This window comes from Pleurodeles waltl, chromosome 8, assembly GCF_031143425.1.
Source record: "Pleurodeles waltl isolate 20211129_DDA chromosome 8, aPleWal1.hap1.20221129, whole genome shotgun sequence".
Taxonomy (NCBI): Eukaryota; Metazoa; Chordata; class Amphibia; order Caudata; family Salamandridae; genus Pleurodeles; species Pleurodeles waltl.
In genome coordinates this window covers 201309046-201453224 of record NC_090447.1, presented here as the reverse complement: position 1 = coordinate 201453224, position 144179 = coordinate 201309046, and positions in this window count along the sequence as shown.

The window sequence follows — 144179 nt, the reverse complement described above, 5'->3', positions numbered from 1 at the left end:
TCCTTTTTGTGGGGAAAGCAGATACTGAGGAGTGTTCAGCAGCTTTACAAGGTTTTCAATCTCTTGTGGAAGATTTAGGTATCCCCTTAGCCCCTAAGAAAATAGAAGGCCCCAGTACACAACTGGTTTTACTGGGCATACAACTAGACACAGTGACAATGGAAACAAGGCGGCCTGTTTCTAATGTTCAAGAACTGATCATCCTATTGCAACAAGCTTTGGCAGCCCCTAAGATGCATCTTAGACAATTGCAGCTCCTGTTGGGTCATCTCAATTTTGCTTGTTGAGTGGTAAGGGAAGGAAGAGTGTTTTGTTGCAGACTAGGTTTTGCATTGGCTCGTGCTTGTCTCCCCCATCACTGGATGCAGCTTACTGTGGACATTAGAGGAGGTCTTGAAGTGTGGATGATTTTCTTCAATGGTTTCAATGGGGTACAATGTGGTAATTGGCGACCTAATTCCAGTGGCAAGTGCAAAATACTCAAACACTGCAGGTTCAGAATGTTTTTGAACTTAAGATGGTATGCTGAACGATGGCCTACACATTGGAAGTCTGAAGGTTGAAGCATCGCCTTTTTTAAATTTCTTCCATTACCTGTGTCTCTAGCAGTTTGGGATGAGCATTTTGCTAATAAGTCAGTAGTTTTTCATGTGGACAAAAGGACTGTAGTTGATCTAGTTTATGGCCAGAAAGTCAGGGACAAAGGGTTGCTAAAACTACTACAGAGGTTCATGCTAGGTTGCCTAATATATAATATTGTCTTTCAAGCCCAGCATGTGCCAGGTAAAGAAAATAGCATTGCAGACATTTTATCTCATTCGCAGTGACAGAAATTCTGTGGTTTGGCGCCTGGAGCGGATCTGCAGAAGACATTGATACTGCACAATGACTTAGTTGCAAATCTATCTTACAGAACAGCATGGGGTGAGTTTTTGGGAAGTGGAGCTTGTTTTAGGCCTCTTAGCAAAGAAAGTGTGCAAAAGCGGCATCAGGATGCATCAGGTTCATTATGAACAACATTGACAACAATGTATCTGCCACTACGATAGCTGGCAAGTCATCAGATATTAGTTTTTATTTCAAAATGTTTTGGAGATATGAACCATCTGCAGGTGAGTTGAAAAAAATAATTCAAACTGGTTGGGCTAGGGAGTTTCAGAAATTCCAGGTAATTTTTAGATGCATACTTTCAGAATCAGCGCAGTGTTGGAAACTGCTGAATGAGGTAAGATGGTTGGGTAGGTGGTTGTCAAAATGTTGCTTGAGGTACATCAGGAGTTTAGAAGGGTTGTAAGGAGAAGGCTAATTGTTTTTTATCCAGGTTGTGTCACTGGACCAGTTGTGGTGTTTTCTTTGGTATGGATCGTAGGGCACTCCTTCGTGAAGTGGGAGTCAAAGCATGTGGCGAAGAGGCCCTGGGGGAAAAAAATTATTTTTGTTTTCAGGATGTGCAATTGGACTGGTGGGGTTGGAGGGGCATGAAGTTGATCAGTTACTATTGAGTTGAACCAATTTGATTGTTAACAGAACCTGCCCTGATGTTTTACTATCACACCTTAGGGAAAATGATCTGGTCAAGCAATTCGGTTTAGGGTTGATCAAAGCCATGAGGGCAGATTTGGACAACATCAGCAGGCCATGGTTGGGAACGCGGGTGATTTGGGCGGCTTTTGTTCCAAGGCGAGTATGGATGGGAGCTTTATATTATGCAGCTATTGAAACAGCAAGAAGGAAGGTAAATTGGGCCATGATCAGATTTTGTAAGGTCAGAGGGTTGGGGTGGATAGAGCATCTGGATATTAAAAAGGATGATTTTGAGTTCTTTCGGCAGGACGGGGTTCGTTAATCCTTTTTGGGAAATGCGTTATACATTTTGGAGGTCAAAGACACCTTAGCTCAATTGCTGAAAATAAGAGGATGGTACTATGGGCTTTATGGCAAGAGTCTTGTGGATTGTCACATGTTTTTTGTAAATATTGTCCCTTTGAGCAATTTTTGCTGTTGTGGCGACAGCCATTTGTACCTTCTTAAGACTAGATATTTTGTGATGAACTGTTTAGCCATAGTCCTCGTAATAATCTTCCATTTGCACTAGTCACATGATTGTTTAATTTTTGGGGAAAAAAAGGGGGACAAGTAAAATGCCTGGTCAGGTTTTTTTTCTTGCTGGCAGGATAGGGAAAAAGACAGGACGGAAGTGTTGGGGGCCTGGCTGGGTAAGTGGGACTCATGGAATGCAGGAGACTGATGGTTGGGGGGATGTAGGAAGGAAGGTGATTAGGAGTAATGAGTGTTTGAATGACTTTGGGGCACTGTTTGTTGTTGTGGGGGTGTTGGAAAATGGGTTATTGGTAGGGCAGGTAGGTACCTACACCTAGCAACAAGCCACAAACCTCCACAAAAGTACAGTTAGGTCTCAGTAAATTAATCCCAGCTCTACCCTTGGTAGCTTGGCATCGAGCGTCAAGGCTTAACTTAGGAGACAAAGTGTAAAGCATTCAGATATCACAAAACAGTAATTAAATAAAACACAGGAAACAGTTTAAAAATCCAAAACCAATTTATAAAAATAGCTTATATTTTTATCTTTAAAATGACACAAAAACGATTAAAATCGGTTCAGGGGAACCGGAGATATGAATTTTTAAAGTATTATTATTTTCTAGCGCTTAGAAACAAAAAGCGCCAATCGGGTCATCTGGTTGCACCAGGACCGGGACAAAGTCAAACTTTCAGGCCGACCGCGATGGAGCCCTGCTCGGCTACAGGTCGCGGGAAGCCTCGGTTAAAAAGTTACCTTCTGACGTAGTCTTTATTTTGAAGTTTTTCTTCACCGGGACGAACCTGCCAGTTGGATCCGACCTCCTGGAGCCCTTGTCCGGATACGCGAAGTCGGTTTCCTCGGTGGTGATTTTTACCTTCGGACTTAGTCGTTTTTTCGAGATGAAAATCCTTCGACCGGGGTAAACCTGGATCTTGATCCGACGTCCGTGGAGCCCTTCTCGGATACGATGGCTGGAAGGTCCCGGTCAACTTTTTACGTTCGGACTTAGTCTCTTTTTTGGATGTTTTTCTTTACCGGGACGAACCACGAAGTCAGGCCGGGTCGCGGTTGAGGCAAGCCGGCTAGAATTTCCGCGTCGAGTCGGTCACTTTATGGAGCTTTTTTCTAAAATTTCTCCAATCTTTTCCAAACTTCTGGGGCTTCACCCAGATGTTCTTTTAAGGTTCTTTTGGGGTCCACAGCTCACCCCAAGGGTCCAGAAGTTCTGTGATGGTCCTTGGGAAGTGCGGACTTCAACTCCCAGAGTGCACCTGGCGCAAACTCCTTTTTGGCCACTGGGCAGTGGTCAGCTGGTCACTTTTTCAGGAGTTGGTGCAGGGGACTCTGGTTAGCAATTTTTCACCTGTAGCAAACAGGGAGTCCCTCCTTGAACCAGTGGAAGCCAGGCAAAGTCCTTCTTGTGGTGAAGCCCAAGTGTGCAGCTGGTGCAGTCTTTCTGAGTGCAGGGTCCAGGTGCAGGCCAGGGGTCCAGCAGGGCAGTCCTTCTTCTCCTTGTAGTACTTTCTTCTTGAAATTTGGTGGGGATCTGAGGCGTGGGTGCAGGTCTGCCAGTTTTATCCTTGCTCCTGGGTGAAAAGCAGGGGGGCCCTGGTCCTCCAATCAGGGACAGGGTCGTCCCCCTGTGATGACCACTTCCTGGGAAGTGTGGCAAAAATCCATCCCAGAAGGCAATAGTCTCTAAAAATCCAAAATGGATGAATCTGATTTTTGGAGGAGAGATCTGGCTGAGCCCACCCACTGGTGTGGCTAAAAATCATAAACACACCCCTCTCCTGCCCTCTCCTAATCTAATCAAGGGGGCACCTAGCTGTCTGGGGTTGCAGGATGTGGGGGTGTTGCTGGGTGCTCCAGATGTCCTTCTTTGCCTTTGAAGACCAGTTTGGCAGCCCTCCCCCTTCCTGCCTCACCATCTGCTGAGGGGAGATTCTCTCCCCCAAGCACATTCCTTTGTGTGAAGTCAGGCCACTTCACACCTCATTAAAGTAGCCTGGCAGAAGCTGCTGCAGGCTGGCCAATCAGAGCACAGCAGCAAAAACAATGCAGAGCTGAAATTGGCAACTTTTTAGGTAAAGTCTAAACTTTTTACCTGCACTAGTTATATTAAATCCAACAACTGGAAGTTGTGGGATTTATTATAACAATCAATTTGATACCAAATTCTTGGTATGTAACATTTAAGGAGACTTTAAAATTTAAAATAAAGTCTGCCCATTCTAGCCTATGAAGGCCATTTACTTCAATGAGGGAAAAACGAATTTGGCTGTTTTTACCTCACCAGGGCTTATAAATCTATTTTTATAAAGTCCCTGCTTATAGTTACATGGCACCCAGCCCTAGGGGCACATAGGGCACACCTTAGGGGTGACTTATATGTAAAAATAAGGTAGTTTAAGACTTTGGAAGTACCTTTAATTCCAAAGTCGAATTTGCATATAACTTTAATTTAAAAGCAGCCAGCAAGGCAGGCTTGCTTTTAAAATGACACTGGGCACCTCAGCAATGCACCTAGGTGTGCACCACCTATGCTGTGGTCCCTAAACCTACATGCCCTACCATATACTAGGGACTTATAGGTAGGTTAACTTAGCCAATTATAATTAGCCTAATTTGCATATCCATTTTACACAGAGCACAGGCCCTGGGACTGGTTAGCAGTACCCAGGGCACCAGCAGAGTCAGGAAAACACCAGCATAAAGTGGAAAATGGGGGCAAAAAGTTAGGGGGCCTCTGCAATCAGCCCCAGTTTCTCACAGGGGGGAAATGTTTTAAGGGTGGGAGGTGTTAGGTTGTTATGTTGTATTAGTGAGGACGTGGTTGTTTAAATAATGTTTCTTATATTAATGAGTCTGCATACCTGTACTAATAAAGCAGCCTTTTGCTCTCAAACTTGCCTGGTTCTTGTGCCTTCCTGCCCACATGGTGAATCTGACCTGAGAAATCAGCTTTCCTAAATAAAAACAAACATTGAAAACTCAGTCTTCACGGTGCAGTGCCAACCTTCCCATTAAATTTTTTAGATTTTTTGCATATTTTTTAAATATAAAATAATTATACCTTCAGTAATTTGAGTATTTGTTTGGTGTATACTGGTTTGTGTATTTTTTGCGAATTGCTGTTTTAATGGTTGAAATTTAAATCATACAAATTGCTTGGGGGTCCCCAGCTTCCAGTAGTGATTCAGTGGGGATCCTCAGGAGTCGAAATAATGTGAACCAATGTTTTAGGCTCCAAGTGTGACCCCCTTATTGTATGGGTAGTGATGTGTTTAAATCCCAGAAAATCTTGGTTCACAGAAATCTGATCCTTGGCTCTTATTTACTCAATTTAAGGCAGATACAACATGAGGCAGGCTCCAGGGATCCCTGGGCTTCTGACCATTAGGAACTAGAAAGAGGAGGATGTGGTGGTGGGAGGGAGAGGGCAGTCTGAAATAAACAGCCATGAATGCTTTGGAAGTGTTCAAGTGCAGATTCACCGATGGAATGAAAGCAAACAAGTAGGGTAAATAGCCTTTCCTATTTAGGGTTTGACTACTTACACTTGAAGTGGCACTTCAGCTAACATCAATCAACATTATGTGTAGAGCCCTGACACAAACACGAAAACTGGTAAACAATACTGCACACATCAGGATGTTGTTCTTAGGGTGTGTGCAAACCACTGAAGGCCTTACTTGCACTATCATTTAGACATTGCAATGTAGGTAACTGAGCTCCAAAGGAATCTGCCTTAGATAAACTATAGGGAGCTCGTGTTTTTAACTATAGGGAGCTTGTGTATTTTTTTAAACAAATAGCTCCAGGGCTTATATAGTGTGCTGCTGCAGGCCGGTGCTGACACCTGCCAGCAACAATACTATTCTATTTTATGATCCTTTCTCAGACATAGCTTCCATCTCAAAGCCATTGCATGTACTGTGCTCCCCAATGAGCTATTGATGAAGCAATGTGTAGATATCACTATGTGCGTTATAATATGCCATATATTTTAGTGATGGATTGACCCTGGTTTGTATCATGTTTGGTTTCAGTAGCTTGTCAAATGCCAATGTTCCATTCACAACAGCATGCGTTCTCGTTAGTTTTGGAAAGGTTAATAAATGTGGCCACCTCAGTTCTAGACCAGCCAGGTGGTCACTCACCCACCACTGAATGACTGTGCAGTACGTGTGCAGGGGGGTGCTGGCATTGGCGTCCCTAGATCAAACCAGCCAATGCGAATCAAAATGTAAGGCAAGCCAGAGGCTCTCTTGGTGTGTAGGGGAGGTGGTGGCTTGGAGATGCCTCTTGTAATTTGCTGAGGTTTTTGTAGAGATCTGCTGTGTTTGCCGAAGTATTAATGCCATTGTTGGCATACATCGTGCATGCCACTCACATTTGGCAGTTTTGTGAACTGAGCTATCTCTACAGAGATATGACACGGCTGCTCAAAAGTGTGCACAATGTGAAAGCCTGATGGGTTTACTTTCATCTTAAGGTTCATGAAAATATAGAAATTGTTTAACAATTGTAAAAGTAGTGACAAGAGTTGCATGGTTTATAAACATTTTATAAAACATGTAGTTGAGGTGAACCCTGGAGAGAGCCAGCATGGGCAGAAAGCACTGGAGTGCCCTGCCTAGTTCAGAAGAGCACCAGATTGTCTTTGAGAAAAAGACAATGAGTTCTTCAAAAAGCTTTTATGAGTTAGCTGACTTACTGCTGCAGTAGACGTTTTACATCTGTAACAGGATGAAATGAGTTTGTACATTTAATATTAATGGCATGGGATGTTTGGTATGTTATGCATTACATAGTTCTTAGCCCACTTTGCAGTTTTGCTTTCTATGATCAAAAATGTGCAAGTTTTAAACCACTAATTTTCATGATGGTGACATAAATGAAATTACATTGCACAAACTTTGGTCTGATTGTGATATAACAGTAAAACGTTTTGAACACTCCCCATTCACTAGTTTTATCCCTTTCACTTTTCTAAGCCAAAATTAATTTAGCCCACAACCCCAAATATGCATCTGTGATGGTGGGAAATCTGATAGAAAAACATATTGGGGCTTATTTTGTGCAGCGCCACTTTTCTTGCGACCATTAGCGCCCTGTAACTCCACCATGTGTGTGCCATAATTAAAATACAGCGCACAATGGAGGTATTTAGGGGATTAAAGTCAAAATAATTTTACGCTAGTCTGGCGCTTTGCAGCATTAGCATCAAAAATTCTGACACTAATCCTGCAAAGCATACAGAGGCCTATTGTAACCAATGGAAGCCTCCTTTTAATGCCTGCTCTGAGCAGGTGTTAAAGGTGTATTGTGCTTAGATTTCTTTGTGCCCTTTTTTTTGGCTCTCCTTATGCCCCCTTTGGATACATTAAGCCTGGGGCAGGCATAATGAAGCACAAAGGGTTAAAAGTGGCGCAATGCATGCATTGTGCCACTTTGTAAATATGGTGCTGCCTTTTTGGCCTTCAAACACCACATTAGTATAAAACAATGACGCTAATGTGGCATTGGAGTGGTGCTAGGGGCTCTTAAGTATGTCCCATTGTTTTTGCCGTCCTCTTTGAAGCCTGAATCCAAATCCAAGATTTTGGGGGTGAGGGTCCCTTTCAATCATTTTAATGAGACTGATTTAACGGAAAAGTATTTTAGGAAGACATGTGCAGTCTGCTGCAGTACTTTAAAATAACATCCGAGAAACATTGTGATATAAATGCACCGTTAAGCACATTATAAACAAAATTCTCCTTAGCAGAACCCTCTGAGCCCCTTTGGGGCAGTCGTGCTTGCTCGCTACACTCGCACCTGAAAATTCATGATTTAGTCTCACGCCCCACCACTTTTAAAGTTCACCAACCGCCAGTGCCCCTGGTGAGTGCTTTTTACTGCTGCATTATATACTATACTATGCCAGAGTACTCTAAAAAATATATGTTATATTAAAATATATTACAATACAGAAAATCAATTGTAGGTATACAGGCCATGGCACATGAATTGTCCAAAGGAAACAGTAAACCAACAGATTCGAAAGACAGCCAAATAGCTGGATCATTAGGTATGAGTAACAAAATGCTCTGTATGAGGAAAACAAAATCATAAAATCATAAAATATGTGCACATGCTGAGCAAGCCTAATAATAACTAAAAATACGCCAACAGTGCAACTGTGCCAAGAAAGTTAAAGTAAGCCTGCTAAAACAGCTATCCAAAGCAACAATTTAAAATGCTTTGGGAATAAATGAGCAAATGGGCAAAATGTAATGAAAAGAGCCCAAATGAAACGCCTTAGCAAAAAGCGCTCCAAAACGAAAAGAGGTGCAAAAGGTGTCTGTGGGTGTGTGTGTGTGTTTATGTGCAAATCTGCAAAACTCAGCAAGATTCTGTTGAAGCAGATATGCTAATTAGAAATGATTAATTAATTTTTATGTGTTTTGATTAACAAGAAGTTGATGGAAAAATGTAATGTAGAGAAATTAATGTGTACGTTTGAAACTGTGCCCACGGATGAGTGATAGCCAGTTTATACGAATTTGTACTAAAATGATTAAAAATGCATAAAATATAGAAAATTCATAATAATAATGTAGTGGTATGTCATATTAATATGTATAACGTGTGTTTTGCATTATATTGTAGGGCTAACTTAGCCGAAGTTATGGCCTAGTTTTGCCAGGCCTCATGCAGAAGCTGAATTACTAGCACTAGAGAGAAGCTGATGTATTGAACGAATTGTGAACCATTCGCTGCTAAAGCCTGCTTAGCTAGAATTTTCTGCAATGTACCAACCGACAGGAGATGATGGAACTAGACATGTAACCAATTTGGTGTAAGACAGACTCAATGTACTTTCCCAGGACTCGAACAATAGAGGCATTGACTGGAGAAGAAGATGCAACATTTTCGATACCTGATGAGCAGGATGAAGAGGACATCATACAGTGAACCAATCACGGAACTGAGAACGGTGTAGTATTAGAATTCATAGATTTGCAAAAACTTCAGATTCGAGAATCTGTCATTGGGCTCATGCTCTTTAGAGCCTGATGCGTTGCTAATCGATTGATGACCTGAAGACGAAGACTGACTTTTTTGCTGATCCATACAGTGGATAGGTAGCTATGACAATGACTGTTAACTTTTTGGGCTTTTCTTTCTTGGTACCAATTGTGCTGTTTGAATAGTTTTTCGTTTAGCTAGATGTTTTCTAAATTTGTGTTCTAAATTGTTTTCGCATGAAGTCCCACATGCTAATGCTAATCTGGATTAGGTAAGGTTCCTATGGGTGACGTTGACAGTGACAAATAATTGACGAACTGATTGCTGAACTCTGCTATTAATGTCGATATATTCATCTTTGTTCGTTTTCGTCTGAAGTATTAGACCATATGTTTTCTCAAGTTCTGATTACATTATGTTATTGGTGGTCACTAATGGATTAACTATGAGATAATTGAATAAAAATTGAATTAATCCGATGGCTTAGAATTGTCACCAATAGGGAAACAAAAATTGTTAAAATGTTTATTGAGTTGTGGTTATTCATGAAATGTTGATATATTGTCTAATGTTTAATGATTCTCTTAGTGGTTATTGATTGATTAAATTAATTATTGATGACATTGGTCACCACATGGCTAGGATACTCCATGCGATCCAAAAGGTTCATCGGCCTATGCGCGTCCCCTTGTAAGTTTACTTACTAGGACCAGGCACGCTAGCAATTCTGTAGCTGACAATAACTCACGGCCATGCATACCTTTTTGCACAATATGTGTTATAAAGAACAAATTCTGACATTTTTAAATACATAACATACTATGAGCACAGATTTAGAAAAAAAGATGTTGAACAAAAATAAACATATTTCTTTTGCTTTTCATTCAGAATCTTGTCTCATAAAACACAATTACTTTAATATTCCACAAACATTCATTATTTAAGTAATCTGACACCACAAGGTAAATAAGCACTTTCAAATACACTTCATAAGTTTATACTTTTGCACTTTGGACTTCCTGCATATATCATGCTGAAGGAAGTTTCATATAATGGAAAATCAAAGCATTTACTGCTATCAACATGCTGCAACATTTGACCTTCAAATGGTGAATCTTATTAGTTCGGAAAGATACAGCTAAGAAAGGAACACTAAAACAAGCTATCAGGCTTCTTTTGGCACCTGATTGCCTTGCCACAAACCCATGGGCCACTTATTTAACAACCTCTGTCAAGGATCTAGAGGCACATTCAATTGGCTTTATTTTTAGAGGGAAAGCTATAAACAACTACTCAGTGTTGTTATATTTGAGTGTCAAAATTGGTTAGCAAAAAGGAGATCTATAGCCCTTTCTGAATAAACAGCAAGAGGGTATCGAAAGGATGTCTCCTGAAAATTACAAGTTACAATGAAATATATCAATGGTTTGCAACTGCAAATTTAATGTATTTGTAAATATATGTTTTTGTCTCAATTCAAAAGGGTACAAGCTATGTTGCATGTTTTAAATGCATGCATGGTCTTTTATTACATTTAGAAACTCATGCCTTTATTAGAAAACATGGAACTATATAATTGGTGTAGGAAACAGGGTCTCTAATTGGCAGTGGTTTACACCCTGTCCAAGTTGAGACCCTCACTCGAGTCAGGTTAAGGGAGTCACACAGCTAAGATAACCCCTGATCACCCCTGTGGTAGCTTGGCATCAGCATTCTGGCTTATCTCAGAGGCTAGGTTTAAAGTATTTGTACACACTGTAATGTTATTGGTATTTAACCACCAGCTTCATCTTGACCACTGACTCCACTTTGTGCTTAGCTTAGCTTCACACACCGTCAGGTATTTTTCCATGCACAACTTATGCAACATGTTTTTCTCTCCTCTCGCTCTTTCTCACCAAGGGCAGGGACATTACATGACATGGAGGAGTGAGGGAGAGATAAGGATGTATCAGAAAATGTTTACGGTACGGCAGGGAACAGTTTGGTTTTTGAAGCGCACCTTGGGATGTGGCCAACCTCTAAACGTGCTCTTTCAACACTGACCTGATATGGCCAGCGTCTGAACAACAATTTACCGAATGTAAGGGAGAGTTTCTAGAATTCTCCTCTCCAGTTGGTTTAAAGTATATAGGGTAGTGGGAGCTTGATGGCTGAATGGACAGAGCTCATCTGAGGAGGGACGCCTTGCTCAGAACTTAATCCCATTGGGGGTAGTTCTCTCTCTTTTTGGTCATTTGGCCTCCACGGTCTGATGCTGGCAAACAGAGGGATGATCTTGCTGTCAAGCCCCACAGTGATCAATTTTTTATTCTTATTTTTAGCTTTGCATTGTGCATGAATATATATATATATATATATATATATATATATATACATATATATATATATATATATATATATATGATTATGACCTTGTGGGTTGAAATGTGTTGGTTTTATCCAAGTATCCGGTGAGTGCTGCATATGACTTCGAATTGTTTTTCTGGAGAATTAATAAAGGGAACTGGTCGTTGCACCTGTGATTGAGCACACCTAGAGGGGACCAATTGGTGATTTATATATATATATATATATTTATATATAGAGAGAGAGAGATATCTATCTATCTATCTATAATAAATGTATATATACACATAAACACCCGCTTAGAAAAATATCCATTATTTATCTGAGTAAAACAAGACAAAAAATCCAACATACACAAGCAATGATATGAATTTTCATAGATTAAATCTTAGTAAAGCACTTACAAACACAGTATCTTCAACTGGGGCTATCACGACATCTTGACGGAGTCGTTTCCACCAGTCCATCACCATTTGCGAAGTAGTGCGGGTCGATCAAGGTCCCCGGGTATATTACCTTGGAAAATGAGGAAGCAAAATTGTTGCACAGAGTAGGGGAGGAATCACTGGAGCTGGTGCAGCATCGGTTCCTTACTGCCGCCGTGGAAGTGAGGCATTGGTTTCTTACTGCTAGGCAGGGGAGTTGAGACGTCAGTACCTTGCGGTTTCAGGGGATGTGATGCGGCATCAGTGATGAGGTGTCATATCCTTATGATCCAGCAGGGTTGATGAATCCAGCAGATCAAAACACGAGGTGTCAACTTTGTGGTGTCATGATCACACCACAGAGCCACAAGTGCTGCAGTGGAGTTGGGTGTCATGGATGTCGGTGACACAGCACTCGGGACTCGGAGGTGCTGCGGTGGTGTTGGGCCTGCAGTTTTGGTCACAGTCCTTGCACTCAGCGAGGACCACAGCTCCGGTGCAGGCAGCAGCATGGACTTGGACCGCGGCGTCGGCTCCGAAGTCGCTCTGGATCTAATGTGCTTGTTTCTTCTTGGTTACACCAGAACTCACTCCCAAGGGCCCAAGAACTGGATTTGATGCCATTTGGCAAGTCAGAACTCTACGCAAGGGAGCCCATGTGCTGGCAGATGAAGTCTCTGATTCCCTCAGACTTCTTAACAGCAGGCAACCTCAGTCCAAGCCCTTGGAGAACCTATGCAAGCAGCATGTAGACACTAAAGTCCAGTCCTTTCACTCCCAGGACAGAATCAGTAAGCAGGAGGCCAGCACAATAAAGCAACAGGCAGAGTGGCAGTTCCTCCTACAGTAGCCAACTCTTCTTCTTGGTGCAATGTCCTCAGTCCAGAAGGATTCTAACTTTGTGGGTCAGAGGTCCACTACTTATACCCATTTCTGCCTTTGAAGTAGGCAAACGTCAATGATAGGTCTTTGTAGCGCGCAAGACCCTGCCTTTCCTTGTCTTGGCCCCAGACACACTCCAGGAGTTGGAGACTGCTTTGTGTGAGGACAGATACAGCCCTATTTAAGTGCAAGTGTCAGCTCCTCTCAACACTCTAGCGTAGGCAGACCCATCAGCCTGGTGATAGGCCATCAGGATAAGCAGGACACACCTGAGCACCCTTAGTGTGCCTGTCTAGCGTGAATACACAAACAGCCCAACTGTCATCCTGACCCAGACACGTATTCAGCAGACAGACAGAGGCATATAATGGTTAAGCTAGAAAATGTTCACTTTCTAAAGGTGGTATCTTCAAACTTACAATTTAAAAAACAACTTCACCAAAAAATGTAATTGTGAGTTCAGAGACCCTAAACCCCATATCTCCATCTGCCCAAATTGAAATTACACTTAAAAGATATTTCAAGGCAATCCCTGTGTTACCTTGTGGGAGTGATAGTCCTTGCAATAGTGAGAAACAAATTTATCGGTGTTTCACTATCAGGACAAACCACACCAGTACATGTCCTACCATGTAAATACGCTGCACTCTGTCCCTGGGGCTGCCTTGAGCCTACCTTAGGGGTGACATTACATGTAGCAAAAGGGAAGGTTTGGGCCTGGCAAGTGGGTGCACTTGCCAGGGCTAAATGGCAGTTTAAACCTGCCCACACAGACACTTTAGTGGCGGGTCTGAGACATTTTTACAGGGCTACTCCCATGGGTGGTACAATCAGGGCTGGAGTCCCACTAGTAGCATTTGATTCACAGGCTCTGAGCACATATGATGCCCTAGACTAGGGACTTACTAGTAAATCAAATACGCCAATCATGGATAAACCAATCGCCATTACAATTTAGACAGAGAGCACTTGCACTTTAGCCCTGGTCAGAAGTGGTAAGGTGCCCAGAGTCTTAAAACCAGAAAAAACAAAATGCAGCACACAGTCAAAAATAGGAGGTCAGAGGAAAAACGTCTGGGGATAACCCTGCAAAAAATACTATTTCCAACAATTGGATATACTCATATTGCCACAATGAATTGAAAGGCAATTCACTCATAACAATACATCACAATTTTAGTAAACTCTCCACCCATGAGAGAGAAAATGAGAGAAGACATTCCGAAAGTTGAAATAAAGAAAAATACAAAAGGAAAGTGTTTGTAACATTTGACAAAACTCTCTGAACATTTGATTCACCCCATCACAATCTTCCCATCAATGGATGCAAGTTGTAAACATTCTCTGATCCCAGCCGTAGAGAATGTTAACACGTAATTACAGAACAGAGCTATGGTTATCAGCAGGGGCTAAAATGCTCGACCTGTTGATTGGTTACAAGCATTAGAAAAGGGAACATGGTAGAGAAAAAACATAATCATGAAAAAGTAGCTTGAAAGATTAAATGGAAAAAGACTGTCCTACCAAAGCACTTAAATTCAGCGTGAAACAGTTACAAGGTAGCAAACTTTGAAGCCTCAGGAAATGGAGAGAGGCTGGCAAAAAGATCTGCATACAGAAAAGGGCAGACTCAAATGGTCAGTAATGGAGGTCTGTATCATAGAAGATGCACACATACCAGAAGTAGCAAAGGAGTGACAGACCACAAGGGACATAATGACCTTTTGATGGAGAAATGGGTTGGAATGCTTGTGATTCTAGGTGAGGTGATAGGCAGTCTAGCAGGAAGGACTAATATTTTCTTTCTTTACTTTCAGGGTGATTTTCAGCTATATTCTGTGTAAATATACATAAATATGAAGAGAGCGTAAAGGTCTCCATTGCTACCAAATGTTATTCTTTCATCGTATCTTGTTATTCAATGATTTTTTACATTTGATTTCAGGAAAAGTGCATAAACATCTTGTAAATAAATATGTTACACATATTTTATGGTCCGATAGTTCCCAAAGTTAACAAAACCTTCAAAACTCTCCTTGGAAATCCATGAAGGAAAGAAATGGAATAGCTCCCTATACATCTGGCTACAGTACCTACTTATATGATGGATATGACAGTGATGATATCTTCAATTCATGCTTTACATTAATTAGTGTCATAATAACATAGACATTAAATTACGTGTTACTATGAGCAATTTTCATGAGGCAGCAATCCTTAGATTTCTGTATTTAAAGAGGGTGTTGAAAAGAGTAACACCGTTGTTTGTGTTATCCTCGGGCAAAACAGATTGAAAGAACACACCACGTTGTTGCAAAGTTACAGAGAAATCAGAGACATACATTATTTTCTGCTAGAGTTTCTGAAATATCCTGAGAAAATAAAATGCGTCTGAGGTGTGATAGACATTGGTTTATCACAGGGAGAATCTTGTACTAAAGATTTTGTTGACGATATGAGCAAAGACGCTGTAATGAAAAAAAAACAAGTTTGCCAAATAAACATTTCACTCATTACTTGATCTATCTTGCAATGTTTAAAGTATTTGCTAATGGCATTACTCATTCATTTGAACAGCATCTCAAGGCGGACGCTTTTTTGCCTGATTTTCACAAAGCCTGTGGAAAACTCATGCATCAGTCCTGTAATGCTTCTATTTTAAAAATTAAGCCTGGGGACAAGGCACAGTGAAAAAGATGTTAAAAGTTTCAATCTGCGGGTTATAATTTATGACACCAATTCTTTTTGGTGAACCAATAATATCAGCATTAAGGTTTCATGAATATTGTTCCTGATTTGGCTTTGGTACTAATCACGCTTCCATGGAACCCTATATTACAATGGTAATGTGTGAGAAAGTGGTTCATTAGTTTGGGTGGAGTGAGGTCCACTATGAGTAATAAAGGCACTATCTTGTTAGATCGAGTTAAAGGTTTCAATAATTTGAGCCTGAGCACAATCCTTGGTGGCTCTGGCACTGAGCAAACAGGCTTAACTTAGAGAAAATGTATAAAGCATTAAGAATTGCCAAAACAGTTAGAAAATCAAAAACACAACACATTAAAAATCCATTTCAATTTATAAAAATAGAGAATAATTTAATGAACTTAATGTTAACAAAATAACAATCCAGTAAGGGGAACGGTATATTTGACTTTGTGAGATTTAAGTAAACATATGTGTGCAAGTAAACATATCACCAAAATGTGCAAAGTGTCGATGCAGCCAACTGATGGTTTTTAGACTGGGACCTAGGCACAATTTAATGCCGACTGCGACAGAAAACGATTTAAATACAGCAATCAGGTTCTACCTGGCAGGAGATTCTGCCTTTACACTTGGTCTCAGAAATGGAAGTCACAAATCCTATATGAGGAAGGCTCCACAACATTGGATAAGCATTGGACAAAGTCCAGGTGAAGCATTTGGTTTTGACAGGTAAAGTTCAGAGGGGAAAAATGTGAATTTTGCACACAGGGAAGTCCTCTCTCCAACCTAGATACTTTTGGTGCCTTCCCCTAGTCAAGATTTTTACCTTTGTACTTAGTCTCTATTTCTCAGCTTGGAATCCTCTAATGTGGCAAGCTTGTAAGTTCTGTTCATCAAGGGTTCCACAAGCCCAGATACCTTCTTGCCAAGGTCCTGTTAAAACAGATTTAAGAATGTGGAGACTCTGAGTAGAGCAAACCTAGTTCTTCAGCCCAGCGAAGTCACACCTTGGGCAAATTGGCTTGGCAGGTTTGTCCTGGTCCTTCAGGAGCAGTAAAGTACAACATTTTTCAAATGCCCAGGTCTTCAGATGTGTAGGAGGAGTCCAGGTAGACAGAGCCATGGTTCCAGGATCTGAGGAATAGCAGTTTGGAGTTCAGATTCACTTCAGCACAGGGTCCAGGTCAAGTGCTGTTGGTACTGGTCAGCTAGGAATTGCAGGCCTCTTGTATCTTTTTGTATCCTTCTAGCCAAGCAGGAGATCAGCCAACTGACACTTGGAATCCAACTCTTTGTCCTGGTTATAATAGGAAGAATACCCAGCCCTTCAGGCCTCCTCTAAGTTCACACACTGCAGGTCCAATTTTGTTATTTTCCTAAGTTCCAGCAGTGGTCTGAAGAAGGTGTCTTGGGCTGTTACCTTTTTGCCTGGCAGAAGCTTGTGGGTGAGCGTGACTCCTAGCCCCTCCCTAATAAATGGGATAAAAGTTTCCAGGGGTAACCCTATCCACATTTGCAGCAGTTACTTTGTGTCCTAATGCAAACAATCCCACTCTGCCCCTTTCTCACTACATCTAAGATGCAGAAACCCTTCTTCCCTTGAGCAGGACCTGTGCCACCACCAAAAGGTGTGGCCAGGGTAATAAACAGCCCCTCCTCCATCGTCACTTAAAACCAGTTGTGGGGGGAGCTTACCCCACTTGGTTTGGTGCCTGCCTGACTAAGAAGACAAAGGAAGGGGGTAATTAGGTGTAATTTGACATCTGCTTGTAACATGGGAGTAAAACACATCTCACACCCAGGCTATCGTCTCTGCTGTTAGAACAGATTTCTCTCTTCATCAGGTCTAATCACCAGCCAAGTCACTGTTGCAGGGCTAATGTAAATTAGTCTCCAGGATCCTCAGGCACGGAAAGAGTAACTTTCAAAATGGTAATTTTCCTCAATATGTTTCAACTATCCAACTTCACCATTAAAGTGAGTTTTAATAAGTATAAAAAATGACTAATCATTTTGCTGGCCTCAATCCGGAGAAAGCAACTTTAATGTTTAATATTGCTTCCTAGTGTTTTCCTATGGGCCAGCCAGCTTTCCTTCAGTGAAAATAACTTTTAGGTGTTAGTCACTTAAAAAACATGTTAACATTAAATTTCTACATGTCCTACTTGGCAGGAAGGTCTATATTTGGGTGACCTAATAATATTTAAAATGAAGGTTTTTTCCTGTCAAACAATGTTTATTTTGAATACTTTTCACTCACCTAGTCTCTGATCTAAGTTAAAATCATTGTTATTTTGCTCACCATGCCATCCCAGTTTGGAACCAGCCATTTGCAAATCAGTCTTGACACTACTCCTCATGGGATCAGTCCAGGCTGAACTGCCAGGCAATGTCCTCCCTTGACCTGAAACAAACATCCTGGGACCAGTTTTGGGATGTCACCCTGCATTAGCCAGGCTTGCTTGAATCCAGTGGAACAGTGAGCAAGGGACCCATGTCTGGGCATATTCTGGCCACTAAGGGTGACTTTAGCAACATAAAAGGATGATGGACAGAGTGCTGAAAGTTTGTAAACACCCAACACCAGCCACAGATCTGGGTTAAATCCATTGTTCTTTTGCTCACCATGCCAACCCAGTTTGAACCCAGCCATGTGCAAACCAGTCTTGAACCTGTGCCCGATGAGAGCAGTCCAGTACGAACTGCCAAGCCAGGTCCTCCCAGGACAGGAAACAAGCATGCCAGGACCAGTTTCAGTGTATCACCCCCTCATCAGCCAGACCAGCTTGAATCCAGGGGACAGTGAGCAAGGGACACATATCAGGACATACCCTAGCCACTTAGGGCAACTTTAGAAACATAAAAGGCTGATGGACGGAGTGTTCAAACTTTTCAAACACACATCCTCAATCAGCCTTGACCATGCTCTGTGACTGGGGGTGTGTGTTTGAAAAGTTTCAGCACTCTGTCCATAATTTGTTTGTGTTGCTGGAGTCATGTTTGCCTGGTCACATTAGTGGATGACAAGGTATTGCTTTGTCCCATAGGTGACATTTAATTTTCCATTTAATTTTCCATGCCATAGGTATATTTTGGGCACCATGTACTATGGCCTAATGGAAAGGTTTAATATACTTATTAGGAGTCAGACAATTTCAACATATTTTAGGGGTTTGAGTACATGCACTGGAGCCTGGTTGTCACTGTTCCAATGCAGAGTCAAAAACAGCAGGATCAGTAGACATAAAATGGGAGTGAGTCTACAAGTAGAGGAACTTACCCTCATAAGGTGGACGTGTGTACCAGTGGTACTATTTTAGAGAATCTTATCTTGCCAAGAGGTACCAGGTTATGGTGCCTCTAATGTCTCTTTCTCTTCAATTTAGCCATTAAACATCTGACTATCTCCATTCCGCAGGACAATTTGCTTCAAGGATCCCAAATTCGGACAGAGGCCACCATTTTGAAATCCCCATTATCTAATTGGGGAAATACCGGACTAAATTTAACAATAACAGCAGCTATCTCACAGAGATTTGTTTGAGATGAATTTGAAACCTGTAGACACTGGAATACTTGTAGTTGCATGAGGTTGACATCACTGATTCCTCTTCCCGGGGGATCCTGTTCAGGGTAGGAAGTAATAAGAGCCACAGACCTTAAAATATTTTTCCATGCCAGACTATAGGTAGCTCATTTTCTGCAATCCAGAAAAAAGTTGGCAAATATATTTTAAAGCTGATGGTTAATTATGGAAAGCTATTGGGTCAAAAATAAACTGGAGCACCTCTAAATATCTCCCTTTGACACATTGCTAAATCATTTTTCAAATGAGAGAACGCTAGTTTAGGATTATGCCGGTGCTACATGAACACCAGCATGATCTGTTTTATAGAATTTGGCAAACAAGCATCTACTGCACTTTCATCAATACCAAAGTGCCCCGTGGATGCAGAAGGAAGGCATGCATGCTCAGTGCACCCCTGGGGCACTTTGTGCAAATCAAATCAAATCATAAACATTTATAAAGCGCGCTACTCACCCGTGCGGGTCTCAAGGCGCTAGGGGGAAGGGGTTACTGCTGCTCGAAAAGCCAGGTCTTGAGTAGTCTCCGGAATGCGGAGTGGTCCTGGGTGGTCCTGAGGATGGTGGGGAGGGTGTTCCAAGTCTTGGCCGCCAGGTAGGAGAAGGACCTCCCACCCACCGTGGAGCGGCGGATTCGAGGGATGGCGGCGAGAGCGAGGCTGGTGGAGCGGAGAAGACGGGTGGGAGCGTAGAAGCTAAGGCGGCGGTTGAGGTATTCGTGTCCCTTGTTGTGGAGGGCTTTGTGTGCATGGGTGAGGAGTCGGAAGGTGATCCTTTTGCTGACGGGAAGCCAGTGCAGGTGTCTCAGGTGTGCGGAGATGTGGCTGTTGCGGGGTATGTTGAGGATGAGGCGGGCGGAGGCGTTTTGAATTCGTTGCAGACGTTTCTGGAGTTTAGCAGTGGTTCCTGCGTATAGGGTGTTGCCATAGTCCAGGCGGCTCGTGACGAGGGTGTGGGTCACGGTCTTTCTGGTGTCGGTGGGGATCCGACGGAAGATCTTCCGGAGCATGCGGAGGGTGAGGAAGCCGTAGGATGATATGGCGTTGACTTACTTGGACATGGTGAGAAGTGGGTCCAGGATGAAACCGAGGTTGCGTGCGTGGTCGGAGGGGGTTGGTGCGGTGCCAAGGGCCGTGGGCCACCAGGAGTCGTCCCAGGAGGTCGGGGTGTTTCCGAGGATGAGGACTTCCGTTTTGTCTGAGTTCAGTTTCAGACGGCTTAGTTTCATCCAGTCTGCGACGTCTTTCATTCCGTCTTGCAGGTTGGTCTTGGCGCTGGTGGGGTCCTTGGTGAGGGAAAGTATCAGCTGGGTGTCGTCGGCGTAGGAGGTGATGATGATGCTGTGTTTGCGTACGATGTCGGCGAGGGGGCTCATGTAGACATTGAAGAGAGTCGGGCTGAGCGAGGAGCCTTGTGGGACGCCGCAGATGATCTCGGTGGGGTTTGAGCGGAAAGGTGGGAGGTAGACTCTTTGGGAGCGGTTGGAAAGGAAGGAGGTGATCCAGTCTAGGGCCTGTCCTTGGATCCTGGTGGAGCGGAGGCGGGATATTAGGGTGCGGTGGTAGACAGTGTCGAAGGCAGCCGAGAGGTCGAGGAGGATGAGGGCGACTGTTTCTCCGTTGTCCATCAGGGTTCTGATGTCGTCTGTGACTGAGATGAGGGCGGTTTCTGTGCTGTGGTTGGCTCGGAATCCGGACTGAGAGGGGTCGAGAAGGTTGTTGTCTTCAAGGAAGTTGGTAAGCTGCTTGTTGACGGTCTTCTCTATGACTTTGGCAGGGAAGGGGAGGAGCAAGATGGGGCGGAAGTTCTTCAGGTCGCTTGGGTCAGCCGTAGGTTTCTTTAGTAGGGCGTTGACTTCAGCGTGTTTCCAGCTCTCGGGGAAGGTAGCAGATGAAAAGGAGCTGTTGATGATGGTCTGGAGGTGCGGGGCGATGATGTCGTCGGCTTTGTTGAAGATAAAGTGTGGGCAGGGGTCCGAGGGGGCACCGGGGTGGATGGAGTTCATGGTGGCTTTGGTCTCTTCTGTGTTGATGTGGGTCCAGGCGTTGAGGGTGATGGCTGGGGTTGTGGGTTCTGTGGTGGTCGGCTGCGTCTGGTGTCCGAAGCTGTCGTGTAGGTCGGTGATCTTACGATGGAAGAAGGTGGCGAGGGAGTTGCAAAGGTCTTGTGAGGGTGTGATGGCGTTGGCGTTGGGGTTGGAGAGCTCTTTTACGATGTTGAAGAGTTCTCTGCTGTTGTGGCTGTTTTTTTCCAGTCTGTCTGTGAAGAAATTCCTTTTGGCGGTGCGGATCAGGTGGTGGTGTTCGCGGGTAGCGTTCTTGAGGGCAGTCATGTTATCTGCGGTGTGGTCCTTACGCCAGGCTTTCTCGAGAGTGCAGCAGGTTTTCTTTGATTCCTTAAGGGTGTCAGTGAACCAGAGAGGTTTTATGGTGTTGGTCTGTCTTGGGAGGCGTCTGAGGGGAGCGAGGTTGTCTGCGCAGTTGGTGATCCAGTTCGTGAGGCTGAGGGCTGCGTCGTTGGGGTCGGAGGAGAAGGTGGGTTGGTTGTCGATGAGAGCGGAGAGAAGCTGTTCTTCGGGGATTTTGTTCCACTGTCGACGTGGGATGGGTTGTGTGCGGAGGTGGCGAGTCTCGCGTCGGAAGGTGAAGTGGACACATCTGTGGTCGGTCCAATGTAGAGCGGAGGAGTGGCTGAAGGATACGTGGTTGCTGGCGGAGAAGATGGGGTCGAGCGTGTGTCCGGCGATGTGGGTGGGGGTGTTCACCAGTTGCTTGAGACCGAGGTTGGCGAGGTTGTCGAGCAGGGCGGTGGTGTTGGGGTCGTTGTTCTGTTCCAGATGGAAGTTGAGGTCGCCGAGGAGGATGTAGTTCGGCGAGGCAAGGGCGTGCGGGGAGATGAAGTCGGTGATGGAGTCGCTGAAGGGGGCGCGTGGTCCGGGGGGACGGTAGATGAGAGATCCTCTGAGGGTGGTCCTGGGGTCTGTGCAGATCTGGAAGTGCAGGTGTTCGGCGGCGAGGGGGGTGTCTTCGGTGGAGGTGGTGACGTTGATGGAGTCCTTGAAGACGATGGCGATTCCTCCTCCTACTTGGTTGGTGCGGTCTTTCCTGGAAATCTTGTAGCCTTCGGGGATGGCTATGGCGATGTCGGGGGCCGAGGAGGCGTTCATCCAGGTCTCAGTGATGAAGGCGACGTCTGGTGCGGTGGAGTCCAGGAGGTCCCAGAGTTCAACAGCGTGCTTGTGCACGGAGCGTGCATTGATCAGGATGCATTTGAGGTGGTTGATGGCGCGTGGGCTGGCAGACGTGGTGGTTTCGTGGTGGAAGGTAAGTTTGCAGGTGTGACATACGAAGGGTCCGTGGGTACGTTTCGGGTTGGCTTGAAAGCAGGTGCTGGAGCGCCCCGGGTTGAGGGCGTGGATGGTGATGGGGTCGTAGCGGTGCAGCGGGGTTTGGGAGTGCTGGGGGCCAGGAGTCGTGGCGCTGGGCGCAGGCCAGGCGTGGACGGGCTTGCCTTTGGCGCGCCAGCGGCGCACCCGCTGCGCGCAGCAGCCGCCATAATAGGGAGGAGGGGGGGAGGGGTCAGCTGGGGGCGGGGGACGGGAGTGGGGTGACGAATGGGAGCTGGGGGGCGGGGGCGTGCAGGAGGTGGCGGCGGGAAAGCGGGGGAGGGGGGTCAGGTAGAGGGGAGAAAAGATAGGGGACGGGGGGTTAAGGGTGGCGGGGAGTTAGGAAGAAAAATAGGAAGATAGGGGAGGGGGTTACAGAGGTGGAGGCGAGTGAGGGAGAGAGATAGAAGGATAGAAAGATAGGAAGATGGGGGGTTACAGAGGAGGTGGCGAGTGAGGGAGAAAGATAGAAAGATAGGAAGATAGGGGGGTTACAGAGGAGGTGGCGAGTGAGGGAGAAAGATAGAAAGATAGGAAGATAGGGGGGTTACAGAGGGGGTGGCGAGTGAGGGAGGTCAGAGAGAAGAGTCAGGAGCGGGAGGGCAGACAAGAGAAGATCCAAGAAGAAGGTAAAGAAGAAGAGGAGCAGAAGAGAGAAGATCCAAGAAGAAGGTAAAGAAGAAGAGGAGCAGAAGAGCAGACGAGAGAAGAGCCAAGAAGACGGTGAAGAAGAAGAGGAGCAGAGGAGAGAAGAGCCTAGAAGAAGGACACAGAAGAAGAAAGCACACGCAGGTCACGGTGCAGAAGAGAGAGAAAGAAGCACAGATGAAGTACACAGAAGAAGAACACAGATGAAGACAGACGAAAGAACACGCAGGACGGGGTGCAGGGAAGAAAGAAGAACACAGATGAAGAGTACAGATGAAGAGCACAGAGGAAGATCAAAGATAAGGAAAGAAGCAGGAGAGGAGGTGAGTAGCGCGGGGCAGGGCGAGGGGCTGGGCGGTGGGGGGGGGGTACCTACTGTGATTTCGCTGGGCTTGCTAGGAGGTCTCAGGAGCCTGGGCTGGTGGAGCTGCAGCGGCAGGGGGAGCGACCTACTCTTGGGTCAAGGGTCGCTAACTCTGTCATGCAACATGCCTCTGAACAAGAATATACAAATTGGTGTGGGTTAGTTCAGTGATATGTTATTTGATGTTCACAGTTTTGAGCAGGTCAGAGATTTCATCTTTAAATTTCCAAGGAGGCTGAGCTTTTGACAAATATATTGCTATAGTGATTGATGGCTGGTGTTGCTATAAAGTTTGCTATTTCTTCAATGGATATTGGCTCTTTCTGAGAATTACAGGTGGCCTCAGGTCAAACCTACAGTACTCTCACAAAAATAATTCCCCTTCAGTGACTGTCAATGGGATCTCCCTACTGAACATCTGAGTTCAGCTTCCTTAGACCATCAACAACTTGAGGAAAATCAACCTTTTATTTCTAATGGTATGCCTGATGTGTCGTTTGGTCAACTATTTTATCGATATTGCAAGTTATAATTCAGGTTATCAATGCTGCTGGCCTGCTTTTATATTTTCTGTGTTTAAGAACTTGCTGAACCGCGTGTCTGTTTACTACTGTGATTCATCTAATGTCAAAGTTTGGCAAGTGTTTGTTGAAACTGGTAAAGCACCCCTTCCCCCCCTCCATACTTTTAGACGTTTGGGTCTGAGAGGGCATCATCTTTCTGACATGCGATTATAAAAAGAAATGGCAAAATCTGAAATCTCCAGGGAATTAGCAACACATTGCAATAGTCTACACGGCAAAGTATCGCTAATCTCCAAAGTGCAGTATGTTAGTCACTAAGAAATCTATAAGAATAGACAGCATCATGAAAGTATCAAGGACCTGCATAAAAGAAAAACAAAGACAATCAAATAAAACGCATACTACAAATAAACACAACAAATCATGAACGTTGCGTGGCAGCCCCTATCAACAATAAATGATTGCTGTTTGCGCAAAACAGGCAGACACGCTATATTATTTCGCAATGCCCAATTAGCCAGAGCCAAGTGATATACAAATACTGGCAAGACAGGAAGTTGCTGGAAAGCAAATCATAAATTGTGTAGCAGGATTAATTGCTTCGCTTGTTTGCCTGGCACAACCATTTAGAGACAACATAAGCCTGAAGGAATGTGGGAAAGTACATATTGAAAGAGATTACATTGAGGTGAACTAAAACTTCTAGTAGACGATGAAAACCGCTCTGAAGATCTTGTAGTACTGGCATAAATTTAGGGATTTATCTATAGAGACTTGTGTCCATTTCTGTTGAATGTGTCTAAACCTATGACAAAAAGGCCATACATGTGAGTGCTGGAGAGAAACCCAGATTTATAAGCATTTTAAAACTATACAAATGGACTTAAAACGGGATTGTCAAATAGTACAAGCTAACATGTTCTATTAATTTTCTGATGGCAGTGCGTGCCTTTTCCTTGTGATAGTTACAAACTGAGAAAATGAATACATTCCAAAGGTAAAAGCTCATTTAATTGCATTTTTCATCACAATTCCTGGCTCTCCAAAATCATTTTCCGTACATTCCATAGCCTTTTCTTTAAGAAAAAACACTGTCAGTTTAAAAGAATATACCATGCACCAGCTTGCAATATAATGCCTTGCGTAGCATGATTGCTCATGTAGCACATAAGGCCAGATTTATGAAAAGTGGGGCACCCCTCGCCCCACCATGTGTGAGCGGCGTACTTGAAATACGGCACACCGTGGCGCAGGATAGGGAGCAATAGCATCAGAATTTCTAATCCTATTGATGTACTGTTCAGGGTTAGTGCCTAAATTTTGACCCTGCACTCTGCAAAGAGACCATTGGCATTTACTTTAACAATAATTATCCCATTCCTTCATCAGTCATCTCTTTTAGTTGGGGAAACACAAGCTACAAATGTAGAGGTTACATCAACAGGCACTAGGCCTAACCTTCCCTATGGCAACTCCACTCAGGACAGGTGCATAGCATGACAACTTCCTGCCAGCATTTCACTGCCATTAATCCCACCAAACAGTTTAGAGGATGTTTATAAAGCAGCCAGTTTTCAACATGCCTCAATATACAACACATATAACGTGTCATCGTTTTATGCTTTAGAGAATGCCACATGCCCAACTTTTCATGTCACTATTTGCCTCTTAGTTCTCTGCTCCTGTTCACTACAATGTTCTTACTTTCAATAAGTGCAGCCATTGGTCTTTCTCTAAATTCCAGTCATGCCCCCATCAAACTCGGTTTTGCTATTCTTCCACAGAGTCTGCTCTTTACATATGAAAGACCACCCAGCTTGCAACCTGATGTGGACCCAATAACCATAACAAGTCTTACCTATTAGTCTTGTTACATAAGGGTTATTAACTAGCCCTCACAGTTGCTTCATAACTTTGAAAGTCTTACCATATTATGTGGAAAATGTTAGCACCTGAAGAAATCGGAAAAGTGACAAGCATATACTAGAACAGAAGGAAGTCCCTTGCATGCCGATTTTTTAATATTTCCTCCTTAATTTATGTAATTACATACTGCCCACTGCTGAATATTTCCAATGTTGTATTGTATAGTGTGTGCTTTGTTACACCTAGTGCGATTGTACTGGAAATTACTAGGAACCAGGTCTAAACAGAGAAGTAAAGGAATAACACTTGGGAGCATATTTACAAGCCTCCACCGGAACATCACTTTATGTGATGCTCTGTTGGCGCTTTGCCCTTCTCCATATTTGCAAGGTGCTGTTAAGCCACTTTGCATGGCTTAACGCCTCCTTGTAAATATGGCCTCTCCGACGCAGTTTTTTGCGGCAGAGGGCCGTGCAATGGGTGTCGCTGTGGATGTATCCATGCGACACCCATTGCTTTTTGACACTGTCACAGATTTACAAAGTAACGTAAATCTGAGGCAGCGCCAGAAATTCCAGGAGTGGCATTTGCATGTGCATAGAGGAGAAATACTTTTCTTTCTCCTCGTGTTTGCTTTTCCTATGTGTGCTCCATTCTGCAGCACACACAGAAAGAGCTAAATGCCAATAATGATTGTTAATGTGCAGGAAAGGACACCTTTCTGCACATAAGCAATCATTCCCTGCAACGCAGGCTGCTAAATTTAGCACCTGCGCTAGGGAAAACACAAGGCTGTGTCATATTTTTCTAAATACTGCGCGTCCCTGCATTTCTTCTGACGTGACACAGCGTGGCACTACCAATTTTGACACAGCACTGCGCTGCACCACTTTCCTGTAAATTTGCCCCTTGATGTTTCCACTGCTTAGAGGCTTCCTTTATGCCTAATAAGGTTTTATGTTCTGGTAATTGTATATGTAATGCACACTCTCACCTGTGAGTTTATCACGAGACTGTGGAGCACATTTGTGTATCAGAAGCCCATGTAGCTCCCTAAGGTGTGGTGTGAGATGTTCTGTTTGAGAGTTTGAGTATGAGTCTGACAGCTGGCTTCTGGTTGGTTTGTAGTCTTTTGGGGAGCTGCTTGGTGACTCCAGCACAGAGAGTGTTTCTGTAGTCCAGCTTTCTGGGAAGGAGGGCGTGAGTGATGATTTTCTGATGTTGCTTTGGAGCCATTTGAGACCCTTCCTCAGCATCTTTGGGATGTGGAAGCAGGAGGCTGTGTTGGATTGACTTGCAAGGCCATGCCCAGTTGATATCAATGATGATACTGTGGTTCCTGGCACAGGTGCTAGGGTGGGTGTAGGTCACAGATCGGCAGGCCACCAGGTGGAGTCCCATGGTGGTCCTTGCCAAAGACTCCTACTTCTGTCTTGTCCATGTTGAGCTTGAGAATGTTGGACTTCTTCCAGTTGGCGACTTGGGTCATGCAGGAGGTGAACTTGTTTCTTGTGACAGGGGTGTTGTCCAAAAGGGAGCTTGTGAGTTTCATGTTATTGGCATTGGAAATGATGCTGATGTCATGTGTGTAGATGACATTGATCAGAAGGATAATGTGTGCATTGAAGAGGATATGGCTGAGGGATGAATATTAAAGAACTTTATAGATGAGATTTTGGGCTCCTGAGGAGTATGGTGCCAGGCTGATGGCTTGTGTTCTATTTGTCAAGAAGGAGCATGCATAGCAATCTAGTACAGAGAGGGTTCTTGAATACCATGTCAAATGCTGTAGAGAGATGCAGAAGGATGAGGGCTGCTGTATCTCCTCTGACTAGGTTCATGTATATGTCATCTGCCGTGGTGATAAGTGTTGTTTCATTACTGTGGTTGGGCCTGAAGCCAGACTGCATGGCCTTGTGGTAGATAAGATAGTCAGTGAAGTGGTTGTGGGGAGCCACTCTAAGACCTTGGTCGGGTGCACTAAGAGGGAGGTTGATCTGTAGTTGGCAAGCTTGACTGGGTCTACAGAAGGTTTCTTGAGCATGGGAGTGACCATGGTATGTTTCAAGGCATCCTGGAAGGCACTGATGGAGGCACTGAGGATGGGTGTTACTGTTTCACTGATTGGTAGGAGTCCTTTGGTGAAAGCATTGTGTGGGCCAAGGTGTGACAGGACCCTAGAGTGGATGAACTTCATGGTAGTGAGGATCTCATTTGTGGTCACAGCGAATCACGAGGTCATGCTCAGTTCTCCAGGTGAAAAGGGAATTTGTGTTGCGAGTGAGACAGGATCTGGTTGAAGGTCACAGTTGTAGAAAATGGAGAAGAACTTGCTGCTGAAGAATTTTGAGCCCTTGTTGCAGAGGTCTTGTGGGGAGTTATGCTTCTGTAAGAGGTTGTAAGTGTTTACATATCTTTGATGGTGGTGAAGCTTTGCTTGCTGCTATTAGTGCTGGTGTCCATATGATCTGTGAGTGCTTTGCACTTGGTGTTCTGGATCTGTTCATGGTAGCATCTCAGGGCGGATACAAAGGTATCTCCATCCATTGTGTTTTGGTCATTCTCCACTTATGTTCTATTTGCTCAGAGTGGCATTTCCTCAGCTGAGCTCCTCTGTATACCAGATGGCCTGTAGTAGGGTGCTAGCCCTTGGGTTGCGCTTGAGAGGAGCCGGTATACTCACACATGCAATGATTCATGTGTTCAAATTCTTGATGGCTTCCATCAAGCTGCTGGTGTGATCAGACCAGTGCTCAGGGACAGTGGAAGTCCAGCCCTCCTCTGCGGTGTTTTCCATCTATGATGGGCTGGTGTGATGATGCTAGTTCTGTATAGTCCTGGGCAAAAATGGAATTATGCCAGAGTAATTTCAGTAATTACACTTTACTCTTGTGATGCAAAATTACTATAACTATCTAATTATGCCAGTTTGAGTAATTAAGAGTAATTTGTGGCAAACATCTGACTGCAAGTGCGTGGGAACAATGAACTAGGACAGAGTGAGCAGCTGTTGGCTTCTGCTGTTTGCACCCTGTGGCAGTTAGTGCTATTTTCTTAGAACACAATGCATCCTCTGACCCATTTTGGATGCAAAAATAGCAGTAATTGATGGATTATGCTTCTCACATAGTTATGCATGATTCCGAGAAAGTTTGTGATTCTCTGCTGGAGAGAATGACGTCAGTTACGCCCACCCCTTGTTCTGTGGTGGTGAAGGAAGGGGTGGGGTGATAAAACAGATGAGAGAATGGGCTCTCCAGCAGCTGGTGTTTGCTAATCCGACAGGACTGTGAGTAGCAAATTTTTTTCTACCTTTTATCCATGGGTGTGGCCTGTGCTACTTGAGGTACTCTAATGGAAACTGTTAATGTTACCAGTACTCAAAGAGTGCACTATTGAGTGCACCACACAGAAAGAATCAAGAGGAACGCTTAAATGTTGATTGTTGATCAAATATCACTCTCATCAGAGGCTTAGGATTGCCTTCTTGCTTCAGACAAGATTCCAGATTGAAGAAGGGGGGGGGGGCTGACTTCTATCTGAAAGATATCAATTGTTATATTCTGAACATAAACATAGTTTCAGACCTAATCACTGCATGAGGTCAGCTCTAGTGACATCCACGGAGAAAATCATATTCACTGTCAATAAGGGAGGGACAGTTGCTCTGATTCTGCTAGACCTTCCGGCCAGGTTTGATAATGTTAACCACTCATTACTAATCAATAGACATGAAAGTATTGGCATTAAAGGCTTAGCACTTTCCTTGCTAAGTTCCTTTCTGTCCGATAGAAAGCAAGTAGTCGCACTCGGAGACTTCACTTCAGAACCTTTCTCAGGATCATATTTGAGTCCTACATTTTTTAATATCTATGTTACCCCCTTGGTCAAATTGATTCACGCCTGTGGTTTCTCAGTTAATTCTTACACTGATGATACACAGATAATAGTATCTGTTTCATTGAATGTCGAACTGGTAGCCAAACAGTTTAACAACTGGATGATGAATATTGTCAGTTCGATGAACAATTATCGTAAATTAAATTCTGATAAAACCTATGTACTCCTATTTAGTAACAACACCTCCTTTTGGAAAACCTTCTGGTGGCCTCCAAACCTTTGCACACTCCCTCTTCTAGTGGAAAAGCCAAAAATGTAGGAGTCTTCTTTGATGGAAACTATGTTTCACTGATCAAATCAACCAGGTTACTTCCTTCTGTTTTTTTACCATTTTTAAAAAACAAATTCCCACTATCCCTTCCAGAGCTCCAGAAAACGGTCATTGTGGCACTAGTCATCTCAAGGATAGACTATTGCAACACTCTGTATGCAGGTGTTCATCAACGCCTACTGAAAAAACTCCAAATTCTTTGAAATGCAGCTGTTCGTTTACTTATGAAGCTCCAAAAATTCAATTCTGTTTCACAAACCATTGTCGGTCTTCATTGGCTGCCTAGTTTGAGGCCTTGAGCCAACAACTTGGAGGGATGGGTTCTAATATGATTTATAGGCAAGGTATGGACGCCTAGAGATGGAAAATATGTGGTAGCAAGAAATAACACTGTTCCTTTTTTAAGTTACCACTCCAATCTCAAGTTACCTTGAGGTAAATGGACATTTTGTCATAATATCTATAATTGTGAATGTTATTATGAAATATTACAATTACAGTAAATGTGATTATACAAATTGATAATAATTATAATAGTAATTATGATTATATTAAGTACATCAATTAAAATGTATACATTTTTTCATTAATTTCTTTTTCCAGAGCTGGTGGTGAATGACCATGCAGCATCATGAAGAAGACTGAAACAAGCGCATCCTGTCCCTCTGATCTCCAGTGTGTAGTTCATGAATGGTTAAATACCCAATATGGAGCTACGTTGACAAGCCTGCAGGACTACTCATCATGGAAAACTTTGTTAGAGGCATTTCATGTAAGGAATCACATTCCACTGTTAGATGTTGCAAGAAATGTGCAAACAACACGGTTCCTCAAGTATTTTAGCACCGTAGGTGCAGGAGCCTGTTTTCTATGAACAGAGATTTACAGACTATGAAGTGAAAAGCTAGAGCAAGTGTCAGTGATGATGCTGAAACTGGTGAGTGCACAAGAAAATGCTTAAACAGGAGAACATCATTAAAGTCAAACGTGTATGCCTAGGAATGTATATTTTGTGGAAAGATAAAATGCTATGAGGGAACATCAACGTGTGATAAATTAATCAAGATCGTAAAGCTCTGAGTTGACAAAAAGGCTTTGATAGTGTGCAATCATTAATTGTGATCCAAAGATCTTAGCAGTTTGTAGTAGGAACATAGTGGCTGCAGGAACCCATTATCATGGATCTTGTTATAAAAACTATACAAGCGTTAAAGCAAAGGAGGAAGATCATACATCTAGCATTCAAACCAATGATCACTACAAAAATATGAGAGATTAAGCATTTGATGAACTATTCCAATACATTAGAACTGTGATTATTCCTAACAAAGAGGTCATACGAGTGACGACTCTCACTGAAAGGCTTAAAACACTTATGCCACGCACAGAAATACAGGGAATAGACAAATAAACCAAGTAGCATATTAGAAGAAAATTGTACTCATAGTTTGGTGACAGCCTACACATATTCCCAGACAACCAGGAAAAAGTATTGGCCCAAACTGGTAGTGTCATGCTGCAGGATGTTGTAAGAGAAAACCAGAGTTTGAAAAGAGAATTATCGGTTTTAAATGTTAAGGCAACAGGCATGAATAGGATCATTGATCAATCATCATCTCGCATAAGGACAATCATTAAAACAAACTTGTAATCAACATCATGGCCATGTCATCCATCAGACGTTGATAACAATTGATTTACAGTGCCTGATTACCTTATACCGTTCTTATTACAACTTCTAATGGAAGATCTAGAAAACACAAAGCCATCCAAAAGGGTTGCCTTACTTATGTAATCATTCAGTCAGGACATTGTATATTCAGTCACAACTGGCCAGTAGAAGCCCCCCAAGCAACTGTTGCTCTCATATGCTGTAAAAATGCTTATAGGCAATGTTGAAATCCTTTGCACTCTAAACAGACTTGGTCGTGGGATTCCATATTCACAACTGGAATCAAATGTTACAGCCTTGTATCTTCAGAAACCTGATGTTACCTTAAATGACCAAATTGTTCTACCAGCCAACATTGAGCCTTATGTCTTCACTAAATTAGCAAGGTATAACTTTTATAGGCTGGAAGATACTTTTACTGGTAAGGGGACAACTCATCTAGTCAATAGTATAGCTGTGCAGCCCAAGTTGTTTGGACCACAACCTTTTAAAGCTCCTCTCCCAAGTATTGAGTAACAAAAACAAAGAACATTGACCACCACAAACACTGAAGAATTGATCATGTATATTTCTGGTGAAAGAGTTGGGCCTCAGCCACAGATGATAAGTACCAAAGTCATGCCAGAATATGTTTCCCAGCTGAAGCTTGCACAAAATAAGAACATAATCCGGCTTGCTACAAGACAAGAAGCGAGCCTCAGACAGATAATACCGAGTTGGGCAGGATTTGACATCAGTACTAGAGACCTAGTTAGTGTATCACAGAATTCCATTGCCTACTTACCCACCATTAATGTGCCAGCAACTGAGTTGACTTTTTATTTTTTTATTTTGAAAGAGTCAGAGCTGATGAGGGAATCACTGCATTTGGCAAACATTTGAGTGGTCATGGATTAATCTCTCTACACAAAAGAAACTGAGATCATGTGGAAGCATAACGCAATCTACAACAGAATCATTCTTTGAATGGGCACCTTTCACACCATTTACAAAGTCATGTCCATTCTTTGAAAATGCTTTCAAGACGCTGGCCTTCGCAACCTTAGCATTGAAGCAGACATGATAGCAGAAGGATCAATATTATCAATACTAGAAGGTTGTATGTGGAATTGTGCAGTTCGAGTACACAAGTGCATGTATGAAGCTATGTTGAGACTGGCTTGGTTGGAACGTATCCTCTGGGTGAAGAAGAATTATGAAGAGAACATTCACATAGTATACTCTTTCATTGAGGGTGTTAATTACTTTGCAAAACACCTATGCCAACAGAGATTAGACAACCTCTTGCAGAATGCTGCCTTTGACAAAGTAAAACAGCTTTGGGGTGTATTCTTGGAACATCTTCATCATGACAATGGAGATCTCGCTGCATTTTGGATGTTATATGTGGATATGTCGAAAATGTCTTGCTGGCTCTGCTGCATGCTGCTCGAGAAGGAAATTGTCTTTTACATCTTACTGCCATATGCTCTATGATCCCACAGTGTTTGGCATTTGACAGTATGAACTACGCTAGATGTATTCCTGTATACTATGCTGAAATTACATTACTTGCTGTGAAACATCTAGAGATACACCACAACTTGATCAATGGATGCTTTTCAGTTCAACGAATTCCGGTCGATCAAGCAATAGAGGTACAGTCGACAAAGACACACAGATTCCAGGTGGTATGACAATATTCAACCTCAAGGCAGCTGCTGTGAAAAGATAATATATGACGGTTGAACACAGAAGTGACTTTTTGGGTCACATAAGAGAAATTATTTGTAACAACAGATCAGATTTTACTCACACAGGCCTACATAAGCCAAGAATTGAAAAAGATGAGAGCTGTTAGTCTGGTTCGAAGCTGGATAAACCCATTGTTGGGGCACATGATCTCATTAGTCTCTCCATGACAAGAAAGGCATCTCAAGACATAGTTTCCAACAACATGAAGGTGCATGAAGTAGGTGAACAGTGCTATATAGGCTTCAAACTTGAGTGACTTGATGATAATCCACCTATTAAGAAGTTTCATGACCCAGTGAAAATTAACAAACTAAAAACCTTCACCAACATGTCCAAGATGAAGGCAGTGAACAGCAATGACGGGACAATCATCATGAAAGCAGACAAAGCACTATGTTGTTGAATCATTGTCACAGTACATAATTGGAACCTTCAAATGGCGGATGTACTCTCTCATCCCTTAGACATTTGCCATGGGTTTCAGCAACTCCAGAAGGTCTTTTGCAAAAGACAAACAAAGCTGTTTTAGTAACATATTTGCAGAAAAATGTTACCCCTGCTGAGGAAACACCTGGAAATTCAGCCACTGTGATTGATGGTATGGTTCTTGTTCAGAGAGAATTGGGAGAGAGTGGAAGTTGGAAAACACGAGAGAGCAGAGCATCTGGCAGTGGAATGGATGGAGAGGTAGCCAGCACCTCAGGCTGTGTTAGATCTACTAGCTTAGCAACTGCATTAAGAACTGCAAACTGCCTATATGTGTCTCCTCTCTAACTGACCTCAAGTGCACTGACATGAGCAGACTTCCCGCCAGTGAAAATCAAACAGAGGCAGAGAATGATTATGACAATGAATGCAAATGATAAAATTGTGTTTATGTTCACTCATGACATACATTGCCTATGTAAGATGTGAAAACTAATATTGTTTGAAATTGTAAGTACAAATTATACTTATAATCTTTATCAATATATGAGGAATACAGTGAAATGTTATTGTTAATATTTTAAAGGCTTTTCATTGTTATTATCACAATTAATAACCATAATTATTTGAAAATTAAATTGAATTTAGCCAATCTGGTGGAATTAGATCTATTTTCCATATATTATGATGAATTTTTAGGCTATTTATCAAAAATATGAAAAAAGATTTTTTGGCTATGGTTGTTAATCCAATAAAGTCAGATAAAAGGCCAAGAGTGATGACTTGCTATCACATATTTTCCATATCTAGACATCAATACCTTGCAAACAAAATATGTTAGACCCTTTCCCCCCAAGTAGCATCTATTGCCTAAATTTGGGGACCTGGCTCATGGCCTAAGCGGATCAAGTTTAAAACCCTTTACCGAGCCCATAAAGCACTTCAGAATTGTGGCCATCACTACTTCCAAAAGCTTTTTCATTAGCACCTGCCCACTCGCAATGTTCGTCCTAGCTCACCGAAAATGGTAGTCATCCCAAGAATCAATAAGGATCAATGGGGAGGGAACTCACTGCCTTTCCATCTTATCACCCAGTCGGATCTGTCATAATTCAGGAAACAGCTGAAAACCTTGCTTTTTTCTTCTTCGGTCAAATAGGTCTTCCCTTTTTGAGGGCTCTTCTGGACACAGTGCCAAGTCTCTGGCAGGCATTTGTATGACTACAAGGTTCTTACCTGCTTAGTTACTTACTTCTGTTAGTTGTAAATGTAAAGCGTGGATGCCTAGCCTGTCCCATGGAGGGGGATTATTCAAAATGCTAGTTCTGCAGCTGCTTTTGGGAATTCAAGAAGAGAGAACGCTTTGATTTGTAGTTGGAAAGTGGTAAAAGGAAGTCACAGAAAGGAAGATTTTTGTGGATCACAGATATTATGCCTCACCCTAGATATCCTGTGTAAAGAATAAGGAGTCTAAAGCCTGGCCTTCTTCCTTACCCCAGATTTTCCACCTCCCCAATTATGACCCTCTCTACTAAATACCCGGGAGAGAAAAAAAGTTATGCTGTTACAGACACAGCACATCCTGCTACACAATCTGGACATAGTGGGAAGGAAAATATATGAAGACATATCCCAAACAGAAGAACAAGAAGAAGAAGAAAATAAAGATGACCAAGTGGATGTATATAAGGGTACCTTCATTGAGCTACAAGATCATTTGGCAAAAGGATAAATGTTATCCTAGAAAGAAATACGTTTTTCACTAGGATTCAGGGAAAATCTGTAAAGGTTTCTGCATATATAGATGCTCTAAGAGGGTTGTCCACCACTTGTGACTTTGAGTCCATAACAGATTCCTTAATTTGTGACCAGCTGATCAGATATATCAACAACCCCAAGGTACAGGAGAAACCACTGACACAAAACCGGGATTTGAAACAATCTATTGATGTAGAAGTCGGTATAGAGCACGCAGCAGAGGGCATGAAGGCAATGAGAATGAACACTGAAAAACAAACAACTTTTTTCTGCTAATGTGAATGTTATCAAGAAATTAGGAGGTCCAACTTCATATAAGAATGATGACTCTCACATATAAATAGCAGCAGACGATAAAAACCAATTGTATCATTGTCGTAACATGGGTCATCTTGCAAACTATGTAGATTGCCAAGCTTGACAGTCCATCAGTAGAAAGTGTGGGGAAAAAGGGCACTTTGCCAGAATGTGTAGGAATCTACAGAATAAACAAGTGCACATGGTAGAGCCTAGCACTCAAGAGGAAAGTAAATTTAAACATGAGCTTGTGAAATTTTACTGGATAATGAACTGATAACTGTGTTTATAGATTCCTGTTCTCTATACACTTTAATTGGCCAATAAACTTTGATGAAATGTTTCCTAATAGTTGGAAGTTATTAGAACCACCAGGTGTTAAACCTGAGAGGTATAATGGGGGTTTAATACCAGTGGAGGGTGTGGTAAATATGCAGATTTGTTTCAAAGATGGAAGCCCTGTTAGAAATGTGTATATTGTGAAAAGAGGGTCAAATCTTCTTGGGTGGAAGCATCAAAAGGATTTGGAAATCAAGTTAGACCCTAACAGTGCGGATCCTGTTCTTCTCGTGAATACTTTTATGAGATTACTAACAACACATTAAACTCAAGCAAAGGTTAAACCCATTGTACCTAAGGTCCAACCCATTCCTCACCTCCTACATGCACCACTCTAGAAAGAGTTAGACAAGGTACTTAAACTGAATGTAATTAAACCAATAGAATGCTCAGAGTGGTTATCCCCAATTTTAATTCTCGGAGAATTAAATGACAATATATGGGTGGATCGCCATCCCTAATCTGGAATCCAGGAAATTCTAACACTACTTGACATGGCCTCCTGTTTTAGTGTCTTGGACCTATTATTGGCCTACCTTCAAGTGGAATTAAACCCTCCTTCAAGACATTTGACTTCATTCTTATCCCTATTAGGAGCCTTCCAATATGAGAGAAACGGATTTTGGCTGGCTTCGGCTGTGACCGCATTTCAAAGGATTAGGCAACACCTGTTACAGAACACTTCCAAAACCATCTGCTTCCAAGATGACATCTTGATTTTTGGCACCAATGGGAAACAGCATGACAACACTCTCAGTTTTAGGAAGAATTAAAAGGAGCGAGTTAACAATAAAAAACAAAAACTGTTGTACATGGATAACATCTGTAGAATATTTGGGCCACACAAAATCACAAGCGGGAAATAAACCCAAGAATGATTTGGTAGAGTCAGTGAGGAAATCACTAATACCGAGCTTAAAAAGAATTCTCAATTTGTTTGGGATGAGAGTTGCCAAAGTGCTTTCCAAAGAATAAAGACAGCTGTACCTAATGCTCCACATTTTGGAAGGTTTGATCCCAAACAACCTACCCAATCAACAACAAATGCCAGCAACAAAGGATTAGGGGCTATGCTTACATGAAAAGAAATCAACGCAGAACACACAGTTCAAGGGGGCTGAATGCAAATATTCAGTAGTGGAAAAGGAAGCATTGGCCTGCTATTTGACAGTCAAGCACTTCTAATTGATTTGTGGGATTTTCGATTCACAATCAGAACAGACCACACGCCCTTAGTTTATGCTTTCACTGTGAAAGAGTCAGAGAGAACCACACTGAGAATTTCTAGGTGGGTGCTTAGACTGGAGGGATATAACTCAGGGTACAATATCTACCAGGGACACAAAATGATGTAGGTGATTACCTTTCCCGTAAGGTCCTTGAAAGGCAGGCAGAAGGAATAGAAGAAATTTCTAAGGACACTTTTTTAGCAGTAAGCTTCTCCAGACTTGGCTGTGAAGAGTGAGAACAAAGCATGGAAACGGATAAAGAAATCAAGGCTCTTGTTACTTACATCCATGAATATTTTCCAGCAATTAAAAGTAAATTGAGCAATCATATAACCAAATACTTGTAAGTAAGAATTGAGTTAAGTGACATAGGAAAATGGTTTTGCAAAATTGTGCCTCTTTGAGCAATGGGAGGAAACATAGCAAACCCAGCCCACAAGAGACATCTGGGGTGTAGCCTTACAAAAAAAACAATAAGGAATGATTACTGGTGGCCTCACATGGATGCTATGGTTGAAGAATTAGTAAAAAAGTGTATTGAATGCACTAAAAGTGACAAGATCTTAAGCAGACAAACCCCCTCTCTTGCCTGTCAAGATTCTGGACAAACCATGGACCCAGTTAGCTCTGGAAATTATTGTGCCACTCAACTACAAGTCAATAAAGGTGCACTTCATACTGGTGTTAGTAGACAACCACACACAATGGATAACAACCAAGTGTGTTCACTACATTACTATTAACATTCTTATAAAATTGATGAGAGATACTGTCAGGAATCCCCAAGGTGCCTCCTGCATTATCTGTCTGTATCCCCAGGAATAAGGGTTAAACATAATATGCTGTGTTACACAATTGGTTTTATCAATGCTTGTTTTATCAATGCTTGTTTGCTAATGTGAGCGAGTGTAGACATTTGCTTCTAATTGGGTGTGGTGTAGACATGTGCTTCTAATTGGGTGTGGTGACTCATCCACACTTGGAAACTCAACTGCTTTCCTGATTGACTATAAATAGCAGAGTGAAGCATGCCTCCCTGCTTGGCTTTGTTTTCCTTCCGGATCTCAGCATCTGATTTGGCAGTCCAGCCCCTACTGTCATCCTCTTATTCAGGACTTTTGAGGCAATTCTCTTCTTCATTCCTGTACCAGCTGACACCAGGCATTCCTCCAGCACTCCGGAAAAGACTGCAGCTAAGTGACTAGTATTCTCCAGGGAGTTTGTTCTTTGAGCGCCGTGCTTTCCTAGAACAGCTGGTGTATTTCAGATCTCGTATTTTGGCAGAGTGCTTATCTTGAAGAGACAAATGCATTTCTGAACATTCTACATTATTATTGTAGTTACTTGCCTTAATGTGCTTCAGGAAATCTGCTTGAGCTCAAGTACTACAAAAAGTGGCAGTGCAATTTTAAAAGAGCATTTACGTGACATTTCTTTCTCTAATAGCATAACTCTTAGATTTAAATTGTGTCATTCATGACTGTGTTTCAGGTTTGAGGAATATGCTTTTGAAGGGTTTTTCACACACAGAGTGAAACCAAACCAGACTGTGCCACTTTAACTGTTTAAACCCAGAGTGGACATTTGTATTTCTTGGATTGTTTTTGTTCCTTTTAGTTTAACCCTATGCGTGCAGGAAAGTTATATGTGACATAATTAATGCCCTTCTTTATCTTTCTTGTGCATGATAAGTGCAACCAAAATTCTAATTGTAGTGTGCAACAGTGAATCTCTGTGAAGCAACCCTAGTGTCACTGTACGTATTGTTATGGTACTCAGTCTGAGTTTTTGGTAATGCAGTGTTAGTAATTGTGGCAACAGTTATTATTATCCAAGAAAAGTGCTGGAGCATCCCAGTGTTCTTCTACCACTCCTGTGCCCATATCAAAAAGAGAGATTCAGTTTCAAGGAAGTTGAGTGCACTAACTCTACTATCACTCTGTCAACAATGACCTGCCCCCCACCCCCAAGGTACAGGATGCCTGGCTGGACTGGCAAGCCGTGGCAGTGTTTTGTCCCCCTTTCCTTTTGGCACGCCTGCCGGGGTTTCTGTATCCATCCGGAAGTGCCAAGAGGTGTTCCAGGAGGTCGGGGGCATAACATCGCCCCTGCAGACATCCTGCTTTTCAGGTGAGTGGCCCCGTCTCGACATAAAGCCAAGCCACAGCATACAGGGCTGCCTGGGCAATGGATTCCTCAATGGGTACTTTCAAAGGGTTAGCACAGGCTTTACCAGCTGATAGGGATTCTCCACCTTTAGTAGATTTAACTAGGGCCCAAGTGGGATTACAGAAGGAAGTTCTTTCCTTAAAGAGGGAGAACCTGGAGTTGCATACTGAACTACAGCGGCATAAACTACAAGACACCCCCTGGGGAGGAGTCAAACTAAAACAAAGATCTCCAGTACTACAGGCTCCTCGGTTTCACCCGTCTAATCATGTTCCTAGACCCGAAATAGGCCCAATGACTTCCACCACACAACCCATGCAGGTAATGGTCACAACACCAACCCCTGTGCCCAGTGCTTAATTTGTGCTTGTTGTTTCCGGTGCTCACCGGCACTTATTTTTGAAGGCCAGCGATTATCCTTCTGCCTCAAGCATTTACAGCGACCAAAAGACACATATGGGAAAGACAGAGGAAGAGAAAAAATGAAAAAGCGTCACAAAGGTAGAAAGCAGAGAGCTGAAAGAGTGAGCTGAAGGGGCAGTGAGTGGCTTCAAATGGATTGAAGAGGCCGAGGTGGCTTCAGGATTATGCAGCCTCAGTATTCTATGCTCGCACATTTAAATGCAGCAACCGCATGTTTAAAAGGAGGGCTTTGGGCACTGGCATGTATTAATTTACAAATTAGGCACTGTCTGTGCCCTTAGCTCCTCCAGAAAGGTTTTTTGGAGATAGTACCATGTTCAACATTTTTCTTCACCAGTGCCAGCTACAGTTTTTGTGTCGGGCAGCTGCATTCCCCAACGATGCTGTAAAGGTTGCTTTAATTATCTCTTATTTGGGAGGCAATGCCTCTAATTGGTCTATTCTGATGGTGGAGCGCAATGACCCTATACTGTATGATTTCAACCGGTTCAAGGAAGCCTTGCTGAAACTGTTCACCAAACATCTCTTTGTGCAAGCCAGTGACAATGAGTTGCTGAATTTGCGCCAGGGAAACAAGGATCTACTGTCCTACATCACCTCTTTTAATCGGTTGGTGGCAGAGACTGAGTGGCCCGAGGAGAAGATGGCCTCCCTCTTCTATCGTGGCCTTCGGGACGATCTCAAGGATGTTCTAGCCCAAATAGTGGAACCTCCTACAAAGTGTTCCGAGTTCATTGACCTGGTGGTACGATTGGATCACTGCTTGAGTGAATGTAAGCGAGAACAATTCTGGGGTGACACATGCGTAGTGGTATCCAAAACTGAGAAAAAGAAGTCCACCATTCCCACTCATGATACACCTGAGCACATGCAAATTGGCAGTGTTCAGGGCCCACTATCTAAGGAAGAGAAAGAACATAGGAAAACATTTGAACTGTGTTTATACTACGGTAAGGCAGGATATTTTGCTCAGGAATGTCCTAACAAGCCTACTGCTCCAAAGAAAGCCATTGGAGCGGTAACAGGGCCTGAATTCTCTCTTCCTGACCAGGCAGAAAACTAACTGGCTCGATAACTTCTGAGACCATTTTATCAAGCGCTTCTTTCAATATGGTCTCACATCTTCTGGCTAATACCACCAGTCCAGTGCCTCAACATCTAACCCTTATTGTGACGTTAGTGTTGTCCCTACAGGTTCAAAAGGTCAGTCCCATATTGGTTTACTCTGGGGCTACCGGAAACTTTTTAGACTTGGGTTTGGCTAAAACCCTAAATATTGCGACTGTCAGAAAAGACGTCCCTGAACCAGTCAGAGCCGTGGATGGCTCAGAATTGTCCTCCGGGCTTATCATTTATCAAACAACACCTTTGTCCATGCTTTGTTCAAACAACCATACAGAACAAATTCAGTTTGACCTCATAGATACCCCAGTATTTGGAGCCATTTTGGGGATACCCTGACTTCAGTTACAGAATCCCAAAATTGACTGGGCAGCAAGGACAGTGACATTAGACTCTAAACATTGCTGGCACTCCTGTAACCAAGACAAACCATTACTAGTGACACCCTTGCATTGTGGGTCCACACATAGTACGGCTATCAAGCCGGACGACACACTGGCCATTCCTGCACCATATAAAGACTTCCATGATGTCTTTAGTGAACCGAAGGCCACACAACTGCCGCCACATAGGTCATACGCTTGTCGTATAGACTTGATTCCAGGGGCAACGCTACCATGTAGTAGGGTGTATGCTGTTTCTGAGCCTGAGAATCGATACCTGCGAGACTACCTGGATGATCTATTGGCTAAGGATTTCATTTGTCATTCAACGTCACCAGTATTGTCGTCTTTGTTCTCCGTGCCCAAGAAGAAGCACGAGCTGCGCACCTGTATGGATTATCGCGCAGTGAAAAAAGTGACCATAAAAAAACGGTATCCACTTCTGTTGATCCCAGTACATTTAGATCAGGTTCGTCAGTCGACCATTTATACTAAACTCGACCTCCGGGGCACCTACCACTTGATCCGAGTGATGAAGGGGGATGAGTGGAAGATGGCGTTCCAAACTAAGGGCCATATTTATACTTTTTGACGCAAAACTGCGCTAACGCAGTTTTGCGCCAAAAATATTAGCGCCGGCTAACGTCATTCTGAAGCGCCATGCGGGCGCCGTATTTATTGAATGGCGTTAGCCGGCGTTAGCCGACCGGCGCTGCCTGGTGTGCGGGAAAAAAAACCACGTACACCAGGCAGCGCCGGCGTAGGGAAAAATGGCGTTTGGGCGTCCAAAAATGGGGCAAGTCAGGCTGAGGCAAAAAAAACGTCTTCACCCGATTTGCGCCATTTTTTTTTGGCGCCCAGACGCCATTAACATGACTCCTGTCTTAGCAAAGACAGGAGTCATGCCCCCTTGCCCCCTTGCCCAATGGCCATGCCCAGGGGACTTCTGTCCCCTGGGCATGGTCATTGGGCATAGTGGCATGTAGGGGGGCACAAATCAGGCCCCCCTATGCCAAAAAAAAAAATAACAAAAAATACTTACCACAACTTACCTTTTCTTCCCTCGGGTGGGTCTCTCCATCCTTGGGTGTCCTCCTGGGGTGGGCAAGGGTGGCAGGGGGTGTCCCTGGGGGCTTGGGAGGGCACCTCTGGGCTCATTCTGAGCCCACAGGTCCCTTAACGCCTGCCCTGACCCAGGCGCTAAAATCCGGCGCAAATGCGGGTTTTTTAGTCCCGCCCACTCCCGGGCGTCATTTTTGCCCGGGAGTATAAATCCGACGCAATAGCATCAGAGTCATTTTTTAAGACGGGAACGCCTACCTTGCATATCATTAACGCAAGGAAGGTGTTCACGCAAAAAAATGACGCTAACTCCATGAACTTTGGCGCTAGACGCGTCTAACGCCAAAGTATAAATATGGAGTTAGTTTTGCGTCGAAAAAATATGTGGCCCCATCTTGACATATACTTTTTTTGAAGAAGAAGTACCAGAAAAACTAATAACAGACCATGGAGTACAATTTACTTCTCACCAGATGCAGAAATATTTAAAAGAACTATCCATAAAACACATGGACACCACTCATGGTACAATGTATGAACTGAATGATTAAAGAATGCATGCAGAAGGCAGTAATAAATCAGGTTCCCATTGCTAAGGCTCCTCAAGAAACTATATGAGCTTATCACACCACTCTAATAGCATTACAGGAGTATGACCATTTTTTTCACTAAAAGGAAGACAGCCAAAGACTAAAGACCGTATTTATGAAAAATGGTGCTGCACTTTCTTGTGCCCCTTAACACCCCCCTAAGGCCATCATATGTGCGCCATATTTAATATACGGTGCACCATGGCGGTAGTTACGCTAGTTCAGCGCCTTGCAGGATTGGTGTACATTTTTTTGACGCTAAGCCTGTAAGTCACCCAGTGGGTGATTGTAACCAATGGGACCATATTTTTAACACCTCAGAGCAGACGTTACAAGTGCCCAAAAAAATGATGCAAATAAATCTTTTAGATTTCTTTGTGACATTTTCTCGGTCCCCCCTAAAGGGGGAACGCCCCCTTTGCATACATTATGCCTGACGCAGGCATAATGTATAGTCAAAGGGTGACAAAGTGGTGCAATGCATGCATTGCACCACTTTGTAAATATGGTGTGGCATTTTTGGCCATCTAACACCGCATTAGCATAAAAAATGACGTTAATGTGTTGTTAGAATGAATCTAGGCCCTCTTAAATCTTAGAATGAATCTAGGCCCTCTTAAATCTGGGCCTAAGTTATCTACGAATTGGCTAAAAATACAAAACACCGGTGGTCTGGTGGTAGTCTGTAGGACGCAGGTGATGAATAAGATCCAAACACACCAAAACAAATATAAAGAGAGATACAACAGGAACAACTGCACTGTAGTGCCTAATCTCAAGAAGAGAGATTGGGTAAAAATCTAATTACCAGAATGAAGAGGAGAAGGTTGCAGTAATTGTTCTAATCCAATGAGGATTACACAGGTGGATCAAAATGAAGTCAAATTGGAGAATGGTTAGACTTGGGGACAAAATCTCAAAATTTAACGATGGGGTACATCCTTTTGACCAAGCTCAGCACACACAACCTCACTCTTTAAAAATAATTCAAAACTAAGTAATGCTGTGTTTGACATATTAATCTTTTGTACCACTATCTTTCTGTTTCAACACTGGGTATCATATAGTTATGTGTTTACTTCTAATTGTTGATGAGGAGATGTGTTGTAATTATCTTGACCATACTTATAGACTAGTGTAACATGAAGCCTGTTATATTTCCCCTTATTTCTTGTTCCTTGTTCCCTTCAATGTATATGACATTGGAACATTCCCTTACAGTTGAAGGTGCCTTAGGATCTGTTAACATTCCAACTGGCACTTGAGCTTTGACTGAAGAGATGATGGTGTATAGAGTAAACCTACTCAGAAACCATGCTGACCTTGTGATATAATATAACAGTGATCTGCAAATGACTACAGCAACAGAGATCAGAAACTAGTGATCACAGATGCAATCCTATTACTGACTCTCCAAATGAACCAAGATCCTGGAAGCAGATTTTCACCAACCAAAGCCCATCTATTCCAAACTTCTTTTTTGCACAGAAGGGTGCAATTGCCCTTTTTTGTCATATGTGGAATATGTAAATAAAGTCTACCGCTGATCAACACTCTACTTTGAAGATCACAAAGACTGCAGAATAGAACTGGAAGATTATTACTGCACCTAAGTGTATGTGACAATCTCTGTCCTGTCTAACAAGCACTTCACTGGTTACTGATGGTCAAACACTCTTTCTTCAAGGCACTATTCATTGTCCAAAGAGACACTGGACTACCTTCCTTCTATGTGAAACTTCAGGGATACACAGAAAAAATAAATCTCTGCTCAAAACTGGAAACCACTGTGGCTCTGAGCCAATGTGTGCATCCACGAAGGTACACATTGATAGATCTTCACTATCTGACTAGGCAGCCAAATTCAGGAACGTATTCTCTGCTACAGTAGGAACTATCTTCTTTCATTTATACCTGACTGAGTTGTTCAATGATAGATTGCATCGCTACCAGAAAGAAGCACCAAATCCTATCCACTCCACAAAATAGAAAAAGACACTGACTCACAGACTGTAGTGGTGAGCATATGAAAAAATATCTCTTACTCTTCTTCAGATACAAGACATTATAGGGGCACATTCTGGCTTAATGCACTACAGAAACACAGGGTTACACCTGGTTAAAATTTAAAGTAGGATTTGTGAAGTGTATGCACTGCAAAACCTGCAAACAAGGACTAAATAGAACCACATATGACCCTGTCTGCAAGAGAAGTGCTGCTATTAAGGAAAGAATCACTTGTGGTGTACATGTTGGAATGGCCTGGCCCTAGGAGATATATAGGGAGTACCACCTAGCTGCTCTATAAATGGATATTGTAACATTTGAGACCAATAACGAATGTGGATACCCCATATGTAGTGGCAAAACACTTTGACAAAGAGCATGGGAAGGATGAAACTAAACTGCAGTTTAGTGGTTTAACACATGCACCCAAGCAATGGAGGGTAGACGGTAGAGAACAAGAGCTGAGGTTAAGGGATTCCAGTCTTATTACAGAAATGGACAGCAAAGAATCGACAGGGTTAAATGCTGATGAGGAATCATATAGTTTCTTGTAACCACTATTGTATTTTATGGTTAGGTCTAACGCTGTCTGCTTTTTTAACCCGACGCAAGACATTAGCTGCATTTTGGATTTTATTTACTATACCAATTCTCTTTTTTTTCTGGATGTGGGAGCTAAGAGAGGCACTGACAGATTCATTACCCACTGGGTAATATGGTGATTGATGAAGCTCAGGACACAAATCCTTCTTTTCGTAGGTGTAGACTTTATAAGTTTTCATTTTTGAATATAGTAGGAGTCACAGCTCACTTGGGAGATAACAGGAACATTGAGCCCAGCACTTAGTTGGTGCACTAAGGCAATTCTGCCTATTGAAAAATAGAGGATCTGTATGATGAACAAATGTCCTGCCTTATATTGCTTACTTCAGTGTTAACACGCGACATATGTAATAAGCATGTTACAAGATGCACAACACTTTACAGTTGCAGAATGATAATTGTAGTTAACTGGACATTTTTAAAGTTGATATTAAGTATCAATTTGTGACAGATATTTCTTTCTATTTTCTTCTTTTCTGTTGGATATTGGTAGGAAAATATGTAAAACTGAGGCAAACAGTCTGACTAGTTACTTTTCAGTTTTGTGCCCTGTGTCTGTGTTTAGTAATGCATTGTTTTTAAATGCAGAATATTTACAATGTTGTTTGTAATGAATAAGGCTTTGATGATCCCTAACGCGTTGATTGTTTGTTGTGCATGATAAATCTCCCTGAATAGATAAAGCATTTTTGATGCCTATATCTTTGGCACCATTTGACAAATCTTCACAAAATTCCCCCGGTGATTTTTGTTGCACACAAAAAGTTTCAGGGAGATCCATCAAGCGGGAGCTGAGAAAAATAGAGAGGGGGGCTAAAAAAAGTTAGGTTTCCTATGTTAATTCCTATAGGACCTTCAGAGATGATTACAGCCCAAACCTTGGGGCTGAAAAACAAAATGAAAATTAGCATTAGGGCTCAGGGTGGAGGTACCCTGACCCTAGGACTCTGAAATAGGGGTCCTTGAGGGTCAAATTAATGGTTTAAAACTAATTTTCCTTCACTATGCAATATATTCGCGATTAATTGAGATCAAGATTACTCATAAATAAGCAAAAAAAATGTTTTAATCACAGACTCATTCATTCACTAATTCATTCATACATGCACTCAGAAACTCATGCTCCCACTCACACACCCACTCAGACACTCATGCATCCACTCAGAGCCACACATAGACTCCCACACCCAATTTCAGACCCACTCAGACTCTCATGCAGCCACTCACAGACCCACTCACACACTGACCCACCCATTCACAGAACCACTCAAAACCTCATGCACCCACTCACAAACCCAGTCAGACACTGATGCATCCACTCACAAACTCTCTCAGACACTGATGCACCCATTCACAGACCCAATCAGACCCTTACACACCGATTTTCAGACCCACTCAGACATTCACACACCCAATCACAGACCCAGTAAGACCTTCATGCACTGACTCATACACCCATTCAGACACTCATACACCCACTCACAGATCCACGCAATCACTGATGCACCTACTCACAGAACCACTCAGGCACTCAGACACCAACTCACAGACCCACTCAGACCTTCATGCACATTCTCACAGAACCACTCAAACCCAACACACACCTACTTTCACATCTAGACAGACACTCTCAAGCTCAGATACATCCCCTCACACCTATTCTCACATGAAGAGAGACAGACTGTTTGGCTGTGCATGGTGCATGATTGGTTGGTTAACAGGGGTGGGCTGCAGGTTCAGTGGCCAACCTCGCTGCACCGGTTAAAAGAACCATAGAAATTCCCTGAAAAAAAAAAGGTTACAGGGTCGTTATAGTTAGGCTCACACTTTAAGCGTACAAAACCATAGAAATTCACCTGTTATAGTTAGAGTTATCTCAAGTAACTATAACTCATGCCCTAAAGTAACGATAACTCACACCCCCGCAATGCACAGTTTTTTCACAAACATTTTTACTGTAGATATTACATATCTCCCCCACGGCCCCCCCTGGTGGAGGCATGCATGGCCCTCCAAACTGCCACTTCTCTGGGCTGGCTCCTGATGCCTCCCAAGGTGCCCACCCTTGGGAAGTAGTTTGTTTGTACTTAGCGGGATCTGACTGCTCTTGCCAAGCAAAACCAAACATAACTGCTTTCAGCAAGTGGGAGCTTTCAACCCAGCTCCCGCTTGCTATAGGGGGAGTTTTAATTTCTTACCCTGCACACAAACATGCATGCAGGGAAAGAAATTAACACATTACTCCCTCATGCAGGGAGCTGCTACTTAAAGCAGCTCCCAAAGGAGACGGGAGAATGCCGGCACCATGGGCATCTTCAGGCTCCCCCCGCAGTTCCCATGTGATTTTGTATGCAGCTCAACTTTGTAATGTTACCTGATGAGGATGTTCCAGGAAGAATCACATTGGCAATGTTGCATACACACAAGGTCACTGAAGACATTTCCTCGCTGTCCCCTACACAGTGTTAATGTAGGAGATGCACTATACATTTACCCAAAGAGGTAGCACTTACGAATTAGCCAGTACAAAGTATTCTAATTGGGTAGTCATTTTGCACAAATCTGTGTCTCTTATTGGATAAATAGTCATAGTAGGATTCATTGTGGCACAATGTACATTTCAGATAAATTAAACCTCAATGGGAAACACTTATAGAAATAAACAAAGCAGATACTCAAGCTAAACATTCGCTTCTGTAAATTATTAATCATCCTAATAGTTCTGCATGGCAAAGCAAGAGATTTTTCTTTGCATTTTTCAACTTGAAAAGTTATCTGTGAACTTTCATGGAGATGTTTGCATTCTTGCTTTTTGGAGCACGATATTTCAAATAGTGACTGTGATGAGTGGGTTCTTTCTTGTCAGCTACTGCTGACAGCCAACCCCCACTGGGTTCTGTTTTTTTTCCATTCATATAAATACAATTTTTTACCTTAAAAAAACATAGAAATACACTGAACAAACAAAGGCTACAGGGATATTATAGTTAATAACTAGAATTTAAAAAAGCATAGTAATTAACTTAAAAAACCAAGGGTTACGAGGACGTTATAGTTAAAGTCTGAATTTACTCACACAAAGCCATAGAAATTCAGCAGTTATTGTTATGGTTATCTCAAGTAACTAAAGATGTATCTGAAACTATAACTCACGCCCTAATGTAACTATAATTCGCGCCTTTGCCATGCACTGCTAATTACCCCATATATCACATCAGTCATGACATATTTTATTATTATATATATATATATATATATCTACATGGGTACATCATACACACCTATATATATATATATATATATATATATATATATACATATATATATATATATAAGTATATATATATATATATATATATATATATATATATATATATATGCGTGTGTGTGTGTCCTATATCTAGTTACCTGTAGGTAATTATAGGTAGGAACCTAGTTTCCATAGGAAAAGTGTTTTTTTTCTTTTGGCAATACCTTGTTGCCGTTTCACGAATCCTCACAATTTTTTTTAAAACTAGTTTTCCACTCACTTCAGCTGCTGTGTTGAAAGCTTTGGGGTGATTCGTCAAGCGGGGGCTGAGAGAAAAGGGGGCCTCAAAACCCTTTTTCCCATGTAATTTACCATACGGATTTTAGACATGACTACAGTCCGAACCACTGAGTGGAATTACACCAAATTTGGTGAAAAGCTAACTCTTGGTTCAGAAAGAGACCTTGTTGTGATTTGTTGTAAATCCATTCAGTGCTTTTTCAGCTATTGCAGAAAAAAACAAATTGATATATCCAGGGATGCAGATACTAGGGGGCGCGAGTTATAACTTCTTGAGATTAGTATAATTGTAGCTGTTGAATTTCTATTGTTTTGTGCGTATACAATTTGAACCTAGCTATAACGTCCCTGTAACCTTTGTTTTTTTGGATGAAAAGATATATATATATATACATATATATATGTGTATATATATTGTACATTTTAAACACCATTTTTTAAACACATTTTAAACACCACCTCAATCAATATTTGGTGTCATGCCCTTGGTAAGATATAAAACATTCTTATATACTGTATTGCTGTTAAGAAAAATAGAGACGTATGTAATAATAAATATTCTACTCCCAAACTTTTTCGATCCGCTGGCTCCCTGATCAATTGGCCGTTGGCCACAGCTCCCCATTACATTACCTTTTTTTGGCAGGATGGGTGTATAAGTGTGTGGGGGAGGGGAAAATGTAAAGCCGGCCACAGTAATACTTCAATTTTAATCCCTGAAAAAAATTGGGATGAAGTGAAAAATGTACTCACAGTGTGTTTTACAAACCCCAATATGTTTTTGCCTACTGCACAGGTAGTTTTGCACACAGATTCTAGTCATAGGAAACCTTATCCTCTGGACATGTAGTTATGCTATTTCAAGAAGGGCCGTTTAACTTGTTTTGTTCATATGAACAATGAAACATGAAGAATGAAGCAATATTTTTGGTTGATAATGTTAGTTATGCTGATATAAGGACACCGCCTTTGATTATGTACAAGTTCATGTAATAAAAGTGTACGAGTGTGTGGTGCTGAAATGTGCAATTGTAAAATAAGGTCAAAATATCTCATTTGGGCTTATTAAAACGCTGTATTTGACTTTTCTTTTTATTCATGCATATTTTTGCAGTGTAAAGAGCTACACATCTAGTAGACTGCTTGGTACAAGTTCAAATATTAGAAAGTGCTAACAAATCACAAATGTTTCAGTTTTGTCTTGAGACGGCAGCTTCAGCTGTTACTAGTGCATATGTCTTGATACATTCAAATTATCATTAGCTTATTTACAAGAGCTGACCTTTTCATTGGCCAGTAATTGAATGAGATCACATAGGGTGCAAGTGTAGTATGCTAGATATCTACTTTATTACAGCAAGATCTCATTATGTTTCATGTATAATATGCAGAATGTTAATAGTGCTTAAGTCGTTGTGTTCCATGGAACACTCAGGAGGCTATCAGGTAAAACCAGTATCCTGCAGCCCCAGAGTTGATCCCCTGAGTTGATCTGCTTGTTCCTACTGTTGTGGTTAAGTAACTGTTGGAAATGAAGGCTTCTATTTTTCAGAGTATGCACTCTGTACAAGCAGGAACCACCCCTTTAGTCAGGGTAAGTCAGATACACACTTCAAAATAACCTGGCTCACGCTCAGGTAGCTTGGCACAGCGCAGGCAAGCTTAACTTAGGGGGCAATTTATAAAGTACTTGTGCAACACACACACAGCAACACAATGAATACACCACAAAAAGACCCACACCGGTTTTGGAAAAATACAGAATACTTACCTGAGCAGAATATGACCAAAGCGACATACATTCAATAAATACTTTGTGAGTTATGACTGCTAAGCATATGAGAAAACACAGTGCCTAGGTAGCACATAAAATGGTAAACGTATTGATAAATACGAAAGTCGAGGGAATGAATGACTTTAAATCTATTCAGGAATTACTAAGGGTTATTTCCTTGTCATGTCAGGGTAATAAATAAAGCCCCACAAGGTACCTGACGGAAGGTCTACATTGGTCTTCAGGGCCGGGACATGCATAAGGCTCAGCTGCCTGCGAGTGTGCAGGACAGCTAAACGTCCCTTGCAGATCCTATTCACAGTACCTCTGTTCCCTCTGGTGTGGCGTGCGCTGCGCAGGACTTTCCAGGCGTAGGGGGGATAGTCACAATGGTCTGAGTGGTACAACACAGAGGTGGTGATCTTCCTGAAGGCCGGGCCCCTCCCTCAGTATCGCGGTGAGCATCTGACCTTGTCAGGAAACTCAGCCTTGCTGCGAAAACAAGGCAGGGCCGCGGTAGAAGGGCTTCCCTCAGCATTGCCATATCTGCTCAAGGTCAGAGACGTGATTTCAACCAGCAGGTCCGACGCGGCCAGCTCAGTGGGGACACCATGAAGGTGGTGGCAAACATAGAGGCAAATATAACTGTTGGCACTGTGATCCCACTTGGAGGGCTGACACAGCAAGCCCAATCAGTGCCAATGAAGTGTTTTATGTCCCTGAGGCTTCCTCGAAAAGGGGGCAAGCCAACTAGCGTTTGGAGAACACTTTAGGCAAAGGCAGAGCCCTTTAGGAAGAGGCAGAGTCCAGCTCTCCTTCAGCACAGAGAGAGAAGCAAGCCCCTGGGCAACAGTAGACCAAGCCTGGCCTTCCAGGTCAGACGTCCAAAGATGAGTCCTTTAGGCTGCACAGCAGTCCTTCTGGCAGTGTGCAGATTTCAGTGTGCAGGTGTCTTATTTTATTGAGTCAGAAACCCAGTACTTATACCAAAAAGTGCATTTGATGTGGGTGTGACTCCAAAGGAGGGCGCTTGAAGTGCACATAGTTCCTTTCTTCCTAGCCCTGGCTCCAGATAATCAGTAGGGGGTAATCGACTCTTTGTGTGGGGACAGACACTTCCCTCCACCCTTCTTGCCCAGGAAGGCCCCTCAAAATACAGATGAATGCAGATGAGTGCTCAAACACACCTAACCTACCTGTGTTTTTGGTTGTCTCGAGGGAATGAACAAAGTGGGGCTGTCACCTACCCCAGATGTGCCTATGACACAGGCTACAAGCCTCTCATAGCAGTAAGAGCAGAAAAATTCTCACTTTCTAAAAAAGTGGCATTTCTGAATTAGTAATGTTTAATCTGATTTACCATTAAATCGGATTTATCATTACCATTCCAATGATATTAAACATGATGTAGCTACTCTTTTCTGATCAGGTGCTACAGCTTAAAACTATACTAAGGAATTCACACTGCTGGCCTATGAGGGGAGTAGGCCTCACTTCAGTGTAAAAACACAGCTGTGGAAGTTTTCCACTATCAGGCCATCAAAAACTTGGCCTTTTACTTACATGACACCCTACCGTATGGGCTACCTAGGAATTACCTGAGGGTGACATATGTAATAAAAGGGGAGTTTAAGGATGACAAAAGGTTTTAAACGCCAGTCGAAGTAGCAGTGAGCACACAGGCTCTACAGCGGCAGAACTGAGACAAATTTGAAAGGCTACTTATGTTGGTGGCACAATCAGTGCTGCAGGCCAACTAGGAGCATTTAATTTACAGGCCCTGGGTATATGGTATACTGCTTTACAAGTTGACTTATAAGTAAATTAAGTACGCCAATTATCGACACACCAATGTTACCATGTTTAGAGGAGAACACATACACATTAGCACTGGTCAGCAGTGGTAAAGTGCTCAGAGTCCTAAGGCCAGCAAAAAGAGAAAGTGAAAGGCAAAATGTATGGGGGAAGACCACCCTAAGCCCATCAGGTCTAACAGTAATGTTTGGAATAAAGCTGGACGACTATTACTTATCACCTTGTGAATTCTTTGTATTGCCCCTTCTCAAATCTTACATAGACACACATTTTTAGGTCTTGCTGAAAATAGTTTTAGAGGATATCCATGGCTCATATAAAGCTCATAAAGACATTTTCTGAGAAGTGCCTGGGCAGTCTAATCTGCCACAGCAGTAATATTAGCTATAATCCTGCAGTAGCCACCGCAGTAACAACAACAGAGACCCCAGCAGTATGCACCACCGCCACCATAGTGGAAACCAGAGCAATGTCCACAATGTCAAACACAGCTATAACCACATCAGTTCCCCACAGTCCAATCTCTTAAGCTAAGCACCCTCTGAGTAGGAATACAAGTAAGTCCAGAACAGTTTGGGGCTTTTTCAGTCCCATGATTAAGGTACATCTCAAGCTGAGTAGGGCAGTGAGCATGGGACCCAGATCAGGGCATTCTCTTTGCACTTAGGTCTTCTTATTGAGAAAAACAATAAAGTATTGGCAAAACCAATAGGTCATACTTTCACACGGGCATGCACAAATATGCAAAGACTACTTATGCTTCACCTCTTCACTACCGTCCTCTATCTTTAACTCCTATACCCATGTTCTGCTTTTTATTCCAGAAGCTTTTGGTGCCATGGAATAGGTTAAGCAGTGAGACATCGCAAACAGACTTCGTGCATTTTAGCATGTTCGTCTTTGTATTCATAAGGGAATTAAAAACAGAGCTATTTACTTTTTCTATGCTTGTTTCTTAGATGCTTTACTATATTTTGACTACATATTGCTAGGTGAAAAATAAAACCCATTATGCTTATAACAGGAATCTATGAAAGATTTGACTGGTTTTTAAGTCCTGGTCATCAGGCGTCCAAGGTTTCTCATCAATATCCAGTCTGACATGACACATCGAAGACTATTTTTTATGATCAAACTGGGAACTGTGTGCATTTCTCATCATATATGGTATAAATCCGACATGGCATCTGTCCAAATATACACTGTACTGACTGATATTAATGTAATATTACAAAGTCACTAAATCTTTACCTTGATAAGTCTAATGTATTCTCTCAGAGGTTGGAGTCTGCCCTTTACCGAAGCACTGCATTACATGCATATTATAAATGAATTCCCCAATTAAAAATGCAATAAAGGGTTAGGGTTGCTCTCCGGAAGGTGAGGTGGAGTAATGTATGAAATAATAAGGTGCCAACAGAACAGAGCTGATGCACCTGTTCTGTCTGAAAAATGAGCTCTGTGTCCTCATGAGTGAGGAGACTGCAAGGGGGATCTGTCTGTGTGTCCCAAGAGAGCAAGTGATTGGTCCAGGTCTGCCTCCTCAAAGGGAAACAATGCAAGTCCAGCATCAGGCTCTGTAGGGACAACTCAAGGAAACTAAGGGCCTGATTCACAAAAGCAGACTTACTCTTTTGTGTAAGGTTACTCTTTTACAGGATTCACAAATAAACTATTTAATAGTAACTTAGACTTTGCAGTTGTGGTGGAGAACGCCACACAAAAAAAAAGATAAACCTGTCCTATCTCTTTTTGTGCAGATTTCTCTGCACGACTGTGAAGTCTCTGCAATCCTAAAGTTACTGCTAAATCGAGTACCAAAAAAGAGTAAACTCTACACAAAAGTCTAAGTTTACCTTTGTAAATCATGTGTGTACGTGTCTTTCTTGTAAGGTCTTTCTATTTTAATCATCATTCTTTAGTCTCACTCCTTTATCTGACCTGTCCCAGTTTTGTTTTTGAATCTCTGGTCAATCTACCTCTCAGCAGCACACAATCACACAGTGTGCACTGGCCGTGGATCCCTGTCCTGAGGGCTCCTGACAAGGTTCGGTGGGACCCCCTCGATGTACTTTGCAAGAGGCCCCCTCAAGTTTCATTATGCCACTGTGACATACATTATTGCTTCTCCAAGGAGATCTGAAATGTCCTAATTACCTTGCTCGAAAAAGCGAAGGTGAGCAAGAGACTGTGTCAACCAAAGGGACTCATGGGTCGTGAGTGAATACATTGTCATTTGTACTTGGTTCTGGGAAATGAAGGATTAGTCGCCATGATTCTAATCGAAGTTGTTTTCGCCGAACATTGCTAACATGTTCTTTGTTGGTCTCTTCACAGATAAAGAAGTTAAGCAAAATGTACACTTAGGGGTACTTAAAAACATTTTCCTAATTGGCTCAGCAGGCAATCAATATTGATAATATTTATGAAATAATGATTGTAATATGCTAAAAAACAACCACATTGCAATTAAATAAATTAGTCATTATACTGCAGAGTTCCATAACACCAGCATTTCTTTCCTAAAACAAAGCAAGGCGTCATTGTAAATTTGTTAAACAAGGCTTGGCTAGCAATGCAGGGCACAGGACATTGGGAAAATCTCAGTTAGTCTAGTGGAAAGTTAGCTGCTCAAGTTGTTTTCTGGAATCCAATTTCATAGGTTTCTGACCATGTCTTGAGATGATGATATTGTTAGATATAGCTCTGTATCTTTCGTAGACTGGTGAATATTGATACTAATGCTTTTTAGATGTTGAATAATGCTGAGGAATGAATGGAGCCTTTGGAGACTTTGCCAGACAGTACAACCGAGTTTGAAGTATGAATTCCAATTTTTACTATTTACTTACAATGGACCAAAAGTGAAGAAAACCAGTTTAGCACTTAAGTATGTAAGTCATTTTTTCCAGTGTATCAATCAGTTTCCAGTGTTCGGTGCTATCGAAAACATCTGGCAAATCTAGTAAGGTCAGTAGGCATGCCTCACTTTTGTCCAAGATTCATTGGAGACCATCAATAACTTTTAGAGTTATGGTTTTCATGCTGTCACAAAAATAAGAAAAATGTTGATCTACACATTACAAAGACAGCTCAGCATTAGGTACAGTAATAGGTACAGTAATCACATATAGCATCTAATTGACATACCATTTTGCTCCATTAAAGTAACTTTATTTCTCTGCTGTTTTCTATTTTCATTTTATTCCTGCCTCTTAAAAACATTTTTGTCTCAATACTTTTCTTTCATTGTTTTCCCTTGTTTCATATTTTTACTTGTTCATTAGTTTGTGTGACTCAACTTTTATGTTCCACTTTCTTAACTCTTCATCTTTTATACCACATTCTCTGTCTACTTTCATATCTCACCATTTGCATTTTCTGAAATGTATTTTCTTTAACTTTGTATTCTCTCCCCCTTTCCTCCTTATTAAAGTGCTAGACTATTGAGGCCTAAATATCCCCTGACAAAAATATTGTGCTGTAACTATCACTTACAGTAATGTCACCTCGTTAGAGAGATTGACAGAAAAACAATTTCCAATAAACAGGTATGTTTGTACTTATATTTATAACACACTATTTATGTCAGGCGATATTTTATATTACAAATGATGTTTACATTATTAATATTCTGACTTACAACCTTCTCCTTTTATCACACAATTTTACCTTTCTTCTTTCATGTAGTTTCTTTTAATCTCTTATTCATTGTTTTGCTTGTTTCTGCCATAGCTTGAGCTGTCTTTTCTCTACCTCTTATTTACTTTCTTGCTCTGCCCCTTTATAACCTTCCCAACCCGTTCATCATTCCTCTACAATTTTGAGGTAGAAGCCTACCAGCTTGCTAAATACACCTCAGGGACATTCAGAAAGCTGACGTAGGATTTCATTATACCTGTTGCTTGCCATTGGCTTTGTGGTTTGTAATTCACATGTTCTTGCTTTCCATTTGCTGGCTTCATTTGTTTGCAGCTGTCCAGCTTGAGTTTGAACCTTTCCTTGCCCAAATCCTATTTACAGTATCCTTCCAAATGCTGCCTTTCTGAAAACAGGCTTGTAAATCTTACTTTTAGCTCCCTCCTATTTGCTGTGCATTCAAAGACCAAGTTCAAACATCAGGCACTGTCCTTCGAGGGGGCTTATTTATTTGTCTTTCTGTGACTTCAAAGTGAGAAGATTGATATGACAATCTTACTGGATACTGGGGGTAGGAAAGAGTTTTTTTCAAGCACACAACAACATTTCAATGAACCGTGTAACTATTTCAGAATGTATCAGAATTAGCACCACAAACAAGGCACTTTTTATGTTATTTCTGAATACTTTAATATGATCAAATCATTACACTTGGGGGCATATTTGCAAGCTTCTAGCACCACTAGAATGTCACTTTTTGTGATGTTCTGGTGGGGCTGTGCCCTTCTCCCTATTTACAAAGTGACTTTGAGTCACTTTGCGTGGCTTAATGCCAACTTGTAAATATGGGTTTTTGGAGCAGAGGGCCGTGCCATGGGTGTTCCTGTGGGCGTACCCAGGCAACACCCACTGCTTTTTGACAATGCCCCAGATTTAGAAGGAAGGGTAAATCTGAGGCAGTGCTAAAAACTATCACCACTCAACGGATGGCATTAGCATGGCACAATGAGGAGAAATGCTTTTAATTCTCCTTGTTTTTGCATTTTCTATGTGTGCTGCATTCTGCAGCACACATAGATAGGGCAAAAGGTAATTAATGATTGTTTATATGCAGAAAGATGTCTCTTCCTGCACATAAACAATTATTAAATAATGACGATTTGCTACTTCTATGTGTACTGCATTCTGCAAGGGTGCCTGTGTTAATGCTAGACAGCTAAATTTAATGCCAGCACTAGAAGAAACATGGGATGCACTGTATTTTTGTAAATATGATGCATCCCTGCATTTCTGAAGTGACACAGCACAGCACAGCACTGCCAATTGTGGTGCAGTGCAGCGCTGCACCACTTTCTTGTAAATCTGGCCCTAGGTGTAGCAATTCTCAAACATTTCTGTCTGCCACTGTATAGTCTTATTAGTAAAACTTACATCTGTGCAAATGTAATGCCCCTTTCAATTATTAATGTGTTTTCTGTAATGGCAGTGCGCTACCACACCATGAATAGTCCACTCTAGGCAACTCCACTCTATTCGGTACCACTCTACAGCACCACACTCTACTCTGCACCGCTCCATGCCACTGTACTTTGAATGACTCCACTCTATGCCACTGACGTCTATGCCACTTCATGGTACACCTCTCTACTTTCCCCTTATTAGTCTACTCTACCAATACAATATTCGCCACTCTGCTCTACACCACTGCACTTTTATCCACTGCACTCTACACCACTCTAGTCTAGGTCACAGCACTCTACTCTGCACAACTCCACTCTGCACCACTGTTGGCCCAACATCAGGCCCTCTGCCAAGAATGGAAACTTACCATGGGGTCTAAACCCACAACACCCCATCTGCAGCAGCTGCTTGCAGAAAATGACAGAGCCACATCAAGTAAAGAAACCCATGAGGAGAATGGGGAAAAGAATGCTGAGGAAGATGATGATTCTACCAGCATCTTACAGAGAGTAACACTAAGGCGAGCACTTCAGATAGTAACCCCAGAGTTAGAGACAGTGAAGATGCTGATCTCCAGAAACTAGCTAAAAGAATAGAATTATAGGCTAGACTTTTGGCTATAGAACAAGAAAGGGCGGAGATGGACCTAAGACCACCTCTGATGGCAGCAAAATTATAAATAGGGAGAAAGAAGAAGCTTTTGACCCTAAGCTCTCCAAAGGGATTGCCCCCAAATATTCAGAGGATGATGATATCACCAAATGGTTCACAGCCTTTGAGAGGGCTTGTACGATGAAGAAACCCAGCCAGAAATACTGGGGCTCTATACTCTGGGAGCTGTTCTCAGGGAAGTGTAGTGAAAGACTCCTGACTGGAGCAGATGTTGAGTCCTGTGACTGCATGAAGGGCACTCTAATTGTGGATCTTTGGACTCACAACTGAGGAGTACAGAATGAGGTTCAGGGACACTAGGAAAACCATTAGTCAATCCTGGGTAGATTTTGTTGACTTGGTGGAAAGGGAACCAGATGCAAGACTATGTTGGGCTTTATAATCTTATTCTGAAAGAGCATCTGTTGAGTAAGGGTGTTTCTGAAAAATTGCATCAGAACCGGGTAGACCTAGGTCCAATTTCTCCCCAAGAATTGGGAAAGAAGGCATACCCCTGGGTCAAGACTAGGGTATCCAAGACAACCTATAGTGGAGGTGACCAAAAGAAAGGGTTTGCTAAACTCCCCAAGGGAAAGGTGGTGACCAGTCTAAAGATAAAAACAAAGGCCTGCATTATAACTTTGGCGGTAACTGACGGCTACCGCCACAGCAATGGTCACCAACATGCCGCCGTCGAGGCTACCAGCTGTCTACGCGCATTATGACCGTTGACGGTATTCTGCCAGAAGCCTTGCCGAATACTGCCGATGGTCATGGCGGCGGACGGCAGTAAGGTGGCGCTGCTGTCAGCAGCTCCGCCACACTAGCAAAACACCGCCAACCGTATCATGATCAATGATACGGCCTGGTGGTGTTTTGCTGGCGGACGCTGCTGCTGACAGCAGCGCTGCCGCCCGTCTCCAGCCGGAGGACCCCATGCAAGCAGGTTAGTCGGGTTCTCCGACAGGAGAGGGGGGTGGGGGGTGTTGTGTGTATGTGGTGGGGTGTGTGTGTATGTTTTTTATGTTTTGGTATGCGTGCATGAGGGTGAGAGTCATGTTGAATGAGTGCGTGAATGACTGAATGTGAGTGTATGTTGTGTGTTGTGAATGCGCGTGTGCGACAAAGTATGTTGGTGTGTGTTGTGGTGTGTGTTGTGGTGTGTGGGTATGTATGTGGCCATGCGTGGGTGGATGTGGGTATGCGTGTGTGCATGTGTATATATGGGTGCGCATGTGGGTGTGTACATGTGCAGGGGGTGGCAGAGGGAGAGGGAGGGGGAAGGGGGGGGTTGGGGGAGGACTCGGCGGAGAGGGTCAGGGGAGACCCCTGTCAGTGCCAGGGAAGAGATTCCTTGGCACTGATAGTGCCTACCCCCATGGTTTTCGTGGAGGTAAGATTGGCACAAAAACCATGGCGGTAGGCCGGGTCGAAATCCTGAGAGTGGGATTGTCACAGCAGCCGGGCTGGAGACCGAAGTCTCCAGCTCAGCGGCCGTTACCACCCTGGCAGTTGATGTGTTAAAGTGGCTGTCTGTGATGGCAGTTACTGCCAGGGTCAAAATCCCATTTTTTTCCTGGTTGTAAAGGGTTGTAATGAGGGCCAAAGTCTTCTAAAGGCCCCCAAAAACATGTTCAGGAAGGTGGGCTCGAGACAAGACATAGACATGGGGTGGGTAGCAGGGTAAGAACTGGGATCCTCAGAAGGCTTGGTGCTTTAATTGCAAGGCCTATGGGCACTGAACTGGAAACCCTGTCTGTGCAAAAATAATGGTGGGCCATGACCATGAGAGAGAGCTCACAGAAGCAACTTTAGTCTCTCAGGGTGGGGTGGATGTAGCTGCCCTGGCTGTCTGACCCAGTAATCTGGAGAAATACAGACAGCAGCCACATATCAATGAGATCAAAGTTGAATCACTGAGGGATACAAGTGCAATTGTCACCATGCCAACTGAAAAATGATATCCCCAGAATAGTATCTGAATGGTGAAACTTTTACAGTCACCAGTGCCGACAGCCATCCAAAGGTGCATCCCATGGCAATGTTGTCCCTAGAATAGGAAGTGGTTACTGGCCAGAAGAAGGTGGTGGTATCCTCTGAAATTCCTGTAGCCTGTCTGCTAGGAAATGATCTGGGCTGGGGTCGAAAGAAAGACCTATGCAGCTATGTTGGTTATACCTGAATGTGTGTGTGAAAACCAGAGCACAATGCAAAGCCCAGGGTAAACAAGAGGTTCTGCAGTCTGAAATAATGGCCCAGCCCTCCAAGAGAAAAGGCAAAAAGTCTGATTAGCCAGCTTCTGATCAGCCACAAGCTCAGATCCCCTCCCCTCAGGGAGAAGACCTGTTAGACCTTGAGGGAACTGATCTCTAGGAACTTGGGCCTTATACAGCAGCACTCCTGGGCCCAGGAGGACCCTCTAGGGAAGAGATGAACGAGTTACTTACCTTCGGTAACGACTTTTCTGGTGGATACATTAGCTACCTGTGGATTCCTCACCTCATGAATACTCCCATGGCGCCAGCATTCGACGGAAATCTTCTTACTAGTCTCTGCACGTCGACGAGGACGTCACTGTCTCGCACGCGACGCCGTCTGACGTCATACAGGCAATAAGAGGTCCTCGACGACGTGCAGACGTCAGTACCAATCATTTTTTACGTGCATGAGAACAACCAGGCAATGCAATGAAAGAGCAAGGCAACATCCATTATATTGTAAAAATACACCACATTGTACGAATAACTGTAAATCTTTTTATGTACATATATATATATATATATAAAACTCTCTCTTTTCAAAATATATACACACACCAAGTATATACATAAAAATATATACACATATACATATATATATATATAAATATATTATATATACATCTATTGCACCCTCAAAGACCAAGAGGAGCGCACTCAAGGATTACTTGGCAAGACCATAAAGGCAACGGGGAGGCGGGTGGGACCGTGAGGAATCCACAGGTAGCTAACGTATCCACCAGAAAAGTCGTTACCGAAGGTAAGTAACTCGTTCTTCTGATGGATACAACTACCTGTGGATTCCTCACCTCATGAATAGAGTCCCAAAGCAGTACCACGCCCGGCGGTGGGTGCCTAAATGGTCAAACCAAGAAATCCTGCAGCACTGACCGTGCAAAATGACCGTCCCTTCTAACCTCAGAATCTAAACAGTAATGTTTTGCAAAAGTGTGAAGGGACGACCAAGTTGCGGCCTTGCAGATGTCAACCACAGGAACACCTCTGGCTAAGGCCGAAGTGGCCGACTTAGCTCTGGTGGAATGAGCTCTAATGCCCTCAGGAGGATCCTTCTTTGCCAAAGAGTAACATATTTTAATGCAAAGAACAACCCACCTGGATAGTGTTCTCTTGTGGACTGCCTTTCCTCTCCTCTTGCCCACGTATCCAATAAACAGCTGATCCTCCAGCCTGAAATCCCTTGTTCTATCGATAAAGAAGCTCAACGCTCTCTTTGGGTCCAGACGGTGCAGTCTTTCTTCCTCTTTGGAAGGATGAGGCGGAGGATAGAACGTGGACAAAGTAATTGCCTGAGCCAAATGGAAGGGTGAAACAACCTTCGGGAGGAAAGCAGCCTTGGTCCTCAACACCACCTTATCCCCATAAAAAGTTGTATAAGGGGGTTTTACTGATAAGGCCTGCAACTCACTCACTCTCCTTGCTGATGTTATAGCTATCAGGAAGACTGTTTTTAAAACCAAATACCTCAAGGGGCAAGAATGCATAGGTTCAAAAGGGGACCCCATAAGGAAAGTCAGGACTAAGGACAAATCCCATTGCGGCATAACGAATGGCTTTGGAGGATATTGATTTAGAAGACCTTTCAAGAATCTGATAACAATAGGGGATTTAAATAAAGATGGTTGGTCTGGAAGACATATGAAGGCTGACAAGGCCGATAAATAACCTTTAATGGTAGCCACTGCACAACCTTTCTGCGCCAGAGATAGAGCAAAAGACAAAACATCCGATAGATGAGCATGTAAAGGATCAATCTGCCTCTCTCCACACCACGCAACAAATTTAGACCACCTATTAGCGTAGATAGATTTAGTGGAGTGTCGCCTGGCCGCTAATATAACATCCACTACCTCAGGCGGGAGAGAGAAGGAACTCAGGTTGCCCCGTTCAATCTCCAGGCATGTAGGTGCAGACTCTGGAGGTTGGGGTGTAGAACCTGCCCCTGCGACTGTGAGAGGAGGTCTGCCCTGAAAGGGAGACGGAGCGGCGGGCACGTTGAGAGTTGGAGAAGGTCGGAGTACCACACCCTCCTTGGCCAATCCGGAGCTATTAAGATTACTAGAGCCCGGTCTTGGCGAATCTTCCTCAATACTCGAGGAATCAAGGGTATGGGAGGAAACGCGTAAAGCAACTGGCCGCACCAGGTCATTTGAAACGCGTCCCCCAACGCTACCTGCATCGGATACTGAAGGCTGCAGAACAACGGACAATGCGCGTTCTCTCGAGTGGCGAACAGATCTACCCGAGGAAACCCCCACTTCTGGAAGATTAAACGGACTTGATCTGGATGGAGACGCCACTCGTGGTCTGCCGAGAAGTGGCGACTGAGACTGTCCGCACGCACGTTCAAAACTCCGGCCAGATGGTTTGCTATCAAGCAAATCCGATGGTCCTTTGCCCAGGACCATAGTCGAAGAGCTTCTCTGCAGAGAAGGTACGACCCCACTCCTCCCTGCTTGTTTATGTACCACATCGTGGTAGTATTGTCCGTTAGGACCTGTACCGACTGACCACAAAGGGAAGGGAGGAAGGCCTTGAGAGCCAGACGTACAGCCCGTAACTCTAACAGATTGATGTGAAAAATCTGTTCCTCTGGAGACCAAAGACCTTTGATCTCCAGATCCCCCAGATGAGCTCCCCACCCTAGAGTGGAAGCATCCGTTATGACTGTGGCCACTGGTGGCGACTGCTGGAACGGCTTTCCTTGTGAAAGATTGTTGCTTGCAATCCACCACTTCAAATCCACAGCAGCATCTCTGGAGATCTTGACAGTACCCTCTAGATCCCCTCTGTGTTGAGACCACTGCCTTCGGAGGCACCACTGAAGAGCCCTCATGTGCCAGCGAGCATGCGTGACCAACAGAATGCAGGAGGCAAAAAGACCGAGCAGACGAAGGACCTTGAGGACTGGAACTACCGCTCCATTTCGAAACATTGGAACCAAATCCTGAATATCTTGAATCCGCTGAGGCGGAGGAAAGGCCCGACCCAATGTTGTATCCAGTACTGCCCCTATGAACAGGAGGCGCTGAGAGGGCTCTAGGTGAGATTTGGGCTCGTTCACCGAAAAGCCCAGGTCGAACAACAACTGGGTTGTTGACTGCAGATGACGCAACACAAGCTCCGGGGACTTGGCTTTGATCAACCAATCGTCCAAGTAAGGGAATACTGCTATCCCCTTCCTTCTGAGCTCTGCCGCAACCACCGACATCACCTTCGTGAAGACTCGAGGTGCTGAAGTAAGACCAAACGGAAGGACCGCAAACTGGTAGTGTTGCGATCCCACCACAAACCGGAGATACTTCCTGTGTGACTTGAGTATCGGGATATGAAAGTAAGCATCCTGCAAGTCGACAGACACCATCCAGTCTTCCATGTTCAACGCCAAAAGCACCTGTGCTAGGGTCAGCATCTTGAACTTTTCCTGCTTGAGGAACCAATTCAAGATCCTCAGGTCCAGAATTGGTCTCAAACGACCATCCTTCTTGGGAATCAGGAAATACCTTGAGTAAACTCCTTGACCCCTTTCCTGCTCCGGGACCAACTCCACCGCGCCCTTTAAAAGGAGGACTTCTACCTCCTGTTCTAGCAACAGGAGATGTTCTTGTGAACAATACGAAGGGCGGGGCGGGATGAGGGGCGGAAACTCCCGAAAGGGAAGGGTGTAGCCTTTTCCCACAACACTGAGAACCCAAGTGTCCGACGTAACAGTCTCCCATTTGGTGAGAAAATGCTGTAATCTTCCCCCTACAGGAGAGGAGTGAGTGGGAAATGGTGGAAGCCTAAGGCTGCTTCCCCTGCTGCACCCCGCCAGAGGATGAGGAAGAGGCAGAGTGCTGCTGAGAAGCTCCCCTGGTGCGGACCCTACCCCTCCCCTAAAAGATCTATAGGGATGGGAAGAGGCAGGTTGCTGATATCTTCCCCGAAAGGAAGAGGAGGAAGAGCCACGCCCAAATCCACGAAACCTCCTGAAGAATCTGGAAGAGGCCGTGGAAGAAGGAGCTTGGAGTCCCAACGACTTAGCCGTGGCCCTGCTCTCCTTAAACCGTTCCAAGGCCGAATCAGCCTTAGCCCCAAACAGTTTGTCCCCATCAAACGGGAGATCCAACAATGTGGACTGTACATCTGCCGAAAAGCCCGAGTTACGGAGCCAGGCCTGTCTCCTTTCCACCACAGTTGTGCCCATTGCTCTGGCTACCGAGTCGGTGGTATCCAGTCCCGTCTGGATAATTTGGGTCGCAGCAGCCTGGGCATCAGAGACAAGATCCAAAAGACCCTGGGGAAGCTATGTAAACGAAGAGGAGATGTCATCCATCAGAGCATGAATATACCTCCCCAGGATACAGGTTGCATTGGTGGCTTTTAATGCCAGACTGCAGGACGAAAAAATCTTCTTCGACTGCGCCTCCAGCTTTTTTGAATCTCTGTCCCCAGGCACCGTCGGAAAAGAACCAGGCGCTGACTTGGACGAACAGGAGGCCTGCACAACCAAGCTCTCTGGCGTAGGGTGCCTAGATAGGAAACCAGGATCAGTTGGAGCCGTCCGATACCTCCTGGCCACGGCTCTGTGAACTGCTGGGGAAGATGCCGGCTTCTTCCACACCTCTAAAACCGGATCCAGCAGAGCGTCATTAAAAGGTAATAGAGGCTCCGCCGCGGCTGAGGCCGGATGCAACACCTCTGTCAAAAGGTTTTGTTTCGCCTCCACCACCGGCAAAGGCAGGTCCAAAAAACTAGCTGCCTTCCGTACCACTGTATGAAAGGAAGCAGCTTCCTCGGTATATTCCCCCGGGGACGAAAGGTCCCACTCAGGGGAAGTGTCCAGCCCACTGGCCGACTCCAGTCCACGCAGCCCATCACCCGAGTCCTCTAGCTCTCCTTCCTCTAGGGCTCGTTGGTACTCCTGCTCTTCTAGTACCCGGAGAGCACGCCTCCTTGAATGCAGTCGTTGCTCAATCCGCGGAGTCGACAATACCTCCGCCGAAGTCGGAGATAGGCGCCGATCTTCCGAAGCCACCGACGCCGCATCCGGCGCCACAGGTAACTTCGGCGCCGACTGAAGAGCAGTTGAAACGGATGGACCCACCGGAGTCACAGGCCGAAATCTCGACGTCGACGGGATGGAAATCCCTGGGGCCAATCCTTCCGAAGCCACCGGAGCGGCCACCGGCGCCGACACTGGCGCCGAGCCCACGTTCCCAAACGGGAGAAAGGGCATAAAGGGTGCTGGCCGAAGAGGCGCAGGATCACCCAAAGAAAAGGCCAAAGGCCCAGCCGGAGCACCCCCTGGAGCCATCTGTTGGAAGATGGCATACATCGCATTCAAGAATGCGGAACTATCGGCTCCAGGGGTGGGAAAAGCCGGATACTCGGGTGCCTGACTCGGAGGCGACCCCGACGCCGGCCTCGGCGTCTGCGCCGGAGAAAACACTTGAGGCTCCAATACCTCAATCACCGACGCCTGTCCAGGCGAAGTTGGAGACGCCGGAGAGGGCAACGGCGTCGAAGGATGCGGCGTCACCGTGGGGCTGACCTCCCATGTCCTTCGGCGCCGATCCGGAGACCTGGAACGAGCCTACCTTGAATGACGCCGAGATTCTCTACGGCGCCGGGAGTCTCGATGACGCCGATGTCTTGGAGAAGACTTTTTCTTGTGATGCTTCTCCTTTGACTTGGCCATAAACAGCTTCGCCTCGCGTTCTTTAAGGGCCTTCGGATTCATGTGCTGACATGAATCACAAGTCGAGACGTCGTGGTCGGAGCTCAAACACCAAAGGTAATCGGAATGAGGATCCGTCACCGACATCTTGCCTCCACACTCATGACAAGGCTTAAATCCAGACTTTCTCTGCGACATTATTTCCACAGAGAAAGAGTACGCAGCAAGATATACACTGTAACCGCAAGAGTAACAGTTGCTCCCTCGAAGATAACCGTTTCGAATGCACGGAAAAAAGGGAACTGACGTCTGCACGTCGTCGAGGACCTCTTATTGCCTGTATGACGTCAGACGGCGTCGCGTGCGAGACAGTGACGTCCTCGTCGACGTGCAGAGACTAGTAAGAAGATTTCCGTTGAATGCTGGCGCCATGGGAGTATTCATGAGGTGAGGAATCCACAGGTAGTTGTATCCAACAGAAGTGCTGTGGAAAGATGACCTGCCCCACGCTTGAGAGTCTGAGACAGAAAGCTGCTGACCAGGGAAACGGAGATGTCAGTGGCTCCCATAGAAACTATTGAGAGGAGGGACTCCTGTATACTGAGTCCAAAGACCCCAAACCTGGTACCACTAGGAGAGTAGTAGTGCTTCAGATGTATAGAGAGCTCCTACTCACTTTGGCTATGGCATCTACTTAGCTGGGCATCTTGGCCAGATGAAAACTTGGTGTAGGTTGGTACCTCACTTCTACTGACCGGGTATGTCCCAGAAGGTGAAGGCATTTTGTAACTCCTATGTCACCTGTCAAGCCAGTGGCAAGGAAGTTGGCCACACAAAGGCCCTCTTAATGCCACTTTCAGTGGTTGGGGTTCTCTTCGAAAGGGTACGGATTGATGTTGTTGGCCCCTAGACCCTACAACAGCATCAGTGAACAGATTCATACTGGTGGTAGTGGATCATGTCACCTGGTACCCTGAAGCTCTACCCCTTAGGACTCCTACTGTTCCTGCAGTTTGCTAGGGCCCTACAAAGTACTTTTCTAGAGGGTGCTTCCCTAAGGAGGTGGTATCAGACAGAGGTAGTAACATCATGTCTGCATACCACAAGGAAATGTGGAATAAATGTGGAGTGACGTATGAGTTCACTTTCCCATATCGCCCACAAGGACATATTTTAGTTGAAAGATTCAACAAAACCATGAAAGGCATGATTGCAGGTCTCCCTGAAAAACTAAAAAAACAGATGGGACATCCTGTTACATTGCCTGCTTTGTCCCCTATAGAGAATTGCCACAGAAGGGAGTAGGTTTCCCCCCCTTTAAACTTCTGTTTGGTCATCCTGTAAGGGGACCACTGTATCCAGTGAGGGAAGACTGGGAGAGACCTCCCAAAAACCCCAAGCAAGACAATGTGGACTATGTACTTGGCCTGCATTAAAGGATGGCTGAGTACATGGAGAAAGCATACAAAAACCTTGAGACCAGCCAGGAGCTCCAGAAACTCTGGTATGACCAAAAGGCTGCCATGTTGGAAAGTTTAAGCAGCTTTGCCTTGGTTTATACCTAGATGTTGAGTGGGCCAATATGTCTTCAGGATATTGCAGTTTTCTTGCTATTCACCAGGGGTCCCATTGTGCCATACATCCTTATAGGGGAAGACTTGTGGCGGTGCAAAGTGGTGTGTATCAGTCAAAGAATCATGTTTGACGATACATTGTGTATAGGGACTTATTTAAATGCCAAAGGTCTGGTGTTTCCCAATTCTGAAGCAGCTGCCAAAACAGAAGATGTTGGGCGATTGGCTTTTTGCATCTTCTTCTCTATCAGTGCTAAGCACTTCACTAGCCTACAGTTCAGCTGTGGATCCTCTGAAAAGCAGGCCAGGACTTCCTGTCTCCATGTTCATATATGTCATGCATTGAACAGTGTTTGAAGCAGGCCAACTCTTTCACCCCTAAGTTCTGCACATGTGCAAAAGAGATACAGCATGTTTCCAAAATCATTTCAACACACACGGCAGCTGGTAGGAGTTTGCTCCCTGTGCCCAGCCAGAAGATGTATCACAGACCGTAGTATGCCCAGATGGTGTTTCAGAAATGTTTTCTTTGTATGTATGGAGTTTCCATGCCGAAGTAATTTTGAGGGCCAAGTGTACGATAACAGCTAATAGTCATCCAGGCATGGCTGGGTTTTGCAAATATGGCTTTATCTTCTACTAGTGATAATCTTTTGATTGTTCACGAGGCCAGTTTCTTAAAAACTGCTTAACTGGTAGGGATATTCCAAACCCCAGACAGCCCGGTGTTTGCGAGAGATACCTCAAGGAACCTTCTTGCTGGTGATGTGACACTGCTCTGCATGGGTTATCCACGTGAACCGCCTAGACCTCTTCCATGACAGGGCTGATGTGGCCATGCTGATGGTCACTAATGAGGATCAGAAATAAGAGAATGAGCCTCTCCCTGGCCTCCTTTCCCACAGCCCCAAAGATGGGTAATTTGATGGAGTGGTCTTTTCAGACACCCTCACTGCCCAGCAGCAACTGACCACAGATCCTACAGCAATATGCTAAGCTCTTTTCTCTTACCCCTGGTCAGACTAACTTGTATTTCCATTATGTGGTCACTGGAGATCAAATGCTGGTCAATAGCAAAATAAAGATACAGTCTGACCACGTGAAGCATAGCATCAGAACTGAAGTTAGCATGATGCTGGATTTAGGGGTAATTGAGCCCTCTGACAGTCGCTGGGCAAGTCTAGTGGTCTTAGTCCGCAAACTTCATTCCAAAGGAGGTAAACCAGAGCTGAGGTTCTGTGTGGACTATAAAGGTCTCAATGCTGTCACCAAGATAGCTGCACATCCTATTCCAAGGGCAGATGAACTGGTTGACAGGTAAGGGACATACACATTTCTCAGTACTTTTGGTTTAACATTAGGGTACTGGCAGATTGGTCTGACTGCTGGAGGAAAAGAAAGATCAGCATTGTCAACCCCAGATGGACATTACCAGTTCACTGTTCTACCATTTAGTTTAAAAGAATGCAACTGTGATCTTCCAAAGGTTGGTGAACAAAGTCATTGCTTGGTTGGAAGTCTTTAGTGCAGCATATCTTGATGATTGATATTGCTGCCTTTAGCTCCACTTGGCAGGATCATCTTATCAACCATGGCAAGGTCCTTGAAGATCTTCAAAGTGCAGACCTCCCTACCAAGGCAATCAAGTGCCAGGTAGGACAAGGTTGTATACTTGGGTCACCTTGTTGGTGGGGGCCAAGTGCAACCACAACAGACCGACATCCAGACAATTCTGGACTGGGAAGCACCAACCACCCAGATCCAAGTCAGGGCATTCTTTGGCTTGACTAGATGCTACAGGAGGTTTGGGAAGGGGTATGATACTATGTGGCACCTATTACAAAACTGACCTCCAAAAAGATGCCAAAGAAAGTAAACTGGACAGTAAGATGTCAAAAGGCTTTTGGCACTCTGAAGGAAGCAGTGTGTTCAGCACCCATTGTAAAAGCTGCAGATTATTGAAAGCACTTCATGGTGCAGACAGATGCCTCTAAACATGGGGTAGGAGCAGTCTTAATCCACACCAGTGATGATGGCAATCACCAACCTGTTCCTTTTTTAGCAGGAAGTTACTCCACAGAGACCAGCCCTGGAGTCCCATTGAGAGGAAAGCCTTTGCTGTGGTCTGGTCCCTGAAGAAGTTGAGGCTATACTTGTTTGTTTCTCACTTCCTTATTCAAACTGACCACAGGCCTCTCAGATAGCTGATGCAAATGAAAGGTGAAAACCCCAACCTGTTGAATTGGTCCATCTCCCTACAGGGAATGTGTTCTGCGCGAGCCATTCACCATAATTCCAGGCATTCCTATGGGGTGATGACAATCCAGGTGAGGTCTAACATGACCTAGATGAAGAGTACATTGTCCTCTTGCAAGTCCTCCAGGGGAAATGGGTTTTGGGGAGAGAAAAAGAAAAAATACCAACTTCTGCTTTGTGGATTTCAGAATCGGACTGCTAGGCCCTGGACTGCATGTCGTGTTAGAGTTGGAACAGGTGGAAAGGCAGTTGGTTGCTTGTTAAGGAAATGAGCAATTATCCTCCTGATTGTGGCACGTGTTCAATACAGATCACATTGTAAAGAGCACATGTTTTGGCAGTTACAGTTGCCACATGTTTAGCAAGTGGGAAACAATGTGCATAATCAACAACAACTGGTTATAGTAAATTAGACATTTAACAAGCATTGGTAATTACAAACTTGATATTCAACAATGTAAATTAATATACCTAAATAAGTCTGAATGTTGCAAGCAGCAGCATCTTACTGTAATCAAGCTCTTTGACGTGCTAGTGTACACACAATAGCATAGGCCTTACAGTGGAACGCAGACCTGGGATTGACCGTGCCAATACAGATGACCTTTCCAGGTTCTTCCACTTAGACAATGAAGACTCTCTTTGGGAAATGTCAACTCATTCTCTTTCGTTTGGGGGAGAAGTAGGATTGTGGCCCTTTTTGACATTGTCACCCCCACTTTTGCCTGGTAATTGATGCATGCTTGACTGAAAGAGCACTGTGTTTCTGCCAACCAGGTCCCCAGTGCCAGATCTATTTCCATAAACCTGTACGATTGTTCCCCAATTGGCAATACCTTTGGTCCCCCTGTACGTTCCTAGTAAATGGCACCCCTAGTACCTACTGCATTGGTAACAAAGAGGGTCTTCAAGGGCTGCAGCAGGTATTGTGCCACCCTCAGGGACCACTCACATAGAACACGCAGACTGCCATTGCAGGCTGTGTGTCTTGGTGCAGCCAAAAGTGAAAACACAGCATGGCACACAGCCTGTGTGCCCTGTACCCTAACACTGCGTGCAATATATGTGTCACCCCAGCAGGCCTTACAGCCCTAAGGTAGGATGCAGTATATTACATGTGAGGACATACCTGCACAAGCAGATATGCCCCTGCTATGTCTTTGTTGATTCTTAGACATAGTGAATGAACAGGGAAACCATTTTAAGTGTGTGTGCTGGACACTACCCACAATGAGTTCCCCAGCTATATGATGGCTTCACTGAAGGTAGAGATGTTTGGTATCAATAAACCCTTACTGAAGCAAGTGATGGATTTTTTAATACATTAACCCATAGGGCACCTTAGATGTGCTCCCTAAAAAACCTACCAACTATCAGTGTGCAGACTGACTAGTTTTAGCCAGCCTGCCACCACCAGACATGATGCTGACCCACAAGGGTGAGAGCCTTTTCTCTCTGGCTATCAAAAACAAAGCCTGCTCTGTGAGAGGTGTTTACACACCACACCCAACAGGATGACCTACAAATCTGTATTCCAAGGTAGGGGTCTTCAAAGAAGCCCACTGTCTTTGGTATGCAGGCCTGGCTTCCCTCAAAGGAGACATGCCAACCTCCCTGACCCAGATCCCATTTGGCACCAGGACAGGTGGGAAAGTTAGTATTCAAAGAGGTGTGTCCACCCCTCAGGTCAGTTCCACCCCTAAGTTGATCTGCCTGATGTGGACACCACACTTACAAATCTGCCATATTAGTGTTGAGAGATTTAGGAACTCTGGGACATGGTTATGCCCACCTCCTACAGGAAGTGGTCATATAGGGGGTTGTGACCCCAGGGGTAAATAGCCCATTGGCTACTACCCTAACACTCCACTAACACCCCTAAAATATAGTATTTAGGAGAGCTCTAGGCTCCAGAACAGCAGACTCCTGCTGGCCCATGAAGAAGGACTCCAAAGCCTGCAAAAGCAAAGCCTGAGGAAGAAGCACCGGAGTTGGCCCCAGTCTTGCCAGCCTGTCTGCTGTACCTGCTGATTTGCACCAAAGTCATCTTATCCTGCAACTGTTGTGCCTCCAAAAGCCTGGGAGGACTGCCTGATTTCAACAAAGACCCAGGAACTCCTGTGGAACAGCAGAGCTGCTTCCTTGCATCTTGCAGGTACTCCAAGAGAACTGCAAGGATGGTGGACCACTGAAAACCCGACACCTGACAGCCCCACTGCACCAGTGCTGCACAGCCCAAGTTGAAGTGGACCAGCAGTGCCAGCATGGTAGCGTGGTCCCCAAACCCTCCAGAGACAAATCACACTTTGGACTTGCACACTATGGATTCACCAAAGCTTCCCACAGGCTCTGACCGCAGGCTCCCTCAACCACGAGTGCTTCTGGTGGAGAAAACCTGATACCTCAAGACACCTCTGTGCCCATTGCCCCTGGCCCGTGGAGAAGAGGACCCAATGTGTCTTCATGTCACTGAGTATCTCAAGATTGGAACCCACCTGTTGGTGTCACATGACTGGACTACAAGTTAAAACCTTTACCCTCTTTATCAAGAGACTGATCCCTGTTTACTAATATGGGGCACGTAACACTGTACTACAACTCTGCACTCGCCCTCCCCAGTGCTGCCCTGTGTGACCTTTTGTTGTTGCCTTGATCCTTGCCTACTTCTTACATTAGTCCAGGAGATTGGTGTTGTAAGTCTCTGTACTATACCTGAATGCAGTACTTGTTTTTCCCTCCATTGGATAACATTGCCACTCTTGAAAAATGCACTGTTGAATTTTGAAACCTGTAAAGATTTTTTGTGCAAAATGTAATTACCCAATCTTAGTTTTTCTGGTGCCTAAACATATATAAAGATACTTGTTATTTTTGTAGATTGGTGTGGATCTCCTTGAGTTGTGTGTCCCGTTTAATGACTGTGTCTATTTGCAAATGTCTCACACTCCTCATTGATAAGCCTAAGGCTGCTCAACCACACTACTCCCTAAAGGAGTACCTTGGGATTGATAGAGCATGTCCCTGTCCACTAGCAAGGGAAGCCCTGGCCTCTTTGCATGATATACCTCATTTTGGTACAAAGAGACAGTTTCCTACAACTACAGTCTGTGCCACTCCACTATAAGCTACTGAACTCTACTCACTCTATTCTTCTCAACTGCACTCTACGCCAATGCACTCTACACAACTGCACTCTGTCACTGCATTCTACTCTGCATCACTGTACCCTATGCCACTGCTCTCTACACCATACTACTCCAAACTGCACCATGAACTCTGACTCTCTAATCTGCAGTACTGCACTCTCCATCACTGAACTCTATGCTACTCTACCCTGCACTACTCTACTCGATGCCACTGCACTATATGCCACTGAACTCAATGCCACTATAGTCTACTCTGCACCACTCTATGATCTCTACTCTGGAGCACTCTATGCCACTGCACTCTATGCCACTCAGCCCTACTCTTCACACTGCCCTCTGCTTCACTCAACTCCACACCACTCTACTCTGCACCACTGTATGCCACTCTACTCTGTGCCACTGCACTCTACATCACTCTACTCTGCACCACTCCAACTCTGCCACACTCCACTCTGCACCACTTCACCCCGTGCCACTGTACTCTGCGCCACTGCACTCTGCACCACTGACCTCACCTATGCACCATTCTAATTTACCCACTGCATTCTATAACACTGCATTGTATGCCACTGAATTCAATGCCACTGCACTCAATGCCTCTGCATTCTATGCCATTATACTCTGCAACACACTACATCAATATACTCTACAGCAGTCCACCCTATGCCAATGCAGTGTATGCCCATCTATGCGTCTACACACTGTGCCACTCCATTACACAACACTCTCTGTCATTCCACTCCATGGCACTCCACACCACTCTCCTCTAAGCCACTAACTTTTAGCCATGCTGAACAGCAGCCACCCTGTGGCTAAAACACTTTGGCAAAGCCTATAGCTCTTGAATAGGTAAGACCTATTGTAAGTGAAGCTGATGCCTCGAGGGACATGATCACTCTGTGTCCCAAGTACTATGAAGTTGCCCGAGGCACAGAGCAAAAGTGAGCCAGATCAAACTACACCATAGCTGCTGAACTATGAAGTCATCACCTCGAGCCAGAAAGTTTTTTCAGCTGAGTGACTAAATCATCAGTCAGCCAACATGGAGGACACCCTGTCGAGATCTGAGGTAGCAAGCCTACAGACCTGTGCCCAGAAGAGGGCAGCTGGCCTGAAGACAGCTGCATCACTGTTTTTACAGTTAAACTCTGCCACGTGGCCCTACTTGTGGTCTGAGGACCAGGGCATGGGAAATGTGCACCGGCAGCTGGTCTGCCTTTCTTCTTAGAAGGGGAAGGACAGACTGTCCAACATTTAGACCTAGCTAGGACCTACTGCAGGCTTGCAATTGGCATAATAACAGCCAGAGAGACTGAGGCAGAATAGTAGGGTAGGGTTGAGGCAGTGCCTCCAGCAGGTGTATTTCAGATAGAAATATCATCTGACATAAATATTGAGTCTTAAACAACATTTACAGAAATATTGTTCTATTGGATGTAGATGTTATATTATTCACTCCAAGGGGTGTTATTTTCTAAAAAGAAATAACAGTGTTCCTAGAATCCCAAAACCTGAAAAAGGAGGCACCCTGAAGTTGATTTTGAAGACGTATTCATCTTCTGTCCATTGGCCCTTCTTGAACTTCTTAAAACTTTTGAAAGGAAGATGGTGGTACCCAAAATGTAGCATGTGTGCCGTTTTTTACTTGGTGTAACAGACCAGAGAGTAGCTATCATTAGTGCAGCATTTGCATTCTTATTAGGTCCAAAATGTGATGGGTCCACTGAACCCAAGTTATTGTTCTTAGTTACCAATCAACCAGAAGGACGGGGGGAATGTTGAGCCCTTGCACTTGGGATCATGGCACCTTTTCTAAGCAACTAGTGGCCTATATGTAGCCCAAGTGCCGTCATTTATGATACAGTCATTGAAATCTTAAATCGCATCTTTTAGTGACTTCTGTACCAGTTGAATTACATTGCAAATCTTCCTCTCCTCTGCCATTTCATAAAGATCATAACACATCTCAGGGGCTGCCGAAAGAATAAGAATCAACTTGCAATTTCTCAAGTTGCAGTAAGCAATTGTCTGCCAAGTGTAGCATTGTTCTATTCGTGTCAAACATTCAAATGCAAAAGTAAGTAGTTCTCTATTCAACTCAACATCCCAATTCGGGAGTGAAATACACTAATAAAAGTACATAATAAAATATATAAAATCATAAAACTCCATAAAAACGTGTGCAGTCTGAGAAAAATGAAGGATTAGAACAATGTAGAATTGCAATGTACTGCAGATTTAAGAAAAGACCGCACCCTAAAACATGTCTCTTCATCATTCTTTCTTTCGCATCAAAATCATACTTAAGTAACTTCTGAATGACGGGGACTCAATTGCGTGAGAAAGGACCAAATAATGTGATCATGCTATACCTGGAATACATAATCCATCGCACTGACTGAAATATATATGGTGGTCTGACATTTAGTGTGAGTGGCACTTACAGTAAAATCATTCGATCATCAAAGAATTAAGCCCTTCCCTCGATTTATCACGAATCTTATTTTACGGGCAATTGTCATGACTAATGCTTCTTAATGAGCCATGTGTCTTTGGCAAGAACATTGCTTGAAAGTAGCCTGTATACCAAACGGATTTTCATCAATGAGTAACAGCAAAGCAAACACTGAATGGTGCTACTGTCGAAATTGATCACTAGTTACAAGTCCTGGTTTAAAATTAATTAAGAAAGGGGAGGTGTGCCTCTTACTTCATACCGTTCAAAAGTGCGCATTTGCATCACTGATATTACACGGACTGTAGAAAGGCCAGGAATGAATCGATAAGTTGGCAAAGTTTGGCTCACAATTTTTGCAGTTTTGGTTTATCTCTCTCAAACAAAGTCATCTCCCATAGTATAAACATGATTGTTTACTATCAATTAACATTCATCTCGCATTATATTGTAAGAGGTAATGACATTCTCTTGAAGGCCATTCTCCAGTGACTTGAGAACTGAAGTGGATGAGTGAGGGAGAAGGAATGTGGCCATGACTACACCACGTTCCCTTTCACGCAGAACATTACCCATCGCATTGGCTGAAATATGTTGATTTGACATTTACACAGAGTGGCACTTTCAGTAAAAGCGTTTGGTCATCAGAAGCTTAATCACTTCCCTTCTGCCGATAGTCATTCTTGTTTTACTGGCTATTTCCGTGACTGGTATTCTTAAATGAGCCATGGCATTGACACGAGTATTACGTTAACACAGGTTCCATGAATACTAAATAGAAATTATGTCAATGAATAATAGCAAAGCTCTCTCTACATTACTGATTAATAGCTCCAGTGTCCTCCCGAATACACCTTTTATAGACCGACACGTGACTCAGCTCTGGGAGGATACCGTGAAGAGAGTGCTCGAAAGAGCCCCATTACATCCAGATCTTAACATTTGGATATTAAAGACCTGAAGCCCCTTTGTAAAATTGCAGACCATGGCCCTCATTACAACCCTGGCGGTTGGTGTTAAAGCGGCGGTAATACCGCCAACAGGCCAGTGGTAAAAAAAATTGGATTTTGACCCTGGCGGTTACTGCCATCCAAGACCGCCAATTTAACACACTGACCGCCAGGGTGGTAACGGCCGCTGGGATGGAGACTTCGGTCTCCAGCCCGGCGGCCGTCACAATCCCACCCCCAGTATTACGACCTGGCGTACCGCCATGGTTTTCCTGCCAAACTTACTGCCACGAAAACCATGGCAGAAGGCACTATCAGTGTCAGGGAATCCATTCCCTGGCATTGATAGGGGTCTCATCTGGCCCCCTCCCCCTGCCCAGGGTTCTCCCCCACCCTCCCCCTCCCTCTCCTGCACCCTCGCACATATACACACCCATACGCGCACCCTTATACACACATGCACACACGCATACCCACCACAGCCCACGCATGCACACATACATACCCACACACCGCAACATACATCAACATACCTTGTCACACACATGCATTCACAACACACAACACTCACAATCACTCAATCACGCATGCATCCAACACGACTCACACCTGCATGCACGCATACCAAAACATACACACACACCGCCCCCACATACACATAATACCCCCCATCCACCTCTCCGGTCGAAGACAGGGCCAAGGACTTGTGTGAACATTTTAAACAGACTTTTGAGACCTGCATCAGCCCTTTAGCAAAGCATTTGGACTTAATGAAAACTAAACCCGCCCAATTAGGCCTTGGTTTGGCAAGGGATGGTGGTCATGGTTCCTCTTATGCCACGGAGCAGTCTGCCCCTGACACACGCCAGGGGTTTGGAGACTGCATTATATGAGGGCAGGCACAGCCCTTTCAGGTGTAAGTGACCACTCCTCCCTCCACTCTAGCCCAGATGGCCCATCAGGATATGCAGGCTACAGCCAGCTCCCTTTGTGTCACTGTCTAAAGGGAATTCACAACATCCCAACTGTCAGTCTAACGAGATGTGGAATACATGAGCAGGCATAGGCACAGAATGGTTTAAGCAAGAGAATACCCACTTTCTAAAAGTGGCATTTTCAAACTGACAATGTGAAAACCAACTTTACCAAAAGATGTATTTCTAAATTGTGAGTTCAGAGACCCCAAACACCAAACCTCTATCTGCTCTCAAAGGGAAACTACACTAAAATGTTATTTAAAGGCAGCCCCCATGTTAACCTATAGGAGAGATAGGCCTTGCAACAGTGAAAACCACATTTGGCAGTATTTCACTGTTAGGACCTGTAAAACACACCAGTACATGTCCTACCTTCTAAATACACTGTACCCTGCCCATGGGGCTACCTAGGGCCTACCTTAGGGATGACTTACATGTAGTGAAAGGGAAGGTTTCGGCCTGGCAAGTGGATACACTTGCCAGGTCAAATTGGCAGTTTAAAACTGCACACATAGACACTGCAGTGGTAGGTCTGAGACATGTTCACAGGGCTACTCATGTGGGTGGCACAACCAGTGCTGCAGGCCCAGTAGTAGCATTTGATTTACAGTCCCTGGGCACATCTGGTGCACTTTGCTAGGAACTTATCAGTAAATCAAATATGCCAATCATTGATAAACCAATCACCAACACAATTTACATAGGGAGTATGTAACAATGTTTTTTCTTACTCTTCTGTCACTGCTACCCCTGGTGCTTCTGGTTGTGCCAAAGCAGGCCTCCCTGCTTGGTTTAAGATGAGCCTTCTGTGCTGTATTTCTCCCAGCCCTTGTGAGTGCAGCCTGATCCAATACTTTCATCTATGCCGGCCACACAACTATGGTGTCTGCATCATTCATTTCTATATTAACAATTGTAATTCTATAAGCCATCCTAATTTTCCCACTCTGTTCTCATTCATTAATTAACTTGCCAGTAAACAAGTGGAAAATGGTTTAGGAATTTAATTAATTTTAGTTGGGAATTTTAAAGCTTCACTGGGGAACGCCCCCTTAGACAACTGGACAAATCTGCTCGAGGCCTCCTAATCTGAAGAGGTTCCTCTAGGCCAAGATCAAAGGATAGGAGAACTTTATTCATATTTGGCTGCCCTCAACCTTTGCAATGAAATGGATGTAGCTGGCCCATCACATACCACAACTGCCACCTGTACGGGAGGAGGGCATGCTATTGATTACATTTTTTGCTAACATGCTATTATGACTCGGGCCACAGATGGGTCTGTATTATCTTCTGTTTTCAGTGACCACAATGCATTGACTATCCCTCTAGAGGGGTTGTGCTGTATGGGGCAAATATGGAACAGTACCCGGAATGTGTGCAGAGTTGTATGGAACTCAGTTAACATGACCGAGATTACTAGGAAATTGTGTTCTGAACATTTGGTCCTAATTTTGTTTGCCTTCAGACCATGCAGGAGCGCCGCATAGGCATACAGAAATTTGTCAGGCTGAGTTCTGTAATTAAAGAAGCACTTTCTAGGCCACTTAATATCAGACCTGATATGCACCCCACCTGGTTTAATGGAATCTGTAGGCTAGCCAACAAAGGGCTTGGGGGGGGGCCTTCATTTCATCCCAACAACAGGGCCTTGATTGCGACTGCTGTAGAATTTATGAATGGACATTGCTTAAGGGGAAGCTGGAAGTGCAGACCAATAAATGGCTTAACTTGGTGTCCAGCTGCAAAAGTGATAAAAACCAGCCTGTTCTAGTGCACTGCAAATTATATTAAGTTGCAGAATGATAAAAAGCACATTTTGGGCACTAACATTAGCCAAGATCAATGGGCGGATCAATTTTATAAAATCTACATTTTTGCTGAATACTTTTGTCGACTTTATGTTAAAAATGTATCTTGAATTAATCTCCCTAAGACCTCCATTATGGCCTTCGGTCCTTCGCATCTCAAGTGCTGCAGTATGGGCCTACAGGGAAAAGCCATTTCTAGCACGCATGAATTCCCTTACCTAGGTGTCACGTTTGATTATAAAGGTAGTTGAGGACCATGCTTATCCAAGTGGATATTGAGGTTCTCCAAATCGTGGGTTTTTTATTTAACTTGACATCTTGCATCAACAGCAAACTGATTGGTCCCCTGTTAGAAATCTCCAATAGAAAGTGCCTCCCTGATTTATTGTATGGCTCTGTGGTGTGAGGATACAAGGGCATTCAAGCACTGCTATTAGAGGAGAACAGGGTGTGTAGACAACTCTTGGACCTCCCTGAAAGTTCTTCAACTTTTGCCACCCATAAAGAGTTGGCACTTCCTCAGGGTGAGGACTCCATCAGTTTTGCCCCATTATTACTATGGTGTTCAATCTGCATCAGAAGATTGTCTGTCCTGTGATCATGTGCTTTGAAATCCTTGACTTTCATATATTCAATCAGTTGCCATTAAATTTGGTAGACCCTCATTTTTCTCAAATCCCCAAAATGTAACTTCTGAGGATAAAGGTTGGCTAGAAGTGATTATTTTTTTCTCCTCAGGAGGGAGGAGAGGGAGACTGTGGAATTAGCCAAGGGTATAAACAGAGAGCATCTTAGTATTTGTTTGACCACAGGTACAGAACTGTATCAGGGCATGGTCACCAATAGCCAAGATAGGTCCCTTCTCACCAAATATAGATTTGGCATCATGCAATGCTAATTGTGCTTCCCCCTTGGGCAGTATGATAGGTCAGCAATTCTCATTTGTCCTTGTGATGAATCCCCCATCCAAAAATTATTGCACTTTCCTCTTTTTTGTAAATTATATGTCGCTGTCAGGATCCCATTCCATTTGCCCCAGACATATGCCAGGCGCCTCCAGATAAGAGTGCTCCATCATCTGATTCTGTGCATATATCCAGTTATGCACTTGAGATGAATGGTAGGATCCCAGCCCTTGAGTGATTGATACATGTTTTGCTAAGTTTTTCCTTTTATCTTATGCCTTAGCCACAATACCTTGATGTTATGTTATGCCTATAGCTGTGTCTCTATATTTGTGAGCCCAATGCCAATGCTATGTTCCCAAAACATCTGAGCCCCGAGTTTGTTGTTCTGAGCTATGTGCCTTGCACACAGAGCTTTGGCAAGATGTTGTGAGATCTTGGCAAATCTCAGCAGCCATCTTGGGCATGGCTATGGTATTTAAACCATGTATGGGCCCATGCCATTTTGCTGTGCCTCGTGCAAGACAGCAGTTCCTGGCTCTCAGCCTTCCCAGATTCCAGCAACACACTCTCTGGATAGCAGCATTGCGTAAACCAAGACCAAAGAACTTACCTTCTGGAAAAATCTGTTCCCTGCTTTTATAATCAGTACATTCGCCAGAGTAGGGGAGAATCGTAGCAACCAGTCACCCTTTTACCTGTCCGCATCGTGACGCAGTCACTGGAAACAAACATGTGCCTGCAGCTTAAAAAGAAACAATATATCAAATCCAAGGTACTCCTTTATTTTTTGCACATCTGTACTAAAAGCCTGTGTTACATATTCTGCTCAGAAGACTTGTGCTAACAACTTGTGTGTCATCATTCTGCAGTGAAGGACACAGTTATCAAAGACTTTCATAGATTATAATGAACAGATACATTGTAACTTTTTGAGTTGAATGTGAAGAATCATTGAAATTCCTTCAAAAAAGGAAACTCAAGGTAACAAAGTGACTTCTTATACTGTGTTGAACCTATTGTACAGTAATTGTTAATTGCTTGGGGAAGATAGTTTGTAACATTGTGTCTGTTCAAGAAAATGCTTCCTGAAAACATTGGCAGTACCACCAGAGACCCAGTTTGACAACCCTTGACAATTAGAAAGAACGGTGGTCCATTTTGTCTCTACTCAACTCTCTGGCTCAACTCAGCACCTTGAGACCGTCACGGTTTGGTAGGGGAGAAGGACCTAGATCCAAATCGTCTTTGCAAGGTCAACTTTCACGTAAGAACCTTGTAACAATACTTTTAACAGTCACATTTATCTAGCATTTTTTATTCCTCTTCTGAGAAGTTCTGGCTTTATTACTTGTAGACCTGCCTTGTTATACCTTCAACAATTTAGTTCACCTCTTGCCTGTTTTGGTGTCATTTCTTCTTTAAAATGTGCCCTGTGTCACAGGAAAAAACTGCTGTTTCAATAACATATAAGGATTGTTTTTTAATAACGTTTGTACAAAGACTCAAAGCTTGGTTCATGAAACTACACACTTTAGAGTTTACAAAGGCATAAATGTTATGGCTTAACTGTATGATGAATTTAGCAAATGACTAAAAGTGTATTTTTAATGAGTATTGTCCAAGTCTTGTCTTGTGATCAGATGACTTTTTAAGCTACATGTTTTTCACTGAGAAAATCAGATGTGACTTTGCATTTATTGTCATTTTTAATCTAATTGTATGCATTTATCACTTTTTGAATCCAAATAAAGCCTTTTGATCGATTCCGCATGAGCAGACATTGTTTTTTATGGCAAATTTATAGAAAACAGCATCTTTTCTGAAAGGTGCAATTTTCCTGTGGTTTGTGTCCTGTACTTCAGAGTGCCAAGTTGGAGGATAGTGCCAACAAATAGAATTGCTTGAATCATTCATGTTAGTGAGCATTTGTAAAATTTATTTTGTTTTTATTGTACAGATTTCTGATGGCCATTTATACTGCAAAGTGCTGGGGTGTATTTGACCTCAACAAATATGTTACTGTCACTAAGTTTATTTAAATTTTTTAATTTTGGAAAAGACAAAGGCGGTCATTCTGACCCTGGCGGTTGAAAACCGCCAGGGCAGAGTGCCGCGGAAGCACCGCCAACAGGCTGGCGGTGCTTCATGGGCAATTCTGACCGCGGCGGTAAAGCCGCGGTCAGAAAAGGGCAACCAGCGGTTTCCCGCCGGTTTACCCCTGCCCCAAAGAATCCTCCATGGCGGCGCTGCTCGCAGCACCGCCATGGTGATTCTGACCCCCTTCCCGCCATCCTGGTCCTGGCGGTAAAAACCGCCAGGAACAGGATGGCGGGAACGGTGTCGTGGGGCCCCTGGGGGCCCCTGCACTGCCCATGCCACAGGTATGGGCAGTGCAGGGGCCCTCTAACAGGGCCCCATAATGATTTTCAGTGTCTGCCTGGCAGACACTGAAAATCGCGATGGGTGCCACTGCACCCGTCGCACACCAGCAACTCCGCCGGCTCCATTCGGAGCCGGCTTCATCATTGCTGGGGCTTTCCCGATGGGCGGGCGGGCGGCCTTTTGGTGGTCGCCCGCCCGCCCAGCGGGAAAGTCAGAATGACCGCAGCGGTCATTTTACCGCGGTGCGGTCTTCTGGCGGTCTCCGCCCAGGGGGCGGCGCCCGCCGCCCGCCGGGGTCGGAATGACCCCCAAAGATAGCATCCTTAGACCTACAGGGCTGCTCTTCAGAAAGAAATGAGCCAAAGCGCAAAAACACAAACAGAACCCGAAGGAAAACATGTTTTTCTTGATTCATTACAGATGTATTTTAAACAAGAAGACTCACCATAGATCACCTGATTTATTTTTCTTAGTTTATTAGTTTTTTTTTTTTTAAGAGTTTTAAAACAGTAGTATACTGGCCTTTTGTTCCTTCACCTGCCCAGGGTTTAATTTGAGCCAGTGATTGCAGATGAAGCCCATCTGCACTACACTTTTGGGGACAGCATTATTTTTAAGACCATCAACCACCAACTCACATACTACCTTCAGAACAACGATCTTCTAGACACATCCTAATCTGGATTCTGCACAAACCGCAGCATCAAAAATGCCCTGATTATTGCCACTGATGACATGAGAACCCTCCTAGACTGGGGAGAAGTAGCTGCCCTTATCCTCCTCGACCTCTCAGCGGCTTTCAACACACTGTGTACCACCACACCCTGATCAAGAGGCTTCATCAAATCGGAATCCAAAAGGATGCTTTCCAATATTCATGAGAGCCCAAGAGCATCACCTGCGGCGTCCTTCAAAGTTCATTCCTCAGCCTCACTCTTTTTAATGCCTACATGACACGCCTGGGCAACATTGTCGTAAACCACAGACTGAACATTTTCTTGTATGCAGATGACACCCAGCTCATCCTCTCTCTATCGGAAGACCCTTCCACCACAAAGTTCAACTTCTACCTGTGCTTGACCAGTATCACCGTTGGATGCAAGGCAACTGCCTACAAGCTCAGCACAGATAAAACATAGGTTCTGATCTTCAGGAATTCCACCTCACAATGGAACAACACCTAGTGGCCAGACAACCTGGGACCCTCTTCTGCCCCCACGGACCATGCCCAGAACCTCTGCATCCTGTTAAACAGCAAACTCATTATGAAGAACCAGATCATGCAGTCTCTTTCGCCTGCTTCCTCACTCTGTGCATGCTCTGAGAGATGTTCAAATGGCACCCAGTGTTCACTCAAGCCCTCATCACCAGCCGCTTGGACTACAGCAATGCAATCTACACAAGAGCCACCTCACACCCCATGAAGAGACTGCAGACCATTCAGACCTCAGAGGCCAGACTCATCCTTGACCTCCCCAGATGTACCTACATCACCCCTCAACTGAAGAAACTTCATCAGCTCCCTGTCCACAAGAGATGCTGATTCAAGATTCTGACCCACATCTACAAAGCCCTACACAACCAAGGGCCAGAATACGTCAACCACCGCTTGAGCTTACACCAAGCCTCACAACTCCTGTGCCTCCTTCCCCTCTCTCACACCCCTGCATCTGCAGAAGTAACAGTTGGGGACACCCCTTCTCCTACCTTGCTACAAAATCCTGGAACAGCTTTCCCCTCCACCTCCAGACTTCACCTTCTTCAAGAGTTCAGAAGGGGGCTCAAGATTTGGCTTTTCATCTGATGCCAACGAGAAGCTTGAAGCTCAGTGCCTTGATACCCTCACAGGTGATTAGTGTGCTCTACTAACCCCGATTGATTAATTGCTTGATTGATTTTGCTCAAGATCCTTTGATTCCGAGCAAGAGAGAAAAAACATATAAGCAATGGCAAAGCCAAGAGGTCTCGCCTTTTGCAAGAGCTATTGGCCCTATCAATGTGTTTTAGCTATGTTGTACACTGTTGTGGCTGCTTTTCAGCTTGGCTGAAAGTTAGTGGTGTGGATTGGGGTGGGGTGCAGTGGGTGGAGTGGGGTGGGGTGCAGTGGAGAGGGTATGTGTGGAATGGAGTGGGATGAGATGAAATAGAGTGGGGTAGAGTGGAGTGGGATGGGGCAGGGTGGAGTAGGTGGGGTGGGATGGGGTAGATTGAGATAGACTGGAGTGAGATGCTTTGGGGTAGATTAAAGCGGGGTAGATTGAAGTGGAAGAGATTGGAGTAGTGTAAATCGGGGTAGAATAGAGTAGGGTAGATTAGGTCACATTGGAATGGAGTAGATGGGAGTGGGGTACAGTGGAGTGGGGTAGGTTTGGATAGAGTATAGTGGTGTAGGGTGGAGTACAGTGGGGTAGATTGGAGTAGTAGATTGGGATATATTTGAGTTGAGTGGGGTAGATTGGAGTGGGGTAGATTGGGATAGAGCGGAGTAGGATAGTTGGGGGTAGGGTGAAGTGGTCTACAGTGGGGTAGATTGGGGTGGGGTTAATTGAGGTAGATCGGAGTGGGGTAGAGCGGGTGGACTATGGTAGACTAGAGTGGAGTAAACTGAGGTTCAGTCAGGTAGATTTGGGTGGGGTAGGATGTGGTAAATTGGTGTAGAGAGAAGTGGGGTAGAGTTGGGTATATTAGAATGTGGTAGATTGGGATTAGATGGGGTAGATTGGAGGGGAGTAGATTAAGGTAGATTGGGGTGGAGTGGGGCAGATTGAAGTGAGGTAGATTGGGGTAGATTGGAGTGAAGTATCTTGTGGGAGAGTGGGGTAGATTGAAGTGCAGTAGATTGGTGTAGATTGAAGTGGGTACAGTAGGTAGGGTAAAGTGGAGTTGAGGGGGTAGATTGTGGTAGATTGTGGTAGGGTATCTTGAGGTAGAGAGGAATGTGGTACTGTGGTGTTGGATGGGGTAGATTGGAGTGGGAAAGATTGAGGTAAAGTTGAGTAGTTTGGGTGGGGTATAGTGGACTGCTGTAGAGTAGGGAGATTGAAGTGGGGTAGATTGGGATGCAGTAGGGTAGATTTGAGTGGAGTAGATTGGAGTTGAGTGGGGTAGATTGATGTAAATTAAAGTGGAGTGGATTAGTGTTGAATGGGTGTGGCAGAGTGCGGTAGAGCTGGTTAAATTGGAGTAGATTGGTGTAGGTTGGAGTGGGGTAGAGTATTTTGGGGTGGAGTGTAATGGAGTAGACTGGAGTAGGGTGAAATGGGTTGTACTGAGCCACAGTGTGGTAGATTGGGGTTGGTTAGATTGGAATAGAGTGGAGCAGGGAAGAGCGGGACAGATTGGGGCAGATTGGAGTGGGGTAAATTGAGGTAGAGTGGGGAAGATCAGGTTGGGGTAGAAGAGAGTGGATTATAGTAGAGTAGATTGTGATAGATTTGGGTAGACTGGAGTGGAGTTGATTTGTGTAGATTGTAGTAGAGTGGGGTAGATTGAGACAGATTTAAATCTGAGAGACTGGAGAAGATTGAGGGGGTAGATTATGGTAGAATAGGAAGATTTTAGTGGGAAATATTTGAGCGGGGTCGATTTGGGTAGGTTGGGGGTAGATTGGGTATACAATGGATTTGGGTAAAGTGAGGAAGAATGGACTAGGTTAGATTGGGAAGAATGGGGTAGATAGTGATGAGTGGATTGGGGTACAGTGGGGTTGATTGGAGTAGGGTAGATGAAGGTAGAGTGGGATAAATTGTGAATAGACTGGAGTGGAGTGGCATAGATTGTAGTTGGGCAGATTGGAGTGGGGTAGATTGGTGTGGATTTGAGTAAACTGCAGTGGGTGGATTGGGGTAGTTTGTAGTGGAGTGAAGTGGACCATATTAGAGTAAGGTAGATTAGAGTGGGGTAGATTGGGGTAGAGTGAGTGTGGTAGATTGGGGTAGAGTGGCAAGGGAGGAATGTGGAACAGTGGAGTAGCCTGGGAGAGAGTGGGATAGTTTGGGTGGGGGAGATTGGAGTAGATTGGGGCAGATTAGAGTGGGTTAGATTTTGATAGAGTGGAGTAAATTGGAGTGGGATAGATTGGAATAGGGTAGATTGGAGTCAGTGTAGACTCATGTAGAGTGGAGTGGATTAGATTGGGGTAGAGTGGAATTGGGTAGATGGGGGTAGAGTAGAGTGGGGTGTAGTGGGGAAGAGTGTGGGGTAGATTGGAGTGTAGTAGATTGGGGGTAGAGTAAAGTGTAATGGTCATCAGACAGAGCCCTCCACAACATAAGACATATTATAACAGAGATGTCACAGTACAGATGTCTGAGAGTTTGCAATCCAGGCCAACACCATAGTATGGTCAGTATTTCATTCTTCAAATAGAGCATGACAAAGAATATTATCAGAATTGAATGCATGGTGGCACACAATGACCAAATGCAGGTAACATAAGGCATGCCCATGGTACCCCACCTACAAAGCCAGGGCAGCCAGTATGGACCTACATATCACCAGGTACAGATTCATCACATGCACATAACATAGCTACATGATCACATATCACATGGAATAATCATATGACATCACTGAGGACCCATTACATTGACATACACAAACTTAGGGCATATACCTGGAGTAATCTTCTAACTGCTTTCTCACTTTACAGTAATATGCACCTCGTACAGCAATGTTAGAATACAAACACAGCTAGGACCCGTAGTCATCACAAACTACTCCATCCACATGTGTAGCCAGAGGCCATGATCTATTCTCAAACAAGTGCCACATACTTCAACTGACATGAGCAATACCATTTCACATCCTCCAACCCTACAGGAACTTTTAAAAGGACAAAGCGTCACATTTCCACACGTATGAAAGGAGTACAAACAAGTTCACATCCCCTGTAAATTATATCCAAATTACCTGCTATCTGTCATTAACAACTTTCATGTCTGTCATCTACTAACATTGGCTACTGTCAATGAATTTCTCAAGCCATGGGTTACAGAGGCAAACAGGAAAATGCAATTTCAGTGAGTGGAAGGAAAGGAGGGTAGGGGAATGTAAGAAACATAGATCACTCCTGTATAGTCTATTCCAGAAATGAATATTAGGATCAGATGTAACAATACATGTTAGAGCTGACCTCTATAACTATACACCTTACAATCTTACACACTGATGAATCTAGTCAGGAGGCGTTATTGCAGCCCTCCACATTAAAAAGTGCACATGGATTACATGTAAAGGTCGCCTTCACATATCTGGATGTCAGTGGAAGTACTGATTGATGAGCTCTGTCCTAGGGTCAGCTACTCCTTCTTCCTCCTGCTCTTGATCACTTGCCATATCACCATTTCCAGACACTGGTCCTGCTGCCTCCCCCTCATCTGCTATCAATGGTATCTAGTGTCTCAGGGCTAGACTGTGGAGCATGCAGCAGGCAACGATTATTTGGCATACCTTGTGAGGCGAGTCGAGGAGTGCTCCTCCAGATAGATCCAGGCACCTGAATCTTGCCTTTAGGAGCCCGAATGTTTGCTTGATTCCACACCTTGTCCTCCCGTGGGCTTCATTGAAATGGAGTTCCCCTGGCGAGGCTGGGTACCTCACTGGTGTCAACAGCCAAGGAAGGTTAGGATAGCTAGAGTCACCTGTAAACACAATGGTAGAACAAAACATAAACAGCTTCAGTGACTGCCTATGATGTGATGACAGGTGACATAACACAGAAACACACACTACAATACATACTTACCAAGCATCCAGGCCCTCTCTGTTTGTAGTCATGCCATCAGATGTGGGACATTGCTGTTCCGCAATATGTAGAAATCATGCACTGATCCAGGACACTTGGCTGTAATTTGTGAGATGTACTGGTCTGCAAGACACACCATCTCTACGTTGATTGAGTGGTAGTTCTTCCTGTTCCTATACAGCTGTTCATTGGCACTGGGAGGGACCAGGGCTACATAGGTGCCATCAATGGCTCCTACTACATGAGGAATGTGTCCCATCTCTTAAATGTCTGCCTTCACAAGCGCCAAATCCGCTGTCCAGGTTCTTCAACAATGCACACAGTACATCCTTCAACACCATATTGAACATGGGCTGGAACATCTCTGATGTTAAGGCCACAGAATTCTGAAAGGACCCTGTGGCAAGGAAGTGTATCACTGATAAGACTTTAACAATGCAGGTATGGAATAGAGATTGTCATTGGCTGGCATTGTATCTGGCTCCATCTGTGTACATAGATCCATGATGGTATGGTGATTCCGACGATATCACTGGATGACATGCCTGTCCTCCATGGTTGCTAGGTCAACTAGTGATGGTACATTGGTGGTTGTCTCACGCTCTTCATGGCAGAATAACTAAGCTGAGAAGAGAGAATGTACAATGAGTTATGCAATATGCACACATCACCACCACACTGTACATTACCTTACACCTAACATCTGTATAGGTGGCGTAGGACTGCTGACAAATATAATGCAGAACACAGATATGTACCACATTAACCATCATTGTTGCAAATTGCCCACATGTAAACTGTAATGTATTGTCAGGAATAAGGCCAGGCGCGGTCCAGGTCTCGCCCAAAACTCTGCTGCGCGACTCTGCTGCGCTTTCTGCGCACCACTTGTCATCCCCTCTTGTTCCAAAGGTGAGCATCAGTGTCGTCTGCTGTGGCAAAGCTCATAGAGCTGCAGGTTCAGGACATTGGTGGACAAGATGCACTTATCAGTGCTATTTTATGAAGGGACTACAATTTCCATGTTTTTAGAGGCAGCAGCCATTCAGGGTGTGGCAGGCCTATAAAGCCCAGCCACACCCAATCACGTTGCTCACTATTTTGAAAACTTCGATGCAGCCTGACCTCGTGGGGGTTGATCTTGAGAAGAACAGAGTTCCTGAATGGCAAAGTGTTGTCTAACCAAAGAATCCTTGTTTCCATGGTGCATTAAAAAACAAGTAGGTCGTACTCATAGTGGTAAGGCCTTGCTGAATCCAAGTTTGGAGGAAGTCATTACTTCCAAAAAGTAAAGCGCCCCTTAGCATAACGAGCAAAGCGTTTTCCAGTTTCTAGAGTACAGCGGCATTGGCTCAACGATCAAAGGCATTTCAGTATGCAGATGTAAAGCGCTCTTTTGCACAAGCAATTCAAAGCGTTTCAGTTCACAGATGTAAAGCGCTTTTGTGCACAGCAATTCAAAGCGTTTCCGTTCACAGATATAAAGCGCTCTTTTGCACAAGCAATTCAAAGCGTTTCAGTTCACAGATGTAAAGCGCTTTTGTGCACAGCAATTCAAAGCGTTTCCATTCATAGATATAAAGTGCTTTTTGCACAAGCAATTCAAAGAATTTTCAGTTCATAGATGTAAAGTGCTTTTGTGCACAGCAATTCAAAACATTTCCGTTCACAGATATAAAGCGCTCTTTTGCACAAGCAATTCAAAGCGTTTCAGTTCACAGATGTAAAGTGCTTTTGTGCACAACAATTCAAAGCGCTTCAGTTCACAGATGTAAAGCGCTCTTGGCATGACAATTCAGGTGCTTCAGTTCACAGATGTAAAACGCTCTTGTCACGACAATTCAGGCGCTTCAGTTCACAGATGTAAAGCGCTCTTGGCACAACAATTCAAAGCGTTTCTGTTCACAGATATAAAGTGCTCTTTGCACAAGCAATTCAAAGCGTTTTCAGTTCATAGATGTAAAGCGCTTTTGTGCACAGCAATTCAAAGCGTTTCCGTTCACAGATATAAATCGCTCTTTTGCACAAGCAATTCAAAGCGTTTCAGTTCACAGATGTAAAGCGCTTTTGTGCACAGCAATTCAAAGCGTTTCCATTCACGGATATAAAGCGCTCTTTGCACAAGCAATTCAAAGCATTTTCAGTTCACAGATGTAAAGTGCTTTTGTGCACAGCAATTCAAAGCGTTTCCGTTCACAGATATAAAGCGCTCTTTTGCACAAGCAATTCAAAGCGTTTCAGTTCACAGATGTAAAGGGCTTTGTGCACAGCAATTCAAAGCGTTTCCATTCACAGATGTAAAGGGCTCTTGGCATAGCAATTCAAGCGCTTCAGTCCTCTTTTGCACAACAATTCAAAGTGCTTCAGTTCACAGATGTAAAGCGCTCTTGGCATGACAATTCAGGCGCTTCAGTTCACAGATGTAAAGCGCTCTTGGCACGACAATTCAGGCGCTTCAGTTCACAGATGTAAAGCGCTCTTGGCACAACAATTCAAAGCGTTTCACTTCACAGATGTAAAGGGCTCTTGGCATAGCAATTCAAGTGCTTCAGTCCTCAGGTTTAAAGCGCTCTTGGCACGACAATCAAAGTGCTTCAATTCACAGGAGTAAAAGGTTCTTGGCACCACAATCTAAGTGATTCAGGCTACTTGAGTAAAAGCGCTTCCTGGTATTATTGAGTAAAGCGCTTCAAAGTCAATGAGTAAAACTTTTTGGCATTTATTGTTGTGAATGTGAAATTATTTCTGGAGATCAATCAATCAATCAATCAAGGATTTATAGAGCGCACTAATCACCCATTAGGGTCTCAAGGCGCTGGGGGGGGGAGCTACTGGTCGGAGAGCCGTCTTGAGGCGTTTCCTGAATGTCAAGAGGTCTTGGGTCTGGCGAAGGTGGAGCGGTAGGGAGTTCCAGGTCTTGGCGGCTAAGTGAGAGAAGGATCTTCCTCCAGCGGTGGTGCGGCGGATGCGGGGGATGGAGGTGAGGCTGGTGGAGCGAAGATTGCGGGTGGGGGTGTGGAAGGTGAGTCTGTCGTCGAGGTAGGCTGTGCCTGTGTTGTGGAGGGCCTTGTGTACGTGGATGAGGAGTTTGAAGGTGATCCTCTTTGATACTGGTAGCCAGTGAAGGTCTCTGAGGTGGGGGGAAATGTGGTCACGGCGTGGGATGTCCAGAATGAGGCGGGTGGATGCATTCTGGATTCTTTGCAGTTTCATTAGGAGTTTGGTTGTTATTCCTGCATATAGGGCGTTTCCGTAGTCCAATCGGCTGCTGACCAGGGCGTGGGTGACAGTCTCCCTGGTTTCGACGGGAATCCACTTGAAGATTTTGCGGGGCATGCGGAGAGTGTTGTAGCAGGAAGAGGAGATGGCATTGACCTGCTGAGTCATGCTGAGTGTGGAGTCCAAGATGAAGCCTAGGTGCGTGTGTGGGTGGTGGGTGAGGATGCGGTTCCTAGGGAGGTGGGCCACCAGGAGTCATTCCAAGTTGAGGGGTTGGTGCCAAAGATGAGGATTTCTGTCTTGTCTGTGTTTAACTTGAGGTGGCTTGATTCCATCCAGTTGGCAATGGCGTGAAGTCCGTTGTGGAGGTTGTTCTTTGCAGTTTTAGGGTCTTTTGTGAGGGAGAGGATGAGCTGAGTGTCGTCTGCGTAGGAAACTATGTTGATGTGGTGGGTTCGTGCGATGTTGGCGAGGGGGGCCATGTAAACGTTGAAGAGCGTGGGGCTGAGCGAAGATCCTTGGGGAACGCCACAGATTATTCTGGAGGCTTCTGACAGGAACGGTGGGAGGCGGACTCTCTGGGTTCTGCCTGAGAGAAATGACGAGATCCAGTCGAGTGCCTTGTCGCGGATTCCAACGTTGTGGAGGCGTGTGCGGAGAGTGTGGTGACATACCGTGTCAAAAGCTGCGGAGAGGTCCAGGAGGATGAGTGCTGCTGTTTCTCCTTTGTCGAGCATGGTCCTAATGTCGTCTGTGGCAGCAATTAGTGCAGTCTCAGTGCTGTGGTTTCTGCGGAATCCGGATTGGGAGGTGTTGAGTACCTTGCTGACTTCCAGGAACCGGGATAGTTGGCTATTTACAATTTTTCCGATGACCTTGGCTGGGAAGGGGAGGAGGGAGATCGGCCGGTAGTTCTTGGGGTCGTCTGGGTCTGCCTTTGGTTTCTTTAGCAGGGCGTTGATTTCTGCGTGCTTCCATCTTTCTGGGAAGGTGGCTGACTTGAAGGAGCTGTTGATGGTTTTGCAGAGGTGGGGGGCGATGATGATGTTTGCCTTATTGAAGATATGGTGTGGGCAGGGGTCCGATGGTTAACCCGAGTGGATGGAGGCCATGGTGGTAGCGGTGTCCTCTATGTTGACGGGGGTCCAGGTGTGGAGGAGGTGGGTGTTGCTTGGAGCGTTGGGTTCTTGGGTGTTTGTAGTCAGCTGGTGGGTCTGGAGTTTGAAGCTATTGTGGATTTCTTCTATCTTTCGGCGGAAGTCGAATAAGCGATAAGCAAATCATAGGTTTAATTGTTCTTTGAAAAACTCAAGATGTGAAAAGCATATTTAATTCTTTGAGATTTTCTAAGTCATGATCAAAGGTTTATGTTGTGAATACATAGATGTTGCAGGATTGATATTCTGTGTATAATCATAGTTCAAAGTTCTTGCCATCTCTTGATTCTGAGGTCGTAGTTTACTCTAGTCAAGAGTCTATTGATGAGTTACATTTCTATGAATGAGTAAATGCATATTTGTTCTAGCCTTTCCTTTTTAGATCTCTCTCCCTGCTGTTCCCTACCCTAATTCCCTTCCCCCGACTGGCTTCATCATAACTCCGTGCTATATATAGCTTTCTGAGTTGGTGACACCGGAAGATGGGCCTTTTGTTCAGCGACGTGCAGATCCCGAGGAAAGGACACTGTGACATGTACATATGAAAGATATGTCATTGTACATGTGTGCGTCGCTTTGCTGTCATGGACTCGCTACACATACATTTCAGTATCTACCCATACCTAGCAGTGGCCTATGTACCACAGAGTCACTTTACATTGTTCTCAACATATAGACAGACTGAACCCATCATTGTGTAAAGATAGTCATAGTATGTTGCAGAACCATGAAGGGCCAACACATGTTTACACTGCAAATAGGGGTAGTAAGTAAGTAATGCAGATTATTTTGCACATCTATCAATTACATGTGACCAAAATGGCGAGCGTCTGACCTACTGTAGTGGACAGTTAGAAGTGACCTAAGTCCGCCGGCGGAAGTCGTCATGGCGGTAGGCAGTCGCTACCACTGTGCTACTTGTCATTGCTTAACATTGCTGCCTTTCGCAGACTGGTGCCAATGGGCAGGACCGCCGCTGGTGACAGTCCTGGACTTGGCAGCCATGACCACCATTTTCTGCAATTATGCTCACTTGACTCCTGGCACTGTTGCTAGCAAGATCTCCACGATAAGAGCTGCTGTGTAGTGCCTCTGTTGAGCCATCATGCCACCTCCTGCAGGTGATAGGCTCCCTGCCTTCACCCCGAAGAGCTGGATAAGCAAGTGCATGGACAACTATATGGGGCACCATAGGAACAGGTGAGTACAATGACCCAGCCACGTGTGATAGGTTTTTGGTGTGACGTTTATTCAGGCATGTGAACTGGTGAGTGTGTAGAGGCATGCAAATGCCATGTTTTGAAGGCATCTTAGGAGACAGGATGGGTATGTGTGCCTACTTGCAGTGACAGATGTGTAGTGACCAATCATATTGACATGGTGCATATATACATGACTTTTCCTTTTGTCTTTGTCATCCATGCAGGTAAACGCACATTAGAAGAAGGGGATATGGCGTGCCATCACCAAGCAAGTGTGGACCCTGGAGGTCCACACCCGGCGGAGCACCCATTGTCACAAGTGGTGGGAGGACCTGAGACCAGAAAACTGCGGAGGCCCAGAAGGGGATGTCCTCCTAATGAGGGAGGGGTGCCCGTCAGACCCTGACCCCCCCAATAGCCTGCATTTTGGTGGTGACCTACCCTGATGTGAATGGGTGTTTGAGGGCAGCACAACAGCCGCAAGGGGGTATGTTCTGACTCTATTTTCGTACTAGGCTCTGGTTCTATGGTGTTTACAGTCACACTGTAGCAGCTGTGACAGTGTTGTAGGTGCTACATGTATGTAGATTAGTGGGAATAAGTAATACCCACAATGCCTGACAAAAAGATGTAGATCTGGCATTCAATGGATTGCTATGTGTATGTGTATTTCACCTGTGTCAAGACATATCTATGACTACATGTAGAGATGCTCAGATGACAATGCTGCATTTGTGAGTCCACCCAACCATTTAATGGTTGTAAGCTGCAGTTTCATCCTACCCATAGAGTATGTCCTGGTCCTTTCTTCAGCAGACATGGTGTAGTAGCTCTAAGGTGTCTGAGCACTCCCATCTGTCTTAGTCACCTGTATTAGCCACTTGGTGCCTGACATAATTTATACAGGGGCCATGAAAAATTTCTCATGGTACAGGTATTGACTCAATGTGAGGCAGGCCTCCCCATCACGACACAGATATGGCCAGGATAAAACAGTATATATGGGTCTGTAAATGTATCCCCATCATCCCATCTTCTTCACACTATGGGGTATGTGAAGGTAGTAAGGGAAAGTTATTCAACTGTGGGTATCTGATTTTGTCTATTTGTCCTTTACATGCATGTCCATGGCATTGACATGTTTAGTTTAGTTTAAAGGGTTTATAAAGCGCGTAGTTACCCTACGGCATCCCAGCGCTAACCAGACATGACCAGAGCTGGCAATCAGAAGGAATTCAGAGAGTTATCTACAAAAAAGAATAGTTTTGAGTTTCTTTCTGAAAAGCTGCTCTGAGGGTTCAAAACGAAGTTCAGAGGGGAGATCGTTCCAGAGACGAGCGGCCTTGGTGGAAAAAGAATTGGCCCCCCAGGCTCTCTTAGACCGCAAGATGGTCACATGTCGGGAGGAAGAGGACCTCAGACTTCGTGAGGGGGCATAAAGATATAGCCGCTTTCTAAAGAACATCGGACCCTTATCTTGAAGGGCTCTGTGAACGATGCATAAGGCTTTGAAATGGGTGCGCTGCTTAATGGGGAGCCAGTGTAGAGTTGCAAGGGCAGGCTTAGCGGATAAATGTCTGGGAAGATTGATGAGAAGCCTGGCAGCTGCATTCTGGATTATCTGCAGCTTTTTTATGACATAGGCCGGGGCGCTAAGAAACAGTGAGTTCTCATAGTCCAGACGGGAGAGAATCAGAGTTTGAACGAGGATTCTTCTAGCCGTAGGGGGGAGAAGATTAAAGATCTTCCTAAGGACTCTTAAAATACCAAAGCAAGTAGAAGAGACTTTTCTTGCTTGAAAGTCCATGGTCAGGCGAGAATCCAGCCAAAAACCAAGGCTTTTTACCTGGTCCTTGGGCGGAGGAAGATTATTGAAAGCCTCTGAGCGCAATGAGAGGGGAGCGGCTGGGGGGGTATTGCCCAGTACAATGACTTCTGACTTTCCATCATTGAACTTAAGCTTAGACTGGGCCATCCAGCTTCCAATGTCTTTCATACAGCACGAAAGGTTGGCCGCCGACAAATCCCCAGAGGTAGATAGTGATACCACCAGTTGAGTATCGTCGGCATAAGTGACCAAAGATAGATTGTAGGGAGCGATCACATTAGCCAGCGGGGATAAATAGACATTAAGGAGGTTTGGACTCATGGAGGAGCCCTGAGGAACTCCACAGGTCAATGGAAAGATATCGGAAAAGTAGGATCGATCCAGCACTTGAAAAGATCTACCTTTGACAAAAGCGGACAGCCAGGACAAAGCTAAGCCTCCTATCCCTAATTGAGAGAGCCAACAGCAGAGAAGGTTATGATCCACCATATCAAAAGCTGCGCTAAGATCAAGTAGAATCACGGCTATATGAGCCCCTTGGTCTAGAAGCTGCCTAGCTGACTCCGTCACTGTGAGGAGGGCTGACTCCGTGCTATGATGGGCTCTGAAGCCCATTTGAGTGGGGTGGAGAAGTTCGTGGCTACATGTTTCTCCAAGATTTTTGTTGAAAGGGGGAGGAGAGCAATAGGTCTGTAATTTTCCAGCAGAGATGGGTCCAATTTCGGCTTTTTTAAAAGAGGCTTAATAATGGCATGCTTAAAACGTGGAGGAAGAGAACCTGAGGATAGGGAATGATTCAGTATTTTTGTAAGGGGGGAGCAATAATATCTGAGACCCGCGAGAGAATGGAAGGAGGGGCGGGGTCTAGGGGGGAGCCTGATTTAATTTGGAGAAGAAGATTGGTAGTAGCAGTATCTGTGAGGGGTGCAAAGGCAATTAATATACTTCCGGAGGGGGAAGGATCCATTGTTTGATGCTCTAGTGTCTCAGGGAAAGGAAAAGAGGAGAACCCAGAGTATATCTTAATGACTTTGTCATTGAAATGGGATGCCAAGAGGTTACTGTGTTCAATGGAGGGCTCTGTGGGGGGGGGTGTGCATAGGGGTTATGGTTAATTCTTTAAAAATCTGAAAAATTTCCTTTTGTGAGCAAGAGGAGTTTTCTATTTTTGTCCCATAGTATGAGGACTGGGCGGCTTTAATATTTTGGTGGTAGAGTCTGATAGATTGCCTATATAATTCTCTATCAGTGGGATTGTAGTACTTTCTCCAAGATCGTTCTAACTTTTTGCACTTTTTTCTTAGTTCTAATAGAAGAGGAGAAAACCAAGGTTTAGCCTTATGGGAGGGCTTGTTAGATCTTGTTTTAATGGGCAGAATAGCATCCAAAGAGGAGGAGATCCACTCATTAAATAAGTCTGCTGATGCAGAGGGGCTGCTGACCCCAAAGGAGGTCTGGAGAGCAGCACGCCACTCCCTGAGAGCCAATTTTGACCAGGAACGGCCAGAGGTTAAAAAGGTGGACTGTATGTCTAGCGTGGCCTTAGACATATGAGCAAATCACATTTAGCCCAAAGGCTTTGTTCCCTAGGTGGTAAGTGGCTAGGCAGTGCTAATCTATTACTATATGTAATGTCCATGCGATGTGTGCCAATGTCCTACCAATTGCAGTGACACGTGCTATTATCTGCCTACATCATGTCTCAATCATTACTTGGGGTCACAGGTAATGGAGAGGGTCAGTCATTACTACCCTCTGCCTAGATGAGGTAGACAGTTTGGACAGGATTTGTCAGAGATTGACATCTAATTGCATTGTAAGATAGTTTAGCTGTACTACAATTTCGAAGACAAGTGTTGCTGAGGGAAATGTTGTCAGTACAATGGTAGTCATGTAATTCCATGTGAACATCATGTGTTCAGATCTCTTCAGTGGGATATGTCTGTTGTGTACACTTAGGTATAGCTAATCACATGTCAGGAAAGGTGTGAGTGGTGCTGCTTCAATCATGTAGTCATGGGTGGAACTGTAACACGTCAGGTGGTATGTTAGGTGCCCTATGATTTTTTCATGGCTGGCTAATGTTTAGTTGTCCTTACACTGCACTCAGTAATTGTCAGTGGATGTCTCATGTGTTCGATGTAGCCCTCTATATATGCACATGCATTAATGAAGTGATGTGGTTTATCTGTGTACAGTGTCTGCAGAGGTTCCTCTAGAATTTGGTGCATGTGGTCACATGACTGTTCTCCAGACATGTATTATACACATCAGATGTCACATGTGTGGTAGTGCCTTATGTTGCGGCTATATCAGTGATAGTTTCCATTATGGCATATATGTACAGAGGGTTCAGTCAGGCATGTGATTTAAATGGGAGGTTCCTTGTGGTCTGTGAATTTCTTTACTTTCATGGGGCATTACTTAATGGATATGGACTGGTCAGGTGTAGATTCAATAAATACATGTTATGTTGTGATTAGTAACCTGTTTTAACTACAGATCATAGTATTATGAAGAGGTATGATCCAGATTAGGACTACATTTCTGCTATAGCCAGGCCATGATGAGCATACTGACATACCTTTTCATGTGATTTCTTAGAATTCTCCAGTTGTGCTACCACATTTGGATTATGGCGTGGTTGAGAGGGTAGCCATGAAGGGGTGGATAGGAGTAACATGTTGGGACATGATGGAGGTTATGTGGGTTACTAGATGACATAGCTTAGACAGGAGATGTATAACTACAGTTGTCCTTGCTCTAATGTGAAGAATGTGATGACCCTCTCTCTCCCTCTCTATCTGTCCCTCACTTTATCTCTATTTTTGTGCATCAGCATTGGCAGGCAAAGGAGATGGGGCATAGGTGAGTGGGGATGCTGCTGGCCACAGGACCCAGAGTGCTGATACCACCGACAGTGAGGGACCCAGTGGACTGGAGGGCGAGGGGAGTGCCACGGGGGAGACCGGATCTTCTGCTTCATCATCCTCAGAATCCTCCTCCAGTGGACACTCCCTGGTGGTGGTGGACCCTTCTGGGCCAGCCCCAGCACCATCTTTGTCTGCCACCCCCTTTAATACCACTGCCCTACCTGTAGCTCCCCACCCAGTAGTCCATGCCTGCTCACCCTGGAGGGTGGGCATCTTCTTCGCCATAGGCACCTCTGCCCCTGTCAGCCCTGCAGCAAGGAGCCTATTGAGCTCCTATGGTCGATCCCAGTAGGTCAGTCGACCATTGTGAATGCCATCCAAGGACTGGCAACTCAAGTCCAGAAATGTAATCCATTCCTGAAGTGCATTTACGGTGCACTGGCTGGCCTACAGAGATCCTTTCAGGCTCTGGTCTCCACACTGATGGCACCCAGTCACCCTTTGTCTTCTGTTCCCCCTCCACCTTTCTTTTCCCAATTCCAAACCCCTCTTCCCCTTCCCAGCTAAAGCACACAGACAGACAAGCATGCACCCACCTCAACATCCAAGGGTACCGCAGACAAACACAAGCACCAGAAGACCCACCTCTGGCATGCACACAGACAACACCCACCTGCAGACACATCAACAGTCACTACCTGCACTGACTCCTCCACCACCCTCACCTTTACAGACACTACACTGGCACACCTGCAAACACCACACCCACATTCAATGAAACAGCCACAACTCATATCCTACCCACAGTCACCACAATAGCAGAGCCTCAGACATCCAACCTAGTCACCACATCCGCAACCACCACAACCACAGACATGACTACATGAAGCACATCCACCATACCTGCAGTCACCACCCCTCCAGACTGTCACCCATGCACCATGTCATCTCCCAGCACTTCCATACCCTCCTCCGAAAACAAATAAACACCAACTTTCACCCACCCACATGCACCCAAGACATCCCCCAAAACATCTCTCACAACCACCCCCTTTCCCACCACTCCCAAACCCTTTTGCCATGACCATCCCTGTGTGTCTAAGACATTTTTCCTCTCTAAGTTGAACCTTTTCCCTACTCCTCTCCTACCCAGTGTGACCCCCCTGAAGATCTCTGTCCCTCCCCATGTCTAGCCCTTCCACCTCCAATTCCTCCACTGGCCCCCTGCAGGTACCCATGCCCCTCCCCCAACAAGAAGTCAACCCCTCCCAAGAGTTTCCATCCCTCCCTTAAGCCTAGACCTTAGCCTGCCAAGTCCAAGTCTAATGATCTTTCTCCCAAACCCCTATCTTCACCCTATCCCCTGAGGTGCCTGCCTGTCACCTTGATGCCCCTACCTATGGAGGTTGTATGGCAGTCAGGAGTCAAGTAGGGGCACTGAAATGTGCCTTCTGTGCATGATGCACATATTTTATTGGACTGGCCGATGGCCTACTAATCTTGCACATAGTTATGTATATATTTATATATTTATTGCCATACATCAGGGCCAACCAATTGTTGGTTCCCAGGTTACATTTGTTCCTGCCTTTCATTCCTTATGGCCTTTTTAGTCTGTTCTGCTTTAGTTAGTGTGTGAGTACAATTTGTGTGTGTGTTGATAGTGCTACCATTTGTGTGTGGCCATCATGTGTGGGTGTATGCATTGCATCTGTCCCACTGTGATGACTGTGTACTGTGTGATGGTCATAAATGAGTTAGGGACATGGATTAATGTTGATATTGTGTATAGTGATTGTGTTAACGTGTTATTTTGAGTGTTGTGTACCCTTGTGTGGTTGTACTGTGTATGAGTGTGTGTGTGTTGATTCTTATGTCAGATCAGTTATGATGTGTGTTAGCAGGATATGACGTATGGCTTGTTGTATGGATGTTTGATTGTGTGTGTTGGTTCTCTGGTGTTCTTAGGTTGTACTTTATGTGTGATTTGTCAAGTGGAGGTGTGTATTGTGGCTGTATGACAGTGATTTTGATATGTTGTGGTTCTGGTGTTGGTTTGTCATTTGGTTGTGTTGTGTGTTGTAGTGTTAGAATGTGCCGGTGCTGTGTATCTGGATGTTGGTATGTGTTTTGAAAGTGTGTGTTGGCCTTTGTGTGTGTACTATACATGCGCATGTGTGTATGTGGCTGTTTAAAGGATGTGCGTGTCAGTGTGAGGGTACGTGTGTGTATGGCCATCGCCAACTGTCCAGGATGTGTATGTTGTGTGCTCCTCTATACATTGACATTTTGCAGTGGTGTCAGGTAAGTGTGTGTACTCACGGTTGCTGTTGTTGTCATCATCACGGGTTCCGGAGTTGTTGGGTGAGCAGGAGCAATGGGAAGACATGTAGCTCAGGTTCCATGGCGGCTCAAGATGGGTACGTGTTCCTAAAGGAGAGTGTTTCCTTTTGTCGAGTTGGTTTCTTCCAGGGTTTCTAAGGTGGTGAGACCGTGGCGGAAACCTTGGCAGTGTGGAGCTTCGTAATCTGTCCGGTAAAAACATGCACTCCACTGGCCTGAAGGTGGCTGCCATCGTCGGTGGTGGCCTGACCACACTGGTGGTGCTGGCGGTGGATTGGCTGTATCCTGCTGGGAAGATGGCCATGGTCATAATTTGGCATTCTTTTCCGCCAGTCTGTTGGCAGTAAGACCACCACCGCCAACATGGCAGTCATGAGACCGCAGAACTCGTAATGAACCCCTTAATTCTTCATATTCTGTACAAGAAATTTGACCCAGAGATCCCAATGTTCTTTTCAAGGCACATATTCCTATGAGTGATGATACTATGAGCAAAATTGAAACAAAGCTTGGAGCATTAACTGCTGAACCTGTGAGGTTTCTCAAAAGGTTTGCTTAGACAGAAGACGAATGTGACGTAGAAAAATATCTTGTGCATTTGTGGAAAACAAGTTCTGATTAATTCACATTTGACGATCTTCAGATCAATGAGTTCAAAAGATCTGTCCTGCTAAGTGACCTTCTGGTGGCATCATATTCTGTGCATGGACACATTAAAAGAGCGTTCTACTTGATCAGAAGATGTGTAAATGTTTTGGATCATGCATACGTAGAGAAAGATATGTGTGAATTTGGTTGGGAAGATATTGATGGGGTGCTAAAACCCACAAAATGTCTAAAACCTCTACCCACAGAACTTACACATAAGTGTACTTGCAAAACCTGTGCTACAAAATGATGCCCCTGTCGATATGCTCTTCGTAACCCCTTGCCGGCCAAAGACGTAATGGTTACATCCGTGGCTGTGCCTCTCAGGCGCCGTGGCTGTGCCTCTCAGGCGCCACGGATGTAACCATTACGTCCGATGACCGTCCTTCAGAGGAAGCGCTAGCGCTCTCCGATGGCTGCACCCCCATCCCCCCAGGTCAGGGCTGGAAGGGGAAGCCGGCACCCTGACCCCCCCAGTGACGTCTAATGAAGTCAGCACGCTATAGCGTGCTGAACTCATCAGAGGTCACCTCCCATCGCGCTGGAAAAGCATTTCTCTTATGCTCGGGAGGAGGGAACCAGCAGAGGCATGAAAGGAAAGGAGCATAAGAGAAATGCTTTTGCATTTCCTTTCCTTTCATATCTCTGCAATGCGATCGGGCAGCAGAAATGCCCACTAGTCACCGGGTAATTTTTTGGGAGCGTGAAATGGACATGAGGGGAGCATCCCCTTGGGCAAGGGCCCCTCTTCAGGGGGGCAAATAATTTTTAGGCCTTTTCTGTCCCCCTTGAGGGCCGAAAACCCCTAGATACCAGGGATAATTCTTTTTTTCATTTATGTGTGGGGAGAGACCCCTTAGGCAAGAGTCGCTCCTGGGGGGGGGGCAAATAGTTTTTAGGCCATTTCTGCCCCCCCGGGGGCAGATCGGCCTAATATAATTAGGGATAAAGGGGGTCATTCTGACCCTGGCGGTAATTAGGTCGGCGGTAGCACCGCCAACAGGCTGGCGGTGCACCGCTGGGCATTCTGACCGCGGCGGTTCAGCCGCGGCCAGAAACGGAAAGTCGGCGGTGTCCCGCCGACTTTCCGCTGCCCTTGAGAAGCCGGGAACAGGATGGCGGTAGGGGGTGCCACGGGTTATGCCCCCACCCCAACTGAAGGGGGTAACAGTCTTTCAGCTCTCCCCCCACACATCTTATCTCACGGTAAGTAAGAGGACATTTGATTATTTCGGGTTTTGGTTTTACATTTGGGCCATGAGAGCTTGGTAACTCTCAAAATCGTCCCACTTGGAATGGTGAGGGCTGCACTTTTTTGACTTTGGGACGCTGCAATGTAGAAAAATCCACAAGACCCAGACACATCTGAAAGCTAAACATCTGGTTGATGCCAGGGTGGTGTGCTCCACATGCTCCCCGCACCATTTTCTTACCCACAATGCCCTGCACTCCTCCAACTTTGCTGGAAATCACACATTTTTCCCACATTTTAGGGATGGAACCTTCCGCAATATGCAGGAATCCACAAAATTCCTACCACCCAACATTTTCTCATCTATACCGATGAAAATTCTGCTGTACTTGTCAGCCTAAAAATGTTTTTTTTCAAACTGCCCTTTTGGACATGCTTTGGTTTCCCCTCAATTTCGACATGTTTCTGGCTCTTCCCTGTCACCGGCACTTGGCCCACCTACACAAGTGAGGTATCATTTTTACTGGGAAACTGAGGGGAATGTTGGGTGGTAAGAAATGTGTTCTGGTGCGGTGATCCCACACAGAAAGGTGGGAAAAAAGTGATTTTTTAGCTAAATTTGAGGTTTGCTGAGGATTCTGGGTAAGAAAACATTGGAGGATCCACCCAAGTCACACCTCCCTGGACTCCCTAGATTGTCTAGCTTTCAGAAATGTCTGGGTTTGGTAGGTTTCCATAGATGGCTGCTGAGCCCAGGACCAAAAACGCAGCCCCCCCCAAAAAAAAACAAGTAGTTTTGTATTTGATAATTTTGAAGTGTCCAGATAGTGTTTTGGGGCATTTCCTTTCGTGAGCACTAGGACTAACCACACAAGTGAGGTACCATTTTTATCAGGAGACTTGGGGGAACGCTGGGTGGAAGGAAATTTGTGGAACCTCTCAGATTCCAGAACTTTCTGTCACCGCAATGAGAGGAAAAAGTGTTTGTGGGCCAAATTTTGAGGTTTGCAAAGGATTCTGGGTAACAGAACCTGGTCAGAGCCCCACAAGTCACCCAATTTTGGGTTCCCCTAGGTGTCTAGTTTTCAGAAATGTGCAGGTTTGCTGGTTTCCCTAGGTGCCGGCTGAGCTAGAAGCCAAAATCCACAGTTAGTCACTTTGCAAAAAACTGCTCTGTTTTCTTTGTGAAAATGTGATGTGTCCACGTTGTGTTTTGGGGCATTTCCTGTTGCTGGCGCTAGGCCTAACCACAGAAGTGAGGTACCATTCTTATCGGTAGACTTGGGGGAATGCTGGATGGAAGGACATTTGTGGCTCCTCTCAGATTCCAGAACTTTCTGTCACCGAAATGAGAGGAAAAAGTGTTTTTTTGGCTAACTTTTTATGTTTGCAATGGATTCTGGGTAACAGAAGCTGGTCAGAGCCCCACAAGTCACCCATCTTGGATTCCCCTAGGTGTCTAGATTTAAAAAATGTGCAGGTTTATTTGGTTTCCCTAGGTGCCTGCTGAGCTAGAAGCCAAAATCCACAGCTAGGCACTTTGCAAAAAACAGCTCTGTTTTCTTTGGGAAAATGTGATGTGTCCACGTTGTGTTTTGGGGCATTTCCTGTCTCGCCCGCTATGCCTACCCACACAAGTGAGGTACCATTTTTATCGGGAGACTTAGGGGAACGCTGGGTGGTAGGAAATGTGTGGCTCCTCTCGGATTCCAGAACTTTCTGTCACCGAAATGTGAGGAAAATTTGTTTTTTGGCCACATTTTGAGGTTTGCAAAGGATTCTGGGTAACAGAACTTGGTCAGAGCCCCACAAGTCACCCCATCTTGGATTCCCCTAGCTGTCTAGTTTCACAAATGTGCAGGTTTGGTAGGTTTCCCTAGTTGACGGCTGAGCTAGAAGCCAAAATCCATAGCTAGGCACTTTGCAAAAAACAGCTCTGTTTTCTTTGGGAAAATGTGATGTGTCCACGTTGTGTTTTGGGGCATTTCCTGTCTCGCCCGCTAGGCCTACCCACACAAGTGAGGTACCATTTTTATCAGGAGACTGGGGGGAATTCTGGGTGGTAGGAAATTCGTGGCTCCTCTCAGACTCCAGAACTTTCTGTCACAGAAATGTGAGGAAAATGTGTTTTTTGGCCACATTTTGAGGTTTGCAAAGGATTCTGGGTAAAAGAACTTGGTCAGAGCCCCACAACTCACCCCTTCTTGGATTCCCCTGGGTGTCTAGTTTTAAAAAGTGCACTGGTTTGCTAGGGTTCCCTAGGTATCAGCTGAGCTAGAGGCCAAAATCCACAGCTAGGCACTTTGCAGAAAACAGCTCTGTTTTCATTTGGAAAATGTGATCTGTCCACATTGTGTTTTGGGGCATTTCCTGTCACTGGCGCTAGGCCTACCCACACAAGTGAGGTACATTTTTTATCAGGAGACATGGGGGAATGCTGGGAGCAAGGACATTTGTGGCTCCTCTCAGATTCCAGAACTTTCTATCACGGAAATTAGAGGAAAAAGTGTTTTTGGCCAGATTTTGAGGTTTGCAAAGGATTCTGGGTAACAGAACTTGGTCAGAGCCCCACAAGTCACCCCATCTTGGATTCCCCTAGGTGTCTAGTTTTAAAAAATGCACAGGTTTGCTAGGTTTCCCTAGGTACCCGCTGAGCGAGAGGCCAAAATCCACAGCTAGGCACTTTGCAAAAAACAGCTCTGTTTTCTTTGGGAAATTGTGATGTGTCCACATTGTGTTTTGGGGGATTTCCTGTCACGGGCGCTAGGCCTTCCCACACAAGTGAGGTACCATTTTTATCAGGAGACTTGGGGGAACGCTGGGTGGTAGGAAATCTGTGGATCCTCTCAGATTCCAGAACTTTCTGTCACTGAAATGTGAGGAAAAAGTGTTTGTTGGCCACATTTTGAGGTTTGCAAAGGATTCTAGGTAACAGAACTTGTTAATAGCCCCACAAGTCACCCCATCTTAGATTCCCCTCGGTGTCTAGTTTTAATAAATGCACAGTTTTCTAGGTTTCCCTAGGTGCCGGCTGAGCTAGAGGCCAATATCCACAGCTAGGCACTGTTCAACAAACAGCTTTGTTTTCTTTGGGAAAATGTGATGTGTCCACATTGTGTTTTGGGGCATTTCCTGTTGCGGGCGCTATGCCTACCCACACAAGTGAGGTACCATTTTTATTGGCATACTTGGGGGAATGCTGGGTAGAAGGAAATTTGTGGAACCTCTCAGATTCCAGAACTTTCTGTCACCGAAATGAGAGGAAAAAGTGTTTGTGGGCCAAATTTTGAGGTTTGCAAAGGATTCTGGGTAACAGAACCTGGTCAGTGCGCCCCACAAGTCACCCCATTTTGGGTTCCCCAAGGTGTCTAGTTTTCAGAAATGTGCAGGTTTGCTGGTTTCCCTAGGTGCCGGCTGAGCTAGAAGCCAAAATCCATAGTTAGTCACTTTGCAAAAAACTGCTCGGTTTTCTTTGTGAAAATGTGATGTGTCCACGTTGTGTTTTGGGGCATTTCCTGTCGCTGGCGCTAGGCCTAACCACAGAAGTGAGGTACCATTCTTATCGGTAGACTTGGGGGAATGCTGGATGGAAGGACATTTGTGGCTCCTCTCAGATTCCAGAACTTTCTGTCACCGAAATGAGAGGAAAAAGTGTTTTTTTGGCTAACTTTTTATGTTTGCAATGGATTCTGGGTAACAGAAGCTGGTCAGAGCCCCACAAGTCACCCATCTTGGATTCCCCTAGGTGTCTAGATTTAAAAAATGTGCAGGTTTATTTGGTTTCCCTAGGTGCCTGCTGAGCTAGAAGCCAAAATCCACAGCTAGGCACTTTGCAAAAAACAGCTCTGTTTTCTTTGGGAAAATGTGATGTGTCCACGTTGTGTTTTGGGGCATTTCCTGTCTCGTCCGCTATGCCTACCCACACAAGTGAGGTACCATTTTTATCGGGAGACTTAGGGGAACGCTGGGTGGTAGGAAATGTGTGGCTCCTCTCGGATTCCAGAACTTTCTGTCACTGAAATGTGAGGAAAAAGTGTTTTTGGGCCACATTTTGAGGTTTGCAAAGGATTCTGGGTAACAGAACTTGGTCAGAGCCCCACAAGTCACCCCATCTTTGATTCCCCTAGCTGTCTAGTTTCACAAATGTGCAGGTTTGGTAGGTTTCCCTAGTTGACGGCTGAGCTAGAAGCCAAAATCCATAGCTAGGCACTTTGCAAAAAACAGCTCTGTTTTCTTTGGGAAAATGTGATGTGTCCACGTTGTGTTTTGGGGCATTTCCTGTCTCGCCCGCTAGGCCTACCCACACAAGTGAGGTACCATTTTTATCAGGAGACTGGGGAGAATTCTGGGTGGTAGGAAATTCGTGGCTCCTCTCAGATTCCAGAACTTTCTGTCACAGAAATGTGAGGAAAATGTGTTTTTTGGCCACATTTTGAGGTTTGCAAAGGATTCTGGGTAAAAGAACTTGGTCAGAGCCCCACAACTCACCCCTTCTTGGATTCCCCTGGGTGTCTAGTTTTAAAAAGTGCACTGGTTTGCTAGGGTTCCCTAGGTATCAGCTGAGCTAGAGGCCAAAATCCACAGCTAGGCACTTTGCAGAAAACAGCTCTGTTTTCATTTGGAAAATGTGATCTGTCCACATTGTGTTTTGGGGCATTTCCTGTCACAGGCGCTAGGCCTACCCACACAAGTGAGGAACATTTTTTATCAGGAGACATGGGGGAATGCTGGGAGCAAGGACATTTGTGGCTCCTCTCAGATTCCAGAACTTTCTATCACCGAAATTAGAGGAAAAAGTGTTTTTGGCCAGATTTTGAGGTTTGCAAAGGATTCTGGGTAACAGAACTTGGTCAGAGCCCCACAAGTCACCCCATCTTGGATTACCCTAGGTGTCTAGTTTTAAAAAATGCACAGGTTTGCTAGGTTTCCCTAGGTGCCCGCTGAGCGAGAGGCCAAAATCCACAGCTAGGCACTTTGCAAAAAACAGCTCTGTTTTCTTTGGGAAATTGTGATGTGTCCACATTGTGTTTTGGGGGATTTCCTGTCACGGGCGCTAGGCCTTCCCACACAAGTGAGGTACCATTTTTATCAGGAGACTTGGGGGAACGCTGGGTGGTAGGAAATCTGTGGATCCTCTCAGATTCCAGAACTTTCTGTCACTGAAATGTGAGGAAAAAGTGTTTTTTGGCCACATTTTGAGGTTTGCAAAGGATTCTAGGTAACAGAACTTGTTAATAGCCCCACAAGTCACCCCATCTTAGATTCCCCTCGGTGTCTAGTTTTAATAAATGCACAGTTTTCTAGGTTTCCCTAGGTGCCGGCTGAGCTAGAGGCCAAAATCCACAGCTAGGCACTGTTCAACAAACAGCTTTGTTTTCTTTGGGAAAATGTGATGTGTCCACATTGTGTTTTGGGGCATTTCCTGTTGCGGGCGCTATGCCTACCCACACAAGTGAGGTACCATTTTTATTGGCATACTTGGGGGAATGCTGGGTAGAAGGAAATTTGTGGAACCTCTCAGATTCCAGAACTTTCTGTCACCGAAATGAGAGGAAAAAGTGTTTGTGGGCCAAATTTTGAGGTTTGCAAAGGATTCTGGGTAACAGAACCTGGTCAGTGCGCCCCACAAGTCACCCCATTTTGGGTTCCCCAAGGTGTCTAGTTTTCAGAAATGTGCAGGTTTGCTGGTTTCCCTAGGTGCCGGCTGAGCTAGAAGCCAAAATCCATAGTTAGTCACTTTGCAAAAAACTGCTCGGTTTTCTTTGTGAAAATGTGATGTGTCCACGTTGTGTTTTGGGGCATTTCCTGTCGCTGGCGCTAGGCCTAACCACAGAAGTGAGGTACCATTCTTATCGGTAGACTTGGGGGAATGCTGGATGGAAGGACATTTGTGGCTCCTCTCAGATTCCAGAACTTTCTGTCACCGAAATGAGAGGAAAAAGTGTTTTTTTGGCTAACTTTTTATGTTTGCAATGGATTCTGGGTAACAGAAGCTGGTCAGAGCCCCACAAGTCACCCATCTTGGATTCCCCTAGGTGTCTAGATTTAAAAAATGTGCAGGTTTATTTGGTTTCCCTAGGTGCCTGCTGAGCTAGAAGCCAAAATCCACAGCTAGGCACTTTGCAAAAAACAGCTCTGTTTTCTTTGGGAAAATGTGATGTGTCCACGTTGTGTTTTGGGGCATTTCCTGTCTCGCCCGCTATGCCTACCCACACAAGTGAGGTACCATTTTTATCGGGAGACTTAGGGGAACGCTGGGTCGTAGGAAATGTGTGGCTCCTCTCGGATTCCAGAACTTTCTGTCACTGAAATGTGAGGAAAAAGTGTTTTTTGGCCACATTTTGAGGTTTGCAAAGGATTCTGGGTAACAGAACTTGGTCAGAGCCCCACAAGTCACCCCATCTTGGATTCCCCTAGCTGTCTAGTTTCACAAATGTGCAGGTTTGGTAGGTTTCCCTAGTTGACGGCTGAGCTAGAAGCCAAAATCCATAGCTAGGCACTTTGCAAAAAACAGCTCTGTTTTCTTTGGGAAAATGTGATGTGTCCACGTTGTGTTTTGGGGCATTTCCTGTCTCGCCCGCTAGGCCTACCCACACAAGTGAGGTACCATTTTTATCAGGAGACTGGGGGGAATTCTGGGTGGTAGGAAATTCGTGGCTCCTCTCAGATTCCAGAACTTTCTGTCACAGAAATGTGAGGAAAATGTGTTTTTTGGCCACATTTTGAGGTTTGCAAAGGATTCTGGGTAAAAGAACTTGGTCAGAGCCCCACAACTCACCCCTTCTTGGATTCCCCTGGGTGTCTAGTTTTAAAAAGTGCACTGGTTTGCTAGGGTTCCCTAGGTATCAGCTGAGCTAGAGGCCAAAATCCACAGCTAGGCACTTCGCAGAAAACAGCTCTGTTTTCATTTGGAAAATGTGATCTGTCCACATTGTGTTTTGGGGCATTTCCTGTCACAGGCGCTAGGCCTACCCACACAAGTGAGGTACATTTTTTATCAGGAGACATGGGGGAATGCTGGGAGCAAGGACATTTGTGGCTCCTCTCAGATTCCAGAACTTTCTATCACCGAAATTAGAGGAAAAAGTGTTTTTGGCCAGATTTTGAGGTTTGCAAAGGATTCTGGGTAACAGAACTTGGTCAGAGCCCCACAAGTCACCCCATCTTGGATTCCCCTAGGTGTCTAGTTTTAAAAAATGCACAGGTTTGCTAGGTTTCCCTAGGTGCCCGCTGAGCGAGAGGCCAAAATCCACAGCTAGGCACTTTGCAAAAAACAGCTCTGTTTTCTTTGGGAAATTGTGATGTGTCCACATTGTGTTTTGGGGGATTTCCTGTCACGGGCGCTAGGCCTTCCCACACAAGTGAGGTACCATTTTTATCAGGAGACTTGGGGGAACGCTGGGTGGTAGGAAATCTGTGGATCCTCTCAGATTCCAGAACTTTCTGTCACTGAAATGTGAGGAAAAAGTGTTTTTTGGCCACATTTTGAGGTTTGCAAAGGATTCTAGGTAACAGAACTTGTTAATAGCCCCACAAGTCACCCCATCTTAGATTCCCCTCGGTGTCTAGTTTTAATAAATGCACAGTTTTCTAGGTTTCCCTAGGTGCCGGCTGAGCTAGAGGCCAAAATCCACAGCTAGGCACTGTTCAACAAACAGCTTTGTTTTCTTTGGGAAAATGTGATGTGTCCACATTGTGTTTTGGGGCATTTCCTGTTGCGGGCGCTATGCCTACCCACACAAGTGAGGTACCATTTTTATTGGCATACTTGGGGGAATGCTGGGTAGAAGGAAATTTGTGGAACCTCTCAGATTCCAGAACTTTCTGTCACCGAAATGAGAGGAAAAAGTGTTTGTGGGCCAAATTTTGAGGTTTGCAAAGGATTCTGGGTAACAGAACCTGGTCAGTGCGCCCCACAAGTCACCCCATTTTGGGTTCCCCAAGGTGTCTAGTTTTCAGAAATGTGCAGGTTTGCTGGTTTCCCTAGGTGCCGGCTGAGCTAGAAGCCAAAATCCATAGTTAGTCACTTTGCAAAAAACTGCTCGGTTTTCTTTGTGAAAATGTGATGTGTCCACGTTGTGTTTTGGGGCATTTCCTGTCGCTGGCGCTAGGCCTAACCACAGAAGTGAGGTACCATTCTTATCGGGAGACTTGGGGGAATGCTGGATGGAAGGACATTTGTGGCTCCTCTCAGATTCCAGAACTTTCTGTCACCGAAATGAGAGGAAAAAGTGTTTTTTTGGCTAACTTTTTATGTTTGCAATGGATTCTGGGTAACAGAAGCTGGTCAGAGCCCCACAAGTCACCCATCTTGGATTCCCCTAGGTGTCTAGATTTAATAAATGTGCAGGTTTATTAGGTTTCCCTAGGTGCCTGCTGAGCTAGAAGCCAAAATCCACAGCTAGGCACTTTGCAAAAAACAGCTCTGTTTTCTTTGGAAAAATGTGATGTGTCCACGTTGTGTTTTGGGGCATTTCCTGCCTCGCCCGCTATGCCTACCCATACAAGTGAGGTACCATTTTTATCGGGAGACTTAGGGGAACGCTGGTGGTAGGAAATGTGTGGCTCCTTTCGGATTCCAGAACTTTCTGTCACCGAAATGTGAGGAAAATGTGTTTTTTGGCCACATTTTGAGGTTTGCAAAGGATTCTGGGTAACAGAACTTGGTCAGAGCCCCACAAGTCACCCCATCTTGGATTTCCTTAGCTGTCTAGTTTCACACATGTGCAGGTTTGGTAGGTTTCCCTAGTTGACGGCTGAGCTAGAAGCCAAAATCCATAGCTAGGCACTTTGCAAAAAACAGCTCTGTTTTCTTTGGGAAAATGTGATGTGTCCACGTTGTGTTTTGGGGCATTTCCTGTCTCGCCCGCTAGGCCTACCCACACAAGTGAGGTACCATTTTTATCAGGAGACTGGGTGGAATTCTGGGTGGTAGGAAATTCGTGGCTCCTCTCAGACTCCAGAACTTTCTGTCACAGAAATGTGAGGAAAATGTGTTTTTGGCCACATTTTGAGGTTTGCAAAGGATTCTGCGTAAAAGAACTTGGTCAGAGCCCCACAACTCACCCCTTCTTGGATTCCCCTGGGTGTCTAGTTTTCAAAAGTGCACTGGTTTGCTAGGTTTCCCTAGGTGTCAGCTGAGCTAGAGACCAAAATCCACAGCTAGGCACTTTGCAGAAAACAGCTCTGTTTTCTTTTGGAAAATGTGATCTGTCCACATTGTGTTTTGGGGCATTTCCTGTCACAGGCGCTAGGCCTACCCACACAAGTGAGGTACATTTTTTATCAGGAGACTTGGGGGAATGCTGGGAGCAAGGACATTTGTGGCTCCTCTCAGATTCCAGAACTTTCTATCACCGAAATTAGAGGAAAAAGTGTTTTTGGCCAGATTTTGAGGTTTGCAAAGGATTCTGGGTAACAGAACTTGGTCAGAGCCCCACAAGTCACCCCATCTTGGATTCCCCTAGGTGTCTAGTTTTAAAAAATGCACAGGTTTGCTAGGTTTCCCTAGGTGCCTGCTGAGCGAGAGGCCAAAATCCACAGCTAGGCACTTTGCAAAAAACAGCTCTGTTTTCTTTGGGAAATTGTGATGTGTCCACATTGTGTTTTGGGGGATTTCCTGTCACGGGCGCTAGGCCTTCCCACACAAGTGAGGTACCATTTTTATCAGGAGACTTGGGGGAACGCTGGGTGGTAGGAAATCTGTGGATCCTCTCAGATTCCAGAACTTTCTGTCACTGAAATGTGAGGAAAAAGTGTTTTTTGGCCACATTTTGAGGTTTGCAAAGGATTCTAGGTAACAGAACTTGTTAATAGCCCCACAAGTCACCCCATCTTAGATTCCCCTCGGTGTCTAGTTTTAATAAATGCACAGTTTTCTAGGTTTCCCTAGGTGCCGGCTGAGCTAGAGGCCAAAATCCACAGCTAGGCACTGTTCAACAAACAGCTTTGTTTTCTTTGGGAAAATGTGATGTGTCCACATTGTGTTTTGGGGCATTTCCTGTTGCGGGCGCTATGCCTACCCACACAAGTGAGGTACCATTTTTATTGGCATACTTGGGGGAATGCTGGGTAGAAGGAAATTTGTGGAACCTCTCAGATTCCAGAACTTTCTGTCACCGAAATGAGAGGAAAAAGTGTTTGTGGGCCAAATTTTGAGGTTTGCAAAGGATTCTGGGTAACAGAACCTGGTCAGTGCGCCCCACAAGTCACCCCATTTTGGGTTCCCCAAGGTGTCTAGTTTTCAGAAATGTGCAGGTTTGCTGGTTTCCCTAGGTGCCGGCTGAGCTAGAAGCCAAAATCCATAGTTAGTCACTTTGCAAAAAACTGCTCGGTTTTCTTTGTGAAAATGTGATGTGTCCACGTTGTGTTTTGGGGCATTTCCTGTCGCTGGCGCTAGGCCTAACCACAGAAGTGAGGTACCATTCTTATCGGGAGACTTGGGGGAATGCTGGATGGAAGGACATTTGTGGCTCCTCTCAGATTCCAGAACTTTCTGTCACCGAAATGAGAGGAAAAAGTGTTTTTTTGGCTAACTTTTTATGTTTGCAAAGGATTCTGGGTAACAGAAGCTGGTCAGAGCCCCACAAGTCACCCATCTTGGATTCCCCTAGGTGTCTAGATTTAATAAATGTGCAGGTTTATTAGGTTTCCCTAGGTGCCTGCTGAGCTAGAAGCCAAAATCCACAGCTAGGCACTTTGCAAAAAACAGCTCTGTTTTCTTTGGAAAAATGTGATGTGTCCACGTTGTGTTTTGGGGCATTTCCTGCCTCGCCCGCTATGCCTACCCACACAAGTGAGGTACCATTTTTATCGGGAGACTTAGGGGAACGCTGGTGGTAGGAAATGTGTGGCTCCTTTCGGATTCCAGAACTTTCTGTCACCGAAATGTGAGGAAAATGTGTTTTTTGGCCACATTTTGAGGTTTGCAAAGGATTCTGGGTAACAGAACTTGGTCAGAGCCCCACAAGTCACCCCATCTTGGATTCCCCTAGATGTCTAGTTTCACAAATGTGCAGGTTTGGTAGGTTTCCCTAGTTGACGGCTGAGCTAGAAGCCAAAATCCATAGCTAGGCACTTTGCAAAAAACAGCTCTGTTTTCTTTGGGAAAATGTGATGTGTCCACGTTGTGTTTTGGGGCATTTCCTGTCTCGCCCGCTAGGCCTACCCACACAAGTGAGGTACCATTTTTATCAGGAGACTGGGGGGAATTCTGGGTGGTAGGAAATTCGTGGCTCCTCTCAGACTCCAGAACTTTCTGTCACAGAAATGTGAGGAAAATGTGTTTTTTGGCCACATTTTGAGGTTTGCAAAGGATTCTGCGTAAAAGAACTTGGTCAGAGCCCCACAACTCACCCCTTCTTGGATTCCCCTGGGTGTCTAGTTTTCAAAAGTGCACTGGTTTGCTAGGTTTCCCTAGGTGTCAGCTGAGCTAGAGACCAAAATCCACAGCTAGGCACTTTGCAGAAAACAGCTCTGTTTTCTTTTGGAAAATGTGATCTGTCCACATTGTGTTTTGGGATATTTCCTGTCACAGGCGCTATGCCTACCCACACAAGTGAGGTACATTTTTTATCAGGAGACTTGGGGGAATGCTGGGAGCAAGGACATTTGTGGCTCCTCTCAGATTCCAGAACTTTCTATCACCGAAATTAGAGGAAAAAGTGTTTTTGGCCACATTTTGAGGTTTGCAAAGGATTCTGGGTAACAGAACTTGGTCAGAGCCCCACAAGTCACCCCAGCTTGGATTCCCCCAGGTGTCTAGTTTTAAAAAATGCACAGGTTTGCTAGGTTTCCCTAGGTGCCCGCTGAGCGAGAGGCCAAAATCCACAGCTAGGCACTTTGCAAAAAACAGCTCTGTTTTCTTTGGGAAATTGTGATGTGTCCACATTGTGTTTTGGGGGATTTCCTGTCACGGGCGCTAGGCCTTCCCACACAAGTGAGGTACCATTTTTATCAGGAGACTTGGAGGAACGCTGGGTGGTAGGAAATCTGTGGATCCTCTCGGATTCCATAACTTTCTGTCACCGAAATGTGAGGAAAATGTGTTTTTTGGCCACATTTTGAGGTTTGCAAAGGATTCTGGGTAACAGAACTTGGTCAGAGCCCCACAAGTCACCACATCTTGGATTCCCCTAGCTGTCTAGTTTCACAAATGTGCAGGTTTGGTAGGTTTCCCTAGTTGACGGCTGAGCTAGAAGCCAAAATCCATAGCTAGGCACTTTGCAAAAAACAGCTCTGTTTTCTTTGGGAAAATGTGATGTGTCCACGTTGTGTTTTGGGGCATTTCCTGTCTCGCCCGCTAGGCCTACCCACACAAGTGAGGTACCATTTTTATCAGGAGACTGGGGGGAATTCTGGGTGGTAGGAAATTTGTGGCTCCTCTCAGATTCCAGAACTTTCTGTCACAGAAATGTGAGGAAAATGTGTTTTTTGGCCACATTTTGAGGTTTGCAAAGGATTCTGGGTAAAAGAACTTGGTCAGAGCCCCACAACTCACCCCTTCTTAGATTCCCCTGGGTGTCTAGTTTTAAAAAGTGCACTGGTTTGCTAGGTTTCCATAGGTATCAGCTGAGCTAGAGGCCAAAATCCACAGCTAGGCACTTTGCAGAAAACATCTCTGTTTTCTTTTGGAAAATGTGATCTGTCCACATTGTGTTTTGGGGCATTTCCTGTCACAGGCGCTAGGCCTGCCCACACAAGTGAGGTACATTTTTTATCAGGAGACTTGGGGGAATGCTGGGAGCAAGGACATTTGTGGCTCCTCTCAGATTCCAGAACTTTCTATCACCGAAATTAGAGGAAAAAGTGTTTTTGGCCAGATTTTGAGGTTTGCAAAGTTATTCTGGGTAACAGAACTTGGTCAGAGCCCCACAAGTCACCCCATCTTGGATTCCCCTAGGTGTCTAGTTTTAAAAAATGCACAGGTTTGCTAGGTTTCCCTAGGTGCCCGCTGAGCGAGAGGCCAAAATCCACAGCTAGGCACTTTGCAAAAAACAGCTCTGTTTTCTTTGGGAAATTGTGATGTGTCCACATTGTGTTTTGGGGGATTTCCTGTCACGGGCGCTAGGCCTTCCCACACAAGTGAGGTACCATTTTTATCAGGAGACTTGGGGGAACGCTGGGTGGTAGGAAATCTGTGGATCCTCTCAGATTCCAGAACTTTCTGTCACTGAAATGTGAGGAAAAAGTGTTTTTTGGCCACATTTTGAGGTTTGCAAAGGATTCTAGGTAACAGAACTCGTTAATAGCCCCACAAGTCACCCCATCTTAGATTCCCCTCGGTGTCTAGTTTTAATAAATGCACAGTTTTCTAGGTTTCCCTAGGTGCCGGCTGAGCTAGAGGCCAAAATCCACAGCTAGGCACTGTTCAACAAACAGCTTTGTTTTCTTTGGGAAAATGTGATGTGTCCACATTGTGTTTTGGGGCATTTCCTGTTGCGGGCGCTATGCCTACCCACACAAGTGAGGTACCATTTTTATTGGCAGACTTGGGGGAATGCTGGGTAGAAGGAAATTTGTGGAACCTCTCAGATTCCAGAACTTTCTGTCACCGAAATGAGAGGAAAAAGTGTTTGTGGGCCAAATTTTGAGGTTTGCAAAGGATTCTGGGTAACAGATACCTGGTCAGTGCGCCCCACAAGTCATCCCATTTTGGGTTCCCCAAGGTGTCTAGTTTTCAGAAATGTGCAGGTTTGCTGGTTTCCCTAGGTGCCGGCTGAGCTAGAAGCCAAAATCCACAGTTAGTCACTTTGCAAAAAACTGCTCTGTTTTCTTTGTGAAAATGTGATGTGTCCACGTTGTGTTTTGGGGCATTTCCTGTCGCTGGCGCTAGGCCTAACCACAGAAGTGAGGTACCATTCTTATCGGGAGACTTGGGGGAATGCTGGATGGAAGGACATTTGTGGCTCCACTCAGATTCCAGAACTTTCTGTCACCGAAATGAGAGGAAAAAGTGTTTTTTTGGCTAACTTTTTATGTTTGCAAAGGATTCTGGGTAACAGAAGCTGGTCAGAGCCCCACAAGTCACCCATCTTGGATTCCCCTAGGTGTCTAGATTTAATAAATGTGCAGGTTTATTAGGTTTCCCTAGGTGCCTGCTGAGCTAGAAGCCAAAATCCACAGCTAGGCACTTTGCAAAAAACAGCTCTGTTTTCTTTGGGAAAATGTGATGTGTCCACGTTGTGTTTTGGGGCATTTCCTGCCTCGCCCGCTATGCCTACCCACACAAGTGAGGTACCATTTTTATCGGGAGACTTAGGGGAACGCTGGTGGTAGGAAATGTGTGGCTCCTTTCGGATTCCAGAACTTTCTGTCACCGAAATGTGAGGAAAATGTGTTTTTTGGCCACATTTTGAGGTTTGCAAAGGATTCTGGGTAACAGAACTTGGTCAGAGCCCCACAAGTCACCCCATCTTGGATTCCCCTAGCTGTCTAGTTTCACAAATGTGCAGGTTTGGTAGGTTTCCCTAGTTGACGGCTGAGCTAGAAGCCAAAATCCATAGCTAGGCACTTTGCAAAAAACAGCTCTGTTTTCTTTGGGAAAATGTGATGTGTCCACGTTGTGTTTTGGGGCATTTCCTGTCTCGCCCGCTAGGCCTACCCACACAAGTGAGGTACCATTTTTATCAGGAGACTGGGGGGAATTCTGGGTGGTAGGAAATTCGTGGCTCCTCTCAGATTCCAGAACTTTCTGTCACAGAAATGTGAGGAAAATGTGTTTTTTGGCCACATTTTGAGGTTTGCAAAGGATTCTGGGTAAAAGAACTTGGTCAGAGCCCCACAACTCACCCCTTCTTGGATTCCCCTGGGTGTCTAGTTTTAAAAAGTGCACTGGTTTGCTAGGGTTCCCTAGGTATCAGCTGAGCTAGAGGCCAAAATGTGTTTTTTGGCCACATTTTGAGGTTTGCAAAGGATTCTGGGTAACAGAACTTGGTCAGAGCCCCACAAGTCACCCCATCTTGGATTCCCCTAGCTGTCTAGTTTCACAAATGTGCAGGTTTGGTAGGTTTCCCTAGTTGACGGCTGAGCTAGAAGCCAAAATCCATAGCTAGGCACTTTGCAAAAAACAGCTCTGTTTTCTTTGGGAAAATGTGATGTGTCCACGTTGTGTTTTGGGGCATTTCCTGTCTCGCCCGCTAGGCCTACCCACACAAGTGAGGTACCATTTTTATCAGGAGACTTAGGGGAACGCTGGTGGTAGGAAATGTGTGGCTCCTTTCGGATTCCAGAACTTTCTGTCACCGAAATGTGAGGAAAATGTGTTTTTTGGCCACATTTTGAGGTTTGCAAAGGATTCTGGGTAACAGAACTTGGTCAGAGCCCCACAAGTCACCCCATCTTGGATTCCCCTAGCTGTCTAGTTTCACAAATGTGCAGGTTTGGTAGGTTTCCCTAGTTGACGGCTGAGCTAGAAGCCAAAATCCATAGCTAGGCACTTTGCAAAAAACAGCTCTGTTTTCTTTTGGAAAATGTGATCTGTCCACATTGTGTTTTGGGGCATTTCCTGTCACAGGCGCTAGGCCTACCCACACAAGTGAGGTACATTTTTTATCAGGAGACTTGGGGGAATGCTGGGAGCAAGGACATTTGTGGCTCCTCTCAGATTCCAGAACTTTCTATCACCGAAATTAGAGGAAAAAGTGTTTTTGGCCAGATTTTGAGGTTTGCAAAGGATTCTGGGTAACAGAACTTGGTCAGAGCCCCACAAGTCACCCCATCTTGGATTCCCCTAGGTGTCTAGTTTTAAAAAATGCACAGGTTTGCTAGGTTTCCCTAGGTGCCCGCTGAAGAGAGGCCAAAATCCACAGCTAGGCACTTTGCAAAAAACAGCTCTGTTTTCTTTGGGAAATTGTGATGTGTCCACATTGTGTTTTGGGGGATTTCCTGTCACGGGCGCTAGGCCTTCCCACACAAGTGAGGTACCATTTTTATCAGGAGACTTGGGGGAACGCTGGGTGGTAGGAAATCTGTGGGTCCTCTCAGATTCCAGAACTTTCTGTCACTGAAATGTGAGGAAAAAGTGTTTTTTGGCCACATTTTGAGGTTTGCAAAGGATTCTAGGTAACAGAACTTGTTAATAGCCCCACAAGTCACCCCATCTTAGATTCCCCTCGGTGTCTAGTTTCAATAAATGCACAGTTTTCTAGGTTTCCCTAGGTGCCGGCTGAGCTAGAGGCCAAAATCCACAGCTAGGCACTGTTCAACAAACAGCTTTGTTTTCTTTGGGAAAATGTGATGTGTCCACATTGTGTTTTGGGGCATTTCCTGTTGCGGGCGCTATGCCTACCCACACAAGTGAGGTACCATTTTTATTGGCATACTTGGGGGAATGCTGGGTAGAAGGAAATTTGTGGAACCTCTCAGATTCCAGAACTTTCTGTCACCGAAATGAGAGGAAAAAGTGTTTGTGGGCCAAATTTTGAGGTTTGCAAAGGATTCTGGGTAACAGAACCTGGTCAGTGCGCCCCACAAGTCACCCCATTTTGGGTTCCCCAAGGTGTCTAGTTTTCAGAAATGTGCAGGTTTGCTGGTTTTCCTAGGTGCCGGCTGAGCTAGAAGCCAAAATCCATAGTTAGTCACTTTGCAAAAAACTGCTTGGTTTTCTTTGTGAAAATGTGATGTGTCCACGTTGTGTTTTGGGGCATTTCCTGTCGCTGGCGCTGGGCCTAACCACAGAAGTGAGGTACCATTCTTATCGGGAGACTTGGGGGAATGCTGGATGGAAGGACATTTGTGGCTCCTCTCAGATTCCAGAACTTTCTGTCACCGAAATGAGAGGAAAAAGTGTTTTTTTGGCTAACTTTTTATGTTTGCAAAGGATTCTGGGTAACAGAAGCTGGTCAGAGCCCCACAAGTCACCCATCTTGGATTCCCCTAGGTGTCTAGATTTAATAAATGTGCAGGTTTATTAGGTTTCCCTAGGTGCCTGCTGAGCTAGAAGCCAAAATCCACAGCTAGGCACTTTGCAAAAAACAGCTCTGTTTTCTTTGGAAAAATGTGATGTGTCCACGTTGTGTTTTGGGGCATTTCCTGCCTCGCCCGCTATGCCTACCCACACAAGTGAGGTACCATTTTTATCGGGAGACTTAGGGGAACGCTGGTGGTAGGAAATGTGTGGCTCCTTTCGGATTCCAGAACTTTCTGTCACCGAAATGTGAGGAAAATGTGTTTTTGGCCACATTTTGAGGTTTGCAAAGGATTCTGGGTAACAGAACTTGGTCAGAGCCCCACAAGTCACCCCATCTTGGATTCCCCTAGCTGTCTAGTTTCACAAATGTGCAGGTTTGGTAGGTTTCCCTAGTTGACGGCTGAGCTAGAAGCCAAAATCCATAGCTAGGCACTTTGCAAAAAACAGCTCTGTTTTCTTTGGGAAAATGTGATGTGTCCACGTTGTGTTTTGGGGCATTTCCTGTCTCGCCCGCTAGGCCTACCCACACAAGTGAGGTACCATTTTTATCAGGAGACTGGGTGGAATTCTGGGTGGTAGGAAATTCGTGGCTCCTCTCAGACTCCAGAACTTTCTGTCACAGAAATGTGAGGAAAATGTGTTTTTTGGCCACATTTTGAGGTTTGCAAAGGATTCTGCGTAAAAGAACTTGGTCAGAGCCCCACAACTCACCCCTTCTTGGATTCCCCTGGGTGTCTAGTTTTCAAAAGTGAACTGGTTTGCTAGGTTTCCCTAGGTGTCAGCTGAGCTAGAGACCAAAATCCACAGCTAGGCACTTTGCAGAAAACAGCTCTGTTTTCTTTTGGAAAATGTGATATGTCCACATTGTGTTTTGGGGCATTTCCTGTCACAGGCGCTAGGCCTACACACACAAGTGAGGTACATTTTTTATCAGGAGACTTGGGGGAATGCTGGGAGCAAGGACATTTGTGGCTCCTCTCAGATTCCAGAACTTTCTATCACGGAAATTAGAGGAAAAAGTGTTTTTGGCCAGATTTTGAGGTTTGCAAAGGATTCTGGGTAACAGAACTTGGTCAGAGCCCCACAAGTCACCCCAGCTTGGATTCCCCTAGGTGTCTAGTTTTAAAAAATGCACAGGTTTGCTAGGTTTCCCTAGGTGCCCGCTGAGCGAGAGGCCAAAATCCACAGCTAGGCACTTTGCAAAAAACAGCTCTGCTTTCTTTGGGAAATTGTGATGTGTCCACATTGTGTTTTGGGGGATTTCCTGTCACGGGCGCTAGGCCTTCCCACACAAGTGAGGTACCATTTTTATCAGGAGACTTGGGGGAACACTGGGTGGTAGGAAATCTGTGGATCCTCTCGGATTCCAGAACTTTCTGTCACCGAAATGTGAGGAAAATGTGTTTTTTGGCCACATTTTGAGGTTTGCAAAGGATTCTGGGTAACAGAACTTGGTCAGAGGCCCACAAGTCACCACATCTTGGATTCCCCTAGCTGTCTAGTTTCACAAATGTGCAGGTTTGGTAGGTTTCCCTAGTTGACGGCTGAGCTAGAAGCCAAAATCCATAGCTAGGCACTTTGCAAAAAACAGCTCTGTTTTCTTTGGGAAAATGTGATGTGTCCACGTTGTGTTTTGGGGCATTTCCTGTCTCGCCCGCTAGGCCTACCCACACAAGTGAGGTACCATTTTTATCAGGAGACTGGGGGGAATTCTGGGTGGTAGGAAATTCGTGGCTCCTCTCAGACTCCAGAACTTTCTGTCACAGAAATGTGAGGAAAATGTGTTTTTTGGCCACATTTTGAGGTTTGCAAAGGATTCTGCGTAAAAGAACTTGGTCAGAGCCCCACAACTCACCCCTTCTTGGATTCCCCTGGGTGTCTAGTTTTCAAAAGTGCACTGGTTTGCTAGGTTTCCCTAGGTGTCAGCTGAGCTAGAGACCAAAATCCACAGCTAGGCACTTTGCAGAAAACAGCTCTGTTTTCTTTTGGAAAATGTGATCTGTCCACATTGTGTTTTGGGGCATTTCCTGTCACAGGCGCTAGGCCTGCCCACACAAGTGAGGTACATTTTTTATCAGGAGACTTGGGGGAATACTGGGAGCAAGGACATTTGTGGCTCCTCTCAGATTCCAGAACTTTCTATCACCGAAATTAGAGGAAAAAGTGTTTTTGGCCAGATTTTGAGGTTTGCAAAGGATTCTGGGTAACAGAACTTGGTTAGAGCCCCACAAGTCACCCCATCTTGGATTACCCTAGGTGTCTAGTTTTAAAAAATGCACAGGTTTGCTAGGTTTCCCTAGGTGCCCGCTGAGCGAGAGGCCAAAATCCACAGCTAGGCACTTTGCAAAAAACAGCTCTGTTTTCTTTGGGAAATTTTGATGTGTCCACATTGTGTTTTGGGGGATTTCCTGTCACGGGCGCTAGGCCTTCCCACACAAGTGAGGTACCATTTTTATCAGGAGACTTGGGGGAACGCTGGGTGGTAGGAAATCTGTGGATCCTCTCAGATTCCAGAACTTTCTGTCACTGAAATGTGAGGAAAAAGTGTTTTTTGGCCACATTTTGAGGTTTGCAAAGGATTCTAGGTAACAGAACTTGTTAATAGCCCCACAAGTCACCCCATCTTAGATTCCCCTCGGTGTCTAGTTTTAATAAATGCACAGTTTTCTAGGTTTCCCTAGGTGCCGGCTGAGCTAGAGGCCAAAATCCACAGCTAGGCACTGTTCAACAAACAGCTTTGTTTTCTTTGGGAAAATGTGATGTGTCCACATTGTGTTTTGGGGCATTTCCTGTTGCGGGCGCTATGCCTACCCACACAAGTGAGGTACCATTTTTATTGGCAGACTTGGGGGAATGCTGGGTAGAAGGAAATTTGTGGAACCTCTCAGATTCCAGAACTTTCTGTCACCGAAATGAGAGGAAAAAGTGTTTGTGGGCCAAATTTTGAGGTTTGCAAAGGATTCTGGGTAACAGAACCTGGTCAGTGCGCCCCACAAGTCACCCCATTTTGGGTTCCCCAAGGTGTCTAGTTTTCAGAAATGTGCAGGTTTGCTGGTTTCCCTAGGTGCCGGCTGAGCTAGAAGCCAAAATCCACAGTTAGTCACTTTGCAAAAAACTGCTCTGTTTTCTTTGTGAAAATGTGATGTGTCCACGTTGTGTTTTGGGGCATTTCCTGTCGCTGGCGCTAGGCCTAACCACAGAAGTGAGGTACCATTCTTATCGGGAGACTTGGGGGAATGCTGGATGGAAGGACATTTGTGGCTCCTCTCAGATTCCAGAACTTTCTGTCACCGAAATGAGAGGAAAAAGTGTTTTTTTGGCTAACTTTTTATGTTTGCAAAGGATTCTGGGTAACAGAAGCTGGTCAGAGCCCCACAAGTTACCCATCTTGGATTCCCCTAGGTGTCTAGATTTAATAAATGTGCAGGTTTATTAGGTTTCCCTAGGTGCCTGCTGAGCTAGAAGCCAAAATCCACAGCTAGGCACTTTGCAAAAAACAGCTCTGTTTTCTTTGGGAAAATGTGATGTGTCCACGTTGTGTTTTGGGGCATTTCCTGCCTCGCCCGCTATGCCTACCCACACAAGTGAGGTACCATTTTTATCGGGAGACTTAGGGGAACGCTGGTGGTAGGAAATGTGTGGCTCCTTTCGGATTCCAGAACTTTCTGTCACCGAAATGTGAGGAAAATGTGTTTTTTGGCCACATTTTGAGGTTTGCAAAGGATTCTGGGTAACAGAACTTGGTCAGAGCCCCACAAGTCACCCCATCTTGGATTCCCCTAGCTGGCTAGTTTCACAAATGTGCAGGTTTGGTAGGTTTCCCTAGTTGACGGCTGAGCTAGAAGCCAAAATCCATAGCTAGGCACTTTGCAAAAAACAGCTCTGTTTTCTTTGGGAAAATGTGATGTGTCCACGTTGTGTTTTGGGGCATTTCCTGTCTCGCCCGCTAGGCCTACCCACACAAGTGAGGTACCATTTTTATCAGGAGACTGGGTGGAATTCTGGGTGGTAGGAAATTCGTGGCTCCTCTCAGATTCCAGAACTTTCTGTCACAGAAATGTGAGGAAAATGTGTTTTTTGGCCACATTTTGAGGTTTGCAAAGGATTCTGCGTAAAAGAACTTGGTCAGAGCCCCACAACTCACCCCTTCTTGGATTCCCCTGGGTGTCTAGTTTTCAAAAGTGAACTGGTTTGCTAGGTTTCCCTAGGTGTCAGCTGAGCTAGAGACCAAAATCCACAGCTAGGCACTTTGCAGAAAACAGCTCTGTTTTCTTTTGGAAAATGTGATATGTCCACATTGTGTTTTGGGGCATTTCCTGTCACAGGCGCTAGGCCTACCCACACAAGTGAGGTACATTTTTTATCAGGAGACTTGGGGGAATGCTGGGAGCAAGGACATTTGTGGCTCCTCTCAGATTCCAGAACTTTCTATCACCGAAATTAGAGGAAAAAGTGTTTTTGGCCACATTTTGAGGTTTGCAAAGGATTCTGGATAACAGAACTTGGTCAGAGCCCCACAAGTCACCCCAGCTTGGATTCCCCTAGGTGTCTAGTTTTAAAAAATGCACAGGTTTGCTAGGTTTCCCGAGGTGCCCGCTGAGCGAGAGGCCAAAATCCACAGCTAGGCACTTTGCAAAAAACAGCTCTGCTTTCTTTGGGAAATTGTGATGTGTCCACATTGTGTTTTAGGGGATTTCCTGTCACGGGCGCTAGGCCTTCCCACACAAGTGAGGTACCATTTTTATCAGGAGACTTGGGGGAACGCTGGGTGGTAGGAAATCTGTGGATCCTCTCGGATTCCAGAACTTTCTGTCACCGAAATGTGAGGAAAATGTGTTTTTTGGCCACATTTTGAGGTTTGCAAAGGATTCTGGGTAACAGAACTTGGTCAGAGCCCCACAAGTCACCACATCTTGGATTCCCCTAGCTGTCTAGTTTCACAAATGTGCAGGTTTGGTAGGTTTCCCTAGTTGACGGCTGAGCTAGAAGCCAAAATCCATAGCTAGGCACTTTGCAAAAAACAGCTCTGTTTTCTTTGGGAAAATGTGATGTGTCCACGTTGTGTTTTGGGGCATTTCCTGTCTCGCCCGCTAGGCCTACCCACACAAGTGAGGTACCATTTTTATCAGGAGACTGGGGGGAATTCTGGGTGGTAGGAAATTTGTGGCTCCTCTCAGATTCCAGAACTTTCTGTCACAGAAATGTGAGGAAAATGTGTTTTTTGGCCACATTTTGAGGTTTGCAAAGGATTCTGGGTAAAAGAACTTGGTCAGAGCCCCACAACTCACCCCTTCTTGGATTCCCCTGGGTGTCTAGTTTTAAAAAGTGCACTGGTTTGCTAGGTTTCCCTAGGTATCAGCTGAGCTAGAGGCCAAAATCCACAGCTAGGCACTTTGCAGAAAACAGCTCTGTTTTCTTTTGGAAAATGTGATCTGTCCACATTGTGTTTTGGGGCATTTCCTGTCACAGGCGCTAGGCCTGCCCACACAAGTGAGGTACATTTTTTATCAGGAGACTTGGGGGAATGCTGGGAGCAAGGACATTTGTGGCTCCTCTCAGATTCCAGAACTTTCTATCACCGAAATTAGAGGAAAAAGTGTTTTTGGCCAGATTTTGAGGTTTGCAAAGGATTCTGGGTAACAGAACTTGGTTAGAGCCCCACAAGTCACCCCATCTTGGATTACCCTAGGTGTCTAGTTTTAAAAAATGCACAGGTTTGCTAGGTTTCCCTAGGTGCCCGCTGAGCGAGAGGCCAAAATCCACAGCTAGGCACTTTGCAAAAAACAGCTCTGTTTTCTTTGGGAAATTGTGATGTGTCCACATTGTGTTTTGGGGGATTTCCTGTCACGGGCGCTAGGCCTTCCCACACAAGTGAGGTACCATTTTTATCAGGAGACTTGGGGGAACGCTGGGTGGTAGGAAATCTGTGGATCCTCTCAGATTCCAGAACTTTCTGTCACTGAAATGTGAGGAAAAAGTGTTTTTTGGCCACATTTTGAGGTTTGCAAAGGATTCTAGGTAACAGAACTTGTTAATAGCCCCACAAGTCACCCCATCTTAGATTCCCCTCGGTGTCTAGTTTTAATAAATGCACAGTTTTCTAGGTTTCCCTAGGTGCCGGCTGAGCTAGAGGCCAAAATCCACAGCTAGGCACTGTTCAACAAACAGCTTTGTTTTCTTTGGGAAAATGTGATGTGTCCACATTGTGTTTTGGGGCATTTCCTGTTGCGGGCGCTATGCCTACCCACACAAGTGAGGTACCATTTTTATTGGCAGACTTGGGGGAATGCTGGGTAGAAGGAAATTTGTGGAACCTCTCAGATTCCAGAACTTTCTGTCACCGAAATGAGAGGAAAAAGTGTTTGTGGGCCAAATTTTGAGGTTTGCAAAGGATTCTGGGTAACAGAACCTGGTCAGTGCGCCCCACAAGTCACCCCATTTTGGGTTCCCCAAGGTGTCTAGTTTTCAGAAATGTGCAGGTTTGCTGGTTTCCCTAGGTGCCGGCTGAGCTAGAAGCCAAAATCCACAGTTAGTCACTTTGCAAAAAACTGCTCTGTTTTCTTTGTGAAAATGTGATGTGTCCACGTTGTGTTTTGGGGCATTTCCTGTCGCTGGCGCTAGGCCTAACCACAGAAGTGAGGTACCATTCTTATCGGGAGACTTGGGGGAATGCTGGATGGAAGGACATTTGTGGCTCCTCTCAGATTCCAGAACTTTCTGTCACCGAAATGAGAGGAAAAAGTGTTTTTTTGGCTAACTTTTATGTTTGCAAAGGATTCTGGGTAACAGAAGCTGGTCAGAGCCCCACAAGTCACCCATCTTGGATTCCCCTAGGTGTCTAGATTTAATAAATGTGCAGGTTTATTAGGTTTCCCTAGGTGCCTGCTGAGCTAGAAGCCAAAATCCACAGCTAGGCACTTTGCAAAAAACAGCTCTGTTTTCTTTGGGAAAATGTGATGTGTCCACGTTGTGTTTTGGGGCATTTCCTGCCTCGCCCGCTATGCCTACCCACACAAGTGAGGTACCATTTTTATCGGGAGACTTAGGGGAACGCTGGTGGTAGGAAATGTGTGGCTCCTTTCGGATTCCAGAACTTTCTGTCACCGAAATGTGAGGAAAATGTGTTTTTTGGCCACATTTTGAGGTTTGCAAAGGATTCTGGGTAACAGAACTTGGTCAGAGCCCCACAAGTCACCCCATCTTGGATTCCCCTAGCTGTCTAGTTTCACAAATGTGCAGGTTTGGTAGGTTTCCCTAGTTGACGGCTGAGCTAGAAGCCAAAATCCATAGCTAGGCACTTTGCAAAAAACAGCTCTGTTTTCTTTGGGAAAATGTGATGTGTCCACGTTGTGTTTTGGGGCATTTCCTGTCTCGCCCGCTAGGCCTACCCACACAAGTGAGGTACCATTTTTATCAGGAGACTGGGGGGAATTCTGGGTGGTAGGAAATTCGTGGCTCCTCTCAGATTCCAGAACTTTCTGTCACAGAAATGTGAGGAAAATGTGTTTTTTGGCCACATTTTGAGGTTTGCAAAGGATTCTGGGTAAAAGAACTTGGTCAGAGCCCCACAACTCACCCCTTCTTGGATTCCCCTGGGTGTCTAGTTTTAAAAAGTGCACTGGTTTGCTAGGGTTCCCCTGGTATCAGCTGAGCTAGAGGCCAAAATCCACAGCTAGGCACTTTGCAGAAAACAGCTCTGTTTTCTTTTGGAAAATGTGATCTGTCCACATTGTGTTTTGGGGCATTTCCTGTCACAGGCGCTAGGCCTACCCACACAAGTGAGGTACATTTTTTATCAGGAGACTTGGGGGAATGCTGGGAGCAAGGACATTTGTGGCTCCTCTCAGATTCCAGAACTTTCTATCACCGAAATTAGAGGAAAAAGTGTTTTTGGCCACATTTTGAGGTTTGCAAAGGATTCTGGGTAACAGAACTTGGTCAGAGCCCCACAAGTCACCCCAGCTTGGATTCCCCTAGGTGTCTAGTTTTAAAAAATGCACAGGTTTGCTAGGTTTCCCTAGGTGCCCGCTGAGCGAGAGGCCAAAATCCACAGCTAGGCACTTTGCAAAAAACAGCTCTGTTTTCTTTGGGAAATTGTGATGTGTCCACATTGTGTTTTGGGGGATTTCCTGTCACGGGCGCTAGGCCTTCCCACACAAGTGAGGTACCATTTTTATCAGGAGACTTGGGGGAACGCTGGGTGGTAGGAAATCTGTGGATCCTCTCGGATTCCAGAACTTTCTGTCACCGAAATGTGAGGAAAATGTGTTTTTTGGCCACATTTTGAGGTTTGCAAAGGATTCTGGGTAACAGAACTTGGTCAGAGCCCCACAAGTCACCACATCTTGGATTCCCCTAGCTGTCTAGTTTCACAAATGTGCAGGTTTGGTAGGTTTCCCTAGTTGACGGCTGAGCTAGAAGCCAAAATCCATAGCTAGGCACTTTGCAAAAAACAGCTCTGTTTTCTTTGGGAAAATGTGATGTGTCCACGTTGTGTTTTGGGGCATTTCCTGTCTCGCCCGCTAGGCCTACCCACACAAGTGAGGTACCATTTTTATCAGGAGACTGGGGGGAATTCTGGGTGGTAGGAAATTTGTGGCTCCTCTCAGATTCCAGAACTTTCTGTCACAGAAATGTGAGGAAAATGTGTTTTTTGGCCACATTTTGAGGTTTGCAAAGGATTCTGGGTAAAAGAACTTGGTCAGAGCCCCACAACTCACCCCTTCTTGGATTCCCCTGGGTGTCTAGTTTTAAAAAGTGCACTGGTTTGCTAGGTTTCCCTAGGTATCAGCTGAGCTAGAGGCCAAAATCCACAGCTAGGCACTTTGCAGAAAACAGCTCTGTTTTCTTTTTGAAAATGTGATCTGTCCACATTGTGTTTTGGGGCATTTCCTGTCACAGGCGCTAGGCCTGCCCACACAAGTGAGGTACATTTTTTATCAGGAGACTTGGGGGAATGCTGGGAGCAAGGACATTTGTGGCTCCTCTCAGATTCCAGAACTTTCTATCACCGAAATTAGAGGAAAAAGTGTTTTTGGCCAGATTTTGAGGTTTGCAAAGGATTCTGGGTAACAGAACTTGGTCAGAGCCCCACAAGTCACCCCATCTTGGATTACCCTAGGTGTCTAGTTTTAAAAAATGCACAGGTTTGCTAGGTTTCCCTAGGTGCCCGCTGAGTGAGAGGCCAAAATCCACAGCTAGGCACTTTGCAAAAAACAGCTCTGTTTTCTTTGGGAAATTGTGATGTGTCCACATTGTGTTTTGGGGGATTTCCTGTCACGGGCGCTAGGCCTTCCCACACAAGTGAGGTACCATTTTTATCAGGAGACTTGGGGGAACGCTGGGTGGTAGGAAATCTGTGGATCCTCTCAGATTCCAGAACTTTCTGTCACTGAAATGTGAGGAAAAAGTGTTTTTTGGCCACATTTTGAGGTTTGCAAAGGATTCTAGGTAACAGAACTTGTTAATAGCCCCACAAGTCACCCCATCTTAGATTCCCCTCGGTGTCTAGTTTTAATAAATGCACAGTTTTCTAGGTTTCCCTAGGTTTCCCTAGGTGCCGGCTGAGCTAGAGGCCAAAATCCACAGCTAGGCACTGTTCAACAAACAGCTTTGTTTTCTTTGGGAAAATGTGATGTGTCCACATTGTGTTTTGGGGCATTTCCTGTTGCGGGCGCTATGCCTACCCACACAAGTGAGGTACCATTTTTATTGGCAGACTTGGGGGAATGCTGGGTAGAAGGAAATTTGTGGAACCTCTCAGATTCCAGAACTTTCTGTCACCGAAATGAGAGGAAAAAGTGTTTGTGGGCCAAATTTTGAGGTTTGCAAAGGATTCTGGGTAACAGAACCTGGTCAGTGCGCCCCACAAGTCACCCCATTTTGGGTTCCCCAAGGTGTCTAGTTTTCAGAAATGTGCAGGTTTGCTGGTTTCCCTAGGTGCCGGCTGAGCTAGAAGCCAAAATCCACAGTTAGTCACTTTGCAAAAAACTGCTCTGTTTTCTTTGTGAAAATGTGATGTGTCCACGTTGTGTTTTGGGGCATTTCCTGTCGCTGGCGCTAGGCCTAACCACAGAAGTGAGGTACCATTCTTATCGGGAGACTTGGGGGAATGCTGGATGGAAGGACATTTGTGGCTCCTCTCAGATTCCAGAACTTTCTGTCACCGAAATGAGAGGAAAAAGTGTTTTTTTGGCTAACTTTTTATGTTTGCAAAGGATTCTGGGTAACAGAAGCTGGTCAGAGCCCCACAAGTCACCCATCTTGGATTCCCCTAGGTGTCTAGATTTAATAAATGTGCAGGTTTATTAGGTTTCCCTAGGTGCCTGCTGAGCTAGAAGCCAAAATCCACAGCTAGGCACTTTGCAAAAAACAGCTCTGTTTTCTTTGGAAAAATGTGATGTGTCCACGTTGTGTTTTGGGGCATTTCCTGCCTCGCCCGCTATGCCTACCCACACAAGTGAGGTACCATTTTTATCGGGAGACTTAGGGGAACGCTGGTGGTAGGAAATGTGTGGCTCCTTTCGGATTCCAGAACTTTCTGTCACCGAAATGTGAGGAAAATGTGTTTTTTGGCCACATTTTGAGGTTTGCAAAGGATTCTGGGTAACAGAACTTGGTCAGAGCCCCACAAGTCACCCCATCTTGGATTCCCCTAGCTGTCTAGTTTCACAAATGTGCAGGTTTGGTAGGTTTCCCTAGTTGACGGCTGAGCTAGAAGCCAAAATCCATAGCTAGGCACTTTGCAAAAAACAGCTCTGTTTTCTTTGGGAAAATGTGATGTGTCCACGTTGTGTTTTGGGGCATTTCCTGTCTCGCCCGCTAGGCCTACCCACACAAGTGAGGTACCATTTTTATCAGGAGACTGGGTGGAATTCTGGGTGGTAGGAAATTCGTGGCTCCTCTCAGACTCCAGAACTTTCTGTCACAGAAATGTGAGGAAAATGTGTTTTTTGGCCACATTTTGAGGTTTGCAAAGGATTCTGCGTAAAAGAACTTGGTCAGAGCCCCACAACTCACCCCTTCTTGGATTCCCCTGGGTGTCTAGTTTTCAAAAGTGCACTGATTTGCTAGGTTTCCCTAGGTGTCAGCTGAGCTAGAGACCAAAATCCACAGCTAGGCACTTTGCAGAAAACAGCTCTGTTTTCTTTTGGAAAATGTGATCTGTCCACATTGTGTTTTGGGGCATTTCCTGTCACAGGCGCTAGGCCTACCCACACAAGTGAGGTACATTTTTTATCAGGAGACTTGGGGGATTGCTGGGAGCAAGGACATTTGTGGCTCCTCTCAGATTCCAGAACTTTCTATCACCGAAATTAGAGGAAAAAGTGTTTTTGGCCACATTTTGAGGTTTGCAAAGGATTCTGGGTAACAGAACTTGGTCAGAGCCCCACAAGTCACCCCAGCTTGGATTCCCCTAGGTGTCTAGTTTTAAAAAATGCACAGGTTTGCTAGGTTTCCCTAGGTGCCCGCTGAGCGAGAGGCCAAAATCCACAGCTAGGCACTTTGCAAAAAACAGCTCTGTTTTCTTTGGGAAATTGTGATGTGTCCACATTGTGTTTTGGGGGATTTCCTGTCACGGGCGCTAGGCCTTCCCACACAAGTGAGGTACCATTTTTATCAGGAGACTTGGAGGAACGCTGGGTGGTAGGAAATCTGTGGATCCTCTCGGATTCCAGAACTTTCTGTCACCGAAATGTGAGGAAAATGTGTTTTTTGGCCACATTTTGAGGTTTGCAAAGGATTCTGGGTAACAGAACTTGGTCAGAGCCCCACAAGTCACCACATCTTGGATTCCCCTAGCTGTCTAGTTTCACAAATGTGCAGGTTTGGTAGGTTTCCCTAGTTGACGGCTGAGCTAGAAGCCAAAATCCATAGCTAGGCACTTTGCAAAAAACAGCTCTGTTTTCTTTGGGAAAATGTGATGTGTCCACGTTGTGTTTTGGGGCATTTCCTGTCTCGCCCGCTAGGCCTACCCACACAAGTGAGGTACCATTTTTATCAGGAGACTGGGGGGAATTCTGGGTGGTAGGAAATTTGTGGCTCCTCTCAGATTCCAGAACTTTCTGTCACAGAAATGTGAGGAAAATGTGTTTTTTGGCCACATTTTGAGGTTTGCAAAGGATTCTGGGTAAAAGAACTTGGTCAGAGCCCCACAACTCACCCCTTCTTAGATTCCCCTGGGTGTCTAGTTTTAAAAAGTGCACTGGTTTGCTAGGTTTCCCTAGGTATCAGCTGAGCTAGAGGCCAAAATCCACAGCTAGGCACTTTGCAGAAAACATCTCTGTTTTCTTTTGGAAAATGTGATCTGTCCACATTGTGTTTTGGGGCATTTCCTGTCACAGGCGCTAGGCCTGCCCACACAAGTGAGGTACATTTTTTATCAGGAGACTTGGGGGAATGCTGGGAGCAAGGACATTTGTGGCTCCTCTCAGATTCCAGAACTTTCTATCACCGAAATTAGAGGAAAAAGTGTTTTTGGCCAGATTTTGAGGTTTGCAAAGGATTCTGGGTAACAGAACTTGGTCAGAGCCCCACAAGTCACCCCATCTTGGATTACCCTAGGTGTCTAGTTTTAAAAAATGCACAGGTTTGCTAGGTTTCCCTAGGTGCCCGCTGAGCGAGAGGCCAAAATCCACAGCTAGGCACTTTGCAAAAAACAGCTCTGTTTTCTTTGGGAAATTTTGATGTGTCCACATTGTGTTTTGGGGGATTTCCTGTCACGGGCGCTAGGCCTTCCCACACAAGTGAGGTACCATTTTTATCAGGAGACTTGGGGGAACGCTGGGTGGTAGGAAATCTGTGGATCCTCTCAGATTCCAGAACTTTCTGTCACTGAAATGTGAGGAAAAAGTGTTTTTTGGCCACATTTTGAGGTTTGCAAAGGATTCTAGGTAACAGAACTCGTTAATAGCCCCACAAGTCACCCCATCTTAGATTCCCCTCGGTGTCTAGTTTTAATAAATGCACAGTTTTCTAGGTTTCCCTAGGTGCCGGCTGAGCTAGAGGCCAAAATCCACAGCTAGGCACTGTTCAACAAACAGCTTTGTTTTCTTTGGGAAAATGTGATGTGTCCACATTGTGTTTTGGGGCATTTCCTGTTGCGGGCGCTATGCCTACCCACACAAGTGAGGTACCATTTTTATTGGCAGACTTGGGGGAATGCTGGGTAGAAGGAAATTTGTGGAACCTCTCAGATTCCAGAACTTTCTGTCACCGAAATGAGAGGAAAAAGTGTTTGTGGGCCAAATTTTGAGGTTTGCAAAGGATTCTGGGTAACAGAACCTGGTCAGTGCGCCCCACAAGTCACCCCATTTTGGGTTCCCCAAGGTGTCTAGTTTTCAGAAATGTGCAGGTTTGCTGGTTTCCCTAGGTGCCGGCTGAGCTAGAAGCCAAAATCCACAGTTAGTCACTTTGCAAAAAACTGCTCTGTTTTCTTTGTGAAAATGTGATGTGTCCACGTTGTGTTTTGGGGCATTTCCTGTCGCTGGCGCTAGGCCTAACCACAGAAGTGAGGTACCATTCTTATCGGGAGACTTGGGGGAATGCTGGATGGAAGGACATTTGTGGCTCCTCTCAGATTCCAGAACTTTCTGTCACCGAAATGAGAGGAAAAAGTGTTTTTTTGGCTAACTTTTTATGTTTGCAAAGGATTCTGGGTAACAGAAGCTGGTCAGAGCCCCACAAGTTACCCATCTTGGATTCCCCTAGGTGTCTAGATTTAATAAATGTGCAGGTTTATTAGGTTTCCCTAGGTGCCTGCTGAGCTAGAAGCCAAAATCCACAGCTAGGCACTTTGCAAAAAACAGCTCTGTTTTCTTTGGGAAAATGTGATGTGTCCACGTTGTGTTTTGGGGCATTTCCTGCCTCGCCCGCTATGCCTACCCACACAAGTGAGGTACCATTTTTATCGGGAGACTTTGGGGAACGCTGGTGGTAGGAAATGTGTGGCTCCTTTCGGATTCCAGAACTTTCTGTCACCGAAATGTGAGGAAAATGTGTTTTTTGGCCACATTTTGAGGTTTGCAAAGGATTCTGGGTAACAGAACTTGGTCAGAGCCCCACAAGTCACCCCATCTTGGATTCCCCTAGCTGTCTAGTTTCACAAATGTGCAGGTTTGGTAGGTTTCCCTAGTTGACAGCTGAGCTAGAAGCCAAAATCCATAGCTAGGCACTTTGCAAAAAACAGCTCTGTTTTCTTTGGGAAAATGTGATGTGTCCACGTTGTGTTTTGGGGCATTTCCTGTCTCGCCCGCTAGGCCTACCCACACAAGTGAGGTACCATTTTTATCAGGAGACTGGGTGGAATTCTGGGTGGTAGGAAATTCGTGGCTCCTCTCAGATTCCAGAACTTTCTGTCACAGAAATGTGAGGAAAATGTGTTTTTTGGCGCACATTTTGAGGTTTGCAAAGGATTCTGCGTAAAAGAACTTGGTCAGAGCCCCACAACTCACCCCTTCTTGGATTCCCCTGGGTGTCTAGTTTTCAAAAGTGAACTGGTTTGCTAGGTTTCCCTAGGTGTCAGCTGAGCTAGAGACCAAAATCCACAGCTAGGCACTTTGCAGAAAACAGCTCTGTTTTCTTTTGGAAAATGTGATATGTCCACATTGTGTTTTGGGGCATTTCCTGTCACAGGCGCTAGGCCTACCCACACAAGTGAGGTACATTTTTTATCAGGAGACTTGGGGGAATGCTGGGAGCAAGGACATTTGTGGCTCCTCTCAGATTCCAGAACTTTCTATCACCGAAATTAGAGGAAAAAGTGTTTTTGGCCACATTTTGAGGTTTGCAAAGGATTCTGGATAACAGAACTTGGTCAGAGCCCCACAAGTCACCCCAGCTTGGATTCCCCTAGGTGTCTAGTTTTAAAAAATGCACAGGTTTGCTAGGTTTCCCGAGGTGCCCGCTGAGCGAGAGGCCAAAATCCACAGCTAGGCACTTTGCAAAAAACAGCTCTGCTTTCTTTGGGAAATTGTGATGTGTCCACATTGTGTTTTAGGGGATTTCCTGTCACGGGCGCTAGGCCTTCCCACACAAGTGAGGTACCATTTTTATCAGGAGACTTGGGGGAACGCTGGGTGGTAGGAAATCTGTGGATCCTCTCGGATTCCAGAACTTTCTGTCACCGAAATGTGAGGAAAATGTGTTTTTTGGCCACATTTTGAGGTTTGCAAAGGATTCTGGGTAACAGAACTTGGTCAGAGCCCCACAAGTCACCACATCTTGGATTCCCCTAGCTGTCTAGTTTCACAAATGTGCAGGTTTGGTAGGTTTCCCTAGTTGACGGCTGAGCTAGAAGCCAAAATCCATAGCTAGGCACTTTGCAAAAAACAGCTCTGTTTTCTTTGGGAAAATGTGATGTGTCCACGTTGTGTTTTGGGGCATTTCCTGTCTCGCCCGCTAGGCCTACCCACACAAGTGAGGTACCATTTTTATCAGGAGACTGGAGGGAATTCTGGGTGGTAGGAAATTTGTGGCTCCTCTCAGATTCCAGAACTTTCTGTCACAGAAATGTGAGGAAAATGTGTTTTTTGGCCACATTTTGAGGTTTGCAAAGGATTCTGGGTAAAAGAACTTGGTCAGAGCCCCACAACTCACCCCTTCTTGGATTCCCCTGGGTGTCTAGTTTTAAAAAGTGCACTGGTTTGCTAGGTTTCCCTAGGTATCAGCTGAGCTAGAGGCCAAAATCCACAGCTAGGCACTTTGCAGAAAACAGCTCTGTTTTCTTTTGGAAAATGTGATCTGTCCACATTGTGTTTTGGGGCATTTCCTGTCACAGGCGCTAGGCCTGCCCACACAAGTGAGGTACATTTTTTATCAGGAGACTTGGGGGAATACTGGGAGCAAGGACATTTGTGGCTCCTCTCAGATTCCAGAACTTTCTATCACCGAAATTAGAGGAAAAAGTGTTTTTGGCCAGATTTTGAGGTTTGCAAAGGATTCTGGGTAACAGAACTTGGTTAGAGCCCCACAAGTCACCCCATCTTGGATTACCCTAGGTGTCTAGTTTTAAAAAATGCACAGGTTTGCTAGGTTTCCCTAGGTGCCCGCTGAGCGAGAGGCCAAAATCCACAGCTAGGCACTTTGCAAAAAACAGCTCTGTTTTCTTTGGGAAATTGTGATGAGTCCACATTGTGTTTTGGGGGATTTCCTGTCACGGGCGCTAGGCCTTCCCACACAAGTGAGGTACCATTTTTATCAGGAGACTTGGGGGAACGCTGGGTGGTAGGAAATCTGTGGATCCTCTCAGATTCCAGAACTTTCTGTCACTGAAATGTGAGGAAAAAGTGTTTTTTGGCCACATTTTGAGGTTTGCAAAGGATTCTAGGTAACAGAACTTGTTAATAGCCCCACAAGTCACCCCATCTTAGATTCCCCTCGGTGTCTAGTTTTAATAAATGCACAGTTTTCTAGGTTTCCCTAGGTGCCGGCTGAGCTAGAGGCCAAAATCCACAGCTAGGCACTGTTCAACAAACAGCTTTGTTTTCTTTGGGAAAATGTGATGTGTCCACATTGTGTTTTGGGGCATTTCCTGTTGCGGGCGCTATGCCTACCCACACAAGTGAGGTACCATTTTTATTGGCAGACTTGGGGGAATGCTGGGTAGAAGGAAATTTGTGGAACCTCTCAGATTCCAGAACTTTCTGTCACCGAAATGAGAGGAAAAAGTGTTTGTGGGCCAAATTTTGAGGTTTGCAAAGGATTCTGGGTAACAGAACCTGGTCAGTGCGCCCCACAAGTCACCCCATTTTGGGTTCCCCAAGGTGTCTAGTTTTCAGAAATGTGCAGGTTTGCTGGTTTCCCTAGGTGCCGGCTGAGCTAGAAGCCAAAATCCACAGTTAGTCACTTTGCAAAAAACTGCTCTGTTTTCTTTGTGAAAATGTGATGTGTCCACGTTGTGTTTTGGGGCATTTCCTGTCGCTGGCGCTAGGCCTAACCACAGAAGTGAGGTACCATTCTTATCGGGAGACTTGGGGGAATGCTGGATGGAAGGACATTTGTGGCTCCTCTCAGATTCCAGAACTTTCTGTCACCGAAATGAGAGGAAAAAGTGTTTTTTTGGCTAACTTTTTATGTTTGCAAAGGATTCTGGGTAACAGAAGCTGGTCAGAGCCCCACAAGTCACCCATCTTGGATTCCCCTAGGTGTCTAGATTTAATAAATGTGCAGGTTTATTAGGTTTCCCTAGGTGCCTGCTGAGCTAGAAGCCAAAATCCACAGCTAGGCACTTTGCAAAAAACAGCTCTGTTTTCTTTGGAAAAATGTGATGTGTCCACGTTGTGTTTTGGGGCATTTCCTGCCTCGCCCGCTATGCCTACCCACACAAGTGAGGTACCATTTTTATCGGGAGACTTAGGGGAACGCTGGTGGTAGGAAATGTGTGGCTCCTTTCGGATTCCAGAACTTTCTGTCACCGAAATGTGAGGAAAATGTGTTTTTTGGCCACATTTTGAGGTTTGCAAAGGATTCTGGGTAACAGAACTTGGTCAGAGCCCCACAAGTCACCCCATCTTGGATTCCCCTAGCTGTCTAGTTTCACAAATGTGCAGGTTTGGTAGGTTTCCCTAGTTGACGGCTGAGCTAGAAGCCAAAATCCATAGCTAGGCACTTTGCAAAAAACAGCTCTGTTTTCTTTGGGAAAATGTGATGTGTCCACGTTGTGTTTTGGGGCATTTCCTGTCTCGCCCGCTAGGCCTACCCACACAAGTGAGGTACCATTTTTATCAGGAGACTGGGTGGAATTCTGGGTGGTAGGAAATTCGTGGCTCCTCTCAGACTCCAGAACTTTCTGTCACAGAAATGTGAGGAAAATGTGTTTTTTGGCCACATTTTGAGGTTTGCAAAGGATTCTGCGTAAAAGAACTTGGTCAGAGCCCCACAACTCACCCCTTCTTGGATTCCCCTGGGTGTCTAGTTTTCAAAAGTGCACTGATTTGCTAGGTTTCCCTAGGTGTCAGCTGAGCTAGAGACCAAAATCCACAGCTAGGCACTTTGCAGAAAACAGCTCTGTTTTCTTTTGGAAAATGTGATCTGTCCACATTGTGTTTTGGGGCATTTCCTGTCACAGGCGCTAGGCCTACCCACACAAGTGAGGTACATTTTTTATCAGGAGACTTGGGGGATTGCTGGGAGCAAGGACATTTGTGGCTCCTCTCAGATTCCAGAACTTTCTATCACCGAAATTAGAGGAAAAAGTGTTTTTGGCCACATTTTGAGGTTTGCAAAGGATTCTGGGTAACAGAACTTGGTCAGAGCCCCACAAGTCACCCCAGCTTGGATTCCCCTAGGTGTCTAGTTTTAAAAAATGCACAGGTTTGCTAGGTTTCCCTAGGTGCCCGCTGAGCGAGAGGCCAAAATCCACAGCTAGGCACTTTGCAAAAAACAGCTCTGTTTTCTTTGGGAAATTGTGATGTGTCCACATTGTGTTTTGGGGGATTTCCTGTCACGGGCGCTAGGCCTTCCCACACAAGTGAGGTACCATTTTTATCAGGAGACTTGGAGGAACGCTGGGTGGTAGGAAATCTGTGGATCCTCTCGGATTCCAGAACTTTCTGTCACCGAAATGTGAGGAAAATGTGTTTTTTGGCCACATTTTGAGGTTTGCAAAGGATTCTGGGTAACAGAACTTGGTCAGAGCCCCACAAGTCACCACATCTTGGATTCCCCTAGCTGTCTAGTTTCACAAATGTGCAGGTTTGGTAGGTTTCCCTAGTTGACGGCTGAGCTAGAAGCCAAAATCCATAGCTAGGCACTTTGCAAAAAACAGCTCTGTTTTCTTTGGGAAAATGTGATGTGTCCACGTTGTGTTTTGGGGCATTTCCTGTCTCGCCCGCTAGGCCTACCCACACAAGTGAGGTACCATTTTTATCAGGAGACTGGGGGGAATTCTGGGTGGTAGGAAATTTGTGGCTCCTCTCAGATTCCAGAACTTTCTGTCACAGAAATGTGAGGAAAATGTGTTTTTTGGCCACATTTTGAGGTTTGCAAAGGATTCTGGGTAAAAGAACTTGGTCAGAGCCCCACAACTCACCCCTTCTTAGATTCCCCTGGGTGTCTAGTTTTAAAAAGTGCACTGGTTTGCTAGGTTTCCCTAGGTATCAGCTGAGCTAGAGGCCAAAATCCACAGCTAGGCACTTTGCAGAAAACATCTCTGTTTTCTTTTGGAAAATGTGATCTGTCCACATTGTGTTTTGGGGCATTTCCTGTCACAGGCGCTAGGCCTGCCCACACAAGTGAGGTACATTTTTTATCAGGAGACTTGGGGGAATGCTGGGAGCAAGGACATTTGTGGCTCCTCTCAGATTCCAGAACTTTCTATCACCGAAATTAGAGGAAAAAGTGTTTTTGGCCAGATTTTGAGGTTTGCAAAGGATTCTGGGTAACAGAACTTGGTCAGAGCCCCACAAGTCACCCCATCTTGGATTACCCTAGGTGTCTAGTTTTAAAAAATGCACAGGTTTGCTAGGTTTCCCTAGGTGCCCGCTGAGCGAGAGGCCAAAATCCACAGCTAGGCACTTTGCAAAAAACAGCTCTGTTTTCTTTGGGAAATTTTGATGTGTCCACATTGTGTTTTGGGGGATTTCCTGTCACGGGCGCTAGGCCTTCCCACACAAGTGAGGTACCATTTTTATCAGGAGACTTGGGGGAACGCTGGGTGGTAGGAAATCTGTGGATCCTCTCAGATTCCAGAACTTTCTGTCACTGAAATGTGAGGAAAAAGTGTTTTTTGGCCACATTTTGAGGTTTGCAAAGGATTCTAGGTAACAGAACTCGTTAATAGCCCCACAAGTCACCCCATCTTAGATTCCCCTCGGTGTCTAGTTTTAATAAATGCACAGTTTTCTAGGTTTCCCTAGGTGCCGGCTGAGCTAGAGGCCAAAATCCACAGCTAGGCACTGTTCAACAAACAGCTTTGTTTTCTTTGGGAAAATGTGATGTGTCCACATTGTGTTTTGGGGCATTTCCTGTTGCGGGCGCTATGCCTACCCACACAAGTGAGGTACCATTTTTATTGGCAGACTTGGGGAAATGCTGGGTAGAAGGAAATTTGTGGAACCTCTCAGATTCCAGAACTTTCTGTCACCGAAATGAGAGGAAAAAGTGTTTGTGGGCCAAATTTTGAGGTTTGCAAAGGATTCTGGGTAACAGAACCTGGTCAGTGGGCCCCACAAGTCACCCCATTTTGGGTTCCCCAAGGTGTCTAGTTTTCAGAAATGTGCAGGTTTGCTGGTTTCCCTAGGTGCCGGCTGAGCTAGAAGCCAAAATCCACAGTTAGTCACTTTGCAAAAAACTGCTCTGTTTTCTTTGTGAAAATGTGATGTGTCCACGTTGTGTTTTGGGGCATTTCCTGTCGCTGGCGCTAGGCCTAACCACAGAAGTGAGGTACCATTCTTATCGGGAGACTTGGGGGAATGCTGGATGGAAGGACATTTGTGGCTCCTCTCAGATTCCAGAACTTTCTGTCACCGAAATGAGAGGAAAAAGTGTTTTTTTGGCTAACTTTTTATGTTTGCAAAGGATTCTGGGTAACAGAAGCTGGTCAGAGCCCCACAAGTTACCCATCTTGGATTCCCCTAGGTGTCTAGATTTAATAAATGTGCAGGTTTATTAGGTTTCCCTAGGTGCCTGCTGAGCTAGAAGCCAAAATCCACAGCTAGGCACTTTGCAAAAAACAGCTCTGTTTTCTTTGGGAAAATGTGATGTGTCCACGTTGTGTTTTGGGGCATTTCCTGCCTCGCCCGCTATGCCTACCCACACAAGTGAGGTACCATTTTTATCGGGAGACTTTGGGGAACGCTGGTGGTAGGAAATGTGTGGCTCCTTTCGGATTCCAGAACTTTCTGTCACCGAAATGTGAGGAAAATGTGTTTTTTGGCCACATTTTGAGGTTTGCAAAGGATTCTGGGTAACAGAACTTGGTCAGAGCCCCACAAGTCACCCCATCTTGGATTCCCCTAGCTGTCTAGTTTCACAAATGTGCAGGTTTGGTAGGTTTCCCTAGTTGACGGCTGAGCTAGAAGCCAAAATCCATAGCTAGGCACTTTGCAAAAAACAGCTCTGTTTTCTTTGGGAAAATGTGATGTGTCCACGTTGTGTTTTGGGGCATTTCCTGTCTCGCCCGCTAGGCCTACCCACACAAGTGAGGTACCATTTTTATCAGGAGACTGGGTGGAATTCTGGGTGGTAGGAAATTCGTGGCTCCTCTCAGATTCCAGAACTTTCTGTCACAGAAATGTGAGGAAAATGTGTTTTTTGGCGCACATTTTGAGGTTTGCAAAGGATTCTGCGTAAAAGAACTTGGTCAGAGCCCCACAACTCACCCCTTCTTGGATTCCCCTGGGTGTCTAGTTTTCAAAAGTGAACTGGTTTGCTGGGTTTCCCTAGGTGTCAGCTGAGCTAGAGACCAAAATCCACAGCTAGGCACTTTGCAGAAAACAGCTCTGTTTTCTTTTGGAAAATGTGATATGTCCACATTGTGTTTTGGGGCATTTCCTGTCACAGGCGCTAGGCCTACCCACACAAGTGAGGTACATTTTTTATCAGGAGACTTGGGGGAATGCTGGGAGCAAGGACATTTGTGGCTCCTCTCAGATTCCAGAACTTTCTATCACCGAAATTAGAGGAAAAAGTGTTTTTGGCCACATTTTGAGGTTTGCAAAGGATTCTGGATAACAGAACTTGGTCAGAGCCCCACAAGTCACCCCAGCTTGGATTCCCCTAGGTGTCTAGTTTTAAAAAATGCACAGGTTTGCTAGGTTTCCCGAGGTGCCCGCTGAGCGAGAGGCCAAAATCCACAGCTAGGCACTTTGCAAAAAACAGCTCTGCTTTCTTTGGGAAATTGTGATGTGTCCACATTGTGTTTTAGGGGATTTCCTGTCACGGGCGCTAGGCCTTCCCACACAAGTGAGGTACCATTTTTATCAGGAGACTTGGGGGAACGCTGGGTGGTAGGAAATCTGTGGATCCTCTCGGATTCCAGAACTTTCTGTCACCGAAATGTGAGGAAAATGTGTTTTTTGGCCACATTTTGAGGTTTGCAAAGGATTCTGGGTAACAGAACTTGGTCAGAGCCCCACAAGTCACCACATCTTGGATTCCCCTAGCTGTCTAGTTTCACAAATGTGCAGGTTTGGTAGGTTTCCCTAGTTGACGGCTGAGCTAGAAGCCAAAATCCATAGCTAGGCACTTTGCAAAAAACAGCTCTGTTTTCTTTGGGAAAATGTGATGTGTCCACATTGTGTTTTGGGGCATTTCCTGTTGCGGGCGCTATGCCTACCCACACAAGTGAGGTACCATTTTTATTGGCAGACTTGGGGGAATGCTGGGTAGAAGGAAATTTGTGGAACCTCTCAGATTCCAGAACTTTCTGTCACCGAAATGAGAGGAAAAAGTGTTTGTGGGCCAAATTTTGAGGTTTGCAAAGGATTCTGGGTAACAGAACCTGGTCAGTGGGCCCCACAAGTCACCCCATTTTGGGTTCCCCAAGGTGTCTAGTTTTCAGAAATGTGCAGGTTTGCTGGTTTCCCTAGGTGCCGGCTGAGCTAGAAGCCAAAATCCACAGTTAGTCACTTTGCAAAAAACTGCTCTGTTTTCTTTGTGAAAATGTGATGTGTCCACGTTGTGTTTTGGGGCATTTCCTGTCGCTGGCGCTAGGCCTAACCACAGAAGTGAGGTACCATTCTTATCGGGAGACTTGGGGGAATGCTGGATGGAAGGACATTTGTGGCTCCTCTCAGATTCCAGAACTTTCTGTCACCGAAATGAGAGGAAAAAGTGTTTTTTTGGCTAACTTTTTATGTTTGCAAAGGATTCTGGGTAACAGAAGCTGGTCAGAGCCCCACAAGTTACCCATCTTGGATTCCCCTAGGTGTCTAGATTTAATAAATGTGCAGGTTTATTAGGTTTCCCTAGGTGCCTGCTGAGCTAGAAGCCAAAATCCACAGCTAGGCACTTTGCAAAAAACAGCTCTGTTTTCTTTGGGAAAATGTGATGTGTCCACGTTGTGTTTTGGGGCATTTCCTGCCTCGCCCGCTATGCCTACCCACACAAGTGAGGTACCATTTTTATCGGGAGACTTTGGGGAACGCTGGTGGTAGGAAATGTGTGGCTCCTTTCGGATTCCAGAACTTTCTGTCACCGAAATGTGAGGAAAATGTGTTTTTTGGCCACATTTTGAGGTTTGCAAAGGATTCTGGGTAACAGAACTTGGTCAGAGCCCCACAAGTCACCCCATCTTGGATTCCCCTAGCTGTCTAGTTTCACAAATGTGCAGGTTTGGTAGGTTTCCCTAGTTGACGGCTGAGCTAGAAGCCAAAATCCATAGCTAGGCACTTTGCAAAAAACAGCTCTGTTTTCTTTGGGAAAATGTGATGTGTCCACGTTGTGTTTTGGGGCATTTCCTGTCTCGCCCGCTAGGCCTACCCACACAAGTGAGGTACCATTTTTATCAGGAGACTGGGTGGAATTCTGGGTGGTAGGAAATTCGTGGCTCCTCTCAGATTCCAGAACTTTCTGTCACAGAAATGTGAGGAAAATGTGTTTTTTGGCGCACATTTTGAGGTTTGCAAAGGATTCTGCGTAAAAGAACTTGGTCAGAGCCCCACAACTCACCCCTTCTTGGATTCCCCTGGGTGTCTAGTTTTCAAAAGTGAACTGGTTTGCTGGGTTTCCCTAGGTGTCAGCTGAGCTAGAGACCAAAATCCACAGCTAGGCACTTTGCAGAAAACAGCTCTGTTTTCTTTTGGAAAATGTGATATGTCCACATTGTGTTTTGGGGCATTTCCTGTCACAGGCGCTAGGCCTACCCACACAAGTGAGGTACATTTTTTATCAGGAGACTTGGGGGAATGCTGGGAGCAAGGACATTTGTGGCTCCTCTCAGATTCCAGAACTTTCTATCACCGAAATTAGAGGAAAAAGTGTTTTTGGCCACATTTTGAGGTTTGCAAAGGATTCTGGATAACAGAACTTGGTCAGAGCCCCACAAGTCACCCCA